This window comes from Saimiri boliviensis, chromosome 21 (genome assembly GCF_048565385.1).
Source record: "Saimiri boliviensis isolate mSaiBol1 chromosome 21, mSaiBol1.pri, whole genome shotgun sequence".
Classification (NCBI taxonomy): domain Eukaryota; kingdom Metazoa; phylum Chordata; class Mammalia; order Primates; family Cebidae; genus Saimiri; species Saimiri boliviensis.
In genome coordinates, this window is record NC_133469.1 from 13,155,939 (window position 1) to 13,294,808 (window position 138,870).

Sequence of the window (138,870 nt, forward strand, 5' to 3'; positions counted from 1 at the left end):
CTTCTCTCTCTTCTCTCTCCCTCAGTCAGGGGTTCTCAAACTCAAGTGGGAAGCTATTTCTCTTGCAGATGCTGCAACGCCCCATCCCCACCCCTCCCTCAGAGATTCTGAATCTTCAGGCCCATAGAGGGTTGGGGGTCATGGGTTCAGACACAGGCTGGGGAAGCTGGTAGGACCACACTTAGAAAAGAGCCAGGAGACCTTGGGTGTCACTGCCCGCCTCTGAGCCTCAGTGACCGCAGTGTGAAATGGGGTCTTGGGATGCTAAGAGCAAGGTCAGCCTAGAGGAGAGGGATGGGGACAGCATGTGAAACTGACATGAATGCGCCTAGTCCTTGCTTTCTCCTCACCTGCCACGCCCCCACCTTCAGTATCCCTGTGTGCGTCGGTCTGTGCTGCGCTCTTTGTCCCATGGGTCTCAGTGGCCACCTCTGCACCAATCAATCCCAGACTGGCCTAAAGATCGTAAGCTGTACTCCTGGCCTTGGTAGTGGGTAGGGCAGGTGTCTTGCCTCATTTTTGTTTTGTTTTGTTTTGAGACGGTGTCTCACGCTGTTGCCCAGGCTGGAATGCAGTAGCCTGATCTCTGCTCACTGCAACCTCCACCACCTGGGTTCAAGTGATTGTCCTGCTTCAGCCTCCCAAGTAGCTGGGATTACAAGTGCCTGCCACCAGGCCTGGCTAATTTTTTGTATTTTTAGTAGAGATGGGGTTTCACCATCTTGGTCAGGCTGGTCTGGAACTCCTGACCTCATGATCCACTCTCCTCAGCCTCCCAAAGTGCTGGGATTACAGGTGTGAGCCACCGCGCCCGGCTGTCCCGCCTCGTTTTGTAGGAGTGTCTCAGTTATTCTTAGTGCTTTGCTCGTTCTCACTGATGTTTGGATTCAGCTTGATAAAGCTCCATCAGAAAGCCTGTCGGGTTTTCATCAGGAATGAGTAGAATTGACATGAATTCGGGGAAAATGAATATCTTTATACTGAATCTCTCTATACAAGTTAATAGCTGTCTGTCTCTTTGCATTCACTTAGGTCTTTTATTTCTTATTAAGGATATTTTTTAAAGTACAAAATTAGAAAGAAGAGGATAATGATGCCTTTTCTACCTAACGCCACGCTGCCCAGTGATCCCGCAAGCCACCCATTCCCTTTTCAGCCACGAACCCCCCCCCACCGCCGCCGCTGTACCCCCTTCCTCCATCCTAGCTTTCCTTAGGGTGAAGCAAATGTTGAGCATCTTCTTTAAAGTCTTCCAATAACTTTTCTGTCTATGTTTTAATTTTCAAATCATTTTAGATATGTTGCAAAAATAAGTTGCAAAAATAGCACAGAAGGGGCTGAGCACAGTGGCTCACGCCTGTAATCCCAGCACTTTGGAAGGCCAAGGTGGGCAGATTGCCTGAGCTCAGGAGTTCGAGACTAGCCCAGGACAGCATGGTGCAACCCTGTCTCTAATAAAATACCAAAAATTAGCTGGCCATGGTGGCAAATGCCTGTAATCCCAGCTACTCTGGAGGCTGAGATGGGAGTCGCTTGGACCCAGGAGGCGGAGGTTGCAGTGAGCTGAGATCATGCCATTGCACTCCAGCCTGGGTGACAGAGTGAGACCTTGTCTTCAAAATACACACACACACACACACACACACACACACACACACACGTATATATACTTGGGCATGGTGGCATGTGCCTATAATCCTAGCTACTCTGGAGGCTGAGGCACGAGAATCACTTGGACCCAGGATCATGTCACTGCACTCCAGCCTGGGCAACAGAGTGAGACTCTGTCAAGACAGACAGACAGACAGACACACAAAGAAAAGGAAAGAGAGAGAGAAAGAGAGGAAGAGAGAGGGAGGGAGGGAAAGGAAAGAAAGAAAGAAAAGAAAGAAAAAAAAGAAAGAGAAAACTGGCTAGGCGTGGTGGCTCAGAGGCTGAGGCAGGCAGATCATGAGGTCAGGAGTTCAAGACCAGCCAGGACAGCATGGTGAGATCCTATTGCTACTAAAATACAAAAAAAATTAGCCATGTGTGGTGGTGCGTGCCTGTAATCCCAGTAATTGGGAGGCTGAGGCAGGAGAATCGCTTGAACCAGGGAGTTGGAGGTGGTTGCAGTGAGCCGAGATCACGCTGCTGCACTCCAGCCTGGTGACAAAGAGAGACTCCATCTCAAAAAAAAAAAAAAAAAAAAAAAAAAAAGAATCATCATTTTCAAAATCATCATTTTCAAGTGTATGATTGTTGGTTGGTTTTTCATATATTCTTTTTTTTTTTTTTTTTTTTTTTTTGAGACGGAGTTTCGCTCTTGTTACCCAGGCTGGAGTGCAATGGCGCGATCTCGGCTCACCGCAACCTCCGCCTCCTGGGCTCAGGCAATTCTCCTGCCTCAGCCTCCTAAGTAGCTGGGATTACAGGCACGCACCACCATGCCCAGCTAACTTTTTGTATTTTTAGTAGAGACGGGGTTTCACCTTGTTGACCAGGATGGTCTCGATCTCTCGACCTCGTGATCCACCCGCCTCGGCCTCCCAAAGTGCTGGGATTACAGGCTTGAGCCACCGCGCCCGGCCGGTTTTTCATATATTCTTAAGGTTATACAACCATCACCGCTTTCTAATTCCGAAACATTTCATCACACCAAAAAGAAAAGTTAACCCATTCATAGCCACGCCCCAAACCCTCCTCTCCCAGCCCCCCGCAGCTGCTAATCTACTCTCTGTCACTATGGATGTGTCTATTCTGGACATTTCACATACATGGAATCACATCATATGTGACCTTTTACCTCGCTTCTCGCTTAGCATCATGCTTTCGAGGGTTATCTGTATTTTAGCTGTAATTAGTTTTGTTGTTGTTGTTTTGATATGGAATCTTCCTCTGTCGCCCAGGGTGGAGTGTGAGACGCACTCGGCTCACTGCAACCTCCACCTCCAGGTTGTTCAAGTGATTCTCCTGCCTCAGCCTCCTGAGGAGCTGGGATTACAGGTGCCCGCCACCATGCCTGGCTGATTTTTGTATTTTCAGTAGAGATGGGATTTCACCATGTTGGCCAGACTGGTCTCAAACTCCTGACCTCAAGTGATCCACCTGCGTTGGCTTCCCAAAGTGCTGGGATTACAGGCATGAGCCGCCGCGCCCTATGATTAGTTTCTGATAGTGATTCAATGTAGGAATATGCTTTCTCTGCTAAATTTCGTTCATAGTTCTAAGGCTTTGCCAGTAGATGATTTGGGGTTTTCTATGACTAGACATACACTTGTAAATAATGCCAGTTGCATTTTTCTTTTCCAGTCCTTATCCCTTCTTTTTTCATGCCTACTTTCCAGTCTAGGACCTCAGGTACAATGTTGAGTTGACTCATGGATGAGGGGCAAACCCATCCCTGATTTTAAGAAATGTGGGCTGGGTGCGGTGGCTCACGCCTGTAATCCCAGTACTTTGGGAGGCTGAGTTGGGGGTGGGGGCGGATCATCTGAGGTCAGGAGTTCGAGACCAGCCTGGCCAACATGGAAAAACCCTGTCTCTACTAAAAATACAAAAAATTAGCTGGGTGTGGTGATGGGCCCCTGTAATCCCAGCTACTTGGAGGCTGAGGCAGGAGAATCGCTTGAACCCGGGAGGCGGAGGTTGCAGTGAGCTGAGATCATACCATTGCACCCAGCCTGGGCAATAAGAGACTCTGTCGCAAAATAAATAAATAAATGTGTCCATTGCCCTTTTCAGAACTGTTTGTGCTGGGTTTTGTGGATAATCTTTTAACAATTTAAGGAAGTTTCTCTCTTTTTTTCTTTCTTCTTTCTTTCTTTCCTTTCATTCTTTTCTTTCTTTCCCTCCTTCCTTCCTTCCTTCCTTTCTCAGGGTCTCACTATGTTGCCCAGGCTGGTCTCACAATCCCAGGCTCAATCAATCCTCCCACCTCAGCGTCCCAAGTAACTGGAACTATAGGCACACACCACGACGCCTGGTTAAATTTGTATTTTTTGTAGAGACAGGGTTTCACCTTGTTGCCCAGGCTGGTCTCGAACCACAGGACTCAAGCAATTCGTCTGCCTTGGCCTCCCAAAGTGCTGGGAGCCACCATGCCCAGCCTAAGGAAATTCCTTTCTATCTCCAGTTTGCTAAAACATTTTTATCATAAGTAAATGTTGACAATTATTTCCAGTGCCAAGATGATCATATGACTTTTCTCTCTTAATTGATTAATGTGATAAATTCATGAACAGATTTTTTTCAAACGTAAAATGACCCTTACATTTTTTTCTTTTTCTTTTTTTTTTTTTTTTTTTTTTGAGACGGAGTTTCGCTCTTGTTACCCAGGCTGGAGTGCAATGGCACGATCTCGGCTCACCGCAACCTCCGCCTCCTGAGTAGCTGGGATTACAGGCACGCGCCACCATGCCCAGCTAATTTTTAGTGTTTTTAGTAGAGACGGGGTTTCACCATGTTGACCAGGATGGTCTCGATCTCTTGACCTCGTGATCCACCCACCTTGGCCTCCCAAAGTGCTGGAATTAAAGGCTTGAGCCACCGCGCCCGGCCGACCCTTACATTTCTAAGATAAACTCAGTTTGGGCATGATGCATATATCTGTTTTGCTAATATTTTATTTAGGATTCTCACTTCTAACTTCACAAGCTGGGTTGGTCGGTGGTTTTCCTGGGAATGCGCTTTGTAAAGGGAAAAGTGTGTTCTCTGATATCAAGTGTCTCTCAGGATCCCTCTCTCCCAGTTTCTGTCTCTTTCTCAGAGTCTCTATCTGTTCCTCCTGGTACACACTGCTTTGGCTTGAGGGTGGTTGGCCTAGGGGGTGTCTTCTCAGGGGACAGAGGGTGGGAGTCTCCACCAGACCCCAGAGGGAGCCACCGAGGACAGGAGCAAGAGGCTCTGGGACCGGCTGAGCAGTGATTGCTCCTGGGCCCCTCGCTGAAAAGGGAGGCTTGACAGAAACCCCCGCTCCGTTACTCTCAGCCCCACACACTCAGCCCTCAGAGGAAGTGGCTAAAAAGCAGCTGGGGTCAGGGGTTAATGACCCCATTGTGCTTAGCTCTGACGGATGGCCCTGCTTGTCAGTGGCAGCCCAGGGACACCCCCCTGCCCCTCAAGCTTGGGGGCCCCGCTGGCCTTTGATAACCACTGGGGGCCACCTTTCCCCGCTGGGGGGTGCCAGGCCAGCCTCTCTGGTGGCGTGTGGTCTGCTGAGGCCCTGACATGTAGCCTCCACCCCCTCTCTACACCCACCCCATTCTCTACACAGGGCTACAGGGAGCCACACTGGGGGGTTCTGACTGAGGGAGCCGCCCAGGGCCCTCACCCCATCAATCTCGGGTGCCTGGCACCGGCTGGGCCACGCCAGCCCTGTCCTTCTTCTGGACAGTGGTGCCCTCAGAAGTGACCTGGCGAAGCCCAGCTCTCCCACATTTTAGATGGGGAAACAAGGGATGACTCGGGCAGGAACCTGACCAGGAGTGGAGAAAGAAAACGGGAGGTGGAGGTGGCAGTGAGCTGGGACCATGCCGCTGCACTCCAGCCTGGGCAACAGTGTGAGACTGTCTCAAAAAAAAAGTACGGTGTTTAGACTTGGTAGTTTGTTACTTGTGTGACACTGACCGTTGACCCTTCAAACATACTTGTGACCCCAGGTTCCTCCTGGTGCTACTGAAAAAAAAAAAAAAAAAAGCCAAAAATCCTGGTAGGCATCATTTTTAGTTGCTCTGTCATATTCTATCATAGGATTGTGCTATGATGCATTTCACCAATTCTCTAATGGTGTTTGTTTGCTTGTTGAGACAGAGTTCTGCTCTCACCCAGGCTGGCGTATACTGGCGTGATCTTGGCTCACTGCACCTGTGATGGCCACGCCTGGGCTCCTCCCTCCACATCTCAACTGAGACTGGGAGGCCCATGCTGCCCTGGTGCCCAGGGACTGTGACCTCCCAGGTTCAAGTGATTCTCCTGCCTCAGCCTCCCAAGTGGCTCAGATTACAGGCACCTGCCACCACGTCCAGCTACTTTTTGTATTTTTAGTAGAGACAGGGTTTCACTATGTTGGCCAGGCTGCTCTTGAACTCCTGACCTCAGATGATCTGCCCACCTCAGACTCCCAAGTGCTGGGATGACAGGCGTGAGCCCCCAAACCTGGCCATAATCCTCTCCTGTTGATTAAGATTGTGGCTAGTTATTCACAATCAGACACACTGCAATAGAGCTCTTTGGGCATGAATCTTTATTTATACCTAGTTTGCTTTAACAAAGTGTCATACAAATGTAGCTGCCATTTGCATCAGGTCATCAGAGCCACCAAGCCAGCAGAGCATCTGTGTGCCCTGCAACAAGAACCCATGGGTGTCATATCTGTGTTAGACAGTAGCTCTAAAGCATCCCTTAAAATTGAGCTGCAGGCTGGGCTCAGTGGCTCACACCTGTACTCCTAGCACTTTGGGAGGCCAAGGTGGGCAGATCACCTGAGGTCAGGAGTTTGAGACCAGCCTCACCAACATGGAGAAACCCCATCTCTACTAAAAATACAAAATTAGCCAAGCATGGTGGCACATGCCTGTAAACCCAGCGACTCAGGAGGCTGAGGCAGGAGAATCGCTGGAATCTGGGAGGCGGAGGTTGTGGTGAGCTGGTACCGTGCCATTACAGACGGGGACTTCCACTCAGCCCAGCAGTGGCATGCGGGTCCTCTCCCAGCTCCACCCACCCTTTTTGGTCCCCAAGGCTTCCTTCTTCTGGGGCCTTCAGTAGAGACCGCAAACCCCCAGAAGCCCACACCCCCAAACCCCTCCTCTACTGCAGAGGAGAGGCCCCCCCAGTCTCCCCTCCTGCAGTCAGCCTTGCAGCTCTCAACCCCCACCACCCCTCACCCACTGCCCTCCTGGGAGTGGGGGCCCCACCCAGCCGCAGAACCCCCACCTCTGCAGGAGGTCCTGTTCCACTGGCCCACCCTCTGCTGTGCGATCAGCAACTCTTCTCTCCTCTACCCGTTCCTTCCTCTCAGCCCAGAAAACAACAGCTAGTGCTCTACCCCCACTTCCTTCCCAGCTCAGCTTCCCCAGAGAACTGTCTACTAGGTCTGTGTGCTTCCTTCCCTCCTGAATGCTCTCGACCCTTCCACAGCATGGGAAGCCACTCTCCCAAACCCTCTCCTCGTCGATGCTCCAGGTCACTTTGCTAGCCACCCACCCTCCTGGATAGCGCAGCTCCTCGTCCGACCCCTCCAGGTGGGTCGGGCGGCGCAGGCCTTCGGACCTCCTCTCCCTTCCTCTTTTCGTTCCCCCACTGGCTCCCACCCAGAGGGCCCTTGGAGCCTGGTCACAGCCCCCATCCTGGCACAGGCCATAGGTCGGTCTCGGCCCCTGGGTCGGCACAGCCCTTGGGCACCAGGGCAGCCTGGGCCTCCCAGTCTCCGTTGGGATTTGGAGGGAGGAGCCCAAGTGTGACCATCATCCTGGGCCTCCAGCCCATGACCCGCAGAGACCAGGACTGGGAGGAAGGTGGCCACTGTGTGCTCCTGGACCTGAGAAGGAGAGGCTGGGGCACCAAGCTTCTGGGTGATCTGCTGGCTGGGCCCGTGTTTCTCCAGAAAGAGCAGCTGAGACCCTGTCCCATCCCATCCCTCCCCAAACCCTCCCCAACGTCGTAGGCAGCAAGCCTCCAAAAATTGGTGGTTAGGATTTACTGCTTCCTGAGGTGACGTAGTCACCCAGGGCAAAAATGTCCAGGTACAAATATTCTCTTTTTCACTCTCTTGCTTTTGGGTAACAGCTGTATTCAGGTGAAATTCGAATCCCATACAGTTCGCATATTTAAAGCATTCAGTGGTTTCTTGCAAATTCATGGAGTTGTGCAATATCTTCACAGTCATTTTAGAATATCTTCATCCCCCAAAAAAGCAAGCCTGTATCCATTAGCCACCATCCTCTCAGCTCCTAGCCCCAGGCAGCCCCTCACCTACGTTCCTTTCTCTACAGATTTGACTATTCCAACATTCCAGACTTAACCTCTCTTGCCTCAGTTTCCCCATCTATAAAATGGGGGTGATAATGGTGCCCCCAATTTGATAATGGTTAGCTGGGAGGGTTCAGTGAGTTAACGTGGGGATGCAGGATGAGCTCTGCACAGAGTCAAGGCTATGTAACGTCTACTGTCCTTATTACTTGACCTTGTCTGGGTCTCCGGGGGCTGGAGCCCTTCCACCGCCCACACGCCTTCTACTTACCCTATGAGCTCATTCCGCCCTCCCCTCCCGGATCCTCTCCTAGACTCCAGACATCCCAACAGGCCCTCCCCAAGCCTGTCTGTCCTGCTGTGTCCCTCACTCCGGAAATGGAATGACCTTCCACCTGGTCACCTGGGCCAGAAACTAAGGGGCATACTTGAAACCTCCCTCCCCCTGTGCCTGCCCCCCGCCATCTGGCCCATCAGTCTGGACTGCGTCCTCATATCCCCGCGCTGGCAGCTGCCCTGATCAGTCCCTGCCACCAGCACTGGTCACCAGCCTGGCTGTGGGGTTCCGTGTACTTCCATCCACCACTCACTGGCCACGGGGCCTCAGGCAAGTCACTCCTCTCTGAGCTGCCGCCTCCTGGAAAATAAAACAGGGGGTAACTACAGCGCAGTCTTCCTCCACTGTGTTGAGGAGACATGAATGAAACACATGAAGAACTTCAACCCTTGATCAGCATCACTCTCGTCACCGTGTTCTCTCTCCCCTAGCTGACTTGATCACGCCTGACCAGGGTCCTTACCCCCAGCTCCCCCTTGGCACATCTGCCACGATTTTTTTTTTTTTTTGAGACAAAGGAGTCTCACTCTTGCTGCCCAGGCTGGAGAGTAGCGAGTGGCATGATCTCCGCTCACCGCAACCTCTGCCTCCCAGGTTCCAGTGATTTTCCTGCCTCAGCCTCCCAAGTAGCTGGCATCACAGGAGCCTGCAATGACGCCCGGCTAATTTTGTATTTTTAGTAGAGACGGGGTTTCCTCCATGTTGGTCAGGCTGGTCTCGAACTCCTGACCTCAGGTGATCTGCCCGCCTCAGCTTCCCAAAGTGCTGGGATGACAGGCGTGAGGCCGCGCCCTGCCTCCTCCACGTGTTTTATAACAGCTGGCATTATGGAGCGCTGATCATGTGCAGGACAGCTGACTATATGAGGAGACCTGGCCTTCATGCTCCCTTCACTGTCACGACACGCCCACAAGGCAGGTGCCCGTGTCCTCGTTTTACAAAGGAGGAAACTAAAGCTGCAGGACCCCCGGTAGGGCTTACCCATTGCCTCTGGATACACCGCTGGCACCTGTGTATTGATTCAAAACACTTACTGAACACCTACTGTGTGCCGACACTGAGCTAGGTGCTAGGAAAACAGTAATAAACAAGACAGGCATACAGCCAGCCCATATGGTGACGATCTTTCTACAACACAAATCTGACTCCCTTGAAATCCTCTAGTGACCACCTCACTGCCCTCAGGGTCCTGTCCACCTGCCTTCCCAGGGCACCCCTGGTCCTCAGGAGCCCCCCTGCTGACCTCTATGGCCGCTTTGCTGACCACTCCTCCTCCTGCTGGCTCTCCCACCACCGTGGCCAGACGCTGTGCTCCAGCCCATAGCCTGAGGGGCCTCTCCTCACCAGCTTTGCCACTCATATCTGCTTCCCTACCCTTTTCTCAATTTCCTTCTTTCTTTTGAGACAGGGTCTCCCTGGAGTGCAGGCTGGAGTGCCATAGTGTGACCTCAGCTCACTGCAGCTCCGACCTCACAGGTTCAAGTGACCCTCTAGTCTCAGCCTTCCAAGCCGCTGGGACCACTGGGACCACCTTCGTACACTACCATGCTTGGCTAATTTTAAAATCTGTTGTAGAGACAGGGCGTCCCTATGTTGCCTAAGCTGGTCTCCAACTCCTTGGCCTCAAGAGATCCTCCCACTGCACCCTCCCAAAGTGCTGGGACTACAGGGGTGAGCCACCACGCCTGACCCCATTTCTCAATTTCATTGCCTGCAGAGCTTTTACTGTCTCTTGAGGCTTTCTTCACAGTCACCTCCTCCAGGAAGCCTTCCTTTCCCAACTTCAGGTTTGGAGCTCCTGGGTAGCTCAGGCCCCTCTTGCAACACATGTGCTCTTCACTGATTTGCCTGCCCTCCTTGAAGGCAGCCAGGGTTTCGCTGAACTCAGTGGCCCTGGCCCTGCCCCTGCCCTCCACCCAGTCCAGTGCCAGGTGTGTAGGCTTCCTCTCTGGGTGTCTGTGCCCGGCTGGGACGCCAAGGTGCTTCCTTTGTGCCTCTGCGGAGGCAGAGCTGGCGGAGGGGCGGGAGCAGCTGAGCGCAGCCTGCCAGGGCTCTGGCCCCTGGGCCCAGGTGAACTGCCCAGGCCTCCATCCCTCCCCTCCCGCGGCACCAGCTCTCTCAAGGCGGGGGTGGCTGCCCTGGAAAAAGAGGATCCGCGCTGGAGTCATCTGGATGAGCGCCCAGTCCTGGCTGCGGAGCCTCTCTGTGCCTCAGTTTCCTCATCTGAAAAACGGCATCATCAGCCGTCCCCGCCCACCTTGCCGGGCTATGAGGGGACGTGGGCAGGGACAGTGGTCAGAAACTGTGTCCCCAGAGGGCAGACACCTCGTGGTGTGGCCCCTTCCTGACATCCCCACCTCGGGAATGCGTTTTAGTTTCCGAAAATTCTGGTACGTTTGGTTTTAGGCTTTGCGTGGCGGGGGGTGGGGGCCAGCCCCGTCTGGTGGCTCCCGTGGGTGGGAGCGGGTGCGGAAAGGGCTCCTTCTGGAGGGGCCGGGTCCCAGCACATCCCCGCAGTCTTCGGGCGGGAGCTGCGCCCTCCGGGGGGCGCGGGCCGCGGGACACGAGACGGCGGAGGGTCGCGTCCTGTCCAGGGCGGGGAGGCGCCTGGCGCGGAGGCTGGGCGCGGGAGGGCCCCGCTGCTCCCTGGGAGCGAGGTGGCCGGGGACGTCCTGCGGAGCCCCAGCAGCCCCCCGCGACCGCCCCGGCCCCGCGAGCCCCAGGGAAGCCGCGGCCGCCCCGAGGGCCGCGGACAAGATGGCGGCCGCGCGTGCAGGCGCCGGCAGAGGGAGGGCGCGGTGGCCGCCACGGTCCGCGCGCAGCCCCGGGGTGCGGGCGCCGGCGGCGTGGGGAGGAGGGAGGTGGGTGGGTGGTGGGGGGCCGGGAAGAGCCAGCGAGAGGGGCCGGGAGGGGAACAAAAGGTCCCTTTGTGGCGCGGCGGGAGAAGAGGAGCGCATTACCCAATGCCCAGAAGCCATGTTGGTAACAAGAGACCCATTCTCTGCCTCCCTTGGAAAACAACTCGGAGCAGAGAGAGACGGGGAGAGACTTAACCCCATGGGCGCGGGCACAAGGGGCCCGAGGCCACGGCGGAAGGTAGGGAGGAGCGAGGGCACACTTGGGGCCTGGGCGGCCAGATCTCCCAACCCGCCCATCCCGTCCTGTCTCCCTGTGGTTCCCGGGTCCAGAGCCCATCATGGCCGCCAAGTCAAACCCCAGCCTCCCTGTGACCCGGCCGGAGCCATGGCTTCCACCTGCCTGGCCCGGCCTGGTCCTTTCCCGGGAGCAGCTTGCTTCAAGCTTCAGGGCCTGGCCCACCCTAACCTCAAGAGGACACCCTCTGAATCCTCACATCCCCTGGCTTCAGGTCCCAAAGCTGGTCGTGGTCCCAGGGCCACCAGGCCTCCACTGTCCTCCTGATGCCGACAGGGAGCTTGTCCCTTCCATCTTTGCACAGTATGCCTGTCAGAACGTTTTTCCTAACATTTAATCACATCGCTTCTTTCCCCACCCAAGCCTTCTCCCCTTCCCCCACCTTCTACCCCGCCAGCACTGGCTCTCAGGCTACCAGAGAGGCCATCTGATCACAGGCAAGGCGTTCTACAAGCAGCTGCTGTTCGTGAGCACCTCCTGTGCTTGGGGCGCTTCCCACAGGCTGCCTTGATGACCCCTGCTACCTCCAGCCAACCTGCGTCAAGTGAGCTTCTGTCCTTCTGCTGAGGCTACGAGTTCAAAAAGCACCTTGCACAGGGCCACACATCGGAGGCACTAGATGAACGAAAGCTAGGAAGTGCTGGGAGGCTGAGGCAGGTGATCACGAGGTCAGGAGATCGAGACCATCCAGGCCAACGTGGTGAAACCTCGTCTCTGCTAAAAATACAAAAATTAGCCGGTTGTGGTGGCACATGGCATGTGCCTGTAGTCCCAGCTACTCAGGAGGCTGAGGCAGGAGAATCCCTCGAACCCAGGAGGCAGAGGTTGTGGTGAGCTGAGATCCCGCCACTGCACTCCAGCCTGGGCAACAGAGCAAGACTCCATGTAAAAAAGAAAAGATAGGAAGAGGCCAGGCACAGTGGTTCACAGTTGTAATCCCAGCACTTTGGGAGGCCAAAGCAGAGGGCTGCTTGAGGCCAAGGGTTCAAGACCAGCCTGGGCAACATAGCAAGATCCCTTCTCTAAAAAAAAGTAAAAATTAACCAGGCGTGGTGGTGCACACCTGTAATCCCAGCTACTCAAGAGGCTGAGGCAAGAGGATCACTTGAGCCCAGGAGTTTGAGGCTGTAGTGAGCCAAGACTGTGCCACTGCACTCTGGGCTAGAAGACAGAGTGAGACTTTGTCTCTTAAAAATAAAATAACATAACATAAAAAAGAGTATGGTTGCTCATTAGGAGAATAAAGAGATCCATGCTTCCTTCCTTCTTTCCTCCCTCCCTCCCTCCCTCCCTCCCTCCCTTCTTCTTTCCTTCCTTCCTCCCCTGGTTGGGCACCGGCCGTGTGCCCAGCACCGTTCCAGCTCTGGGTCTATGGCAGTGGACGTAACAGGCCGCCTTGCCCTCACAGGGCAGATGTTCTCCTCTCTCCTCAGGAAGATGGACAGTATACAAGTAACCCTACAAGCTAACAGCAGGTAGCCATGAGTTCCAGAATAAAAAACAAAGCAGGGTGAAGGTGGAGAGAGATGGGAGGGGGGTTATATTAGATACGGTGGTCAGAGGAGACCCCTGCGAGGAAGGATATCTGGGGAAAGAACGTTCCAGCCAGTGGCAACAGCACAAAAGGCTTGGAAGGGAATGTGCAGTTGAGTTTAGGAACAGCCAGGAGGCCAGTGTGTGGGACAGGGAGTCAGACACGTGGCGTTGGAGGACCCAGCTCTGAACGCTGGGGGAAGGCTCGACATGAGGGACACTTAGGGGCTGTGAGCAGGGGTTTGGGGGGGTGTTGTCTGAGCTCCATCGCAACAGGACTCTCTGGAAGTCAAGGTCAGAAGCTGAGAGACCCACAGGCCTTGGCTGCAGCCGTCCTTAACCCCTCTCTCCCATCCCTTGCAGCCACTCCTCCCCCGTTTCCCACCCCTCCCAAACGAGATCCAAATCATTCTTTCGGTAAGTGTTTACTGAGCATCTAGTATGTGCTAAGAATGGGCCTGTTTCTCTAGGACAGGTTCCTAAGGAGAGCAGCCTTGCCCGTGGGGGCAGTTCACTAACGGGGGTCCCAGACCCCTGAAGGGGAAACTGGCCTGTGGACTGCCCTAATTGCATAGAAGGAAGTCTCTTCTTGAGGGAGTTTTTATTTTTTTTTTTTTTTTTTTGAGACGGAGTTTCGCCCTTGTTACCCCGGCTGGAGTGCAATGGCACGATCTCGGCTCACCGCAACCTCCGCCTCCTGGGCTCAGGCAATTCTCCTGCCTCAGCCTCCTGAGTAGCTGGGATTACAGGCACGTGCCACCAGGCCCAGCTAATTTTTTGCACTTTTAGTAGAGATGGGGTTTCACCATGTTGACCAGGATGGTCTCGATCTCTCGACCTCGTGATCCACCCGCCTCAGCCTCCCAAAGTGCTGGGATTACAGGCTTGAGCCACCGCGCCCGGCCTTGAGGGAGTTTTTAAAGCTTCTCAAAGGGCTCTGAGGACATTCCCTGCCCCACCAGCCTCATGATGCCATGGCCTCAGCAAATAGCCTAGAAAAGCCAGGGCTCAGCAGGGCACAGTGGCACACGCCTATAATCCCAGTGCTTTGGGAGGCTGAGGCGGGCGGATCATCTGAGGTTGGGAGTTCGAGATCAGCCTGGTCAATATGGCAAAACCTCTTCTGTGCTAAAAATACAAAAAATTAGCCGGGCATGGTGGTGGGTGCCTGTAATGCCAACTACTTGGGAGACTGAAACAAGAGAATTGCTTGAACCCAGGAGACAGAGGTTGCAGTGAGCCGAGATTTTGCCACTGCACTCCAGCCTGGGCGACAGAGCGAGACTCTGTCTCAAAAAAAAAAAAAAGAAAAGCAGGGGCTCAGTGCCCACCCCCCACCGACCTCAGGCTGGTCCCTGGCCTCCCAGAATCTCAGTTTCCTCATCAGTAAAACCACACCCACCTTGCAGCTTTCTGGGTGCATCAAAAGAAGGCAGCTTGCCCTTCAGGGGCAGGAAGGGCGCTCTGAGACATGAGGCTGCAACTCACGGTCACCCGGCTGGGACGGGGCAGCGCCTCCCACCTGCTCCACAGGGCTTCCCTGCTCCCCTGCTGCTCCAGTGGCTCGGTGGTGCCTCAGTTCAGCCGTGGTTATGAAGCAGACACGTATGAAGTGCCTGCAGTGTCAGGCAGCACCTGGAGAGTGAGGTGGGGCAGTCACGAAGAAAGCAGCGATGGTGGCAGGGGCTTCAGATGGCAGAAAGGCCGGTGGGCAGGAGAGGGAGGCTGTACGGCCCAGAGGCAGGACCAGGCTAGACCGAGGGACGGCAAATGAACAGAAAGGAAACGAGTTCCTGCTAGGCCCCCTGCCCTGGGCAGGGAAGACAGCGAGGCCTGACTTCCACCTGCCCCGCTGACTTGCCGCGGAGCCTTGGGCAGGCCTGTTAGGCCTGAGCACTCTCATCTGTCAAATGGGCTCATCCCCTGGTCCCATAGGATGGTGCTGAGTATCAGGCAAGGTGAGGGCGTGCACACACCAGACTGGGTGTAAAGCCCTCAGAGGCTCCTGCTGTTAACAGTTAATGGGCTCCAGACGTGCACCATTTACAGAATAACCCACTGCGGTGAGTCTGTGCCACAGGCGATGCCACAGAAGGGTATGCGACTGAGAGAGACAGACAGAGCGGGAGAGAGAGATGGCTATGACAGAGAGCACGGAAGGCTTCCTGGAAGAAGCAAGACCTACACTGTGTGTGTTATGGAGGGATGGGCAGGATTTGCAGCGGCCAAGAGGTGCGGGGAAAGCTCGTAGGTGGAAGGACCAGCACAAGGGAAGGCTAGGGAATCTGCCTGGGGAGCAGGGAGGGACGTCAGCCCCCTGGCTAGCAAGATGGGATGGGGAGGTTGGGGTGGTGTCCTGTAAAGTCCCAGCCCTTCCTAGGCCAGGGCCCCGGATCTCACCTCCCACCACTCCCAGCCGAAAGCTCCCAACTGGTTTCTCGTCTGGCCTCTGCTCAAGCCATGCCCCCACTTTGCTGGCTGCTTCTGACTCATTGTTCCGAGCTTCGCAGGCACAACCCCCTCCAGAAAGCCCAGGCTGACGGGTGTCCCCTGGGATTTGTTCATTCTGTCCCAAGGGGAAGCTGCTATCATTATCCCCATTTTACAGAGGGGGACATTGAGGCTCAGAGAGAGGTCCAGGGCTGCACAGCTGGTGTCAGCGCTGGGATTCCGACTCAAAGTGGCCGGGCTCTCCTTTGAGCGCCTCCGCTGCCTCCCCACCCCTCCTGTCCTGGGCACTCTGGTCTCAGAGCCAGCGCCGGAGGCTGCTGGTTGCATTATCCCCTCCCCTGCTTCTCGGAGGAGGAAGCTGGAGCCCAGAGAAGGGTTGGGACCTGCCACGCAGCCAGGAAGTGGCCGCGCAGATTCCGAAGCCAGGAGTGGTTGACCCTACTCCTCCGTGACAGGCTGGGGAGGCCGCCAGGCCTGGGGCTCAGGGGTGCATGGAAGGGAAGAGCTGTGACCCGGGGCCCAGTGAGAGCCCGGGGCAGCCCTGGAAGGCGGAAGCCACCACCAGTTGGGACGGGGAGCGGGCTCGAGGAGCTGGAGGACAGATAGAGGTGTCGAGGTGATGAGGCTGACACGGTGGGAGTGGGAGCAGAGGAGGCAGAAGGGGCTGAGGGCTGACAAGGGTAGCCGGGAAGACACCGAGGGGCCGTGCCACGTCTTAGGTGGTGGGGCACCCCGCCCTGTCCGGGTTTGGCCCCAGCCACTTGACCCCTAGGATGGTGCAGGGAATCGGGGTCAGTGGCGGTCACGGCCTCTCTTGACTCCCAGAATCAAAGGGGTTGGGGCCCCAAGTGGGCAGCACACTCAGAGACAGCGTGGGTCACGAGGAGCCGCCCAGCGCCAGCCCAGTGCCCTCGTCCACGTCACGCCCTCACCCGGCGAGCACAGGGCGGAAGCCTCGAGGCCCTTCCACGCGGCACTGTCGTCAGTCAGCCGAGTCACATGGGGGGCAGGCATCAGGGCCCTGGCGCCTTCCGGTGGCGTCCCCACCTCCGCCCCTCCCCTCAGGATCCTGCCACAGCTCTTGGAAAACAACTGAGGAAATCAAGTGGAAACACAAATCCGACACCCAGTCCCGCCCGCTCCCCGAGGCCAGCTCCCACCCCCACCCCCACTGCACTGGGGGAGCCAGCTTGGCCTCAGAGGCTGTGCCAGCCCAGCAGGGCTTGCCCAGGCGAGGCCCCGTGGGCACCGGTGATCAGCCCTGGGCTCCCCAGCAGCTGGGCCTAACTGTCACCCCATCTGGTCCTACAGAACCGTCCCCACCCCAGAGGGACTGGGCAACCAGGCTTGCGCCCCCTACAACCTCTAGACTCTGGGATCCGGAGTCAGGGAAATTCCAGGCCCGGCTCTACCAACCTAGCTGGCCGCCCTGGGCAAGCGCCTTCCTCTCTCTAGGTCTCAGAGTCCTCGTCTGTAAAATGGGAGTGCTAAGCCATGCCCCGTCCCCCTGACAAGGCTGGCGAAGAAAGACAGCTAGAGAGGGCGACTCTGTGCAAAATCTTGAGATTTTGTCCACTTTCTTGTTTTGGTTTTTTTTGAGACAGGGTCTCACACTGAGGCCCAGGCTGGAGATCATGACTCACTGCAGCCTCAACCTCCTGGGTTCAAGGATGGCTCAAAGATGTTGCTTTGATGATTACAGAGAGGTGTTGCCTCCCAGCTTGAGGAAGTCAGCCCCATGCGTGGGACATGCCTTATGGACGGCAGTAAGGGATTCCTGAGGCAGCTCGCCTCTGACCAGCAGCCCACAGAGCCTTCTCAGCTTGCCTCCCCGACTCCCACCTTGGCCACCCCTCCTGTCCCCAAAGGCCTTCATAACCGCACACCCAGGCAGCTTCCTTGCTGAAGCACCCTCTCCACTGAACTCCTGCTCGGTCCTCAAGACCCAGCCGACCGTCCATCTTCTGTGACGTGTCCTGATTCCAGGCAGCGTGAGGGGTGTCCGCCACCCGATGTAGGTTCCCACAGCACACTGCATCGATGTGTCCCTGGTCCCGGTGTGGACAGGGCCTGGGCCTCAAGCATCCTGGTTTCTCTGCCCCATGCCCAGTGCTGGGCCTAAGGAATAGCAGAGCTCAGTGGACTGTGTGCCTGACTCTAGGCAGAGAGCCGGGTCTCTTGTGGGCACACTCAGCCGTGAGGCAGCAGCTCAGCTCCTGGCTGATAGATTCAAGGGCAGGTGATGGATATGAAGCAGTTTCCCCTGCCAGGTACCCGCTGTGCGTTTCTGGGAGGACCGTAATGGTGGAACTCCAGAGATCTCCTGGGAAGATGGCCATGGTGGAAGGTGAGAGGACACTGATCAGTTAGAAAATCACAAAATCTACCAAGCGCAGTAGCTCACACCTGTGATCCCAGCACTTTGGGAGTCCGAGGCAGGCGGATCACGAGGTCAGGAGTTCAAGACCAGCCTGACCAACATGGTGAAACTCTGTCTCTACTAAAAATACAAACATTAGCCGAGTGTGGTGGTGGGTGTCTGTAATTCCAGCTACTCAGGAGGCTGAGGCAGGAGAATCGCTTGAACCCTGGAGGTAGAGGTTGCAGTAAGCCGAGATGGCACACCATTGCACTCCAGCCTGGGCAACAGAGTGAGACTCTTTCTCAAAAGAAAGAAAGAAAAAGAGAGAGAAAGAGAGAGAGAGAGAAAGAAAGAAAATAGACAAAATCAGGCCAGGTATGGTGCGGTGGCTCGCACCTGTAACCCCAGCACTTTCTGAGGCCAAGGTGAGAGAATCGCTTGAGATCAGGAGTTCAAGACCAGTCTGGGCAACATAGCGAGGCCCTGTCTCTACAAAAAAATTTGAAAATTAGCTGGGTAGGGTGGCTCGTGCCTATGCCTCCAGCTATTTAGGAGACTGAGGTGGAAGGATCGCTTAAGCCCAGGAGGCTGAGACTGCAGTGAGCCGAGATCACACCACTGCACCCCAGCCTGGGCCACAGAGCAAGACCCTGTCTCAAAAAAAAAATTTTTTTTTAAGTGGACAAAATCTCCAGACTTCAGACCAAAATGGAGGCCAAGACAGAGGGGACTAGAATGCTGGGGAGGGGACTACGGATGTGTTTTGAAGGAGACATTATCGTGGCTGATGACTAGCCATGGGGCATGAAGGGGACGGATGAGTCAAAAATGACTCTGCAGCGTCACGCCTGGGTCACTGGAGAACAGTGGGGCCGTTGATGGGGCAGGGAAGAGGGGAGGGGTTGGTCTGGGGGCAGGATGGTGACGCGGGTTTAGGACATGGACTCACAGCATTTTTAGGCTGGAAGTAACCTCAGAGGCCACCAGGGTCACACGTGAGGAAGTGGAGGCTGAGTGAGAAGCGGCCGCTCAGCCGGGACACCTGTGAAGCCAGGCGCGTGGGACAGGGTGTTGGTGCTGGGGGGGACCCGGACCGAGGCACAGCATGTGACATCCATGCCTGCCCAGGTCCTGCGCTGGGCTCTGGGGACCTGGTGGCGAATCAGACCCAGTCCCCACCCTTAGGGGCTCACTGATCCATGGAGGAGACGGACATGGCTGTAATTACTACCTGGGCTAGGCCCGGCGCGGTGGCTCATGGCTGTAGTCCCAGCACTTTGGGAGACCGAGATGGGCAGATCACAAGGTCAGGAGTTCGAGACCAACTTGGCCAATGTGGTGAAACCCGTCACTACTAAAAATATAAAAATTAGTCAGGTGTGGTGGCACGCACCTGTAGTCCCAGCTACTCAAGAGGCTGAGGCAGGAGAATCACTTGAACCTGGGATGCAGAGGTTACAGTCAGCTGAGATCGCACCACTGCATTCCAGCGTGGGTGACAGAGTGAGACTCTGTCTCAAAAAAAAATACTACCTGGGCTAAGAGGATGGTGTGGTAGGGACTCAGAGTGCCAAGCCTGCTTGGGGCTGGTTGGGGGGACATGGGGGTGGGCAGTAGCCAAGGAGGGGGCATCACTGTTGTCGGAAGTAGGCTCCTCTGAGCCAAAGGCATCTCGTTTCATCCTTGCAACCATCCTGTGAGCTCTGTGGTATTACTGTCCCCATTTTCCAGATGAGTTTGAAAAAGATGAAGCAGACTGTCCAGGGCCCTGCAGATGGAAGGACACCCAAACTTTCGCTCCTAACCCTTTACTTCTTGGAAGAAGTGAGCTAGAACTGAGGCCTGATGAATGAGAAGGAGTTTCCCAAGGGACAAGGAGGGAGGGGGTGATAGCGACACTTGCCAAGACCCGTCTTTCCATAGGCTGGGAATGGTGGCTAGTGCCTATGCCTCCAGCTATTTGGGAGGCTGAGGTGGGAGGATCACTTAAGCCCAGGAGGTCAAGGCTGCAGTGTGCTGGTGGTCTGCAGCCCGCCTCCTTACCTCTTGTCCGGGGACCCTCGTAGCTCTGAAGCTCTTCCAGCCCTCGTCCTGTCCCAGGCTCCTCGCTTCACACAACCTGCCTTTCCCACGCCCTACTGGTGACAGCAGACTGACCTGATGGATTTGTCAAGGGACTGGGCTGTGGGTGGGGTGGGATAGGGCCTGTTCCTGATCCCCAGGGAACCACTGCCCACACTCCCCGGGCCTTCCCAGCACAATCCTTCCCCCACCCCCACCTCCCCCCGTATAGCCTCTTCTAATCCCGGGAGCGACCCTGCAAAGCAAGTCAGCCCACAGGCGTGAGGGTATGCCTGAATCACCCAACGCAGAAGCAGCTGAGCTAAGGCTCAAACCCACGTGGTCTCCGACCACAGCGGTCCCCTGAGCTTGGACAAACCACAGAGTACTTTTCTGTCCTTGGGCTCTGGTTTGCAGGGCACCATGGGAGTGACCCAGACAGAAGGAGGGCTGACCACTAGCAGTCCTGGGCAAACACAGTTTATAACCCAGGGTGTGGCAGGGTGCTGGAGTCAGCTTACACCGGCTCCTGAGAGCGAACTGTGAAAGTCTCTGGAATCACCCAAGCCAGTCGATATTAGCTTGGGAGCTGGAAGCCTGCCCTGATGGGAGTTTTTACACCATGTAAATTGGCAGTCTACCTCTGTGTCTCCCGCTCCTACGGACAGAGCCGGTTGTGAGACATATTTACCAGCACGTGACTGTTCAGAGGACATCTCCTGGCTCCCCAGGGGGCTTCTGGGTTCTCTCAAGCTCCCAGCCTTATCTGGGAATCTCGTGGGAGTCAGTCTTGCTCAAAATCCACTGATATTTCCCACTTGCCACCAATGAAAGCCCAGATTTTCTGGCCACAGCAGGAGGCCCAGCCCATCTTCCCGCTGCCTCTCGACTGTTCTGTTGGTGCCCCCATGCTGGAGCTGAACAGGAACAGACAATGCTTGCCGAAAAAGCCTTGCTTCCTTGCGTTGCTGCTGCTGCGGCACTCACACATTTGCTCATGCTGTTCCCTTTTCCCAAATGCCTTTCCCCCAACTCTGCCTCTTGAAGTCATCTCCAGCCTACAAGGCTCATTCACGACTGGTGTTCAATTAAGGTTTCTTGGCCGAATGGGAAGGAGCTTGGATGAAGGCTCCGCTACCAGGACTGACCTGGTGGTGCCTTGGTGAAAGCCAAGACCCTGGGAAACCCTGCATCCAATCCTCTGCCTCAGGACAGAGACACCCCAAAACCCCCTGCCTTCCCTAGCTTGCTTGCAGTTTTCCAGAGAATGGGGTGTTCATGGAGGGCAGATTGGTCGCTGCTTCACAGATGGCAAAAACAGAAACCAACTTGAACCGTCCAGGTTACCTGGAAACCAGTCCCTTCATTCTGTGGTCAGCCTCAAACTCCTCTCCATCCTTCAAAACCTAGCCCAGATGCTGCCTCCATTGAGAGGTCTTGCCCACTTAGAAGTCCTCTCTTACCCTCTTGCCCCTTTGCCCTGCACACAGTGATCTTTGTACTCATGGCACAGGGTAGCACTTATCTGTCTGGCTACCACCCCACTAGACCATAGCCAGTGGAGACAGAGCCTTATTTAAGGCTTCATCCTCAGGCTGGTGCCCAACAGGCTTAGGAACTGCTCTTTGAACTAACTTGAAATGACTCCATCATGGTGGTAGGTAAGTCATCCTCCACTATCCTTGGCCCTCAGTTCTCCCCTCTGGATAAACCAGACTTAGATAGGGTCATTTCCAAAGAACATTTTACCTCTCCCGTTCTGGGAGTCTGTGATATGCCCCCACTCCTTGTCCCTCTCTAATCAAGTCTCCTTCCCCAAGCTGCAAGCCTTCCAATGGGTGATGCCCCTTCCTCAGCTGCCTTCACCAGCACTGCCCCACCCTGCAGGCCATAGCAGTCTCTCCTCAGACCCCTGAACTCCATTTTTCAGGGTGCTCTCTTCTCTCAGACTATGAGCTCCTCTGAAAGAGCAGAGTCCTCTCCTGCCCAACCCAGGCCTTGCTCACCAGCCAGGCGCACGGTCAACACCCATAAGTGCCCATCAGTGGGCTGTGATGGAGTGGCTGGGGCTTGTGAAGCCTTTGGAGAGTTGGCAGAGTCCCTGTTCAGACGGGCCTGGGAGCTGCTGCCTATCACACTGGGGGTGGAGAGCTACCTCAAGCCCCCAGGACGAACAGCCACATCCCATTCTCTGTCTATTTCATTCAGACCTTCAGAGGGTGTGTGTGCTGGAGTGTGAGTGGGACAGACGGCTGCCCCTTCCTCCCCATCCCACAGAGGGACACAATGGCACGTGGCCGCCGTCCTTGCCCCAATTTCTGCTTTCTCCTCTATCTCCCAAGCACACCCAGAGACAGATGCATATGGATGTGCTACACACACACACACACAGACATGCACAGACATGTATGCACACGCATGCACACATGTGCACATACACAAGCACACTCATACGTGCACACACATGCAGATACACATGCACACACATGCACACACATGTGCACATGCACATACACATGCACCCGCATGCATGCACACCTGCACACATAGGCATAAACGTTATGAATCCCCGTATCAGTCACCCTATACTGACATCTGGAGCACAAGGAGGTGTCTGTGTGCCATCCAAATGTGTCGCCCTCAGGGGAGATCATGTGGAGCTGTGAGAGGGGCTCCCAATCCCTTGTCAGTCTTGAAACCCCCCCACCCTGAGGCAGCGCCATGCAGTAGGACAGCAGCCCACGGGAGCCTCCGCCCCTGGCTCTGTCTCTGAATCACCCAGGTCCCCACCGTTCTCATGTGGTAGCCTCCCGCATCTCTAGCGCAGTCTCTCTGTCTCTCACACACACAGGGCAGTAAGGGAACACACAGAACAAGCTACGGGATGTCAGAGGGGGCAGTCAGTGGGCCAGGAGGTCCCAGAAGGCTCCAGGGAGCGGGTCTCTCGGCGATGTAGACACGAGGGCTTACAACTCAGATTATGGTGCCTCCTCCCCTAAGAGCTAGCTGGGTGATCTTTAGCAAAATCCTAACCTCTCTCTATCTCAGTTTTCCTCTCTAGAACATAGCGGCAAATAATAGCGCCACTGCGTAAAGTGGTTGTGATTCAGTGCGTTTGGTGTCCACCACCCTGTGGCACGCAGTAAGGGCTCAATAAACATTCGTGACTGCCGTTCTAAGTGTGGAGGGGGGTGTCCAGCGTCCCGGCCTATGAGCCCCCCCTGCACTGAGTGCTGGGAAGACACGGAGGAGTTAGTGAGGATGGGGAGGGGCAGACAGGGAGTGGGCCGCTCGCAGGCCTGCGTGGGGAGGCGGGGGAACGCGTGTGTGCCGGCCTGCATATGAGCATTTGTGTCTGGGTGTACTGCAGCAGCAAATGAGGGCAGCGGAGGGGCCAAGCCGCGATGCAGGAGGACTGGGAGCCAGGAGAGGCCCCACATGAGGGCAGATGTGGTCTCAGAACAGCACAGGGAGAGGAGGGAGTTCCGGGCGGAAGGAATGGACTGGGCAAAGGTGTGGACGGTGAACTGCGGCCACGGGGGACGTGCTGAGGAAGCCACACCAGCTTCAGGACCACCCCCACTAAGCAGAGAAGGACAGAGACCTCCTCGAGCTGCTCTTGACCCTCAATCCACATGGGCGACACGCCTCCTTTCCAGGCCTCTACACCTTTGTCTGTGCAATCCCTCCCACAGGCCACATCCTCTGAGAAGAACATGAACTCAGTGTGTTTCCTAGAACTACGGGTGCCCCTCACCCAGCAAGGGAACATGCTGAGGCCTGCAGGTAGGGGAACTCAATAGAGACAGGTGATGAATGAATGAATGAATGAATGAATGAATGGACCACCTGTATCCCCCTAGATGCTAACGAGTCACCTGAGGACTGACGCCATCCTGCAACCCCATGACACACCGCACAGTCCCCCGAGGGACAGACACACCCCACACACCATCACCATCCAGCGAGCCTCGCCACCCGGGCCACATGGAAAGCTGCTGTCTCTCCATGCACGCCCCTCCCCGTCCATCCACCCACCCACACACACTTTCCCTCTTGCCTGGGGCAGCTGGGAGGGGGGCTGGGGCAGGGCAGGGCCAGAGGAGACTCTGAGGCAGCCGGGGTAGGAGACTGGGGGAGGCTGGGAAAGTCCAGGCTGTCTCTTCTGGGGGGCGGTGGGCGGTGTGGTGGGGCGCTCGCAGGGATGGGGGGAGGGAGGAGGGTCGCCAGCCCAGTACAGCTGCGTCCCCTCCCCAGCAGCCTGCCTGGGCACAGAAAGGCCTCTTTGTTCTCTGCCTTTAAAGGGTAAGAGAAACACTTATGCATGGCAAATTAGCCCAAAAATGTATTTCTCTAAAACACCCAATTGTCTCACCAGGCCTGCAGCTGCAGGGAAGTTCCAGGGAGCCAGGGGAGGGGGCGGCTTTGGGGTGACCCTGGGGGACAGAGAGAGGCGGCGGGGAAAGAGGGGCCATCCCGCCTTCCCTCCCCTGCCCTCAGAATCTCACAGTTGCAGAAGGGCACAGCTGGGGAGGGCCCTGGGATCATGGAGACCAGCCCCTGGTGTTATAGAGGGGGAAACTGAGGCCCAGAGAGGTGGTCTGCCTGGCCTCAGGTCACACAGCAGTGAGTGCTGGCTGGTGGCAGAGAAAGGGCTGGGTCCTGGATCTGCTGGCCTCTTTTAAGTCTGTTCTCACTTGTCCATGCTTGGGTCAAGCAAGCCAGCTGCCCTGGGCATGGAGGGAGAGAGTGGGGAACTGAGTGTTCTGCTCAGAAGCTGCCTACTCAGGGCTTCAGTGCTCAGGAGGATGGATGAGGCACCACCTGGGCACTGCCTCCTCCCCACCTGGCGCCCGCCTGCGGGCATCTGAAGGCCAGCCTTCTGGTGCAAGGGGGGGTCCAGGCAGGGGCACCTGAGGAGAGTCCTCCGCCAAAACCTTCTCCCAAGAGCAGGCAGCAGAGTCCGTCTTTCTCAGCAAATTGAAACCCAAGTGCATGAGAGGAAGATTCCAGGTCCTCTGTTGAGCACATTCTCCAGGAGCCTGCTCTCTATGGACCCTGAGAGCATCTCTGGACTCCCAAAGATGAATCAGACATAGCCCTGTCCCCAGGAAACTCCCTGTCCTAAGGGGGAGACAAGTCTATCGAGAGTCCCACAGAGAAGAGCACTGCAAGATGGATCTGGGCCTCGAACCAAACACTGGGGAGGAGACGGGGGAGGGACACTCGAGGAGGGGCCCCAGGGCTGGACTCTGGAAGGTGAGTCTGATGGCGGGATGGGGACGGTCTGGGCAGAGGGAACGGCATGAGGACACAACGGTGGCTCCTGAGAGCTGCCGGTTTGACTTCTAGATTCAGTCATTGATTTTAGAGCATCTGTTGAGCGCTCCTGAGTCCAGCCCACGTAGGAGACAGAGGGAGAAGAGATGGTCCCGGCCCTGGGGAGGATGTCAACTTGGTGAAGTGAGTTTCATATGTAGGAAACAACACCAAGCTGGCCATGGAAAGTGCCCAAAGGAGGGTGCAGATGGAGTGGCCTCGATCCTGTGTTCAGCTGCTGAGACTATCAGCAGCCTGGGCTCAGTTTGTGCATCTGTACAATGGGGTGATGACATCCACCCAGCAGCACTGTTGGGAGGAGTTAGCCGGTAGAGACGCGGAAAGAGCCGAGGCTGTGGGCCGATGTCCAGGAGGTTCTCAGCCCTGCGTATTCCACCCCCAGAGAAGTCTAGAAACCAGAGAGAAGGAAGAAGGGCGTGGGCAGGGAAACGAGGGGGCTGTCAGGGAATGTGTGGGTGTTGTGACTGTGTGGATGTGTGTCTGTGATTGTGAGCACACGTGTATATGAGTCAGTGCATGCACATGTGTGAGCGCATGTGTATCTGTGAGTTGTGGGCATCTGTATGCATGTGCATTGTGATTGTGTATGACTGTGTGTGCATGTGCGTGAGTGTTGTGACTGTGTATAATTGCATGTCTGTGCATGTGTGCTGTGACTGAGTGCGTCTGTGCGTGTGTGCTGTGGTAGTGTGTGAGTGCACATGTGTGTGTGTGAGTGAGCAAGTGAGCGCACATATGTCACTGTGAAGGGACCACATTTGGCAACATCTCTTGGGAAGGAGGCCGAGCTAAGTCTTGAAACGGTCAAATAGATGAAGAGGCTGAGATGCCCAGGAAGTGTTCTCTTGGGGGGCTGGAGGGACCAGGAGGACACCAGGAGATGGAAGGGACCTCCGAGAGGCCTGGAGATGCCAAGAAAGGAGAAACCTGCTGTGGGGAGGCGGCCTCAGCGCCACCCGGCTTCCCTGGCATCCCGGGCATCCCTGGTTCAAGGTGGCACCAGCAGCTGAGCCAGCCCCTGGGGTGAAGCAAAACCCTCCCCTCTGCTACTAAGAATCTCCATAGGTTTCTCTTCCCTCCAGGTCCTTTTCCCTCCATGGGCTCTGCTGCCTGGTCCACAGCACTATGCACAACCCCTCCAGGGTCCTGCCAACCCTGCAGGAGTAGGCAGAGTCCCTACGTCACTCTGTCTGGTCCTCACCCACTGCCAGCCTCTCTTGTTCCCTGCCTGCACTTCAGCCAGACCAAATCACCCTCTCAAATCACGCCCTCAGATGCACCACCTTCCCTCGACCCCCCCGCACCTGCACGGATGCACCCCCCACCTCCCAGACCTGGTCTGCCTGGGGCCTTCTCAGTGAGACCAAGTGTCTGTCTTTCCCACGTTTGTCCCTTCCCCGGCTTTTCTGCACCCCCATAATGTCTATGCTTCCACAAACATCTGGTCCAGTCCTCTGAGCATGCTGTAGCTTACAAAACCGTAATCTCTAAGACCCAAAACCAAGGAGAACTTGTCAAAGAATTATCTCTATAAAAGGCACCAGGAATTGAAAGCAGGAGCTCAAACAGATAATCTGTCCACACGGGTTCATAGCAGCATCATTCATAATAGCCAAAAGTAGAAACAACCCATCGATAAATGAATAAACAAAATGTGCCCTATCCATACAATGTATTATTCAGTCATAAAAAGGAAGGAAATTCTGACACGTCACGAGATGGATGAAACTTGAAGACATTATACAAAGTGAAATAAACTAGAAATAAAAGAACAAGTATTATATGATTCAACTTTTATGAGGTCCGTAGACTAGTCAAAATGATAGAGGCAGGGCCAGGCACGGTGGCTCACGCCTATAATCCCAGCACTTTGGGAGGACCAGGCGGGTGGATTACTTGAGATCAGGAGTCCGAGACCAGCCTGGACAACATGATGAAACCCCGTCTCTACTAAAAATACAAAAAATTAGCCAGGCATGGTGGCAGGCACCTGTATTCCCAGCCACTTGGGAGGCTGAGGTAGGAGAATCACTGGAACCCAGGAGGAGACTGCAGTGAGCTGAGATCACCCCATTGCACTCCAGCCTAGGCGACAGAGTGAGAATCTGTCTTTAAAAAAAAAAAAAAAAAAAAAAAAAAAATTAGCTGGGCGTGGTGGTGCACACCTGTAATCCCAGCAACTAACAGGGAGGCTGAGGCAGGAGAATCACTTGAACCCTGGAGGCGGAGGTTGCACATGCCACTGCACTCCAGTCTAGGTGACAGAGCGAGACTCCACCCACCCCCCAAAAAAATCATAGAGACAGAAAGTAGAATGGGGATCGCCAGGGGCTGGAGGGAAAGGAGTTAGAGTTTAATGGGCACAGAGTTTCAGTTTGGGAAGGTGTAAAAGTTCTGCAGATGGATGGTGGTAACGGTGAACGTACCTAGTGCCACAAAGCCATATGCTAAATAATACAGTAAATACGGAAAATTTTAGGCTACATATATTTTATCACACACACCAACATTTTGGAAAAAAAAAAAAAGCACCGGTCCCACACAGACTTATGAAGAAGACCTTTTCATAGATTTTAAGAAACAGCTTTGGTGCCTTATAACCTGTTGATCACAGAAGACAGACATCGCCGAGGCCCTTCAAGCAAATGCTGGACCTCACTCTCCTCGGCGTCCCAGCACCAGGCGTGGGTGGGACGGACACACAGTGAAGTGTGCTAATAAGCAAATACCTTCTGTGGCTAGGTCCCCTGCCAGACCCCACTGCTGTCTGGGAAAACCACTCCGGAGGCACCCTCCCCCCAGTCCTTGTCACAGCCCAGGAGTCTTCAGAGAGAACTGGGACAACCTAAGGGGAACGCAGAGTGACCCAGTGGGGTATGGAAGGAGAATCTCAGTGCTGATGTCTGTTTGTTTCTTTGTTTCTTCTGAGATAGAGTCTTGCTCTATTGCCCAGGCTGGAGTGCAATGGCGCAATCTTGGCTCACTGCAACCTCTGTTCTTGGGTTCAAGGGATCCTCCTGCCTCAGCCTCCTGAGTAGCTGGGATCACAGGCAGGCACTACCATGCCCGGCTAATTTTTTGTATTTTCAGTAGAGATGGTTTTTACTATGTTGGCCAGGCTGGTCTTGAACCCCTGGCCTCAAGTGATTCTCCCGCCTCGGACTCCCAAAGTGCTGGGATTACAGGCGTGAGCCACCTCCTCTGGCCCACTTATTTCTTTTTTATTTTTACTCTCATTATTTTAAAACTTCTCCTTTGTGCACGCTGAGCATAGTAGAACATGTATATAATTTAGAAATAACAGATAATGCCTTGAGATCTTATTTAGGAACTAAATAAAAAAAAATTTTTTTTTGAGAGGGAGTTTCAATCTTGCTGCCCAGGCTGGAGTGCAGTAGTGTAATCTCGGCTCACAGCAACCTCCACCTCCCAAGTTCACACATTCTATTGCCTCAGTCTCCCGAGTAGCTGGGATTACAGGCATGTGCCACCACGCCTAGCTAATTTTGTATTTTTAGTAGAGACAGTGTTTCAACATGTTGTTCAGGCTGGTCATGAAATCCTGTCCTCAGATGAGCCGCCCACCTCAGCCTCCCAAAGTTCTGGGATTACAGGCGTGAGCCACTGCACCTGGCCAGATTCTTAGAAATTCTATGAGATATACTCCACTATCCAAAACTCAGGACTCAAATATATTCAACAATGGCTTCAATAATCAAATGCATCATCTGATTCATGTTATCCAAACTCAGGAGACAAATTGATTTTTTTTTAATTTTTTTTTTTTTGAGACAGAGTCTCTGTCTGTCACTCAGGCTGGAGTGCAGTGGCACGATCTCAGCTCACTGCAACCTCTGCACCCTGGGTTCAAGCAGATCCTCCTGCCTCAGCCTCCGGAGTAGCTGGGATTACAGGCGCCCACCACCATGCCCGGCTAATTTTTGTATTTTTAGTAGAGACGGGGTTTCACCATGTTTGCCAGGCTGATCTCAAACTCCCGACCTCAAGTGATCTGCCCGCCTTGGCCCCCGGAAGTGCTGGGATTACAGCCATGAGCCACCACACCTGGCCCCAAATCAAATTTTCAAATGAGGAATATCTGTACGTATTCTGGGACTCTGTGCCCCACATTTTTACTGAGAAGGATGCATAATCAAAAAGGCTGGCCAGGCGCAGTGGCCCACACCTGTGATCCCAGCACTTTGGAAGGCTGAGGCAGGAGGATCACTTGAACCCAGGAGTTCCAGAACAGCCTGGCCAACATGGTAAAACCCTATCTCTACTAAAAGTAAAAAAATTGGCTGGCCATGGTGGCACACACCTGTAATCCCAGCTACCTGAGGGGCTGAGGCAAGAGGATCACCTGAGCCTAGGAGGTCAAGGCTGCAGAAAGCCATGATCGCATCACTGCACTCCAGCCTGCGCTCAAAAAAGAAAAAGGCCAGAGAGAGCTGCTTAGACAAGTGGAGTACTGAAGTCTTGTGGCCCCATTTAACAAATGGGAGAAATGAGAATCTGTCATTCTCACTCCACTCCCAGGAGACAGATGCTCTTACCCCCTCTTATGGACAATGAATCTGAGGATCAGAGAAGTCCATTAGCTTCTCCCAGAATTAGAGCTAGAAAGCATCACAGCCAAGACTCAGCCCACCTGGTCTAACCCCAAAACTACAATTTTCACCAGAGTTTCTCTTATCAAACCACAAGGAAGAGCTTGGCAAAGGCAGCCCCATGGCCAAGCTTCCTCTCTTATCAGCAAGTTCTGGGCCACCCTCACCAACCTCAACACACACGCACCCTGCCTGGCCAATTCCTCCTCACCTGTGAGCCTTGGTTCAAGGTCAGCGACTCCGGGAAGCCTTTCCTGGTACCTTCCACAGCTAGGCACTCCCTCAGCCTGGGCCTTCCCTTGCTGGCTCTCTTCCCCTCAAAAGCAGTGTGCACCCCAGGGCAGCCCCACGTGGGACTCTCCTCTGTGCCCTGCATGTCCCGCTGAGGGCCTGGTATAGAGTAGTGGCCAAGCCAGTGGCCACAGGCAAAGGGGCAGGCGTGGCCACCAAAGAGCCTCACACCAGGCTCTGCACACAAGTGTGGGAATGGGAAGCCGCTCAGGTCCCTCCTAGCCCTGACACCCGATGATGACCCTGATTGCAGTTAAGTGAATGTCCAGCTGACCCTGGATGGTGACAGCAGAGAACCAAGAAAACCGTGGTAATGCGAGGGGGTGGGGTGGAGGGGAAAAGGTGGCAGGAAACCGTCTGATGCCACCTGACTTCCATTTTTGGGGGTTTTTTTGACAGTGTCCCCATGGCTAGAGTGCAGTGCCATGATCATAGCTCACTGCAGCCTCCATCCCCTGGGCTCAAGTGAACCTCCCACCTCAGCCTCCCAAGTAACTGGGACTACAGATGTGCACCACCACACTTAGCTAATTTTTCTTTTAATTTTTAGTGGAGGCTGGGTGCGGTGGCTCACGCCTATAATCCCAGCACTTTGGGAGACCAAGGAGGCAGGCGGATCACTTGAGGTCAGGAGTTTGAGACCGGCCTACCCCACACGGTGAAACCCCGTCTCTACTAAAAATACAAAAACTAAACTAGCCAGGTGTGGCGGCACATGCCTGCAGTCCTCGAAATCCGCTAGCTGGGGAAGCTGAGGCAGGAGAATCGCTTGAAACTGGGAGGTGGAAATGGCAGCAAGCTGAGGTCACGCCATTGCACTACAGCCTGGGGCACAGTGTGACACTTCATCTAAAAAAAAAATAAAAAGTTAAAAAACATATATATAAAAATATATAAATATGTGTATGTGTATGCATGTGTATATATATGTACACATACATATATATACAGCAGAGACAAGGTCTCACTGTGTTGCCCAGGCCAGTCTCGAACTCCTGGGCTCAAGCAATCCTCCCACCTCAGCCTTCCAAAGTGCCAGGATTATAGGTATGAGCCACCACGCCCGGCCCACCTGGACTTCTTTTTTTTTTTTTTTTTTTGAGATGGAGTTTCTCTCTTGTCACCCAGGCTGAAGTGCAATGGCATGATGTCAGCTCACTGCAACCTCCGTCTCTGGATTCAAGCGATTCTCCTGCCTCAGCCTCCCGAGTAGCTGAGATTACAGGCATGTTGGTTAGGCTGGTCTCAAACTCCTGATCTCAAGGGATCCACCTGCCTCCACCTCCCAAAGTGCTGGGAGTACAGGCGTGAGCCGCTGCACCCAGCCCCACTGGACTTAAAAGGCCAGCGAAGACATGGGCTGCTGTGGGCCCCACCCACATAAGGAGGGAATGCCACCTTCTCCCAGACAATGGCCTGACTTTCCAGGTGACCCCGCTGTGTCCTTCCTCCCTCTGTCTGCCTTGGGCAGATCTATTTCCTGGGGAGATTCCTGTGAATGGGGCCATTTTTAGGGTGTGCTTGGAGGATCAGGGAGGGTAGGTACGTGATCTATGGGGTCATGACCACATCTGTCACCTGAGGGGCTCACTCTCCAACCACCCCCAAGGAGGTCCTTGTGAGGCCATGGACTGCCCCAGGGCAGGCTGCTCCTGGAGTGTTGCCAGTTACTGGGCAGTGGTCACGGGCTCTCAGCTGACAGTTGCCCAAGGCACAGATGCCAGTCATGTGGGGATGGCCAGGACCCTTGGGGAATGTCAAGCCTGAGGGCTGAAGCAGCAGCACCAGCAGCTCGGGAATGGGGGTGCAGAGAGTATCATTGTACCCCTACTCTGACCCCGCCCACAGCCACACTGTGCCCCAAATGTGTGAAGTCCATATCACTCCAACACAGACACCCACACACATGCAAAGCTTCCCAGTCCACGCACACACAGTCACATGCCTGGTGAAAGGGCCAGGTACCCCCAGACCTCTCTTTCTCTCCTGGTCCAACCTTTTCCACCCCATCCCTCCCCGGCCCATTCATCTCCACGTTAGCCGTGTTTCCCAGACCCAAAGCATCCCTAAGAATCTTTTGGAAATCCTGAGGCCAATGTCCTGGTTCTCCCTGGAGAGGGGGAATTTCACGTATTCGAGCCATCCTTGTCCTCCAGAGGCCAACCTCTCCCCTGAATCTGACCCCAGCCTCCCCGACTCTTACGCACCACATGCCGGCCCCTCCCATGGGCTGATGAGAGAGGACACCCTCCTGCATCTGGCCTCATCTCTACTGAACCTACGGGTACATCCTGGTGCTGCCTGCTCTAGTGATAGCTTCCGGAGACTGGGTCTACCATATAAAACTTTGGTGGGCTCTCAGCAGGGAGAAGATACAAAAACTGCACATTCAGGATTCAGGCCCAGCCTGGGTCACCTCACAGTCAAGACACAGCCTCAGACAGAGTCTTGACCCCAGTCCAGCTGGAGATGGAGCCTTGGCACTAGTTAGAGATTTTCCATCAGAACTGGGTGATAGCCTGAAGCCTTGACCCCAGCCAAAGCCTGAGGCCAGATCCTGACCCTGACCCTCACCCCAACTTCAGCTTGATTCTAAATCCAAAATGACACTTATGAGCCTTGATCCTGGTCACTAACTGGACCCTGATCCTGAAACCAACAAGAAATATTTACCCTGCAGACCCCAGAGTGAACTATCATCCTAAATCCAGAATGAACGCCTACCCTTATTTCTGACTCTGTCTGTAAGCCGAGCCCTGTTCCAAACCCCAGAAAACCCTGATCCTAACCCTACACTGAACCCTTAACCTGGCTCAAGCCTGATCTTGACTTCAGACTGAGCCTTCACCTTCTCCCAGAATGAACTTTCACCCCAGCTACAGATGAGCCCCATCTGGTTCCGATCACAGCCTGAGCCCCGGCCCTGCCTATAGCCTGAGTCCTCACTCTAAGCCACTCTTGAGTGCAAAGTCTGCCCTCAGTCATATGACGGGTGGTCCGCACCTGTTTCCCAGGACAGAAGCTCCTAGCCAAAGCCCAGGAGGATCTGGACAACGTTCCACGGTATGACCATGTTACAGGGCCCACACTATTGCCTCTGCTATGTGGTAGGAGGGCAGGGACAATCATGCCTATTTTACGGGTGAGGAAATCAATTCTTGAGGAGGCTTAACTTGTTCCATATGGTTCCAATGAGTAGAAATGGAACAAAAGGTAGAAGCTGCAGGGAGACAGAGTTCAGAAAGCACTTCCCAAAAGCCTCGGCTGGGCAAGGACAGAGCAAGCCATGTGAGGAGTGAGCTCCATGTCACTGGAGCTGTGCCAGCGGGGGCGGGTGACTTCTTGGCTGGTGCTACAGAGAGATCTACAGGAAGTTCCAGGGAGAGGCCACGGCCTCAGAGGGCCCCTCCAGCCCTGAGATGCTGACGGGACGGCATGACCCGTTCAGGAGCTATGAGCTTTTCCCCGCAACCTGGACACAGCCCAAGATACAGCCCAGACTGCCAGATCTGAAAGGACCCTACAGCCCACCCACCACCTGAAGACGGAGAGACCCTCAGGCCCTGGGATGGTGAACAACTTGGGAGCCCTTGGGCAGAGTCAGGTGGGGACACTGCTCCAGCCTCCCCTGTGAGGCTCTTCTCAGCTCCTGCCCCCACATCTGGACCAGGCCCAGATGGGAGACAGACCCCAGAGCCAAGCTGACACGGAGCCCAGTCTGTCCCAGTGTGAGCCCCCATTCCACCCCAGGCTCAGACGCACAGTCCCAGGACTGAGAAGAACATGTCATTTTTCTAAAACCCCCAGAGGAGCCTTTCTTCCCCAGCACCCCAGTTTTGCAGCCTTTGGACACCCAGACCTAGAGACCTTGGGTGGCACAGCAAGGCTGGAGCACAAGGTCGCGGGCCCAAACCCCGGCACCTGTCCTACTCAGGCACGGCCCCACAGCTGCCTTAAGAGGGCTGGAGGGTGGCGGGGCGACCTGGTGCCAGGCAGCAGAGGCTGGGGCGGGGGGCTGGCTGGCCCCTCGTGCTGCCCCCCGGCACCCCGGCCTGGCTCCATCTCACCCAGCCGCCCAGCTGCCGGCACATCCGCCCAGGCCCAGACATCAATCCACACCAGGCCCTTGCTCTGCTCTTTCTTTTCTGCCCTCCTCTTCCCTCCCCAGCTTGTATCTTTTTTTTTTTTTCCTTCTCTCTCTCTCTCTCTCTTCTAACATGTCATTACAGTAGAAACAAAAAGCACGGGGACAATGCGGGCATTGACGGCGGCCCCCTCCCGCCCCCTCCCCCCGCGGTGCGTGCCAGCACTCTTTCCACCCGCCCAGGGCTGGAACCGCTGCCAAAGGAGCCCTGCTCATAAACAAGAGGAACCAGATAAACCAGGAACACAATAGAGGGATTTGTTGCACTTAGAATGGTGGGAACAATGTCAACGTCGCGCGCAGCTGCTTCTAAGCCCCCACCCCACCAAATCCTGCCAAGCAGCCCCCTCGCCCTCCAGCCCCTCTGATTTATGAAAGGTCAGAGGGCATCATGGCTAAAGGGCCCCTTCCTCAGATCCCTCGTTAACCCTTCGGACACAATGGTCCCTTCTCTGGGAGGTGGCGGATGGGGGCGTGTGTCAAGCACAGCACTTCCTGGGCATCCCCGGGACACTGGTGGAGGCGCAGAGGGAAGAGCGGCCTCCCAGATGCCTTTGGGCTGGGGCGTTGTGCAGAGTGATGGCCCCATTGGAGGAGGCCTTGTGAAGTGACCCCCAAGGGTGTGGTCAGAGCCCACTCTGGGTCTATATGATGACGACTTCAGGCTTTGGCCCAGCTGTGCCTTTCAGGGCAAAAGAGATTCGCTGCTGCCCCAGTGGGTGCTGAGTCCCTGGCCAGATGCAGGGGATGTGAGGCTGAGCAAGACATAGCCCCTGATGTGAGCAGAGCATAGAGAATGAGGGTGCGGGCGCCCAGGGAGGTGGGCCCGCCGCTGCTGCTGCAGAGCAGACAGTAGGGAAGACCATCGGGGGAGAGTTCCAAGAGGGGCCGAAGCTTGAGAAGAGGAGGCCACACAACGAGCAGTTCCCACAGAGGCTGGGAGTCAGACGCCCCTGCTGCCATTTATGAGACCTGGGGGCCTTTCCCACTGCTCCATCAGTAAAAAAGGGACAATAATAACACTTATCTCGGCCAGGTGTGGTGGCTCACATCTGTCATCCCAGCACTTTTGGAGGCCGAGGCGGGCGGATCACCTGAGGTCAGGAGTTTGAGACCAGCATGACCAATAAGGAGAAACCTCGTCTCTACTAAAAATACAAAATTAGCCGGGCACGGTGGCTCAAGCCTGTAATCCCAGCACTTTGGGAGGCCGAGGCGGGTGGATCACGAGGTCAAGAGATCGAGACCATCCTGGTCAACATGGTGAAACCCCGTCTCTACTAAAAAAATACAAAAAATTAGCTGGGCATGGTGGCGTGTGCCTGTAATCCCAGCTACTCAGGAGGTTGAGGCAGGAGAATTGCCTGAACCCAGGAGGCGGAGGTTGCGGTGAGCCGAGATCGCGCCATTGCACTTCAGCCTGGGTAACAAGAGTGAAACTCCGTCTCAAAAAAAAAAATACAAAATTAGCCAGGCGTGGTGCTGCATGCCTGTAATCCCAGCTATGTGGGAGGCTGAGGCAGGAGAATCGCTTGAACCCAAGAGGCAGAGGTTGCGATGAGCTGAGATCACGCCATTGCACTCCAGCCTGGGCAAAAAGAGTGAAATTCCGTTGCAAAAAAACCCAAAACAACCTAACTCATAGGAACTTGGGAAGTTAAGTAAACAAACAAAAATAAGGTAAGGTTAGACAGATGTGCCTGTTGTTGTTATTGTGAATGCTCACAACCCCCTTGTCTTTCTATAACACCCCCACAGATGGGGCAGCTGAGGCTGGGAGACCTCTCAGGTCATTTAGCTGCATTTACACAGCCAGGATTCCAACCTAGGGCTCCTAACTCCAAATCCAGGAATCTTCCCTGCCTATTCAACTGCTTTGGATGGGGAACCCAAAGGCAGAAGTCTGGGATTGAGGGTGGGAGGAGTGATCAAGGACCTATTCCAGAACTGATCCCAGAACAGGTCTCAGCCTGTCTTCCTTCCCCAAAATCACATCAAGTCCAGTTAGTTCCTTCAAGTTCAAGCCCAAACTAGACGAAGGAGGGCACATAGGAAAGTCTCCTGCTCATCCACCTCTCACCTCTGCTGAGCAGGGGCTGCTGACAGCGCCCAGAACTGCTCTGCTCCCTACAAACCATCCCCACCACCCCAGCCGGGGCCCCAGGCCCCTTCCATGGGCACCAACTCTTTCTCCAGTAGAATTTTGATGTTCCTAATAATCACTAAAACTCTAGTCCTTTAGGAAACTGTCACCTCTACCTTCAAAGCACATCAAGAATATCCAATCTCACTTCTATTCAACACTGTAGTAGAAGTCCTAGCCAGAGGCCAGTGTGGTGGCTCATACCTGTAATCCCAGCACTTTGGGAGGCCGAGGTGGGGTTCAGGAGTTCAAGACCACCCTGAACAACATGGCGAAACCCCATCTCTACTGAAAATACAAAAATTGGCCGGGCATGGTGGCGGATGCCTGTAATCCCAGCTACCCAGGAGGCTGAGGCAAGAGAATCACTTGAAACCAGGAGATATAGATTGCAGTGAGCCAAGATCACACCACTGCACTCCAACCTGGACGACAGAGTGAGATTCAGTATGAGAAGAAAGAAAGAGAGAGAGAGAGAGAGAGAGAGAGAGAGAGAGAGAAAGAAAGAAAGAGAAGAAGGAAGGAAGGAAGGAAGGAGAGAAGGAAGGAAGGAAGGAAGTCAGAACGAAGCAATGAGGGAGTGCTGGAATAACTCCTGTGGGGCAGGAGGTACAGCTCCATTTCCATCTCCTTGAGTGTGAACTGGACTTAGTGACTCACTTCCAACGACAGAATATGAAGACAGTTGTTTTTACAGTGGAGCAGACACCATCTTAGCTGCAAGGTTTGGTTGACATCACCACGAATAAGACATATATCACTATCACATACCCCCGATACGATGTGATGACAAGGGCACATAACCTCTGTGGTGTTCTTCCCCAGAATCCACACCCTCAGTGGAAAAAACATCAGAAAAAAGCAACTTGAGGGACATTCTACAAACTGCCTGACTTGTAATCTCCAAAACGGTCAAGGTCGCGAAACACGGGAAGGACAACTGAGGAACCGTCAACAGTTAGGAGGAGACCTGGGCGACAAGGCAAGTAAATGTAATGTGCTCCTAGAACAACAGCCACATGAATGGGAAAACTGAGGAAATCTGAATGAACACCGGACCTCTGTTACAGCATTTTACCAATGTTAATTCCCTAGTTAAGTGTGCCATAATTACGTAAAATATTAGCATAGAGGAAGTTGGGTAAAGGGTATATGGGAATTTTTTGTACTGTCTTGGCAACGCTTCTGTAAATCTAAAATTATTTCAAAATAAAAAATAAAAACAGGCTGGGCATGGTGGCTCACACCCGTAGTCCCAGTACTTAGGGAGCCCAAAGCAGGAGGATCACTTGAGGCCAGGAGTTCAAGATCAGCCTGGCCAATATGGCAAAACCTTGTCTCTACTAAAAATACAAAAATTAGCTGGGTGTGGTGGCGGGCATCGGTAATCCCAGCTACTGGGGAGACTGAGGCACAAGAATTGCTTGAATCCAGGAGGTGAAGGTTGTGGTGAGCCAACATTGTGCCACTGCACTCCAGCCAAGGCGACAGAGTGAGAATCCATCTCAAAAAAAAAAAAAAAAAAAAAAAGCATAAAGTTAAAACACTTAGGGATATATTCAACAAAAAATGTGAAGACCTCTACATGAAACTTATAAAATATTACTGATTGCTTGGTACTTTATTATGCTGAAAAAAGAAATAAAATTTTAAATAAATAAATGTTGCCGAAAGAAATTAAAGAAGACATAAATACATGCAGAACTATGCCACATTCATGGATCAAAAAGCTCAACATTGCTAGGATATCAATTCTTCCCACATTGTTCTATAGATTTCATTTAATCCCAGTTAGAAAAAATGCCAGCAGGCTGTTTTTGAATAAATTAACAAGCTGATTTTTAAATGTGTATGGAAATGCAAAGAATCCAGACTAGTAAAGGAATTTTGAAAAGAAGAACAGAATTGGAGGTCTTATACTACTTGATCTCAAGATGTACAAGCTTAAAATAATCAAGTCAATGTAGCACTGACATAAAGGCATACATCAGTGGAAAAGTAAAAAGCCCAAGAATAGGCCGGGTGCGGTGGCTCAAGCCTGTAATCCCAGCACTTTGGGAGGCCGAGGCGGGTGGATCACGAGGTCGAGAGTTCGAGACCATCTTGGTCGACATGGTGAAACCCCGTCTCTACTAAAAATACAAAAAAAAAAATTAGCTGGGCATGGTGGCTCGTGCCTGTAATCCCAGCTACTCAGGAGGCTGAGGCAGGAGAATTGCCTGAACCCAGGAGGCGGAGGTTGCGGTGAGCCGAGATCGCGCCATTGCACTCCAGCCTGGGTAACAAGAGCGAAACTCCGTCTCAAAAATAAAAATAAAAATAAATAAAAATAAAAAGCCCAAGAATAGACCCACACATATGGTCGGTCAACTGATTATCAACTAAGGTGTAAGAGACAAGCCAACAGGGAAAGAGCAGTATTTTCAATAAATAGCACTCAAACAATTGAATAAGCATTTGTAAAAATAATAAATAAACTATAACCCTTATCTGATGCCATATTTTTAAAAATTAACTTGATGGTTTATAAGGGGCTTCCCCCTTTACTTGGAAGAAAGAAAAAAATAATAAAATAAAATAATTAACTTGAAACATATCACAAGGCTGGGTGCAGTGCCTCACCCTGTAATCCCAGCACTTTGGGAGGCCAAAGCAGGTGGATTACTTGAGCCCAGGAGTTTGAAACCAGCCTGGACAATATGGCAAAACCCTGTCTCTACAGAAAAAAAAAAAAAAAAAAAAAAAAAAAATTAGCTAGGCATGGTTCAAATGTCTATAGTTCCAGCTACTTGGGAGGTTGAGGTGGGAAGATCGCTTGAGCCTGGGAGTTCGATGCTGTAGTGAGCTGTGATCATTCCACTGCACTCCAGCCTGAGTAACAAAACAAGACCCTGTCTCAAAAAAAAAAAAAAAAAAAAAAAAAAAAAAAAAAAAGCAAGAAATAGATCATGGCCCCAGATGTTAAATCTAAAACTATAAATTTTTTAGAAGAAAATATAGGAGATAGTATTTGGGAACTTAGTTAGGAAGAGATTTCCTAGATACGACATAAATGCACAACTCATAAAAGAAAATACTGATAAATTATACTTCCTCAAAATTCAAAACTTTTGCTCTTCAAAAGATAACGTTAAGGCTGGGTGCAATGGCTCATGCCTGTAATCCAAGCACTTTGGGAGGCCAAGGTAGGTGGATCATCTGAGGTCAGGAGTTCAAGACCAGTCTGACCAACATAGTGAAACCACATCTCTACTAAAAATACAAAAATTAGCTGGGTGTGGTAGTGTGTGCCTGTAATCCCAGCTACTTGGGAGGCAGAGGTAGGAGGATTGCTTGAATCCAGGAGTCAGAGGTGACAGTGATCCAAGATCATGTCACTGCACTCCAGCCTGGGCTACAGAGCAAGACTCCATCTCAAAGGAAAAACAAAACAAAACAAAACAAAAAAACATACAAGGAGTTATTACTACATACTAATTAGAATGGCTAAAATTTTTAAAACTGATCAGACCAAGTGTTGTCCAGGGTGGAGGAACCGGAACTCTCACACCTCGCTGGTAGAAATGTAAAATAGTATATAGCTACTTTGGAAAACAGTTTCTCTTTCCTTCCTTCCTTCCTCCCTCCCTCCCTCCCTTCCTTCCTTCCTTTTTTTTCAAGGTCTTGCTCAGTTGTCCAGGCTGGAGTGCAGTGCTGCAATCATAGCTCACTGCAACCTCAAACTCCTGCATTCAAGCAATCCTCCCACCTCAGCCTCCCGAGAAGCTGGGACTACAGGTGTGCACTGCCACATCTAGTTCATATTTTTATTTTTATTTTTTTTTTTGAGATGGAGTTTCACTCTTGTTGCTCAGGCTGTAGTGCAGTGGCACAATCTCGGCTCATCTTAACCTCTACCTCCTGGGTTCAAGCAATTCTCCTTCCTCAGCCTCCTGAGAAGCTAGGATCACAGGCATACGCCACTATACCCAGCTAATTTTTTAAGTTTTTAGTAGAGACAGGGTTTTTTCATGTTGGTCAGGCTGGTCTCGAACTCCTGACCTCAGGTGATCCACCCACCTCAGCCTCCCAAGGTGCTGGGATTACAAGCATGAGCCACCATGCCCAGCCATGTTTTTATTTTTAATAGAAATGAGGCCTTGCTATGTTTCCAGGCTGGTCTTGAACTGCTGGATCCAAGTAATCCTCCCACCTCAGCCTCCCAAAGTGCTGGGATTACAGGTGTGAGCCACCACACCCAGCCTTAATCATTTATTTAAAAGTTAAATATACGGCTGGGTGTGGTGGCTCACGCCTGTAATCCCAGCACTTTGGGAGGCAGAGGCAGACGGATCACGAGGTCAGGAGATCAAGACCATCTGTCTAACATGGTGAAACCCTGTCTTTACTAAAAATACAAAAAATTAGCTGAGCCTGGTGGCAGGCGCCTGTAGTCCCAGCTACTCAGGTGGCTGAGGCAGGAGAATCACTTGAACCCGGGAGGTGGAGGTTGCAGTGAGCCAAGATTGCACCACTGCACTTCAACCTGGGTAACAGAGCGAGATTCCATCTCGGGGTGGGGGGGGGAAAGTTAAATAGACATACCCCATGACACATAGCTATTTACCTACAAGAAATGGAAGCATATGTCCACACAACTTGTACATGAATGTTCATAGGAGCTCTATTTGTAATCGCCCAAATCTGGAAACAACCCAAATGTCTATCAACAGGTGAAGGGATAAACAAATTACGGTCTCGCCATACAATGACGTATTCTTCTGCAATAGAAAGGATAAACTACAGATACATACAACAACGTGGATAAATCTCAAGACAATTATGCTGAGTGACAGAAGCCAGACCACACACAAAAACAAGTACATTCTGCACAATTCCATTTCGATAAAATTCCAGAAAAGGTAGATCAGTCTACAGTGACTGCCAGTGGTTGCCTAAGGACAGGGTGGGGCGAAGGGAGGAATGACAAAGGGCTAAGAGGACAGCTGGGGGACGGTGGATGTGTTTGTGCACTTGACTGTGGAATAGGGTTTCATGTGTGACATATACATGTGTCACAACTGATCCAGGTGCACCTTTTCAACATGTGCAGTTTACTGTATGTCAACTGTACCTAAGGGAAGCTGTCAAAAACGTAATTTAAAAAAAAGGAAAACCAAACCCAACCAGGAATCTTTGTACTTCCCACCGCTGCCGCTGCGGCCCCCCCGAGGCCAGCTCCCCCTCACCCCCGCCACTGCCTCTCCACCGAAACGACCTCAGAAGCCTCCTCCTTGGCCTCCCAGCTTCTGCTCTGGACCCTCCGGCCGTTCTCGGCAGAATAGACAGCGATCCTGTGAACACGGTAATCAGTGCCCGTCTCGGCTCTGCTTAAAGCCTCCACAGCCCCATTGCCCTCAGAATACGAGCCCATGTTGCCGCAGTGACCATCTGGTGGTCCCTCAAACCTCTACCTCCTCTCTCTACCCCTCACTCACTCTGTCCCAGCCATACCAGCCCCCTAGCTGTCCTTAGAACGCACTGGTCACGCTCCTACCAGGAGCCTCTGCACGGCTGTTCCTTCAGTCTGGAATGTTCCTCCCCAGACACCCAAGTGCCCAACTGCCTCTGCAACTTCAGGGCTTCACGCAGATGCCACCCCTCCATCAGTGTCCCCGCCACTCCTGACGCCCCTTTCCCTGCTCCACTTGCCCACTTACCATACTATGTAAAATTAACTCACTGCTTTTTTTTTTTTTGAGACAAAGTCTCACTCTGTCGCTCATGCTGGAGTGCAGTGGCACAATCTCAGCTCACTGCAACCTCTGCCTCCCAGGTTCAAGCGATTCTCCCACCTCAGCCTCCCTACTAGCTGGGATTACAGGCACATGTCACCCGACCTGGCTAATTTTTTGTAGTATAGATGGGATTTCTCCATGTTGGTCAGGCTGGTCTCAAACTCCTGACCTCAGGTGATCCACCCTCCTTGGCCTCCCAAAGTGCTGGGATTATAGGCGTGAGCCACCGGGCCCAGCTTTTTACACTTTTTTTGAGACAGTCTCTCTCTGTCGCCCAGGCTGGAGTGCGGCGGTGCAATCTCAGCTCACTGCAACCTCTGCCTCCTGGGTTCAAGCGATTCTATCTCAGCCTCCTGAGCAGCTGGGATTACAGGTGTGCACCAGCACGCCCGGCTAACTTTTGTACTTCTAGTCGAGATGGGGTTTCACCGTGTTAGCCAGGCTGGTCTCAAACTCCTGACCTCAAGTGATTCACCTGCCTTGACTTTCCAAAGTGCTTGGATTACAGGCATGAGCCACCATGCCCTGCAACTTCATTGTAAAGTGACAGAGGAGCTAAAGAGGGCCTGACATGGCGGAGCCCGGAAGGGAAGTAGGCTGCACCTAGACCACAGTGTCTACTCTCACTCGTGCCAGCCTCAAGCCCGCTGCACCATCACAGGGAGACCAGCAACACTGTCATTCCCCATGTCTTCAGGACAGAAATCAACCACGACCACAGCTGGTGTGAGCTCCCCTCTCCCTCCCTCAGTCAATCGTTAATTCAGCAAGTCTCTGCAGAGTGCCTGCTGCTGCCGGCCCAGGTGAGGCTCCGGGGGCTCGGGAAGGACTGGAGGCCTGTGGCACCCGCTCTGTCATCTGCCATCCACAAGGAGCCCTGAGAGGCACAGCTTTCCATCTCATTTGCAGATGTGGAAGCGGGTCTTGGAGGCATGGGGGCGGCCCCGCTCTGTCCACCACCAGCTCCTCCAGCATCCTTCCACCTCCCAGATCCCTGCATTCCTTTTTCCAGGTCAACCTTAGCCACATGCCTCACAGGTCTGGAGCCTTGCCCCTAACATGGGTCCCTGCTGCTGGGTCTACCACTGTGTGCCAGCCACTCTACTGCTGCCTGCCTGGGCCACCTCATGACCTGTGAGCCCCTCAGGGTCTGCCCTATGCTGTGCTCACTCTCCCTCTCCCTTCCCAAAACGTGCCCGCCACCCTGGGCAGTCCTAGGTGGCTGCTATCAGGAGACCTAGCAAAGAAGGGGCTGAAGGCCTGCTGGAGACACAGTCTCTGTCATTCAGATGCTCATGGCACTCTGGGAGGGCCCTTTCCTCAGGCTTTCAGGGTGCCAGATGTCCAGTTGGGGGTCTAGCTTCATGCTCCCACTCCACTGCTCACCACGGGCAACCTTAGCCACATCCGTCTCCCTCCCTCCAGGCCTGTCAGCTTGACTCCCTGTAAAATGGAGCACACGTACCAGTAAATTCCAAGTTCCTTTCAGCTGTGTGCACCTGTGGCTTCCAGAAGCTCTACAAGAAGTCAGAAGCAGGGTGCACCCTGGACACTTGGACCGTGATCACAAGTCAGCCCACTGTCCTCTCCCAAGCTCTTTCTAATCCAGGCCTCTGTCGGGTGAGCAGAAGGACCCCAGGATCCCCATCATGAAGATGTGGATGCTGGAGCTCCAAGATGATGGGCTCCCCAGGACCATGGCATAAACAGGTGACAGAGCTGGGGACCTGGTTGCTGACTTAAGTCCTGTACCCTGTGCCTTCCCCTGTTGCTGCTTCACCAAGCCAGGCCCTTCCTGGGGTGTCTGTGGGGGCAATGGACCAGGTAGGATGGAAAAACTGCTCCTTGCTCCCCTTACTCACTCCTCCCCAGAGCCACGTTGAAGTTTCCCTTCTGGAATGACCCTTGGGGACTAGTGCAAGTGGGTATCAGCTCTAAGAGGAAGGGATGAACCTGCCTCATCTCCTCTGTCTTCCCAACATGTGCCTAGCCAGGCACATAGTATGTGCCTGGTAAATATTTGCTAAGTGATTGGCTGGAGAGTGGTCCTTGCTATGGGGTGGGTGGTTGTGGTCAGCTCCCCGTGATCACTCTGACCCCAGAAGTAATCCCAGGTTCCTGGGGTGCATGCACCGACGCCCACATGCCTGCTCACTGCCTTGCTCACTGGCTCACTGCCCTCCTTATGTCCCAGACGCAATGGTTCACGCCTGTAATCCCAGCACTTTGGGAGGCCGAGGCGGGTGGATCACGAGGTCAGGAGTTTGAGACCAGCCTGGCCAACATGGCGAAACCTCGTCTCTACTAAAAATGCAAAAATTAGCCGGGCATGGTGGCATGCGCCTGTAATCCCAGCTACCCAGGAGGCTGAGGCAGGAGAATCACTGGAACCCAGGAGGCAGAGGATGGAGTGAGCTGAAGTTGTGCCACTGCACTCCAGCCTGGTTGACAGAGCAAGACTCCATCTAAAAAAAAAAAGAAATTTTTTTTTTTTTAGAAATGGGGTCTCACTCTCTTGCCCAGGCTGGAGTGCAGTGGTGCCGTCATGGCTCACTGCAGCCTCAACCCCCGGGTTCAGGCAATCCTCCCAAGTAGCTAGGACTACAGGCACGTGCCACCACACCCAGCTAATTTTTTTTTTTCTTGAGACACAGTCTCTGTTGCCCATGCTGGAGCGCAGTGGCGAGATCTTGGCTCACTGCAACCTCCACTTCCTGGGTTCAAGCAATTCTCCTTCCTCAGCCTCCTGAGTAGCTGGAATTACAGGCGCGTGCTATCATACCTGGCTCATTTTTGTATATTTGGTAGAGATGAGGTTTCACCATATTGGCCAGGCTGGTCTCGAACTCCTGACCTTGTGATCTACCCGCCTCAGGCTCCCAAAGTGCTGGGATTACAGGCGTGAGCCACTGTGTCCGGCCTATATATTTTTTTTCCATAGGAATGGGATCTCACTATGTTGCCCAGGCTGGTCTTAAACTTCTGGCCTCAGGCAGTCCTCCTGCCTCAGCCTCCCAAAGTGTTGGGATTACAAGCTGAGCCAGCACATCTGGCCCAAGGTTTTTTAAAACCAATCCTTTGTGAACCAATACTTCTGTAACATACAATAAAAAAGAATTACTAAAAATCAATCACACTCTTGGAAATTGCAGCCACGTCAAATTGTCCCAGGAGTTTCTAGACTGCACGTGTCTAAGTTCTGCACTCATCCCTTACCGTGCTGAGGACCACTGACAAACAGCACAAGGAGGTCCCACTCCGCAGGACGTGCGTGGAGGGCGCCGCTCTAGGCCTTGTCATTTCAGGTGATCGTATTGCCCCTCCGTTCCCATTTTGCCTGACAACCTCTTGCCCTGCCTCCTGCACGGCCCAATCAATCACCAGCTTCCTTCCATCCTAATGTTTTATTGGTGGGGCCTCTCCTCTCTGGCCCACGGGCCAGCACCTGGCTCTCCTGCTATCAGTAGTCTTTACCCCACCTGACCAGGATGAGCTTGATAAAGGTCTATGGCGTTCCATCGCCCCTCAGCTGAAATCCCTTGTGGTTCCCCATTAGGACTCCAAACTCTCTTTTCTTTTCTTTTTTTTTTTTTTTTTTTTGAGCTCTTGTTGCCCAGGCTGGAGTGCAATGGCACGATCTCAGTTCACTGCAACCTCTGCCTCCCAGGTTCAAGGGATTCTCCTGCCTCAGCCTTCTGAGTAGCTGGGATTACAGGCATGCACTACCATGCCCGGCTAATTTATTATATTTTTAGTAGAGAGGGGGTTTCTCCATGTTGGTCACGCTGGTCTCGAACTCCCGACCTCAGGTGATCCATTCGCCTTGGCCTCCCAAAGCACTGGGATTGCAGGTGTGAGCCACCGGCAGGACTCCAAACTCTTAAACCTGACATTTGGGGTGGCTCACATGCCTGTAATCCTAGTCCTTTGGGAGGCTAAAGTTGGCAGATCAGCCTGGCCAATATGGTGAAACCCCGACTCCACTAAAACAAAACAAAAATTGGCTGGTCATGGTGACACACGCCTGTAGTCCCAGCTACTCAGGAGGCTGGAGCAAAGGACGTTGGAAATAGGTGATAATAACACCCCTGCCACTTCCCAAGCACTCACTATGGGTCAGGTGCTTTCCACCTGTAAGATGCGCATATCTACTTACCGACAGCTGCCAGTATGGAGCAAGAGATGGCAAGCAGGCCTGATTTAACTGGAATCTACAGGATCCACCATGTCCTGCAGTTAAAAACCAATGGTGCCTGGCCTTTCTTCTTTTTCTACATTTTCTAATTTGTCTACAACAAATGTCTATCACCTGGTTTGGTTTTGTTTTTTGAGATGGAGTTTCACTCTTTTTACCCAGGCAGGAGTGCAATGGCCCAATCTCAGCTCACTGCAACCTCCACCTCCCAGGTTCAAGCAATTCTCCTGCCTCAGCCTCCCAAGTAGCTGGGATTACAGGCACATGCCACCACGCCTGGCTAATTTTTGCATTTTTAGTAGAGATAGCCTGTTGGCCAGGCTGATGTCGAGCTCCTAGCCTCAAGTGATCCTCCCGACTTGGCCTCCCAAAGTGCTGGGATTACAGGGGTGAGCCATCGCACCCAGCCTATCACATAGTTTTTACCACTGGTTTTTCTTTCTTGTTCCCTTTACGGAGGTAATCAGGTTCGCCATTGGTTTTTAGCGGCAGGGCGTGTATGGATGCTGCAGGTTCCAGTTACATCAGGCCAGCCTGCCATCTCTCGCTCCATATCGGCAGTTATGAGAACTCAGCAGTAGATATGCATGTTTTATAGGTGGAAAGCTCCTGACCTACAGTGAGAACTCAGGAAGTGGCAGAGGTATTGTTACCAGCCATGTTGAATGTCCTTCATTCCAGCTACTGCCTGACTTTTTCTCAAATCTCTCCTCTTCTTCCCTCCTCACCTAGGACCTATCCTAATACAGGTTCTCATCATTTTTCAACAGGAATTAACACTCCAGCCTCTGGCCAGGTGTGGTGGCTTATGCCACCAGGAGCTCAGGGAGGGTCACTTGAGGCCAGGAGTTCAAGACCAGCCTGGGCAATATAGGGAGCCCACCGCCCCCACCGGCATCTCTACAAAAACGAATTTTAAAAAATTAGCCGGACACAGAGGTGCATGCCTATAGTCCAAGCAACTCTGGAGACTGAAGCAGGAGGATTTTTTGAGCTGAGGAGCTTGAGGCTGCAGTGAGCTGTCATGTCACTGCACTCCAGCCTGCGCAACACAGTGAGACCCCATCTTAAAAAAAAAAACAGTCTCCTAATCTCCTAATGGGTCTCCCAGTCTCCAGTCTCCAGCCCCTCCCTCCCCTCCCCATCAACCATGCAGCTGCCACAATGCTTTGACAGTGAACTTGCAAAAAAAAAAAAAAGGCTGTTCTGGGCACAGTGGCTCATGCTTGTAATTCCAGCACTTTAGGAGGCTAAGGCAGGCAGATCACCTGAGGTCAAGAGTTCGAGACCAGCCTCGCCAACGCAGTGAAACCCCATCTCTATGAAAAAATAAAAAAATTAGCTGGCTGTGGTGGCCTGCACCTGTAATCCCAGCTACTTGGGAGGCTGAAGCGGGAGAATCACTTGAACCTGGGAGGCAGAGGTTGTAGTGAGCCGGGATCACGCCACTGTACTCCAGCCTGGGCAATAGAGTGAGACTCCATCCCCCACCCCCCAAAAAGAAAAAGTCTGACTGTGTCACCACCACCCTCCTCATCCTCCTTCTTAAAATATTTCCCAGCTGGGCACAGTGCCTCATGCCTGTAATCCCAGCACTTTAGGAGAGCGAGGTGGGCGGATCACTAGAGGTCAGGAGTTCAAGACCAGCCTGGTCAACATGGTGAAACCCCATCTCTATTAAAAATACAAAAATTAGCCAGGTGTGGGTCCACATGCCTGTAATTCCAGCTACTCGTGAGGCTGAGGCAGGAGAATTACTTGAACCCAGGAAGCGGAGGTTGCAGTGAGCTGAGAATTGTGTCACTACCCTCCAGCCTGAGCAACAGAGTGAGACTGCATCTCAAAAAAAATAAAACCTCCATGGTTCCTGACTGTCTTTAGGATAAAGTCCAAGCCTGGTCCATATGCCTCCACTAAACTTTCCAGAATCACCCTAACCCCTCCCCTGTTCTCCATATCCCAATTCCAAAATATCTTGCATGCCAAGTGTCTCACCTTTCTCCCTAATTCTCCATGTGCTTTTCTTTCTCTGAGCCTTTCCTCATGCATCCCCTACTACCTCAAGACTCAAAAGTCACCACCAGGCCATTTTCCCTCTATTCAATCCCTTCCCTCTCTAGAAGGTTGTACCCAAACATGACCTCCACCGGGAAGCCCTCCTCAGTTGCCCCCAGACACAGCTGCCCTTGCTGAGCAACCCCAGCCCCTGGTGCCCTGGACACTTTATAAGACAATTGTGGGTCCCACTGACCCCATACTACATGAGGCATGTTGAAATGTACCCATATCTGGCCCGGTGTAGTTGCTCATGCCTGTAATCCCAGCACTTTGGGAGGCCAAGGCAGGTAGATCACGAGGTTAGGAGTTCAAGACCAGCCTGACCAACATGGTGAAACTCCGTCTCTACTAAAAATACAAAAATTATCCAGGCATGGTGGCATGCACCTGTAATCCCAGCTACTCAGGAAGCCAAGGCAGAAGAATCACTTGAACCCAGGAGGCAGAGGTTGTGGTGAGCCAAGACCTGGGTAACAGGCTGGATGGAGCAAGACTCCATCTCAAAAAAAAAAAAAGAAAGAAAGAAAGAAATGTACTCACATCACATGCTACATAGAACTGGTTGGCTATAAACAAGTTTTAAAGGATCTTTTTTATTTTTCATTAAAAATTTTGAATTTCTATTTTGCTATTTTTGGATACTTTGGATCTGGAGTTTTCTTCTTTCGTTCTCAAGCATTTTTGTGGGTCAGTAAAAAGTCTATAGATAATACGCTTTGTCCAAGTTTGGGGGAAAAAATAAACTTTAAAAAAAGGCCGGGTTCGGTGTAATCCTAGCACTTTGAGAGGCTGAGGCGGGTGGAGCACCTGAGGTCAAGAATTTGAGACTAGCCTGGCCAATGTGGCAAAACCCTGTCTCTACTAAAAATACAAAAATTAGCCGGGCATGGTGGCAGATGCCTGTAATCCCAGCTACTCGGGAGGCTGAGGCAGGAGAATTGCTTGAACCTGGGAGGTAGATGTTGCAGTGAGCTGAGATTGGGCCATAGCACTCCAGCCTGGGCAATAGAGTGAGACTCCATAAAAACAAACAAACAAACAACAACAACAAAAAAAAACCACAACGCTATAGTCCTGGGGCCTCCAGTGTCAAGGGTTCACTGTATCCATCCCAGCCCTGATCATTCTCTGTGTCCCCACAATGAATAAATTCATAAATTCCCCTAAAAATCTTTCTATTCCAGTGAGTACAAATCTCTGATGGAAAAAAAAAAATCTTTCATCTCTCTGAATCTAATACAAGGCAACTCACATTATTTATGTATCTGTCAACTGTATCGCTACAAGATACGTCTATAACTTCTATCTGCCTCTAAAGATCTCTGTCCACAACACACTGGGTGCCCAGCAGGTGCGATCGAGAGCCCGCCACAGCCCGTGTTTCATCTTCTTGAGCTGTGCAGCAACTCATGAATAAATCCTATTAGCCCTGCTTTATGGATTAGGAAACTGAGGCTCGGAGAGGGGAACTAGCTTGCAAGTAAGAGGCCATGGGGCAAAGAAGGGCTCTCGGGACTGTTTGACTCCAGCCCTTCTCTAACCCTCTCAACCCCTTCTCTCAGCGGCGCTGTACCCACATCAGCCGTCACTCCTCACTTGCTCTTTCGCCTCCCCTCTGCTTTTAGACAAGACGCAGAGGTCATCTCTGTTCATACCCTTCATCTTGCCTCAACGTCATCACCCCATTCCATCCCATAAACACTTCCTGAGTACTGTGCTGAGAACTGGAGTGAAAACCACAAATGCCGAGGTCACCAGGATATGAGCTCCACGGGCAGACACGGAGCCCACAGCAGAGTTGGTGGGTCCTCATCGAGTGCCATGGCCTCCGTATGTTCCCAAAGGAAGCTGCTTTCATTTTGAGCATGTTGTAGAATGTTACTTCAAACACCCGACACGTCCAAAGCCAGGCAGGGATCCCCTGGGCTGCCCTGTCCTCAGAGGTATTGGCTTATTCCTTTGGGTGGGGCCTGTGTGCAGCAGCCCCAGGCTGATGGCACCAACCACCCTAAAACCCTTCACAGATGTAAAAGAACACAGGGTCAGCACCATCTCCAGGGGCCCAAAGCTACCCTCCTGATAAATTCCCATATTTGTAAAGCATGTTAGTTTGCAAAAAAGTTCCACCTTTTTTCTTCACATGTCCTCTCCACACCCCAGCTATGAGTAAGGAATTTTCCCAGCCCACGTGGCCCCTAGCATCCAAGTCTGGGCGAGAACCCAGGAGTCCAGACTCTAGGCCCAGTGCAGAAGGGCCAGCCAGCTCTGTTTACTCCACATTGCCCCAGAAAGGCCCACTCTTTTCTAGACCTCAGCTCCCTGTCGGTACAATAAGAGGGTCCGGCTGGACAACCACTAAGCTCCCTTCAGGCTTCAGCATGCCAGAGTCTACCGTGGGGAGGCAGGTGGCCGACTCCCAGGGGAGGAACCGAGGTCCGTGGCGGCACACACTGTGCCTGCACCATGCGTCAGTCAGGGGAGGCGTCAAGTTCCGGCAGGACCAGCAGGATGAGTCACCAGATATGGAAATGATGCTGGCACACAGGAGGTCTGCGGGCCAGGAAACGCACCCTCGCCAAAACCGCAGCTGAGGAGGAACAGCACTGGGATCCCTGCGATACGCCCAGTGGGCACAGGCTGCCAGGTGCAGACCCAGGCAGTCGAATGGTGTGCCTGATGTGCCTTGCAGCCCAAGGGCAGTGGAGGCCGCCCAGCCCTCCAGTAACAATAATCATCACAATAAAAATAATGACAACATGCAGCGGTTGGCTATTGTGTCAGGCACGTGACACCTGTTACCTTCCCTCATCTCTGAACCTGCCGTGTACGATATGACCCATTTTCAAGAGGAAACCCCGGGGCTCAAAGAGACTAAGGAGCTCTGCCCAGGTCACAGGGCCAGGGGGTGGGGCACCCTGCTCTGACTGCCCCAAAGCCTTCATTCTCCACACCCCACTGCCTCTGCATCCCACAGAGTCTCATTTCTGCTCAGTGGCCGGGCTGAGGTCCTGCGGAGGGGAAGGGGCGTCAGGGCAACTCCCCCAGGGGCAGATGACCTGAAGGAATCTGACTCAGCCCCACAACTGGAGCAGGCGGGCGCCACACCCTCCTAGGCCTCCTGGAGCCTTGCCAAGGCCTTCCTTAGGCTATGACATTCAGATGTCCGGAGGCCTGCTGGTCCTCACCCACAGGCCAGGCTTAGGCTGCCACAGGGGCTGAGCAGATGAGGAAGGCTGAGCCCCCGTGATGTCTGACAAGCTCCAGCGTTCCCACAAGCAGGCAGCCGAAGATGCCTGCAGCCACCCAGTAGGAATGTGTCTGAGCTGGGCCTGGAGCCAGGCCATCGGGGCTCCTGGATCCCGGGACAGAGGATACAACTCAGGACCCCAGGCTGGCACTCCACAGCACCATCCCCAAGGCAGTTCCCACGAGGAGCACCCGGACCTCTCAGCAAAGATGGGACAGACTGGGAGAGCCCAGGAACTCAGGCCAGCTGCCCAACAGGCCTGCCTCAGGGTGGAGGGTACGGCCATCTGGGAATGAGGAAAGACAGAAGGGGGAGGCCCTGGGTGAGGGAATGGCAGGAGGGGGTCTTCATCCTGTGTAGGGCGGGGTGCATCTGTGGTGAAAAGCAGGACCCATCTCGGTGCCACAGGCCCACCTACCAGGGCAGGCTCCTGTACCAGCCAGACCCTAATGCCCTGCCTTTGACATCTCCGTCTCAGCCCCCACCACACCTCTCCTCTCCCTCTCTCCCTCTCACATTCCTCTGGGAGTCGATCAGCGCTTGAGTGACACCCCAGATGACTCTTTGCTATTAATTCCCACACACAGAATGGGCCCCTTGTTCTCTCCTCCCGGAGGAATGGCCGTGGCCAAAGACATCCCAAGAGTCCCTGACTTAACCTTCTCCTGGGCCGCTCCTCTGCGAATCCCACACCCAGAGCTATGGGGCCAGCAGCGGGAACAGTGCAGAGGGGCAGTCTGGAAGGACGGGGGCTCCTTCCAGCCCAGAGCCCCTGGAACAAATTCCCCAGGGTGTGACCGCAGGACCACCCCAACCTGCCCAGGGAGCCTGACAGCAACTCTTCACCTGAGGTTCTCACCAGGCCCTGGAGGCCAGAAGGCCTGTCCAGATCTAAGTGCAAGGGCCAGGGTTCATAGCCTGCCCAGGGCCAGCCTTGTGCCTCGGACCCCAGGGAGGCCCCTTCAAGGGGCAGGTGGGAGGCTCAGGCCCTCGGCCCGGCCCTGGCCTTGAGGGGGTTAACACAGACTGGAGGCAGGACACCACCTGTCAGGGCAGGTCTCTGAGGAGAGATGAGGTGGCCGTGGCCTCTTTTGATCACAGGAGAAATTGCTCTGTTGAGTAAAAGCCCAGCATCCCCTCATTCCCCGCCCCCACCCCACCGCCAATCGCACCAGAGACGGGAGACAAAGGCCAACTCGGACAATGAGAGAGGGGAGAGCTTGTGAGGAGAAACTGAGGCCCCGGGAGGGGGAGAACGTGCCCCTCCACTCCCACCACCCACCCTCTCCCTGCCTCTTCCCCAATTCTGCAAGTCGCCCTGGCTCCCTGAGCACTGGAAAGCTCTCACCGGAAGGGCACATCTGCTCTTCTGTCAATCTGGGCAACCCTGGCTCTCGCCCCAGGAGACAAACCCTGCAGTCCCCGACTCCGTGACGGTTGTGTCCCAGGAAGGTTCAGACACAGCCTCACCTCCTGCCTGTCCCCCTCGACAGACAGGGAGCTGTGGGCTCACAGGAGGTGGGGTCCCTGGGATGGCCAGAGAAGGGGGCAGGGAAGCTAGAAATGGGAAGAGGGAGCTGAGCTGAGCACAGGCACGACAGAGGGGCAGCCAGCGTGACCCAGGGCGTGCAGAGGACACAGCCGGGTGGCCTGGGGAAGGTGGGCTGGAGCCAGGTGGGGAGGGCTGCGGGTTGCCACCGTTTGCACAAGCCTTGGTTTCTCTAACTTGCCAGCTCTCCCCATCTCTGCCATTTTCCCAGGGTCCTCCCCACATTTACAGAGGCAGGGCAGATGAGGGGTGGCACAGGGCAGAGACAGAGAAATTCATGGAGGGAGGTAGAGAGAGCGAGAGAGGACGCATCAGAGAGAGAAAAACAGGGAGAGACAGAGACAGGGCTGGAGAGACAGCGAGCCAGGGCAGGAGGGCCAGGCCAGGAAAGAGGGAAGGACACCGAGAGGCAGGAGCAACCAACTGTGGGGGTGTGGGGTCAACATTAAGAAGCTTCCCTGAGAGAGGAGGCTGCGAACAGGAAGAGGAGAAGCAGGGAGCAATGGACAGAGAAAGAAACAAGGCGGAGACTGAAGCGGAAAAGACTGGAGAAAGGTCAGGGGAAGAGGCCTTCAGAGGAGCGGGAAGAGGAGGGAGGAGGACCAGGAGATGATGGAAGCTCAGGGCGCTCCCAGGCCCCTCTGCATTGTTCCCGGCAGCAGGTCCACACGGCGCACACCTTCCCCGGGCCACACGCTGCTCCCCATGGCCTTCACACCTACTGGGTCCCAGCTGACACCCCAGAGGTTGCAGCCAGCCACTGTGGCCCTTGCCTTCCCACACAGGACACGGGGGCGGGGTGGGCTGCCCTAGGGGTAGGAGTCTCAAGGCTGGGGAGCGTCCTCAGACCATCTGTGGCAGCAGTGCCTCCCCCAGGTGCATCATAACCACAGTGGAGAGTTACAAATACAGATGTCCAACCAAATCTAACACTTAGCAAGGGACCTGGGAATCAAGAAGCGCTCTTTTAAAACTCCCTAGAGGGCTTGTGCTCTTTGGGCCCAGGTTTGGACCACGTTGGCAGATGAGGAGAATGACAGTGGCCAGAGAGGGGCTGTGCCCCACCTGAGGTCACACAGCAATTCTTGACAGAGCCCAGTCTTTCAGTGAGACCTCCCAGGTCCCACCCAGGGCGACACTACAGCTAGGTCTGCACAGGGCCGGACACACAGGAAGGGCGTAAGTGGGCAGTGCCCTCTGCCCTTTTACTCCATCCCTCCTGCCTCAAGGCCCCAGCCCAGCTCTCACCGGGCTGCCAGGGCAGTCCCCAATTTGAAGCCAGAAACCAAATGAGGCAGAGGAAGGGATTTGCCCAGAACGGGATTTCTGTCCTGCACTGCCCCGCCCTTGTCCCCCTAGTGCCAAGGCCTGGGGCTGCGAGCACTCTCGCTCTCGCCAGAGATGGGGGTGGAGGGTGGGGCAAAAGGGAGGAGGGGAAGACCTGGGTGCTTCCTGTCCCCCCCTTCCCTGCCTCCCTGGGCTCAGGGCTGGGTCCCCCCGGGGCAGTGGTGTCTGAAGCTGACAGAGCTGCCCTGTCCTTCCTGCCTGCTGGGGGAAGGGATGGAGCTGGCTCCAATCCCCATCCCCTCCTCCTCTTCCCTAGATCCTCAGGGACTTGGATGCCCATTAAACCTAGCCTGGTCCCCCAGGATGTCCCTGCTCCAGAAGAAGGAAGAGCACTGGACTAGGAGTCACAACCGCCTCCATCTAACCAGCAGCCTCCTCCTTGTTCTTTTTTTTTTTTTTTTTTTTTTTTTTTTTTTTTTTTTTGAGACAGGGTCTCATTCTTGTTGCCCAGGATAGAGTGCAGTGGCACGATCAAGACTCACTGCAGCCTCCACTTCCCAGGCTCAGGGGATTCTCCCACTCAACCTCCCGAGTAGCTGGGACTACAGGCACACACCACCACACCCAGCTAATTTTTAGAAAAATTTTGAGTAGAGATGGGGTTTCGCCAAGACAACAAGGTAGAAATGGGGTTGCCCAGGCTGATCTCCAACTCCTGGGCTCAAGCGATCCACCGACCTCGGCCTCATAAAGTGCTGGGATTACAGGATTGAGTCACTGTGCCCGACCTCTTACCCCGCATTCTATCCTCGCCATTCATTCATTCATTTCTTCATTCATTCAGGCACTCAGTTGATCACTGAGGACTTACTCATGAAGCAGACATCCTTATGGGGAAGACAATAAACAACTAATCTGCCAATAAATGTGTCATCATAAATTGCAGTGAGTGCTATAAGGGGAAAGCCCAGGGTGCTGTCAGAGAAACCACTGGTGCTGGAGGGTAGGGAGAGGTGTCTCTGTAGACATGAGCTTTGGGTGATCCCCAGGAGGAGGCTGCGCGGGGGATGTGAAGGGACCGCCCCACAATGCTAAAGGGATGACAGACCCAAGAGACCGGCCCGCTGGGCTATCTCTCTGATCACTGAGGTTCAGCAAGCACTTATTAAGCATCTGCTGTGTGCGCTCACATGTCCAAACCCCAGCACTTGGGGGGCAAAAGGCGGGAAACAAAAGCAAATGTGGGCTTGTCTCAGTAGAGCCCTGAAGCCCCTGAGAGCAAATGTGATTGATGTCAGAGGCCAACTCCCTCAATGCATTGATGGAGAATGTGCCAAAGGGTGGCTGGCTTCCCCAAGATCACACAGCAGGAGCTGGGACCTTGGCAGAGTCGGGAGCAGCTCCTCTCCCTGCACCTGCCAAAGCAGAGTCACTGAGACTTCAACTCAGGGTTCTAAGCCCCAAACGAGATATACACTCTCCGATTTCTCAATCCACCTGGTAAGGAGGCAAGGCAAATATAAAACACCGGTGCAGGTGGCTCACGCCTGAATCCCAGCACTTTGAGAGGCCAACGCAGGCGGATCGCTTGAGCTCAGGAGTTCGATGAGACCAGCCTGGGCAACTTGGTGAAACCCTGTCTCTATAAAAAGATACAAAAATTAGCCAGGCGTGGTGACCGGCACCTGCAGTCCCAGCTACTTGGAAGGCCGAGATGGGGGATCCATTAAGCCTGTGAAGTAAAGGCTGCAGTGAGCCATGATGGTGTCGCTGCACTCCATCCTGGGCCACAGAGTGAGACCCTGTCTCAGAAACAACACAAAACAACACCTGCGCACAGTGAAGCACACACAGCTGAAGGTGAGCTGCGGTGGGTGTGTGCGAGGCCCTCAGCCTGGCAGTCTGGCAGATATCATACTTTCTGTGTGGACCAAAGCCCCTGACACAGGAACACACCCCAGGGCTGGGCCTGGGTTCCCTGTTGTGATCTCCACATGCTCAACTCTGCAGCCTAGAAAGGGAAGAGGATTTCCTGGGTTTGATTACAGCCAAGACGTAAGCCATCCCACCTGGAAAATGGGGCATGCGGCAGCAGTTGAAATGACTGAAAGAGGCAACTGCTGGGTCTCGTTGCGTCAATGCCAGGCTGTGCGCTTATCCTTACTTCTTTGTATCCTTTTGACACTGCAGGTGTTGGGATTCTCATTTACAGACAGGAAATGGAAGCACGGGAAGGTTTCTTAACTCGTCCCAATCCCGCCCATGAGTAAGGCAAGGGCCGGCCTTGAACTCCAGTCTCTCTGGCTCTCAAGCTCAGCTCATCATTACTCAGCTCTTGTTTAACAAGTGACATCAGTGAAGAATAAGGAAACCTTATGTCAGGGAGGAGGATCCTTCAAGCTCAGACAAACACTAAATTCCGACTGGATCACCCCATGTTTACCTTTAGGGGACAGCAGTAAACTGGGTGAGAGCAGAAAGATGGGTAGGCTGAGTTCCCTTCCTGCCCGGCCCTGGGCAGGGGCAATGGCCTGGATCACAGAGCAAAATGACAAGGAATCTGGAATGGGAAGACTCAGTCCCATTGTCACCTAAGCTGGGCAGCCTTGACCAGCCCCTTCCCCCAAGCTGCCAGCTGCCTGCCAATGGTGAAAGGACAAAGGTCTCATCTGCCACGTGCAGCCCACCCTGCTAAGACCATATTTCAAGACAGCTCTTGTCCTCTCCAGGGCAACCAATGGACCCATCTCACAAAGGTCCCCTCTGCCCCTTTCTTCCTTCCCTGCACCTTTACCACTCTCTGAATCCTCACACATGTCCGCACCATGTTGCCTAGTGTCTAGACATGTATGAATGAACAGGCTGCCTAAAGACAAAGAGCACACTCACCCCTCTTTATTTACCCCCACAGAAAACAGGTTCTTGCCTAGCATAGGTCCTCAGGAACCCTGGGGACAAAATGTCACAGCAGATGTCCACTTCCATGACTAAACAGTCCTGTGAGCTTGGTCACTGGCTTCCCCTTCTGCTCCGGTTCCATGGATGGCCATCAGCCCTGGCTCTGCAGCCTCCATGGTGACTGGGAACATCTGATGGCAGCACTTTGATGGGATAAGAAGGAATAACTAATATAAAAATTAGCCAGAGGGGCTGGGTGCAGTGGCTTATGCATGTAATCCCAGTACTTTGGGAGGCCGAGGCAGGCAGATCACCTGAGATCAGGAGTTTGAGACCAGCCTGGCCAACATGGTAAAACCCCATCCATCTCTACTAAAAATATAAAAATTAGCAAAGCGTGGTGGTGTGCACTTGTAATTCCAGCTACTTGGGAGGCTGAAGCAGGAGAATTGCTTAAACCTGGAAGGCAGTGGTTGCAGTGAGCCGAAATCACACCACTGCACGCCAGTCTAGGCAACAAAGAGTGACACTCTGTCTCAAAAAAAAAAAAAAAAAAAAAAACAATGACTACTCTAAAACCCAAGGTCAACCAACAGCCACCTTGGCAGCAGATCCCCAAGCTGCTGGTAACAATAGCCACCATTTACTGGGTCCTGTCCTGCGCCAGACCCTGTCTTAAGTGTTTACATACATTATCTGCTTTAATCCTCACCACAACCTGGAGGGAAACAGAGACTCAGAGACCTTAATTCATTTGCCAAGGACACACAGCCAATAAATGGAGGTGTCAGGATTCAAACCTGGAGCTAGAGCCAGGCATGGTGGCACACACCTGTAATCCCAGCTACTCAGGAGGCTGAGGTGGAAGGCTTGCTTGAGCCCAAGAGTTCGAGATCCCATCTCTAAAAATGTTTTTTTAAACCTGGAGCATTGCGTTGGCCAGGCAAGGTGGCTCAAGCCTGTAATCCCAGCACTTTGGGAAGCCGAGGTGGGCAAATCACAACGTCAGGAGGTCGAGACCATCCTGGTTAACATGGTGAAACCCCATCTCTACTAAAAATACAAAAAACTAGACAGGTGTGGTGGTGCATGCCTGTAGTCCCAGCTACTTGAAAGGCTGAGGCAGGAGAATCACTTGAACCCGGGAGTCAGAGGTTGCAGTGAGCCAAGATCGCACCACTGCACTCCAGCCTGGGCAACAGAGCAAGACTCCATCTCCAAAAACAACAACAAAAACCTGGAGTGTCTGACTCAGGGGTGCCTGCTCATTCCATCCCTCATGCTGCTTGCACACATCCTCCTGCCTGCAAACCCTCATCCACTGACATCGCTTCTAAGTAACAGGCATCACAGAAGAGGTGGGACGGACCCAGCCCTCAAGTACACACCCCAGCAGGGACAATGCAGGAAAATGAGAATTCCGAAGGCCTAGGAACACGGAACTGGGGGACGGTGACATATTCTATTCAGCCGCATCCCTTTCCCAGGCTGGCACTGAGTAGTCACCTGGTAAATGTCAAACAGGTCCAAACAGAGTTAGAAACCAAGGCAGGGTGACTCCAAAGTAAGGAACATGCACACCTCGCTCAGGGGCCATGGTGCCTCCACGTCCACCCTAGGCAACTATATCCTCTCCAGAACAGGGTGAAATTGATTTCCATCAAAAACTCTACAAGATGTAAGTGGTAAAAATAATAGAATAATAAATGGAAGATGCGTATGAAATACTGTAAACAAAGAACGTTTCTTACCTGCAGGATTTGGAACTTGCAGCACGCTTACAGGCAATGCATCTCTTTTATTTAAACACTTTTTTTTTTGTTAAATAATGGTGGCCAGGCATGGTGACTCACACCTGTAATCCCAGCACTTTGGGAGGCCGAGGCAGGCGAATCACCTGAGGTCAGGAGTTTAAGACCTGCCTGGAAAACATGGTGAAACCGTCTCTACTAAAGATACAAAAAATTAGCCGTGCATGGTGGCGTGCACCTGTAGTTCCAACTACTCGGGAGGCTGAGGCAGGAGAATTGCTTGAGCCCTGGAGGTGAAGGTTGCAGTGAACCAAGATCGCGCCACTACACTCCAGCCTGCATGACAGAGTGAGACTCTGTCTCAAAAAATAATAGTGGAGATGGGAGGCTCACTATGTTGTCCAGGCTGGTCTTGAACTCCTGGCTCAAGCAATCCTCCCACCTGGGCCTCCCAAAGTGCTGGGATTACAGGTGTGAACTACCACGTCCCGCCCTTGCATCTCTAAAAAGAGGAAGCAGAAAGCAGTGTTTCCCAAACGTCTTTCCAAGACATTCCCTGAGGAACACCAAGGGTCTGAGGCATCGCCTTGCAAACACTAGATCGGGCACGGGCCTCTTGTTTTGAAATATAATTCATGGGTTATCAAATAGGGAAACACTCTCAGAGATCAGCTAGCCTGCCACTCATCTTACAGAGGGGGAAACTGAGGCCCAGAGAGGGAAGAAGATTCCCAAGGCAACACAGAGCCTCCACAGCCACTGGGTCTTGACCCCAGCCCTTGACGTCCAGAGGCCCAGCTCCAGCTGCCTGTTTGGCTGTGCCAGGTTCTGGGTTTCTATGTAGGTCTCTCCCATCGAACCCTCAGCTCCTCAAAGCCAAAGTCTGGTCTCTATCACCTCCCAGCCCCAACTCCTGGCCCAGTGCCCTTCACAGAGGACACATTCACAGAAGTTCCCAGCAGCCGGAGAGGCTCAGGGCAGACGCCAGGAAGGGCTTTCCAGCAGCTGGGTACAGATGGCAGGAACGGGCAGTCAACTTCTCTGAAGGCTTCTCAGAAGAGGGCAGAGGCTGGGCTGCCAGAGGCAGTGCTGGGCACTGGCCCCAACTTCCTGGTTTCCAGAGAGGGTGGAGTTGAGAGTGAAGGAAGATTCCGGCCCCCGCGAGCTGCCTTCCTGGCCTGGGTCCGAGACCCTCAGCTTGCAGGGAGGGGCGAGATCCCCTGTTGGGACAGGCCCTGGAATGCCATCCTCCTCCCCCAGAGCTCAGGCCCTCCGCCTCCAGGAAGCCACTCCTGCCCACTCCAGCCTCCCTGGTCTTTTCCTCCTTGCAACTCTGAGAGCGACTCAGCTCAGGGAAGTGAGCCGAGGTTGAGCATGGCCCTGCCCTCATGGGCTCCCAATTAGAAGTGGAGACTGGCCTGTCCCCCAGGCTGCGCAGTAAGGAGGCAAAGCACATCTGTCTCCTTCTCTGAGGGAAAGTCACAGGGAAAAGAATTCCAACCAAGGTGCCCAAGGTGTGTCCCGAGAGAGGAAGTCTCGGCAGGGCTGCAGCAGTGCCTAGACCGCCAGCAGGCAGTGGGAGGACGGTGCTCCAGGGGAAGGCGGGGCAGGCCCAAAGGCCTGGGTGAGGAGAGGAGGCAGGGGCAGTCCCGCCTGCAGCTGGGCTTGCAGAGTGGTCAGAGGCTGGGCTGGGACCAACCACAAGTCCCAGTCCACACCCTGCCATCATTAGCTGGGCGAGCTTAGGCCCCTCGCTGAATCGCTTTGTGCCTCAGTTTCCTTCTGCAAATGAGAACAGCACCTACTCATAGGGTTGTGGGGAGGAAAAAGTCCAATGACAGGAGCCTTCCGAGCTGAGCCAGGACCTGGGGAGGCCCTGGAGTGTCGCCTTCGCTGTGAAGGGGCATGGCAGGGGAGGCCCACCCACGACAGAGGAGCTTGTCACCCCAAGCAGGCGTGCCACCCCGATCTGACATTAGGATTCAAAAGGCAAATTATAAACTAATTATAAACTCCTAACGGGGAGGCGGAAGCGGCCGCTCAGTGAATACTTGTGCACTTGACTTGAGGTGAGGCCCCTCCACACCTCCCAGTGCTGGCCCGAGAGCGAAATGATTTCCTCTGATTCACATTTGTTAAGTAGTCACTATGCTAGGGAGGGGTGTGTGTGTGTGTGGGGGTGTGTGTGTGTGTATTCTTATTTAATTCTCTCATCACTTGGGGACATCTCGGTTGCATAAGATTATCAACATTGTACATATGCAAAAGCTGAGTCCTGAGAGGTTCACAGCACGATTTGTCTGAGGCCCCTTGGGTACTAGAGGCGGGATTTCTTGACCTCGAGTCACTTTCCACTACATCCCAGATTAAGGATGGCACAGCCTTATCCAAAGGGGGAGGTGGTCTAGAAAATGCTAAGGGGAGCCCCCACAGCCCCCCCAGGACACTCATCCAGACTCAGCTGAAGACCTGCAGGGTGGCTTCTATCTCTGTCGCTACACTGCCCTTGACCACTAACTGTGCCTGTCAGACCTCCACTGCTACACCCCAAAGCTCCCTGGATACCTCAATATAACCTGCCCAGCTGGCAGGTCCAGTACCCAATAACCCTCCCCCATCCCTGGCGATTTTGCCTCTGGAAAGGGGTCATTCACAGCCTAAGGGATCCAGAGACTCCTGTGAAGACCTCCCAGGAAACTTCCTGCCTGCCCCTCAACCTTAGAAATTCAGAATCAACCAGTCTGGGGCGAGATCTGTGCTTCAGTATGATCTGTTGTCGTTGTCATTGGTTTTGCTTTTTGGTTTTTCTTTGTTTGTTTGTTTGTTTGTTTTTGAGACGGAGTTTCACTCTTGTTACCCAGGCTGGAGTGCAATGGCAGGATCTCGGCTCACCGCAACCTCTGCCTCCTGGGTTCAGGCAATTCTCCTGCCTCAGCCTCCCGAGTAGCTGGGATTACAGGCACACGCCACCATGCCCAGCTAATTTTTTGTATTTTTAGTAGAGATGGGGTTTCACCATGTTGACCAGGATGGTCTCGATCTCTCGACCTCGTGATCCACCCGCCTCGGCCTCCCAAAGTGCTGGGATTACAGGCTTGAGCCACCACGCCCGGCTCTGCTTTTTGGTTTTTTTGAGACAGTCTCACTCTGTCACCCAGGCTGCACTGCAGTGACTCGATCTTGGCTCACTGCAACCTCCATCTCTCGAATTTGTGATTCTCCTGCCTCAGCCTCCCATGTAGCTGGGATTACAGGTATGCACCACCATGTCCAGCTAATTTTTGTATTTTTAGTAGAGATGGGGTTTCCCCATGTTGGCCAGGCTGATCTCAAACTCCTGACCTCAGGGGATCTGCCCACCTCGGCCTCCCAAAGTGCTGGGATTACAGGCATGAGTCACCATGCCTGGCCCAGCATGTTTTGTTTTGTTTTGTTTTTTAACTCCACAAGTGATTCTAAATTCAGCAAGAATTACAGCCAGTCCTAAGCAAATGGTTAGAAATGCAGAACCTCAGGCCCCACCCCAATCTGAAGAGTCCCCGTGCGCCTTCCCATTCGAGAAGGACTGCCCTACACCAAACCCCGTCTCCGCAAGCCAGGCCCCTGGGAAAGGGCAACTGGAGGTAGGAGGGCGCAAAGGCCAGATGGAATTAGAAAGAATGGCCAGGACCGCACCCCCGTCCGGTCGCATCCACACAGCACTCAGAGGTGCTAAACACTTGCCCTGTGTTCCCTCATCCCATCTCAGCCCTGTCCTCTGAGAGTCAGGAAGACAGTTTCATGCCTGTATGGGGAAACTGAGGCTGGGGCAGAGCCTCAACTTGACCAGACCATCTCTCACTCGTCCATCACCCCTGGCTCTGCAGGCAGCAGATTTCCTGAGCTTCATTTCAGTGTATCCTGCAGGGCAGGCAGGGAGGGAGGGTGACCTTCGCCCCATGTGACAGGTGAGGGACCAGGAGCCCAGGGTGAGGAACACAGGTGGAAGGCAGGGCCAGCTGCAGTCCTCAGGAAGGGGACTCGGGAGCAGGGGGTGAAGGGTCACTGCTGAGCGGAGGCGGCCCTGCCAGGCAGTGTCGTCAGTGGGCTTCACGTTTGACTGACAGATATTCCTTTCCTCTCCTCCTCTCCAGGACCCATCTTCTGAGTAAATCTGGAACCAGCCTTAACAAAAGCCAGGCTGAGTCCCAAGAAAACCCTGTTGCTCCAGAAAGGCCTCCTTGGGCCATGGAAGGAAGCCTGGATTTCCACCATTCTGCTCAGACCAGGCCCCTCTCTGCTGCGGAATAAACACCCAGACAGAGGACAGGCCACAGAGCCCATCAGACACCACGCCTTGCCATGGACGGTGACAAACCCTCATTTCAGGACAGAGGGGTGATGGGGGGTGGGGTAAGGAGGTTACAAGCATCCCTGAGGAAGGGTCAGGAATGAGGCGTAAAGGGACCCCTACCACCCCCAGCAGGGAAAGGAGGAGAAGTCAACGCTGGCCCTCCCGTCGTCCTGCTGGGGCAGAGGCCCAGGTGTCTTCCGCCAGGATCCCTCCCCTCTCCAAGCTCCCTGCTCTTCAGGGATGAATGTGGGTCCTTCACCCTTCCCTGCTGGAGAAAACTGGGTTCCTAGGGCCTAGGATGGGATGGAGGGGAACCCAGTTGCCAGCATGGTGGGCAGGGATGTGTTCGCAGCAGGAACCCAACCACAAGCACAGCACTGGTCATCTGACAGCCCTTCCTATCCCTCTGCAGGCCCACCTGCCTCCCCCAGCACTGCTCAGCAGAAAGCCCAGCACAGCCCTGAGAGGAAGGCAGTGTCTGTGCGGGGACAAGGGAGAGAGAGAGGGAGTGGCCCCCTCTGTCTCGCGTGGCTTCCTGCAGACAGAGCGTGCCCACTGCTACCCCCACCCCCATCCTGGCACAGCTGGGCCAAGGAGGGCAAAGGAGGAGGCAGGGAGTTAGAGAGGGGGCAGCTGTGGGACCCTACATTCTACCTCCTAACTCTAGGCTCTTCCCCTCCACAACCACCCCTCCTGCCCCAGGGGGCCTCTGGCCAGTCACAGTCACAGCAGAGAGCCGGGAGGTCCTTTCCTCAAAGGGGAGGAACTGAGGGGTGGAAGGATGAGTGGGGACCCACCGGGAGAGAGAGATGCCAGGCAGGCAGGCAGCGGGCGGGCAGCAGCGGGTGTTGGAGGCGACTTCGGGGCAGCTGGGGCACGACTGGCTAGATGCTCGTCCTCGTCCCTCTGTCCATCCAGGGCGGCTCCTCTCCGGGCGGTTCTGAGGCCGAGCGGGCGCTGTTAAAAAGCTTTTTATGTGTGTGTGTGTTAATCACATGATTGCCGTTCACCTGTATTTCGAACAAAGACAGCTCACTGTTTCAAGGCCCCGAACAAGAGTCTGGGCACAGGGAAGAGAAGAGAGGCGGGGGGAGGAGGGTTGGCAGCGCCGGGGGTGGCGTCGAGGAAAACTGGGGGGAGATTGTCCAAGGCCAGCAAGCGAGAGAAAGAGAAAACCCTTATCAAACTCCTAATTCACTGGGCTCCGAGGCCCCAGACACACTGGCCTGATTGTCTGGCTGGTTGTGTGTGTGAGCATGTGTGTGTGTGTGTGTGTGTGTGTGTGTGTGTGTGTGTTCCAGTGTCCGCTCCCCCCACCCCCAACATGCCTCTGCCTTGTGTGACTACCTCATTGTATCCCATTACCCACCCCCCACAGCCCTTTGGCCTTTCCCAAGCATGAGGCCTTGCCTCCCCAGACCCCTTCCAGCCCACTCCAGACAGGACCCCTTGAGGTGGGCTTGGGGCCTTGCCCAGCTGCTGAGGGGCTCAGAACCACACATGGTCGCCAACGTGGCCCCCGCTCCACTGCATACCCCACATGCACCCCACCTCGGCCTCAACACCTGGGTGGGGCTGCCCTCAGTTAAGAGAAAGGCACGGTGGCTTTGGAGGAGAGGCCTAGGAAAGAGAGAGGAGCAGGTGTCCCGGGACGATGGGCAGGAAAGAAAAGGGGAGGGAGGCAGAGGTGGGCAGAGGAGGGAAGAGGCAGGGCAAGGCCCTAACCCTTCTTGGGGTGGTGGAGTAGAGGACCTCATGACAACCAGGACTAGGACTCCCTCACCCTCTCCCAAGACAGGGTGATCCCCGCGTGGAGGGAGTTGGGTCCCAGGATGCCTCTAAGACCTACTGAGAGAGGGCCCCCACCCTGTCCCAACTTGGCCCTCCTGGGAACCCCTCAGCTCCTTGAACCAGACCAGCCCTTGTGTGTGCTGGGTGTCTGCAGAGAAGGGGCCAGGGGTCAAGCTGGGGCTCTGCCCGTCTCAGGGGGAGCCCTGAGAAGTCTCTCCCACTGTGCAGGATGTGGCAGAAAGGGCAGCCTGGGAAAAGGTGGGAGGCAGGGTGAGGAGTGGGCATCGGTGCCCGGCATGCAGTAGGCACTCAACGGGATTTTGAAGATGAAGCGGCTCGGGCCAGCCTCCCTCACGGGCCCACAGGACGCTCACCACCTTCATGTCTCTCCCTAGTCCCCTGCCAAGTGCCCATCCTGCCAGAGGCAGACGTTGGGGGTCCTAGTTAGGGCCAAATTTTCCTCCAAGCAACAGGTTCTGACCCTCCCAACTTCATCTCTTCCTTCCCTGGCCTAACCACCCCTCCGCCTCCGGGACTAAGCCAAGGCTAAGCCCCAGCGAGATGGGCCTGGGCAGCAGGGCAGGGAGTCGGGTGGGGGGGCCTGGGCTCCGGGTGGAGGAGCCCTGAGTGTTGGGGATGAAGGAAAGCCTGGAGGCTCCACCTTCTGCCCTTCCCTCCCTCCTCTCCCCCTCCCCCCTCTCCCCCTCCTTCCTTCCCCAGCCCTCTGCAGCGGCTCAGTCGCTCAGTCAGTCTCGGGCTGTCCGGCCAGGGTGGTTGGTGGTAAGGATTCAGGCTCCGTCCTAACAAGGCCGTGGCCTGAGGCTCAGGGCCCCCCGCCCCTCCCTCCCAGCGCACCAGCGTCACCCCCCAGTCCCGAGCTGGACCGCACACCTTGGGACACGGTTTTCCACTTCCTAAGGACGAGCCCCAGACTGGAGGAGAGGTCCGAGGAGGTGAGTGCGCAGCCTGCTCCTCCCTGGCCCTCTCAGGCCTGGGACCCTGCTGTGGGGTGGAGAGCGGCGACACCCCGCCCTTGCCCCCCACCTGGCTCTCCTCTAAACCCCGTTGGGGCAGGCTTAGGGAAGAAGGAAAGGTGAGAGAAAAGGTGGGAAATTCCAGGAACCGGGATTAGAGCAAAATAAAGGTTCCGTTTTTTTCTTCCTTATCATCAACAAACCTCCACCCAAAAAAGGAGGTTGAAAAAAAAAAAAAAAAAAAAAGCCACCCACACCAAGAGACGGTTGGGACCTGGTGGTGCGAAGACGCAGAGGCAGGACGCACCCACCTAGAGTCTGGCATGTGCGTGGGCCCCAGGGGCCAGAGTGGGTTTAGCTGGAGCAGGAAGGGCCGCCACCTCGGGACTGTGCCCGCGTCCCGTCCCGGGCCGCCCTCGGGGCTGCGCGCGCCGCCGCTCCATCGCGCCCTCCTTCCATCCAGGTGGGCGTTGGACTCTTCGCGAGGACCCCGGCGGCGGGCCCGGGGGAGGCGGCGGAGGCGGCCGGGGGTGACATGGCGGAGGAGCAGGACCTATCCGAGGTGGAGCTGAGCCCCGTGGGCTCCGAGGAGCCCCGCTGCCTGTCCCCGGGGAGCGCTCCCTCGCTAGGGCCCGACGGCGGCGGCGGCGGCGGCGGATCGGGCCTGCGAGCCAGCCCGGGGCCCGGCGAGCTGGGCAAGGTCAAGAAGGAGCAGCAGGACGGCGAGGCGGACGATGACAAGTTCCCCGTGTGCATCCGCGAGGCCGTCAGCCAGGTGCTTAGCGGTTACGACTGGACGCTGGTGCCCATGCCCGTGCGCGTCAATGGCGCCAGCAAGAGCAAGCCGCACGTCAAGCGGCCCATGAACGCCTTCATGGTGTGGGCGCAGGCGGCGCGCAGGAAGCTCGCGGACCAGTACCCGCACCTGCACAACGCCGAGCTCAGCAAGACGCTGGGCAAGCTCTGGAGGTGAGCAGCTGACCGCCCCGGGCTCGGCCCTCTAGCTTCGGGTGGATTCAGGGAAGCCGAGGCGGCCCGGCCTCCTGCACCCCAGAGCGGGATTGCCTGGCGGTCCTCCTTGAATGGGGCTGGAGACCAGGTGTGGGGGCCGCGCCCGCCCTTCCACCACAAGGACCCTGGAACTCGGAACTCCAGAGGTCTAGGCCGGGTCTCCCCTCGGGGCGGTGGGCAGGAAGGCGCCCCCTCGTGGTTGGAATTCTGCGGGTGGCAGATCGTGGGGCCTGGGGCTTCCTAGGGAGGGAAGGAGGCCTTCACTAACGCCGTGCCCACAGACACGCACTCATGCCACCAGCTGCTGTGGTCAGGAGGATTCGAGGGAAGCGCTTGGAAGGAACCAAAGGCTTGGCTGGAGATGCAGGGAAACTGAGGCAGTCAGGTGGAGAACTCGGGGGAAGTTCAAAGCAAACAAGGAATTCAGATGAGGGTCTTTGGAAGAGTGACGGATGAAGAACTTCAGGGGAAACACGTTCCTGCTGCTGCAGGACCTCATCCTATCCTAAGGGTCTGCCCTGGGACTTTCTGACCCCACCCTCCTGTGAATTGGGGGCTTCTTCATCCTCCTAGGGAGGATGGACACACAGAAAGTGGCCTCCCCCTCCTGCCCTGTCCCAGAGCCACCAAGCTGATCTCTTTCCTTTCCTCCCTCTCCCAGTTCGGCGCCATCTTCCCTGCCAGCGCCCCACCCCAACGTTGAGCAACCTCTTCCCCCTAGCCCCAGAGCTGGAGCTGAGCACTCTGTCCAGAAGGAAACCTTGGCCCCCTTCCTGCCCAGGGGCCCTCAGAGGAAAAACGTCCCGCACCTCTAGGAAAAACGTCCCCCGCAGGGAGCGATTCTGCCACCCTCAACTCAGGTCTGGGGTTCAGCCAGGCCTCCTGGGGATGTGTGGAACAAGGCAACCCCCCGCTCCCACCCCAGGAGTCCCAGAGCAGGTCCCAAAGAGAACAGGGACTCCAGGAGATGTGAGCCGGTAGCAGTCACCTGATTCCCACTAGACTGGCCAAGAGACAGGCTCAGAAAGGCAAAGCAATCAATCACAAAGGTCACATAGAAGTTGGTGGCAGAGCCAGGGCCAGAACCCAGGACTCCCATACTTCATCCAGAGGACTTCCCCGACATTGTCCCTGGAGACAGTGGTGGATCACCTTCACTCTGAGGAGTGGCCAGGAGGTTGTGGGGAAATAAGAAGTTGAGAACAAGAGAGGAGCATCTGGGTTCCAGAAAGCCAGGGCTTTGTCAGAGGGGCTGCCTTCCTTCCGCTGCCCTCCCCCTTGCCGGCCATAGCTGGGTAGAGATTGGGTCTAGCGGCTTAGAGTGGTGGAAGGAGCAGGAGGGTCTCCAACAGACCAAAAGAGTCAACAGCCCCCTGGCCTGTTCTTGCCAGGTGTTTGCTGAAGGCCTGGTGTCCCTTCCCCTGCCCTTCCTCAGCACTTATCACCCTGCTCACCCAGGGCAGACCCAGGGCTCAGCGACCGGGCCGCTGTGTGGAGCCAGATAGCCCGGTTCTGCTCAAGAATAGAGGTCACAGAGCCGGGCGCGGTGGCTCAAGCCTGTAATCCCAGCACTTTGGGAGGCCGAGGCGGGTGGATCACGAGGTCAAGAGATCGAGACCATCCTGGTCAACATGGTGAAACCCCATCTCTACTAAAAATACAAAAAATTAGCTGGGCATGGTGGCTCGTGCCTGTAATCCCAGGTACTCAGGAGGCTGAGGCAGGAGAATTGCCTGAACCCAGGAGGCGGAGGTTGCGGTGAGCCGAGATCGCGCCATTGCACTCCAGCCTAACAAGAGCGAAACTCAGTCTCAAAAAAAAAAAAAAAAAGAATAGAGATCACAGCTAGCTCCTCCGACCAAGGTCCATTCAGATTTGGACGCGGCTTGACCCAGGCCAGTACCTTCAGTGCCAGGGAACAAAGAAGAGCAATTGAGAAACAGACAACCAGGAGAGACAGACAGACAGACAGGGCAGGCTCTAGGGACCATGAGAAGACCACAGTGTGAGCTCAACGAGAGTCAAAGCAAGGATGGACTCCATTCTCCCTCTACCTCCCATTGCCAAGGGTTTGAGATTGGCTTCTCCTTTGTCCCTGTCCCCAGATTCCCCCAGCCCAGAACCCTGGGCTTGGACTCCCTTCAGGAGGACTCATTCTTGGCCATCACTCAAGTTATGTGCACAGGGGCCAGCCTGGGGTGTGGCAATCAGGAAAACTCGCACTGCTTGCTGAGAACCCAGTGCCAGAGGGAGGAAGGGGCCAGAACCATGGCAAGGATCAAAGACAATGCCAACAGATGGTGGCTCCCTAGACCCTGGATGGGGGTCCTGAAAAACACGTGGATGTGGGCTGGGCTGGCCAATTGCTCCAGGGGCTTCTCCTGAAACCTCCCCAAGCTGTGACTCCCAGGATGTCAGGAAGGGGGGTTGTTAGGTAGGCAGAGCTGGAAAACAGGTGTCTTAAAACCAAAAAGAGAAAGATACAAACTGTGTGGAGAGCCCCAAGGGAATGTGGGATCGGACACACTGGAGCCCAGGTCCTAAGGGACCATGTGAGCCCCGAAGTCATGCTAACCTTTGATGCCCATCTGGGGAGGGGCCAGTAGAGGCTGATCACAGGGTAATTAATGGCTGTGGGTTGGTTGACCTGCCTGGAAAAAACCAGAGCCAAGAAACTGGAAAAGGGAACACAGATAAGAATCCCTCCCTGGTGGTGGGGGTCACCCAGCCTCTCCTGTTCCCAGTGCCACGGGCCCCTTCCCCAAGTAAAATCTTCTTATGCCCCTGGCCTAGCAGGACACATGTAGCAGCAACCAGTGCCCCACTGTGGGAGCTCTCTGGTTGGGGTTTCCAGTTTGGGTGGGGGATCGGCCTACCTCTTCCCAGCCCCATTCCAAACCTGGGAGGCCGAGGGGAAAGAGGGCTGACAGGCACAAATGAGGAGGGGTTTGGAGTTAGAGCTGGGGGTGATGTGGGGGGTTTGGGGCCGGTAATGTTGAGTGAGGGCTGGTGCTGGACATTGGGTTTACATGGTGGGCAGGCTGGGTCTGGGGTTGGGCTGGAGGTGGAATCGGCTGTCCCGCACAGCTGGTGGAGGAGGCGCTGGGGTTAGGGCTGGGGTCAGGGATGGCAGCGGGCCCAGGCTTAGGTTTCTGTCAGGGTTAAGCTAATGCTGGGAACTTGCTGAGGAGGTGGCAGTGGGATCCGATGTTGAAATCACCCCTGTCTTCTGGCCCCTGTCACTTTCTTGCTGATTGCTGGCTGCCAGCTGAGCAAGGGGCAAGGGAAGGATGAGTGAGAGCGAGCATGAGCTCTGTGTCCCATGTCCCCAGCTATCCCTGAAGCCTCTGTGCTAGGGCCTGCTGCTGGCTGAGCAGCTGTCTCCTCTGTGGGCTCTCCCCAGTGACCCTCTCAAGGCCTGCTCCGCACCCCCCCCCCGCCCCCCGCGGGTCCCAGCCATCAGAGAGGGCGCCTGCATCCCACTCCCTGACTCTCAAGGCCCTGCTCCAGCATCTCTGTCCTAAGTGCGTCCACTGCCTCTGACAGAGTGTCGGCTGAAGGGACCCTCGGAGAAAGCTGGAGCTAGGGCTGGGCTCAGGGCGGGGGTGGGGGGAGTAGACAGGGAGGCTAAGCCGCAGAGGAATGCTGCTGCCCGCTAGGAGGTGCCTGGCATGACCACCCCCGCCCAGCCTGGGGAGGGAGGGCTCGGCCTTCTGCTGACTGGGGGAAGAGGGCACCCACTGGGGTGTGAGGGGTGGGGCAGGTGGAAAGAGAGGCCCTCTGGACTGACAGACAGGGCTGCTCCCACCAAGACTCACAGACTGTCAGTCCCAAGGTCTGGGATCCTAGAATCTATGGACTTTCCCCTTGGGCCCCTCTGTATGGTACCGCATCCTGCCCTCCGCACCCTGGGCAGCCAAACCGTGAATGACCTCCCCCTCCAACCCTAGCCTGAGGCTGGAGTCGGTGGCAAGGGCACTGGCTTCAAGGCTTCCTCCCTCCATGTGTTGGTTTTGGGGACTGTCCCAGGGTCTGAGGAGAGACTAGCTTCCTCTACCCTCTGTTATCTTCTTTCAGATAGATAGATAGATAGATAGATAGATAGATAGATAGATAGATTTTTTTTTCCCAAATTATTTGAGAAAGACCTACCCTCTGTTATCTTCTGGACATGGATATAGGACCCCCGCAGGAGACAGTGCCCCCCACCCCGACCCATGGTGAAGAGGACCCACATCTGCCCCTCAATCCCACCACACTGGAATTCACACAGTCAGGACCCAGAGTTGAGAGGCCACCCCTAGATCCTCCAGTCCAACCACCCACGCAAGCAGCATTAGAAAAGCACCTCTCGGGGCCGGGTGCAGTGGCTCATGCCTGTAATCCCAGCACTTTGGGAAGCTGAGGCTGGTGGATCATCTGAGGTCAGGAGTTCAAGACCAGCCTGACCAACATGGTGAAACCTCATCTCTACTAAAAATACAAAAATCAGCCAGGCCTGGTGGCATGTGACTGTAGTCCCAGCTACTTGGGAGACTGAGGCAGGAGAATCACTTGAACCCAGGAGGTGGAGATTGCAGTCAGCCAAAATCATGCCATGGCACTCCAGCCAGGGTGACAGAGTGAGACTGTCTCCAAAAAAATAAAAAATAGAAAAGTACCTCTTGAGCCAGGCACAGTGGCTCATGCCTGTAATCCCAGCACTTTAGGAGCCCGAGGCAGGCAGATCACTTGAGGTCAGGGGTTCAAGACCAGCCAACATGGTGAAACCCCGTCTCTACCAAAAATACAAAAATTAGCCAGGCATGGTGGCTCATGCTTGTAATCCCAGCTACTCAGGAGGCTAAGGCACAAGAATCACTTGAACCTGGGAGGCAGAGGTTGCAGTGAGCCGAGATCGCACCACTGCACTCCAGCATGGGTGACAGGGTGAGACTCCCTCACAAAAAAAAAAAAGAGAAAGAAAGAAAAACATCTCTACGTCTCTTTCTCAAAGTGCTCCACCTGCTTCCCAGGCCCTGGTTCGAGGCACTTCACATCCATTATTCCGGCCAATCCCACACCCAAGTTAAGAAGATGTTATCATCCTTTTATAGGTGAAGAAACTCAGGCTCAGAGAAGTAATTTGCTCAAGGTCACACACACAGCTAGTAAGTAGCAGAGACTGAGCTCTCCCCCAGCCACGCTGCTTTTGTTTGCCCACCCCCAGTCCCAGGGAGCTCATCCCCTAATGAGACAGCCAATTCCACTTGCAGACAGCTTTCATGATGAGAAAGTGTTTCCTTTCCTTGAACTGGCATCTGCCCTTGAAACCTCTATTCCTACTTCTAACTCCTCCTCAGGGGCTGCCAGGAGCAGCGGGCTGACCCTCGCTCACCCTCCAGCCCATGAAAGATTTGGGGGCACAGATCACAGCCCTCTGAGGCTGTTATTCCTTGGGCCTCACATCTCTCAGTCCATAAATCATAGGGCAGAGCCCCACCTGGGTCCTGTCCTCTGGGTGCCCTATCCCAGGGTCTCCTGTCTTCCAAGATGGACACTCAGAGGGAGGCCAACCTGGAGCGCTCTGGCACTCACACTGGCTCCTCTCTGCCACCCACCCCATCCAAGGCTGTTGAATGAAAGTGACAAGCGCCCCTTCATCGAGGAGGCTGAGCGGCTCCGTATGCAGCACAAGAAGGACCACCCGGACTACAAGTACCAACCCAGGCGGCGGAAGAATGGCAAGGCCACCCAGGGCGAGGCGGAGTGCCCTGGTGGGGAGGCTGAGCAAGGTGGGACCGCTGCCATCCAGGCCCACTACAAGAGTGCCCACCTGGACCACCGGCACCCGGGAGAGGGCTCCCCCATGTCAGATGGGAACCCTGAGCACCCCTCAGGTGAGTGCTGATGACAGAGCTGGGAGTGGGGCAAGCCCAGGCAGTGGAGAGAGGAGAGGGCTGGATGGCATGAGACCCAGATACTCCCCCAGCAGCCCTGGACCCTGGGGAGACTGTGCCAGGTTGTGCAGTTGCCCCAGCAGACTGCAGGGGCCCAGAGGGAGTTTCATGGGGACTCCAGTACCAGGAGCAGTGGCTGGGCAAGATGGTTCTGGCCAGGACTGATCCAAGGGGTCACTGCTGCTGGGCAAACAGGGCCAGTTAAAGAGTCTATGGAAGCCATGGAGTGAGAGGTGTCTGGGGCAGTTACAAGGAAAGGGAGAAGACAGGATGGGTTTGAGAAATGGGTGATCAAATGGAGGAGAGGAAATCACTGCCTCTTTCCCACTGGCCATTCTTTTTTTTTTTTTGGAGACAGAGTCTCACTCTGTCACCCAGGCTAGACTGCAGTGGTGTGATCTCGGCTCACTGCAACCTCCACCTTCCAGGTTCAAGCAATTCTCCTGCCTCAGCCTCCCGAGTAACTGGGACTACAGGTGCACGCCGCCAGGTCCGGCTGATTTTTTTTATTTTGGTAGAGTTTCACCGTATTGCCCAGGCTGGTCTTGAACTCCTGAGCTCAGGGAATCTGCCTGCCTCGGCCTCCCAAATCCCACCACCCATTCTGACAGAAGAGACACAGCATATGATGCTGAGCACAGGCCATGGATAGGCCAGACATAGCTATCTTGTTTAATTCTCATTAATGATAATAACGGCTGACGTTAATTGAGCACCTACTCTATGTCAGGTGCCGTGCTGCTTGCCTTATGTAGAGTAATTCAGGCATTGCAAACAACGTGGTGAGGTAGGCGAACTACAAGGGCTCAGATCTCAGCTGTGGCAAGTGACTCTCACTACTGATGAGAAAACGGACAGGAACTTCCCCAGTTTGGCTCCAGGGCTTCTGCTTGGCACCACGGCTCCCTTGCCTGTGTTCCCAATGTACAGAAAGTGACACAGGTCTGCCACTTGGGAAGTGCTCAGTAAGCAGAGCTCTGCCTTCAGAGGACATGCTCTGAATCCTACTTCGTGCCAAGCACTGGAGTGGACACCAGGGTACTAACCAGAGAAGCCTACAGTCCCTGGCCTCAGGGGCCTGTAGTCTAGAGAGAGTAGCAGGGATGAAAATGAGTGAGTACAGGAAGAAACAAAGCTGGGCATAGTGGAATGCGCCTGCAGTCCCAGCTACACAGGAGGCTGAGGTGGGAGGATCACCCGAGCCTGTGAGTTTGAGACCAGTATGAGCAATACAGTAATACTCTGTCCTTTTTTTTTTTTTTTTTTTTTGAGACGGAGTTTCGCTCTTGATGCCCAGGCTGGAGTGCAATGGCGCGATCTCGGCTCACCGCAACCTCCGCCTCCTGGGTTCAGGCAATTCTCCTGCCTCAGCCTCCTGAGTAGCTGGGATTACAGGCACGCGCCACCATGCCCAGCTAATTTTTTGTATTTTTAGTAGAGACGGGGTTTCACCATGTTGACCAGGATGGTCTCGATCTCTTGACCTCGTGATCCACTCGCCCGCCTCGGCCTCCCAAAGTGCTGGGATTACAGGCTTGAGCCACCGTGCCCGGCCTTTTTTTTTTTTTTTTTTTTTTTTGAGACGGAGTCTCACACTGTTGCCTGGGCTGGAGTGCAATGGCGTGATCTTGGCTCACCTCTATCTCCGCCTTCCTGGTTCACGCAATTCTCCTGCCTCAGCCTCTCTAGTAGCTGGGATTACAGGTGCACACCACCACACCTGGCTAATTTTTTATATTTTTTGGTAGAAATAGGGTTTCACTATGTTGTCCAGATTGGTCTCGAACTCCTGACCTCATGATCTGCCTGCCTCGGCCTCCCAAAGTGCTGAGATTATAGGTGTAAGCCACCACGCTCGGCTTTTTTTTGAGACAGTCTCAATCTGTTGCCCAGACTGCAGTGCAGTGGTGCCATCTAGGTTCACTAAAACCTCTCTCTGCCTCCTGGGTTTAAGCGATTCTCATGCCTCAGCCTCCTCAGTAGCTGGGATTACAGGTGCAAGCCACCACACTCGCTAATTATTGTATTTTTAGTAGAGACGGGGTTTCACCCAGGCTGGTCTCAAATTCCTGACCTTAAGTGATCCACCCACCTCAGCCTCCCAAAGTGCTGGGATTACAGGCATGAGCTGCTGTGCCCGGCCTATCTCTTAAAAAAAAAAAAAAAAAAAAAAAAGTATAGAAAGAAACAAGTGTACAAGAAGCTTGTGTGAGATCCAGAGGTGGCACGGCCTCTGGGGGAGTAATCCGCCCGTCATCCCATCTAGTCAGATCTCCAACAAGACCCCGCTCCCCACCCGACTCTTGTCAAGGAAGAGGCTTCCAGAAAGAGGCAATGGCTGGGCTGCTTGGTACAATCTCTATTTTACTGATAAGGAAACTGGTTAAGAGAAGACAGGGGATTTGTCCAGACACAGAACCAGGATTCAGAAACCTAGGCAGGTCTCTTCAAGTACAGAGCCCTTGGCCAATGCAGGACTCGGCGCTGCCTCTGATCTAATGGAGGAGGCACAGGCCTGTCCTTGGGGAGCTCAGAGTCTGCTAAGGCCATGGACACATTCTCTCCCACACACATGTACATACTCTTCACCTGCAGAGATCCAGGGACACACACACACATCAGGAGACCCTGGACTATGTACAGAACAACCACCTCAGAATGAAACTGTGGACGCAGACTTTTTCTCACCCTTCAAGGCCCCGCCCCACTCAGACATCCTTTCCCCTATGACACCTTCCCTAAATCCCAGGGGCAGCGGGTAGACTCCTCCTCTGGTCTCCCAGGTCCTTCCAGAGTTGGAAGTCATCACAGCACTTCCAGCTCTGGGCGCATGTGGATCTATGGATATGTGACTAGACTATGAGCTTTGGGGACAGGGATCCATTTTATTTCCATGTGTATCCCCAGCACCTGGCACAGGACCTGGTGTTTCGTGATGCTCCCTAAAAGTTTGCCAAGTTAATATGTGAACAGGAAAGTGAACAGATAAAGGAACAAGAACCAGCTTTCTAAGTGCCCTCCCACAGAGATGGGCAGCTCAAGGAATGACAGGGCAACACAGGCCAGGGTGTGACGGGGCCAAGGGCCTGCCAGTGGGCTGGGCAGCAAGGGGGGCTCAGGAGGAGGGAAGGATTGGAAAGGACACAACACGGGGCAGGGAGCAGGGGGCAGGGAGCAGGGAGCAGGCCCAGGCAACCAGCGAAGGTGAAACAGAGCACTCAGGAGTCCGGGCGAGAGAGGCTTAGCGTAGAGGGCGGTCGGCAGGGGCGCAGAAGCGGGGCTGGCAGAATGCAAAGGCCGGGCCAGACCACCTGGGCAGCAGAGAAGCTGATGAGAGGAAGAACTTTCCACAGGAAAGGTTTTTCACAATGAGGCAGGCCTCCCCTGGTGGGTGACAAGGGAAGGAGGCAGGACCCATCCCTAAGATTTGAGAATTTCATAAACAACTAGAGACCAGTATTTCCTAAGACCAGTATTTAAATAAATGCTGACTCGTGCTGCAAAAACGTGACAGTTAAAAGGTCTGAGCAGCGATTAGACCTCAACTTCCCAGAGGCACCAGCTGCCTGAAGGTGAACCATCGAAATTCACGTGCGCCCACCTGGCTCTAACCTGCTTCCCTCTTGCTCTCTCTTTCTCTCTGTCTCCCTTCCACCCAGGCCAGAGCCATGGCCCACCCACCCCTCCAACCACCCCAAAGACAGAGCTGCAGTCGGGCAAGGCAGACCCCAAGCGGGACGGGCGCTCCATGGGGGAGGGCGGGAAGCCTCACATCGACTTCGGCAACGTGGACATCGGTGAGATCAGCCACGAGGTAATGTCCAACATGGAGACCTTTGATGTGGCTGAGTTGGACCAGTACCTGCCGCCCAATGGGCACCCAAGCCACGTGGGCAGCTACTCAGCAGCCGGCTATGGGCTGGGCAGCGCCCTGGCCGTGGCCAGTGGACACTCCGCCTGGATCTCCAAGCCACCAGGTGTGGCTCTGCCCACGGTCTCGCCACCTGGTGTGGATGCCAAAGCCCAGGTGAAGACAGAGACCGCGGGGCCCCAGGGGCCCCCGCACTACACCGACCAGCCATCCACCTCACAGATCGCCTACACCTCCCTCAGCCTGCCCCATTACGGCTCAGCCTTCCCCTCCATCTCCCGCCCCCAGTTTGACTACTCTGACCATCAGCCCTCAGGACCCTATTACGGCCACTCCAGCCAAGCCTCTGGCCTCTACTCGGCCTTCTCCTATATGGGGCCCTCGCAGCGGCCCCTCTACACGGCCATCTCTGACCCCAGCCCTTCAGGGCCCCAGTCCCATAGCCCCACACACTGGGAGCAGCCAGTATATACGACGCTGTCCCGGCCCTAAAGGGGGTCCTGTTACCACCACCCCCTGCCCAGCCCCTGCCCCCAGCCTGTGTGCCCTGTTCCTCGCCCACCTCAGGCCTGGCGGTGGCAGTGGAGGAGGCTGCAGAGGCTGACAGCTGGGGGGTGGCTTTCTGTCTGGCTCACTGCCCTGATGACCCACCTGCCCCGTCCAGGCTCCAGCAGCAAAGCCCCAGGCGAGCAGGCTGGGCAGAGGAGAAGGAGGTTGACTGTTGCTCCCACACTGAAAGATAAGGGGCTGCACCTTCCCCCCAGGAATGACCCTCTACCCAAGGACCTGAAAAGGACCTGCTCACCCCGCCTCAGGGAGGGGAAGCACCAGGGTTGGTGGCATCGGAGGCCTTACCACTCCTAGGCACTCCTGTTTCCTCTCTCACGGCGAGTGAGGGTCTGACATGCCCATGCCACCAGTGCCACAGTGCCTACGAGCTAGGCCACTCAGAGACTGTGCCTGGAGCTGGCCGTGTCTCCTACTCAGGGGCTGAGAGTAGCTTTGAGGAGCCTCATGGGGAGTGGGAGGTTCGAGGGACTTAGCGGAGTTCTCATCCCTTCAATGCCCCCTCCCCTCCTGAAGGCAGGAAGGAGTTGGCACAGAGGCCCCCAGATCCAATTCTGTGCCAATAACCTCATCCTTTGTCTAATCGAGAAAGAGCCCCCAGTCCTCCTCCACTACAACCTCCGTGACCTTGAGGCGCATCCCAGGAGGCGAGGAGGCAGGGGCTCCAGGAAAGGAATCAGAGACAATTCACAGAGCCTCCCCCCGGGCTCCTCGCCAGCTCCCTCTTCCCTTACTAGGTTCGACGGCCCCTGCTCTGTCAGCCCCACTCCCTGGCATCCCAGGGAGTTAGAGCTGCTCAGGCCCAAACCCTTGGCTGCAGGAGACACAGGGCCCAGCACCCAGGTTGCCGGCAGCAGGCTGAAGACACTAGAATCCTGACGTGTACCTTCTGCCCTTGCCTCCTGCCCCTTGCCTCCCAGTGGTATTTGAATAAAGTATGTAGCTATATCCACCCCCATGTTCCTGTTCTGCAGCCCCCCCCATTCACATGTAACTCATTACTTTCTCCTTTTATTTATCTCAGTAGTCCCCTCTCCTAGCCACTCTAGACCCTATTAACTCTGCATTAAGCATTCCACATAATAAAATTAAAGGTTCCGGTTACCTGCTTGGTGAGCCTGACCGGCCTGTCTCTTGATCTCAGCCCTGCACTTGCGCTTCCTCAGACGCTTTCTGGAAGTAGCTAGGAGTAGAAAGTAAAGGATAGATCACCAAAGACCTCTCGCTCTCCCCCGCCACACTCCACCCTCTTTCCCCTCCCCCTCCTCTCTCTCTCTCTCTCTCTCTCTCTCTCTCTCTCTCTCTTTATTCCCCTCTCCTTTCTCTCTCTCTCTCTCCCCGCTAAGAAGATGTGGACAATGGAGTGGGTTAGGACAGCTGGCATCCCAGTGGGGTCCATCTGAGCTCAGGGACTGAAGCCTCAGACGGGAGCTTCTCCCCAGCCCAGCTGTGCCCCACACTGCAGGGGGCCACTCACTCTTAACTGGCTCAGCTGGAACTCACTGCCTTCCAAGCAGCCCCTCTGCTCACCCAGCACCCAGCAGAGGGGAGTTTGCAAAGAATTCAAGAGACTGGTACTGCAGAGGAGATGGGTTGGTGCGACACCGTGCTGTCTGCAGTCAGGCCTGTCCTTCAGGTATGTGGAGAGGCCCCGTGTGGCTGCATCCCCCGACTTGCCGCCTCCCCCAGCACACACACAGCAGCCCACACCAGGATCTAGCCAAACGTTCACAGCAGCCGCCCCTGCCCAAGTCCAGACCAAGGATGTCAGACATGCAGTCTACTCTTTAAGCTCCTACTCCCTAAGAGCTCTTTCCTCAGCAGAAGTCCAGACTGAACCCAGAGGCCAGGACCAGTCTACCTCACAAGCACAAAACTCCGAGGACAGGGGGAATCTCTTTGCCATCTTGCTCTACTGATGAACAGCTCCGATGGATGAAGTTCTTCCTCATACCCAGCTCATAACGGCTTATACCCAGCTGCCATTTACTCAGTGTTCCCAAGGGTTTTATGTCATTCAGGCCAATGAAGGAGTAGGTCCAATCGTTATCTCAGTTTTCCAGATGGGGAAACAAGCTTTGCGAGGTTGATGCTAAGAAGTGCTGGTGCCAGAATGTGAACCCAGCTCTGACTCCAAGGCTTGCACTCTTAACCAACATCCCCTCCACCTGCCTGCGGTTTGCAGATCCTACTTCTGCTCTGTATCCGGAGCAATGCATCTTTCACTGCTCCAGCCGGGGCATCCTCAGCTTCCTTCCTTCCTCCCATCCATGGCTCCAGCCCCTAGTCAGGACCAGGGAGAGAGGCAGGGCACCAAAACAGACCAGTCCCCAGGGAGGCCAAACTCCCTCCATCTGGGATCTGCTTCGCAGAAGCTGTTCAACATCCCCAAAACTGTTGGTTCCCATGAAGCTGGATGGTAACCGAACCCCCTGATCTTTTAGACAACATCCATTGCAAAGTCATACCCAAATTGTACGTATGCTGTTTTGGCGTTTTGTTGTAGACAAAAGCAGAACTTAACACTAATATTTAACAGACCTCGCCTTGTTGGGTTTGACCCATTTCCCCACCTGTATTAAACCTTTTAGGACTCAGCTCTCCTTTGGAGCTTTATGTATCTGCAAACTTGAATAGCCTCATTCAAGTCACTAATAAAGGTTGGAATGAAGAGGGACACCTGTGTACAGCACTAAACACCTCTCTCCCTCTCTCCACTTCAATTCCATTATCGCCACTTTTTTTTTTTTTTAAACGGAGTCTTGCTCTGTCACCAGGCTGGACTGCAGTGGAGCAATCTTGGCTCACTACAATCTCTGCCTCCCAGGTCCGAGCAATTCCCCTGCCTCAGCCTCCCAAGTAGCTGAGACTATAGGTGCATGCCATCACACCGGGCTTTTTGTATTTTTTTTTTTTTTTTTTTGTAGAGATGGGGTTTCCCCATGTGGGCCAGGATGGTCTCAATTTCCTGACCTTGTGATTCACCCACCTTGGCCTCCCAAAGTGCTTGGGATTACAGGCGTGAGCCACCTCACCTGGCCCTATTATCGCCACTCTTAAGGAGCCTGTCTAATCAGTTCTAAAACTGTCTCATTACACCAACATGAAGCACATGCTTCTCTGTCTCGGTTGCATGGAGACTGCTGACGCCTTGTCAAAATCAAGATTCCTGGATCTCTGGCATTCCCTCAACCTACTGGACCAGTAACCGCTGAAAAAAACTATTTGGCAACACGGGTTCTTAGATACCCTATGCTAGCACCCCATCTCCTCTTTATTATATAAGTGCTTTCAAACATGGAGTGACCTATTCTAGAATTTTGTCATGGATCAATCAGTATTAACCTTATATGTGCTGATAATGTTTCCAACCCACCCTTTTCCCTTCATTGAAAGGCAGGACATTTTCCCACTTCCAGTCTGTTCACTACTCCTGCTCACAGTGGGATGAGGGATATGGAGCTGGCACCGTGGGGAGCAGGGGGCACATCCAGAAGAGGACACTATCATCCCCAGGCCCTGAATCTGATGAGACTGATCGAGTGGGAAGTCACTGAGAATGTGGGAGGAGGGGAAATGACCTCAGAGAAGTCAGAAGACCTGGGTGCACATCCCTTAAACCAAAGATTCCAAGTGTGTGCAGGCCTCAGAAAGGCAGGAGCTCCACTTGTAAAAAAAAAAAAGGGTCAGGTGTTTCTGGAAATGACTGAAGAGATTATGCCCAAACCCTAAGAAAACAAAACCAATAGTGGTGGCTCGTGATATTTTATTCAAGAGAAGTCAAAACCCAGGCCCAGCCAGCTGAATAGCAGGGGACTCCCCCAAAAGAGGAGAATGGGAAGAGGCAGACAGGAGGAAAAACACCCCTTCGGTCCCATTTCCCTTGCACCCTATCCCCTAAGGGTTAAGCCCCCACTCCCCTCCTCCCCAGCCCAAACCCCATCTCCCTTTAATCACATCTGATACTGAGCAGCCCAGCAGGGAACAAAGAGACCATTTAGAGAAATGGGGCCGAGAAAGTGACCCCCGCACTCTGGGGCGGCTGCCTGGATGCCAGCACAAAGGCGGCATTTCAGAGCTGAAATTTCAGCACCCAACTTGATTAAAGGATTCCACAGGCTTGGAGGAGGGTGGATGGGGGTGTGAAGTCCACTGCTCCCTGAATTAACCCTTCTCCAGGGCAGCGAACACCCTCCCACCGGTGCAGAAGCTCATCCCTCACTCCCCGCGCCCCACCCCAGGCCCAGGCTGCATCGAGACCTGGAGCCCTGCCTGCTGCAGAGGTTAGGGAAGCCCAGCTCCCCCTCTCGGAAGGAGAGCTGGCAGTGGAACGGAAGTCAAGGCTGGCATATTCAGGGAGCCAGTTTTCCCTCTATCCCTGTTCATGTCAATATACCCCCACCCCTGACCCCCTAGGAGGGAGGAGCCTGTGTGACTGATCTTACCTCAGGTTGGGTAAGCAGGATGGAGAAAGGAAGAGGACCCATTAGAACCTCAGGCAGAGGAAGGGGGAGCTCCAGCTCTGACTTCATGTAACACCTGGAACCCAGGAGCACCTCCACCCCACCACCATCTCCCCCAAGACCTCAGAGGATCACCAGCCCTACACAGGAGGGAAAGGACATCTTACAGGGGGTGGGAAGAGGGCATGGGTGTGGCACACAAAGAGGTGGGCCACAGAGGACAATGCGTGGGCAGAGTCCTGAGGAGGAGTGGGGACAGCGTCGTGGGGGCAGGGGCAGGCAGGTGCTCTGTCCTTGCTCCAGCTGCTGACTTGCCCAGCAGGGCTCTGCCTGGGGAGGGTGGGAGATCAGCACACCCCCACGCTTCCTGCTGGGGCACTGCTCCTGAAAGGGGATCCGAGCCCACGATAAGAGGCTCGAAGCAGGTCCTTAGGAAACAATGGGTGGCTTGATGAGACCTGCTCTGTGATACTCCTGAGAAGGGAGAAGCCCCTGCAGCCAGTCCCCACTGGAAAGGAAATTGGGGGTTTCCGTGGCAACCAGCTCCCTGGGCACAAAGACTCGTCTGTCTGCTAGGAAGGCAGCTGAGGTGTCTCCCCTGCAGCAGCCTTTGCTCTGGGGAACAGGGAGATGGAGGGAAGGATGTGGGGGGTCCACAGGGGCTAAGGGCCCCTGGTGCTTCTTAAGGAGCTGACAGTCACAGGGCCACTGGAATAGATGCATGCTCCAGGCAGCAGGGCAGTCACAGGGAAGCAACAGGTGGTGACATCGCAGATACGCAGAGGGGAAGGGGGTTGGAAGGTTGAGTATTTTATTATTTACACATATAAAATGAGAATGAAAATTGGGCACAGGGCAAGGGCAGGAAGACGACTCCAGCTCAGTCGGTGATGATGAGCTCGTCCACCCCCCAGTCTTCATAGCTCCCATCTGGCAGGTAACGGCGAATGATGATGGGGATCTTTCGGGCCCTGTGGCAGGGGAGAAGTCACAAGTACATGAGGGCTGGTGACCCCAGCTCTGCCGCAGAAGGAACAGATCGTGTGCGAAACACAAGGCAAAAGAAGTCTTAGGAGCAGCCTCTCGGGACTGATGAGGGTACGTTGTCAGAAAGCAATTACAAGAAAAAGAAAGTTTTTATATCAGACAAGAGGGGGAAGTGACAGAATATTGGTAAGGCCTCCTGCAGCAGGAACAGGGAAATTCCAACAGCCAGAAGAGGCCCCCCTCTCATCAGCGCCCTCCACTTTTCCCTGCCTCCTCTTCTCTCTTCCTCCTACCTCCTGGTGAGCTGTTCCTAAGGATCTGTAGGAATAAGCATCAACTTCCCAGTCAGGGAAGTGGGAGCAAAGGGTGCAACAGAGAGCCCAACACATGCCTCCCAGAGCTCTGGAGAAGTGAACCACGATTTGCCTGACTTACTTGAGTTCCTTCATGGCGATGAGCAGAGGATCAGTCTCCCCCTCCAGCTCCACCATCACAGGGGCGCACATCCTGGAGGGATAGGGACAGGTGTTGGGGAGACAACAAACCCAGGGAGCAGGGCCCAGCAGGCAGTGAGGGTGGAACGGCATCAGAGTTCTCACCTAGAAAGATCACCTTCTGTGTAGGCAGGCAGAGTAGGGAGTGGTGTGTAGGGACACTGTGCAGGATCCTCCCTGGCAGAGGCCTATTGCAGACTCCTGAGCCCAGCAGAGTATCCTGGTGGGAAGGGTGGCATGTGCAAAGGCACACCGTTCTAACTGCTCCAACCCGGGAGCCTTCCCTCAGTGCCCACGGCACCTCATTTCAATTTCTACTCTCTCTCTCTCTCTCTCTATTTTTTGGAGACAAGGTTGCACTCCCATCGCCCAAGGTGGAGTGCAGTGGCGAGATCTTGGCTCACTGCAACCTCTACCTCCCGGACTCAAGCAACTCTCCTATCCCCTCCCAATCAGCTGGGACTACAGGCACATACCACCATGCCCAGCTAATTTTTTGTATAGACATGGTTTCACCATGTAGCCCAGGCTGGTCTCAAACTCCTGGACTCAAGCAATCTGGCTGCCTCAGCCTCCCACAGTGCTGGGATGAAAGGCAGGAGCCACTGCACTGGGCCTCATTTCCATTCTATTTCCATTCTCTATAGCCGCAGCACCTCAGTAAAGGCCCTGCCCTTCCTGCCCAGCCCTCCCCACCCTTCACCGCAGCCGGCAGTCAGGGGGCTTGTCTGCTTACAACACTGCCATGACTCCCCTCGGCTATCAGGCCAGAGTGCAGTCTGTCCCCTGTTCACCTTCCTAGCACAGCCCCTTGCTACTTTCCCGTATTCACCTACATTCCAGCCATTCCAAACTATTCATGGTTCCCTAGATGTGCCACGTTGTTTCCCTTTTGTGTGCTCTTACAAGCTCTTCCTCTCCCTAAAAGCCTGAGAGAGGTTCAGATGTCTCCACCCTGGAAATCCTGGGCTGAATCTTCGGCACCCCGACTCATTTTGCACATACTTTTCTTGGCACCAATCTCATTGAACTGTAACCACTTGTTTGGAAGTTTTCCACATCAGACCATGAGCTCCTGGTGGCCCAGAACGACATGCGATTCAACACAGAGGCCCAGTCCCCAGCACAATGCTTGGCCCACGGTGGAGACTCTATAGCCAAGCAAGGGATGCCAGTTCCAGGCCCATCTCCTCTAGGAAGCCACCCCTGATGATCTAGCTCAGGTTCACACTAACACATCCAGAATTAATAGGAGAGCATGCTAAGAAAAAATACCAGTTCCTGAGTCCTTCTCCAGACCCCCTGAATACAATGTCTAGTGAAACGGCCTGAGAGCCTGCATTTGCAAAACTGCCCACATGATTCAGATAACCAGCTAGTCTGAGAGCTACCAGCTTACTGATTTTATTAGTAAATATTTCAATTTATATTACTCCCAAGAGACTGAGAATTTCCCAAGGTCAGAGATGAAGTATTTAACTTTCCCTATATCCTCTCTCAATAAGTATTTAAACTTTCCCAAAACATAAAGCTTTAAAGAATGTGGCAAAATACTTTTCCTGATCTGCATATGCCTGCTTTCTTTCAAAATATAAATAATTTAGCCAGGCGTGCTGACTCACGCTGATAATCCCAGGACTTTGGGAGACCAAGGCGGGTAGATCATGAAGTCAGGAGATTGAGACCATCCTGGCCAACATGGTCTCTACTAAAATACAAAAAATTAGCTGGGCATGGTGGTGCACACCTGTACTCCCAGCTACTCGGGAGGCTGAGGCAGGGGAATCACCTGAACACGGGAAGCGGAAGTTGCAGTGAGCCAAGATCTCGCCACTGCACTCCAGCCTGGCAACAGAGCAAGACTCCGTCTCAAAAAACTAAAATAAAATAAAATATTCAAGGGCATTCACTAATTCAGTACCTATTATGCACATGGAATGTTGAAGAAGGTGTCCTTAAGTAATTTGTCTTGCCTTTGCAAATAAACACATCAACCATCCAGTTAGGAAGTAAATATAACAAATATCATCAGCCACCAGATGGTGCTAGTGAACCAGACTGAAAATCCATCCAAAAACGACCTAAGGAGACAACAGCCCAGGGCTGCCCGCACACTAAGGAGGAGATGTGCAGACCGCACTGCTGCCCCTGCGAGCACACAGAGTCCACAGATCTGGCCCCAGCTTTCCTTTTTTTTTTTTTTTTTTTTTTTTTTGAGATGGAGTCTCTGTCGCTCAGGCTGGAGGGCAGTGGTGCAATCACAGCTCACTGCAGCCTCAACCTCCTGGGCTTAGGGGATCCTCCCACCTCAGCCTTCCGAGTAGCCAGGACTACAGGTGCACACCACCACACTCAGCTAATTTTTGTATTTTTGGCAGAGATGGGGTTTCACCATGTTGCTCAGGCTGGTCTTGAATTTCTGGGCTCAAGCAATCCTCCTGCCTCGGCCTGCCCAAGGGCTGGGATTACAGGTGTGCATCACCACACCCAGCTGCTTTTCTTTCTAGACTAATTTCCACTATTCCCTAATTGAACTATGCTGCCTTCTCCAGATACCCACCGCTTCCCATACCAGCCTATAGGGAGTCTGGGGGAGGAGCTCCTGTCCTGTCTCATGCTTCCCCACAGAGCACCGTTAGAGTACCCCTCTCTGTTCTCTCACCTACTCTTCACAAGAAAGCAGGAGGCCGGGCGCGGTGGCTCAAGCCTGTAATCCCAGCACTTTGGGAGGCCGAGGCGGGTGGATCACGAGGTCAAAAGATCAAGACCATCCTGGTCAACATGGTGAAACCCCGTCTCTACTAAAAAAAACACAAAAAATTAGCTGGGCATGGTGGCACGTGCTTGTAATCTCAGCTACTCAGGAGGCTGAGGCAGGAGAATTGCCTGAACCCAGGAGGCGGAGGTTGCGGTGAGCCGAGATCACGCCATTGCACTCCAGCCTGGGTAACAAGAGCGAAACTCCGTCTCAAAAAAAAAAAAAGAAAAGAAAAAAGAAAGCAGGAATAACTATTCTGACAGGTGAGCCTGGGTCGGGGGTAAAGCAGGCATCTGTGGCCCCGCCTCTTTGAAAGTCTCTGCATTCGGCTGGGCGTGGTGGCTCACCCCTGTAATCCCAACACTTTGGAAGGCCGAGGCGGGTGGATCATGAGGTCAAGAGATCGAGACCATCCTGGTCAACATAGTGAAACCCCATCTCTACTAAAAATACAGATAATTAGCTGGGCATGGTGGCACGTGCCTGTAATCCCAGCTACTAGGAGGCTGAGGCAGGAGAATTGCCTGAACCCAAGAGACGGAGGTTGCGGTGAGCCAAGATCGCGCCATTGCACTACAGCCTGGGTAACAAGAGCGAAACTCCGTCTCAAAAAAAAAGAAAAGGAAAGAAAAGAAAGTCCCTGCATTCTCAACGCCATCTGCTGGGGGAGGGTGCTTCCAGTCTATTCTCTACTCTGCCGCAGTCATCTGAAGGCCTGCACTGCCTGTGGCTAACTCAGCTGCACTCGCTGGACACTTGGATCTCCACCTGTCTACTCTATGTCCTGAATCTTTATTCTCCCAACTATGGGAGAGAAAGTTTGCTGATTCTCAAATCCCCAAAACCCCACCACTACTCTGTGCTTTCACCTCTCCAGTGTGCTCTCAAGCTGGAGGGCCCCCAGTCTGCTGGGTTGGCCACAGTCTACCTCAATCAAGAACCACCTTAGCCAGGAGTGGTTGCTCATGCTTGTAATCCCAGCTCCAGCACTTTGGGAGCCTGAGGCAGAAGAATCACTTGAGGCTGAGTTCAAGACCAACCTCGGCAACACAGCGAGACCCCCATCTCTACAACAAAATACAAAGCCAGGCATAGTGGCACACATCTGCAGTCCCAGCCTGAAGCTACCTGGGAGGCTGAGTCAAGAAAGTCGCTTGGGCCCAGGAGTTCGAGGCTGCAGTGGGCTATGATCAGGCCACTGTGCTCCAGTACGAGCAACAGAGTGAGACCTCGACTAGGAAAATAAAACAAAAAGAACCACCATGGCCAGGCCCAGTGGCTCTCACCTGTAATCCCAGCACTTTGGGAGGCAGAGACAGGCAGATCACTTGAAGCTGGGAGTTCGAGACTAGCCAAGGCACATGCCAAGACCCCAACTCTACTAAAAACACAACAATTAGGCATGGTGGCCTATGCCTGCAATTCCAGCTACCTGGGAGGCTAAGGCATGAGAATCACTTGAACCTGGGAGGCAGAGGTTGCAGTGAGCTGAGATTGTGCCACTGCACTCCAGCCTGGGCAACTCAGCAAGACTCTACCTCAAAAAAAAAAAAAAAAAAAAAAAACAAACACTGATACACATTGGCTCTGACTTCAGCCTTTTTCTGCTTCACTAATCTGACAGGCAACCATCTAGTTCTGGTTTTTGTATCATTTTTCTCCCATCTTTTACTTGACTTCTCAGATGTTCACGTCCTAGTTCTCCTATTAGATCACAAGCTCCCTGAGGGCAGGGGCCTAGCACAATGCCTGGTACACAGGGACAGCATCACCTTTGGAATGTGAGAGTGGAGAGTCTATTTTCAGGTGTCGGGCTGGGCAAGATCAGTGGCTCAGGAGCTCACTATGGTCTGACGGATGGAGAGGACAGGGAAGGGGCAATCACTCACGCAATCTGGAGAGCTCGGGTGCCCAGCACGCGGGCTCGCTCATACTTGGTCATGTATGGTGTAGTGATTCGTTTCTGGTTGGCCTGTGGTCGCTCCCCAGAGGGGAGGATCTCGACATTCTCTTGGCCTTCCTGGACAAGACGAAAAAGAGAAAATCTCAGGTGGCATTTTTGGGTTACAGGGAGGGTGATAATGACAACAATCATAATCACTGCTACTGCCACCATTAATGCTTACTGCATGCCAGGGGACCAGGTGACTGCTTCCTAACACCTCATGTAGCCCTTACAATAACCTTGTGAGGCAGGAAGGTGCTGTTTAACTTGTCAGTGAACTAACTGCCCCAGAAGCCATAGGCTGTGGACCACATGGACAAAAGCTTTCAGGCCTAGCCCGCAGGGCTGTTCTGCTGTGCAAGACTGGAACACAGCCCACTCTAACCGGGAATGCTTACGCCGGCGGATAGCGGGGCCCTGACCACAAACAGAAGGCAGATGCATTCAGGTAATTATCACCTGCCAGACTATTTGGCAGCCTGGGCCGCAGAGGTGGGAGCCTGAGGCTGAATACTGACCTCTTCAGCATTCTCCAAGTCATCTAGCCCTTCATCCTCTTCCACATCATCAAAGTCATCACCATCAAAACTGTACAGGAAGAATAAATCAGTTAGTTAGAGTATCACTTACCAGAAACAAAGAGGGGCCGACCGTGGTGACTCACACCTATAATCCTGGTACTTTGGGAGATGGAAGTGGGTGGATCACTTGAGGCCAGGAGTTCGAGACCAGCCTAGCCAACATGGTGAAACCTCATCTCTACTAAGAATAGAAAAATTAGCTGGGCATGGTGGCACATGCCTGTAATACCAGCTATTCAGGAGGCTGAGGCACAAGAATTGTTTGAACCCAGGAGGCGGAGGTTGAAATGACCCAAGATCTTACCACTGCACTCCAGCCTGGGTGACAGAACAAGAACCTGTCTCAAAAAAAAAAAAATCAAAGAGGGCAGAGATATATGTCACGCCCAGTATATAGGAAGCACTTAATAAATATCTACTTAATAAGTAAATCAGCCGGGCATGGTGGCTCACATCTAATCCCAGCACTTTGGGAGGCTGAGGCAGGTGGATCACTTGAGGTCAAGAGTTTGAGACCAGCCTGGCCAACATGGAGAAATCCTGTCTCTGCTAAAAATGCCAAAAATGAGCCAGGTGTGGTGGTTGGTGCCTGTAATCCCAGCTATTCAGGAGGCTGAGGCATGAAAATCACTTGAACCTGGGAGGCAGAGGTTGCAGTGAGCCGAGGTCACACCACTGCACTCCAACTTGGGCAACAGAGTGACACTCCTTCTCAAAATAGTAATAATAATAATAAGTAAATCAGACTTTTGTTCTATTTTATTCCTTCAATCTTTCCCCATCTGCCCCCAAATTTTGTTAGGACTCATTCGTCATCGCTGTTTGCCTCTCTACTGGCTCATTCTCATCAGCTTTTTTTTTTTTTTTTTTTTTGAGACAGAGTCTTACTATGTCACCCAAGCTGGAGTGAAGTGGTGCAATCTCGGCTCACTGCAACCTCCGCCTCCTGGGTTCAAGCAATCCTCCTCTCTCAGCCCCCCAAGTAGCTGGGATTACAGGCATACACCACCATGCCCAGGTAATTTTTGTATTTTTAGTAAAGACAGGGTTTCACCATGTTGATCAAGGTGGTCTCGAACTCCTAACCTCAGGTGATCCACCCTCCTTGGCCTCCCAAAGTGTTGGGATTAAAGGTGTGAGCCACCGCTCGGCCCATCAGTATTTCAACATGTGCTTTTCCTCATCTAAAAAAAAAAAAAAAAAAAAAAACTCTTACTTCTCTTCTCCCTCCCCCTGTCCCTCACTGTCTATTAATTCCTCTCTTCCCATTCTGTCATAATCCCACTCCAAAAGGCCTTTCACACCAGCAGCTCCGTCAAAACCACTCTTGCCACAAGTTCATTAATGATCTCCACGTTGCTAAATCCAATGGCCAATTCTCAATCTCATTTAGCCTGACCTACCAGCTGACACATTAGGCCACTCATTCTCCTCACTTGACTCCAACGACACCTCACTCTCTTGGTGTTCCCCCACCTCCCTGGCTTCTGTTTTCCTCCAAGCACTCAGCGTTTGAATGCCTGAACGCTCAGTCACGGGTCATCTCCTTTTCTCTACTGATACTGAGAATGCTGTAGCAATCCCAGACGTTTCTTATTTTTATCTTCACACTAGATCTCTTTGTGCCCACACATCCAACAGATTTTTTTTTTTTTTTTTTTTTTTGAGACGGAGTTTCGCTCCTGTTACCCAGGCTGGAGTGCAATGGGGCGATCTCGGCTCACCGCAACCTTCGCCTCCTGGGTTCGGGCAATTCTCCTGCCTCAGCCTCCTGAGTAGCTGGGATTACAGGCACGCGCCACCATGCCCAGCTAATTTTTTGTATTTTTAGTAGAGACGGGGTTTCACCATGTTGACCAGGATGGTCTCGATCTCTCGACCTCGTGATCCACCCACAAATCTCGGCCTCCCAAAGTGCTGGGATTACAGGCTTGAGCCACCGCGCCCAGCCCAACAGATACTTTTTTTGGCTCTACCTTTAAAATAGTAATATATGCAGAATTCAAAACCACTTCTCACCACCTCTACTCCTACCACCCTACCACAAGCTTTCACCTAGATTACTGCAACCAGGCCGGGCACGGTGGCTCACACCTGTAATCCCAGCACTTTGGGAAGCTGAGACGGGTGGATCACTTGAGATCAGGAGTTCGAGACCAGTCTGGCCAGCATGGTGAAACCCCATCTCTGCTAAAAGCAAAACAGCCAGGTGTGGTGGCGCATGCCTGTAATCCCAGCTACTCAGGAGGCTGAGGTAAGAGAATCCCTCCTTGAACCTGGGCGGCTGAGGCTGCAGTAAGCCAAGATCGCGCCACTGCACTACAGAGCCTGGGCGGCAGAGCGAGACTCCGTCTAAAAAAAAAAAAAAAAAAAAAAAAGATTACTGCAACCAACCCTTCCCGACTTTTATTTAATGCCACCGGAGCTGCCCCAGACCCTCCTCTGGAGAACTCCTATACTACATACTTCTGGACTGGGGAAGCTCACGCGACCCCCATTGCCTGTTTACTTACTTATGGGCCTGTGGCCCCTCTTCTAGAAAGTGAGCACGTGGAGGGCAGGGACAATTCCTCATTCACCTCAATATTCCCACTGCATGACAGAGCCCGGCTCACTTAAAGACACCTTTTCTACGGATCCTCTCCGGACCCTCGAGCCAGGGCCTTCCTGTGCCCGGTGTCGGGTCGGGTCTATGCTCCTGGGTCCCCGCCCTGCCCTTCCCCGGCTCCGCCTGCCCCTCAGGCCCCTAGTCCCCTCAGATATTGCCCCTCGGCGCCAGGCTCCTCAGCCGCCTTCGACCCACGCCCTGCCTCATCCGCCCCTTCCGAGGTTGCCGCAAAGGCCACTTCGCTCTCGCACTCACTTGTCCTCGTTGTCTGACATGACACCCTAGTCTCCGCTACGCCGCTGCTCCCCAGTCCCGCGCGGAGACCCGCAAACGGCTGCACTACGACTCGCGCGGCGCCACGATTATCCTGCGCTTGCGCCGTGACCCAGAGGAAATCACTTCCGGGAAGCAGGACGGCGCGGGGGAGAAAGAGAGCGCATGCGTTGGCTTCCGGTGCGCGTTACCCTGGTAGCCACAGTCGCTACCAGCAGCCCAGATCGCGTAGTATTTCTACGTGGCGCCGGTGCTGCTGCGGCTGTAAAGCAGTGGTCACCGCCTCCGGGAGCTCACCTCTATGTGGAGAAGGGAGCGCCCAGAGGAGGTCTTAGGGTGAAATTTCAATTTTGGCATATCTCTCAGTGGGTACTGTTGTGACCATGGCTATGTTAACACTCCCTTCCTCCCGAGGGGACTTCCCTGCCACGGGCACTGGGTCAGAATGAGGACTGTGTGTGTGTATCTGACTGTGTCCGAATGGGAGGTTTGGGCACTGTCTCGATATTAAATGGCGGCATCACGATTCTCTGGCTCGATCCCCGCTTCCAGACTTCTAGGGTGGTGGGCGTGGGGAAAAGGAAATTAGAGATAGGAGACGGAGGGTGTTTCCTTGCGTCCTTCCCTCCTCAGGGTCCTTCCATGGCTTCACAGAAGATAGAAGTAGTGACCAAAGCAACGGGGTTTCGGCGCCGCCCCAAGAAGACCACTTACACCCCGGGGACCTGCGAGCTGCTCAAAGGTCAGTGCTTTACAGCAGCGATCCCCAGCCTTTTGGGCACCAGAGACCGCTGTCGTGGAAGACAATTTTCCCACTGACGGGGGTGTGGGGAACACTTTCGGGATGAAACTGTTCCACCTCAGATCATCAGGCATTAGTTAGATTCTCATAAGGAGCCTGCAACCTAGATCCCTCGCGTGCGCAGTTCACAATACGGTTCACGCTCCTATGAGAATCTAAGGCTGCCACTGACCTGAAAGAAGGCGGTGATGCTCGCTAGCCCGCTGCTCACCCTCTGCTGTGCGGCCCTGTTCCTAACAGACCAGGGACTGGTGTCAGTCCATGAACGGGGGACAGGGAGAGGTGGGGGACGGGTGGAAACCCCTGAGTTAAAGGATGAGAGAAGAATGGTGGTAGTTACCCTCTGTAACTCATTTCTCCCCTACCTGACCTATGGCTTAGCAATTATTGCTATTTTCCTTTACAGATAAGGAGACTGGGGTTCAGGAAGCTTCCAAGTTCTACTGCATATACCTTAGTGGGCAGGAGCGGGGGAACGAGGGAAAGTTCAAGGTGCTATAGCTTGCCAAAAGTCAACTAACATTTTTAGAGTAATTAATTCCTATACATGCTTTAGATCACACTTTCAACTTTCCCGGGAAGACCTGTCTCCTTCTTACCACCACAGTAGGCTCAACTGTTGTGTGCCCGCACGCATCTTCCTTCACTGGGCTCAGTTACTTGGTGTCCCATCTATCCCTCTAGGCCATGAATTTTATCAGGCCGAAACCGTGTCTGTTTCGGCCTGATAAAATTGTACCTCCAGCCCCTGAAACATGATGAACAAGTGTTTGTGTGTTCTTTTACTCAACCACGTTTTGCTTTTTGAGACGGAGTCTCACTCTGTCACCCAGGCTGGAGTGCAGTGGCGTGATCTCATCTCACTGCAACCTCCACCTCCCGGGTTCAAGCGATTCTCCTGCTGCAACCTCCCAAGGAGCTGGGATTGCAGGAGCACACCACCACGCCCAGTTTTTTGTTTTTTGGGTTTTTTTTTTTTTTTTTTTTTTTTGCATTTTTAGTAGAGATGGCGTTTCACCATGTTGGCCAGGATGGTCTCGATCTCCTGACCTTGTTGTGATCTGCTCACCTCAGCCTCCCAAAGTGTTGGGATTACAGGTGTGACCCACAGCACCCAGCCAACATTTTTTCTGTTTTTGAAACACAGTTTTGCTCTTGTTACCCAGGCTGGAGTGCAATGATGCCATCTCGGCTCACCACAATCTCTGCCTCCGAGGTTCAAGCGATTCTCCTGCCTCAGCCTCCAGAATAGCTGGGATTACAGGCATGTGCCACCGCACCTGGCTAATTTTGTATTTTTAGTAGAGACAGGGTTTCTCCATGTTGGTCAGACTGGTCTCAAACTCCTGACTTCGGATGATTCGCCCGCCTCAGACTCCTAAAGCGCTGGGATTATAGGCATGAGCCACCGCGCCCCACCGACAACATTTTTTTTTTTTTTGAGACCGAGTTCGCTCTTGTTACCCAGGCTGGAGTGCAGTGGCGTGATCTCAGCTCACCGCAACCTCCGCCTCCTGGGTTCAGGCAATTCTCCTGCCTCAGCCTCCTGAGTAGCTGGGATTATAGGCACGCACCACCATGCCCAGCTAATTTTTGTATTTTTAGTAGAGATGAGGTTTCACCATGTTGACCAGGATGGTCTCGATCTCTTGACCTCGTGATCCACCCGCCTCGGCCTCCCAAAGTGCTGGGATTACAGGCTTGAGCCACCGCGCCCGGCCCACTGACAACATTTTTAAGTCTACCATGTGCTTTAGACTGTTTTAGGTGCTGGGGATACAGCAGTGAAAAACGAAAAGGAAGAAAAAGTATTTGTTAACAAAAGGCAGAAATTTTATTAAACCAGCAAAAATTCTTATCATGAGCTAAATAGAAAGATAAATAATAAAATAAAATATGTAGAATTTTAGGTGGTGATAAGTGCTATATAAAAAACAAAGCAGGGGCTGGGCCTAGTGTAATCCCAGCACTTTGGGAGGCTGAGGCAGGTGGATCACAAGGTCAAGAGATCGAGGCCATCCTGGCCAACATGGTGAAACCTCCGTCTATATTAAAAATACAAAAATTAGCTGGGCATGGTGGTGCACACCTGTAGTCTCAGCTACTTGGGAGGCTGAAGCAGGAGAATCACTTGAACCTGGGAGGCAGAGGTTGCAGTGAGCCAAGACTGCACCATTGCACTTCAGCCTAGTGACACAGCGAGACTCCGTCTCAAAAAAAAAAAAAAAAAAAAAAGCAAAGAAGAAAGTAAAAACTAAGGAGGAAAGATAGAGAAAGCATGTTCAGTGCAGAATGGGGCTCATATGTAGGGTTTTAAATTTCAGTAGGATGTCGGGTGAAGACATCTGCCTGCAGCCAGGAGGCCTCATAGAAATAGAATGCTTTGTCTTGCAGTGATGATGAAGGAATCCAAACTGACGAACATCCAGCAGCGCCACATCATGGACATCATGAAAAGTAAGGGGCAATTCACAGCGGCTTCCAGGCCAGAGGGATCTGGGGCCACATTCTTAATGCTTCTCCATGTTAAGGGAGAGAGGACCTCATTTAAAAAGACAAAGACAGGCCGGGCGCGGTGGCTCAAGCCTGTAATCCCAGCACTTTGGGAGGCCGAGGCGGGTGGATCACGAGGTCAAGAGATCGAGACCATCCTGGTCAACATGGTGAAACCCCGTCTCTACTAAAATACAAAAAAATTAGCTGGGCATGGTGGCACTTGCCTGTAATCCCAGCTACTCAGGAGGCTGAGGCAGGATTGCCTGAACCCAGGAGGCAGAGGTTGCGGTGAGCCGAGATCACGCCATTGCACTCCAGCCTGGGTAACAAGAGCGAAACTCGATCTCAAAAAAAAAAAAAGACAAAGACAGCCGGGCATTGTGGCTCATGCCTGTAATCCCAACACTTTGAAAGGCTGAGGTGGGAGAATGGCTTGAGACCAGCAGTTCAAGACCAGGCTGGGCAACACCGCAAGACCTCGTCTCTGCAAAAAAGAAATTTTTTTTTTTTTGAGAGGGAGTCTTGCTCTGTTGCCCAGGCTGGAGTGCAGTGGCACAATCTCGGATCAATGCAACCTTTGCCTCCCGGGTTCAAGCAATTCTCATGTCTCAGCCTCCTGAGTAGCTAGGATTACAGGCATGCGCCACCATGCCCAGCTTAATTTTTGTATTTTTAGTAGAGACAGGGTTTCACTATGTTGACCAGGCTGGTCTCGAAATCCTGACCTCGTGATCCACCTGTCTTGGCTTCCCAAGTGCTGGGATTCCAGGTGTGAGCCACTGTACCCGGTTCCCAAAATTTTTTAAAGTTAGCCAGGTGTAGTGGTGCAAACCTGCGGTCCCAGCTACTCAGGAGGCTGAGGTGGGAGGATCACTTGAGCCTAGGAGGTCGAGGCTGCAATGAGCTGTGTGATTGCACCACTGCACTCTAGCCTGGGCAACTGAGTGGAACATGATCTCAAAATAAATAAAATTAAATTAAAACAGGTCAGGTGTGGTGGCTCACAGCTGTAATCCTATCACTTTGGGAGGCTGAAGTGGGAAGATTGCTTGAGCCCAGGAATTCAAGACCAGCTTGGGCAAAACACATACATAATGGGGTGTGCCTGTGGTCCTAGCTACGTCAGGAAGCTGTAGCAGGAGGATCACATGAGCCCAGGAGTTCAAGGCCAGCCTGGACAACACAGTGAAATCAGTGTCTACAATAAAATTTTTTTCGTGTGACCAAAAAAAAAGAATATTTCTGACCCCTTGTTCCTGGGGAATTGACATTGTAGAGGCTGAACGGGCAGAAAAGGTAGACAGGCACAGATCAAAATAGGGGATGGGCCAGGCGTGGTGGCTCACGCCTGTAATCCCAGCACTTTGGGAGGCCGAGGTGGGTGGATCACCCAAGGTCAGTAGTTCAAGATCACCCTGGCCAACATGGTGAAACCCCATCTCTACTAAAAATGCAAAAATTAGCCAGGTATAGTGGCTACTTGGGAGGCTGGGGCAGAAGAATTGCTTAAAGCTGGGAGGCAGAGGTTGCAGTGAGCCAAGATCATGCCATTGTACTCCAGCCTGAGTGACAAGAGCAAAACTTTGTCTCAAAAAAAGAAGACAAAAATTAGCCAGGCATGGTGGCACACACCTGTAATCCCAGCTACTCAGGAGACTGAGGCACAAGAATTGCTTGAACCCAGGAGGTGGAGGTTGCAGAGGGCCAAGATCACATCACTGCACTCCAGCCTGGGGCGACAGAGCAAGATACTGTCTCAAAAAAAACAATGGTCCTGGTGGGGTGGCTCACACCTGTAATCCCAGCACTTTGGGAGGCCGAGACAGGCAGATCATGAGGTCAAGAGATCAAGACCATCCTGGCCAACATATTGAAACCGTCTCTACTAAAAATACCAACATTTAGCTGGGCATTGTGGCATGCGTCTGTAGTCCCAGCTACTCAGAAGGCTGAGGCAGGAGAATCGCTTGAGCCTGGGAGGTTGCAGTGAGCCAAGATCGCGCCACTGCATTCCAGCCTGGCAACAGAGTGAGACTGTCTCAAAAAAAAAAAAAAAAAGGAAAGAAAAAAATGGATGGGACCCACCATTGAGAGGTGAGTTCAACTGACCAGATAGGTGATACACTTGAGCCTATGGGAGGAGCCCCAGGCATAGCCAAGCAGGGGGATGGACAGCAGGAGAGAGAGGTACCTGCTACCATCCAAACCATCCCTCCCTGTCCATGGACCACGCAGAAAGTTTTCGGAAACCATCCATAGAAATAAAAGCACCAGCGCAAAGATTTGATGTACAAGAATGTTTATTGCAGCATTGTTTGTAGTAAAAAACAAACCAACCTAGAAATAACCTGAATTTCTGAAACTAGGAGGTGAGCTGAATAAATAATGTATCCATTCTAAGGATACTAGTATATAGTTATAAAAAATAAGTTATATATAAATGGATTGATCTAGAAAGATGTCCATGACAAAATGTTAAGTGAAAAGAGTCTGTTATTTTAATACATTACAGTATGATCCAGTGTTTGAAAGAATCTTATATGCACATATAAAATATATGCACATATATCTTTTTACGTGTTTATATAAGCATCAAAAAGGAAAGAGACCACTCAACTGTTACCAGCACTCATTCATTATAGATGGGTGGAATTGGAAGGAAGAAGAGAAGACTCCTTGACTGTTTGACTTGTTTTGGTTTTGGTTTTGGTTTTTTGAGATAGAGTCTCACTGCCGTCCAGGCTGTGCAGTGGCTCAGTCTTGGCTCACTGCAGCCTCCGCCTCCTGGGTTCAAGCAATTCTCCTGCCTCAGCCTTCCCAGTAGCTAGGATTACAGACACTCGTCACCACGCCCGACTAATTTTTTTGTTTTTTTTTTTTTTGGACATGACTACTGCAGTTCTGTTTTGTTTTTTTGTTTTGTTTTGTTTTTGAGACAGGATCTTGCTCCATCACCCAGGCTGGAGTGCAATGGTGCAATCTCGGCCCACTGCAACCTCTGCCTCCTGAGTTCAATTGATTCTCCCACCTCAGCCTCCCAAGTAGCTGAGATTACAGGCACCCGCCATCATGCTGAGCTAATTTTTGTATTTTTGTAGAGACTGGGTTTCATCATTTTGGCCAGGCTGGTCTTGAACTCCTGACCTCAGGTGATCCGCCTACCTTGGCCTCCCAAAGTGCTGAGATTACAGGCGTGAGCCACCATGCCTGGCCCGTTTGAGTTGTTTTAACAGGTAGGTATCACTTTTATCTTTAAAAAGTGGCGAGGCACAGTGGCTCATGCCTGTAATCTTAGCACTTTGGTAAGCCAAGTTCAGTGGGTCACTTGAGGCCAGGAGTTCAAGACCAGCCTGGCCACCATGGCGTGTCTCTACTGAAAATATAAAAATTAGGCCGGGCACGGTAGCTCATGCCTATAATCCCAGCACTTTGGGAGGCTGAGGTGGGCAGATCACAAGGTCAGGAGATCGAGACCATTCTGGCCAACACGGTGGTGAAACCCCGTCTCTTTAAAAAATATATATATACACACACACACACACACACACACACACACACACACACACACACAGTAGTCGAGCCTCGTAGTACACATCTGTAATCCCAGTTAGTTGAGAGGCTGAGGCAGGAAACTCGCTTGAACCCGGGAGGCGGAGGTTGCCATAAACCGAGATCACGCCACTGTACTCTAGCCTGCGTGACAGAGCAAGACTCAGACTCAAAAAAAAATTTTTAAAGCCATGTGAGTCGGCTGGGCATGGTGGCTCATGCCTGTAATCCCAGCACTTTGGGAGGCCGAGGCAGGCAGATCACCTGAGGTCCAGAGTTCAGGACCAGCCTGGCCAACATGGTGAAACCCTGTCTCTACTAAAAATACAAAAATTAGCCAGGTGTGGTAGCAGGTGCCTGTAATCTCAGCTACTTGGGAGGCTGAGGCAGGAGAATCACCTTAACCCAGGAGGCAGAGGTTGCAGTGAGCCAAGATTGCACCACTGCACTCCAGCCTGGGTGACAAGAGCAAGACTCTGTCTCAAAAAAAAAAAAAAAGCCACGTGCATCCTCCCACTCCAACTCTTCCTTACCCAGGAGGAGACGCTTTGCCCCTACAGTGCAGCCCAACATCCAGCCAAAGGGTCTTACCTTCCAAGCAAATAGTCTCGCCCATCTACCTGCCTCCCATCCTGGCAGCCCGTCCCCACCTCCGGCCTGCCAGCATGTGCCAAGCCAATGGGGCCTACAGCCGGGAGCAGTTCAAACCTCGAGCCACCAGTAAGTGAGAGGCTCAGCTAGGGCCTTTCTCCATCTCCCTGGGGGAGGTCGGGGAGAGGGATGCAGGCAGCCCACAGGGCAGGTGGGAAGGTAGCTAATCAAATCCTCACGTACTTTGTACCCATGCCTTTGAGCCTCAGTACATGTTAGCTTGGGGGTATTCAGGGTACAGGGGAAACCAGTCATGTGGTCCTCTATTTTTATTTTTCCAGAACTCACAATTAATTGGAATCTACCAATTCCTGATGATAGGGGCTAGCAAGGCTCAAGGCCACAGCGCAACCCTCCCCAGATCCCCTACACAGAGGTTGCCACTACAGGCATCGCCAGGTCCCCAGGTTCCTGAGCTTTCTTTCTTAGCCTTGCTCTGCACCAAAGCAGCACGTGGGTTTTGACTAACTTTTTTTTTTTTTTTTGAGACGGAGTTTCGCCCTTGTTACCCAGGCTGGAGTGCAATGGTGCGATCTCGGCTCACCGCAACCTCCGCCTCCTGGGTTCAGGTAATTCTCCTGCCTCAGCCTCCTGAGTAGCTGGGATTACAGGCACGTGCCACCATGCCCAGCTAATGTTTTGTATTTTTGGTAGAGACGGGGTTTCACCATGTTGACCAGGATGGTCTCGATCTCTTGACCTCGTGATCCACCCGCCTCGGCCTCCCAAAGTGCTGGGATTACAGGCTTGAGCCACCGCGCCCGGCCTTTTTTTTTTTTTTTGAGATGGAGTCTCGCTCTATCACCTAGACTGGAGTGCAGGGGCATGATCTCAGCTCACTGCAACCTCCACCTCCCAGGTTCAAGCAATTCTTCTGCCTCAGCCTCCTAAGCAGCTGGGACCACAGGTGCCTGCCACCGTGCCCAGCTAATTTTGTATTTTTAGTAGACATGGGGTTTCTCCGTGTTGGTCAGGCTGGTCTTGAACTCCTAACCTCAAGTGATCCGTGAATCTCTGCCTCCAAAAGTGCTGTGATGAAGTGAGCCACCATGCCGGCCTTTTTTTCTTTTTTAAGAGATGGGGTACTGGCCAGGCACGGTAGCTCATGCCTGTAATCCCAGCAGTTTGGGAGGCCAAGGCTGCCAGATCGCCTGAGCTAGTGTTCGAGACCAACCTGGGCATCATGGCAAAGCCCCATCTCTACTAAAATACACACACACACACACACACACACACACACACACACACACACACACACACACACACACACAATATTAGCTGGGCATGATGACGTGCATCTGTAGTCCCAGCTACTTGGAAGGCTGAGGTGGGAGGATGGCTTGAGCCTAGGAGGTTGCAGTAAGCCAAAATTGTGTCATTGCACCCCAGTCTGGGTGACACGAAATTGTGTCACTGCACTCTAGTCTGGGTGACAGAGTGTCTCGAGAGAGAGAGAGAGAGAGAGAGATGGGGGTCCCACTATATCCACAAGACTGATCTTGAACTCCTGGTCTTATGCGATCCTCCCACCTCAGCCTGCCAAAGTGTTGGAATTACAGACCATACCCGGCCTCTTTTCTTGGTTCTTCCAAGCTCTTCCTGCCTCTCTTGACATTATCGTATTGCTCAGGAGCACCCAGGGTAGGAGCCGGGTGTACAGAAGCCCTGTAGGCATGAGCCAGCACCCTGCAGCAAGCACACACACTTGGGAACACAGACCATGAATGAGGGTATCCTTCATGGCCTAACTAGGCTATTTCTTTTTGGCCCTACAGGGGATCTGGAGAAAGAGAAACAAAGACTCCAAAATATCTTTGCCACAGGGAAGGACCCAGAAGAACGGAAAAGAAAGGCCCGTCCTCGACGACAGGAAGCTCCGGCCCCCGAGCAGGACCGCTTTGAAGAGTGTAAGCCTCAGATGGGCCAGTCACGCTGGGGATGGGGGTAAGGTGAGGAGGGGGCCCAGAATTGGATGGAGCAGTCAGGGGATCACTGGGGGCCAACAAGTGAGAAACATTGTCTTTTTTTTTTTTTTGAGACAGAGTCTCCCTCTGTCACTCAGGCTAGAGTACAGTGGCGTGATCTGGGCACACGCAGCCTCCACCTCCCAGGTTCAAGTGATTCTCCTGCCTCAGCTGGCTGAGTAGCTGGGATTACAGGCTCGTGCCACCATGCCCTAATTTTTGTATTTTTAGTGGAGACAGTGTTTCACCATATTGGCCAGACTGGTGTCGAACTCCTGACATCAGGTGATCCGCCCGCCTTAGCCTCCCAAAGTGCTGGGATTACAAGCCACTGCGCCCAGCCTAGAACACTATTTGACAATAGAACCACTTCCTCTCCTCGAGAGAGGCAACCCGCTGCCCGCACCCCTCACGGGAGCCTGACAGCCCTCTCCTTTGTCCAGTGGTGAAGGAAATCCAGGAGAGGAAAGAATTCCTGGCTGACATGGAGGCCCTGGGACAGGGCAAGCAGTACCGAGGAATCATCCTTGCTGAAATCTCCCAGGTAGGAGAAACAACCGGGGAAGCTGGGAGAGAAGGGGCCCAGTGCAAGTACAAATGGAAACACAGGGCCAGCTTGGCAGGGGGCAGGGGGCAGGGGGCAGGCTCTAGCTCACAGCTGGAGCAGCCCCTCAGGTTCCTACCCCTGATGCACCCGCTTTTCCTGATGCCCTCTGCAGAAACTCCGGGAAATGGAAGACATTGACCACAAGAGGAGTGAGGACCTTAGGAAGGCTCTTGCCACCACTTAATCTGTCTCCAGGGGCAGGGACAGGGTAGCCCAAGCTCGACCACTGGAGTCCACTCCTCTGTCAAGCAGGGTCATCCTCAGGTCAGCGCACCCTACCAGCCTTCAGCCACTTCAGATGGCGGCACAGCACTGCCCTGCAGTTCCCTGAGGCATACTCAGCAGCCTAGCCCCTGCTCACGGGTGCCGTTGGAGCCTCTGAGATCCGCAGCCCCATCCACAGAGAAGCAAGGCCCGAGCGTTCCTACTTGGACGTGTGTCTAACGGTATCCACTGGGCCTGCTTCCCACCACCTCCGGCCCGCGGCCTGTTCATTTAGCTTTCAAATTCAGGAATGAATAGGATTCTCTTCTTCCTGTTTTAGGATTTACTTATTTGCTTTCTTACCACCTGAGGCAAATATTCAACCGCAATGATGAACTGGGCAATAAAGCGTATTTAACATGGGTCATCACAAGCACCATTTTGTTTTCAGAGGGACAAGCTTATTTGTTCAAGGCATTAGAATCTGCTGAGCATGAATGGTTTCTAGCTGCCTGTCTGCATATTTCAAGTGGAAATGGGAACCAACCTCGTAGGCACCCCGTGGCTAGGCGCCGTGGCAGCTGCTGAGTTCCACTGTCAATGATCTCAATAAACCTCTGCAATGGTTCATTCTCCCGCTGTGAAAACTAAGTCTCAACCAGATACTACAACCACGGGCAGTTAACTGGCAAGCAGTGCACTCAGGATTAAAAGCTGGCTTTAGCTATGTCTTCCCACTATACCCATGGCCACAGAAAGAAACACGAAAGGGTGCGAGGGACCCAGAGCCCTGGCCTGCGAGTTCCAATCCGAGCATGTGCCATGTGACCTTTCTTGGGCAAAACCCAGCAGCTTCTCCTCTGTGAGGCCCTGCTGTGAAGGAGTCACCCGACACCTTGTCCTGTACATAGCACATCTGTCCCCTTCCCCTCTGGCTCCTTCACCTATGATCCCTACCTTCTCCAGTATTGTCATTTGCCTGTCCCAGTAAATCACCGAAATATTTTGGAAATACCAACCCTGTCTCGGGCACCTAGAGGGAGTCCCATAATCCTATCAGGTCACATGACCCAGGTTTTGGTTTGCAGAATAAACACAGCCCTGTAAGTGGTGGGGCCCTGATCCAGGGCTGGCTCAGGGACATCCCAGGGAAAGCCTCTGTGTCCGCACACCCTCAACGGTGCAATCTGATGGGAACAGTTGTCCTCCACCTGGAAGGCCCCATCATGTGGTCAGGAAGCAGCAAACCAGAGAACCCCAGGACAAACCCAGCCCACCCTGGACACAGAGCATCAGCCAACCCTTGATTTAAATTCAGGCTAGCTTTCAGCATTTACAAATGACACACACATAAAATCTGGATTTCTAGCTTCTGATGAAAAACAAAGGATCTGGCAACACTGGCCGCACATTCAGCTCCACAGGCCGCGTGCCTTGAGTGCGGGAGGTGGCCCTTTGAGCTGTCTCCAGTTCACCCCTGCCCGTCAGCTTAGTCCCCTGACACCGAAACGGTTCGCCAGAGCTCTGTCCCTTGGGCTCCCATGTTACCTGTCTGGCCCTGGGAAGGTCTTGGAGTTGGTGGCTCCAGCTCCAGGCCAACAGGCATGTTTAGAAGGATCCTGCCAGGGGCTGCATGGCCCAGGAGCCACCTCTCCCTGCAGAGGAAAAGGGATCCTACCCAATGGCAGACAGCGAGGACAAAGGCCCCTCTCGGAACACGGCCCCAACATGGCCTCTGGGCGACCAGAGATGCCCAGCCACCAGGTATGGCAGGGGCAGGCAGGAGGGCAGACAGGGCTGCCGCCGTGGCCTGAGGCTGCAGGGCACTGGCAGTTGAGGTTGTCTCTGTTTATTGGTGAGGAAACTCCTCTAGAGCCAATACAGTGTGATCTTTTCCCAGAGGTGTGCAGAGGGAAGGGGGCCTAGAGGTGTCCTGGAGATAGCTTATAGCAACAGTGCTTTGACCAAGAGCTGCTGGACACATTTCCTGCAGAAAAGGTGGTGGTCCCCATCACTCCTCCTCTCCCACAGCCATCCCAGAGGGGTGAGTGGCCATCAGGCCTTCGGTGGGAGTGAGTCAGGGAGAGAACAGACAGAGGAGACGGACTAGTGATGAGCACAGATGGGAGCGAGCCTGTCCCCTGGACTGCGGTGGCAGAGAAAAGCCTCAGTGAGGGGTCAGACTACAGATGTTAAGGAACCGAGAGGAGCACCTGCTTCAAGTGCACCCTCCCTACCTGACAGGCAGGGACCAGACTGCAGCCGGGGGGCCACACTGGGGGCAGCTAACAGGGCACCCACCTGCCCTGCATGGCATGGCAGCCCTGGACCTGGCAAGGGAGACGAGGAAGCCTCTCCTGCAACTGTGAGGGAGAGAGGGATGGATCTGCCCGTCAGGCCCATTCACATCTGACAGTACAGACCACTTAGTCACAAACTCAGACTGGAGACTTCAGAAACAGAGCTCCTGAGTGAGGGAAACTGAGACCCAGAGGCACCTGCACAGGACAGGAAGACAGATTCAGAGCCAGGGCCGGGACGGGAAGAAGCCAGTGTGGCCCAGCGCCCCTTGCTGGTCTGCCTGGAAGAGCAGAACCCTGGAGGCAAAGACCACGGCCAGAGCTCATGGCAGGGGCTGGGCAGGGTGAGGGGGCAGATGTGCTCAGCCGGCGCCCCTCCCTGGACCCTGGGACCCTGTTTGCCCCTTAGCATCTGGAGTCACAGCATCTGGAGTCATCAGAATCAGGTTGGGCAGGGCTGAGTCACCACTGCCTGGGACTCAGAGAAGAAGAGATTCTTTGGCCCAGAGCAGTCAGAGGCCCCTGAGGAGGGAGAGGCCATCGCCCAGCGGCTCCTTCCCCTTAGTCATCTTCCTCCTGACTGATCTGAGGTGGGTAGGGCACCCCTTCAAAAGAACACAGCCCAGGGTTTGGTCCAGGAAGGGGTGGTCCCCAACTGGCTTCTCATGCTGTTAGCTCTTGTCTCTGGGGGACTTGCTCTTGGTATCACGTTTGTTTCCTAGCAGTTTCAGTACCTTCATGGTCTTGAACTTCCCCTTCTTCTTGCCTTCGGGTTCAGCCTCCCTCTGGAACTCTGCAGCACAGAGAGGGGAGCACTTAACCAAGTGGAGAAGCCAGATCCATCCAGGGCAGGCTAAAGGCAGTGACATAAGCCCCGGCGTGGCCAGCAGGGCTCAGCCCAGCCCCCCGACTTCCTGTTTGGAGCCTGGGACAAGTCACCTTTCCCAGCCTCTGTCTCTTCACCTAGACGATGGGGCCTACCCTCCCTATCCCTGCCTCCAGTGTTTGGGGAAAGATCAGGATGGTCACAGTTCTGCAGATTCCGGGAATTCTGAAGCATGGCATCCATTTATCTTTTTTTTTTTTTTTTTTTTGAAATGGAGTCTCGCTCTGTCACCCAGGCTGGAGTGCAATGGCGGGATCTTGGCTCACTGCAACCTCCGCCTCCCGGGTTCAAGCAATTTTCCTGCCTTGGCCTCTCAAGTAGCTGGGATTACAGGCATGTAATTACCACACCCAGCTAATTTTTATATTTTTAGTAGAGACGGAGTTTTCACCATGTTGGCCAGGCTGGTCTCAAACTCCTGACCTCAGGCAATTGGCCCACCTCTGCCTCCCAAAGTGCTGGGATTACAGCCATGAGCCACCATGCCCCGCCCCATTTATCTTTAAAAAGCTAGATTTGGGCCAGGCACGGTGGCTCATGCCTGTAATCCCTGCACTTTGGGAGGCCAAGACGGGAGGATCATGAGGTCAGAAGTTCAAGACCAGCCTGGCCACAAGACCAGCCTGGCCAATATGGTGAAACCCATCTCTACGAAAAATACAAAAATTAGCCAGGCGTGGTGGCACGTGCCTGTAATCCCAGCTACTTGGGAGGCTGGGGCAGAAGAATTGCTTGAACCCAGAGAATCACTTAAACCCGAGAGGCAGAGGTTGCAGTGAGCCAAGATCGCGCCTTTGCACTCCAGCCTGGACAACAGAGCAAGATTCTGATTCAAAAAATAAATAAATAATAAATAAATAAATAAATAAAAGGATAAATTCACCCAGGCTGGTGCCTGCAGCTCTCTTACTTACAACACAAACGCGGTCAGAGCAATAGAACCCTTCAAAATCAACTGTCCAAGCCCCTAATTTTATAGACAAGGAAAATGTGGGCCTTAGAAATGGACTAATACCAACTCAGCTCTTTGTAGGGCCAGGGCCTCAGCTAAACTTTACACATTATCTCAGTGATCCCCAGCACATGCCTGGGAGAGGGTGCCATTTTCACTTCCATTCTGCAGATATGAAGAATGAGACCAAAGTGGTGGAGTGGCTGGCTCCAAGTCACCCAGCTCATAAGTGCCAGAGATAGGACTAGAACTCAAGTAGTCTGACTTGGCCTGAATCAAGACCTAACCACAAGGCTACAAAATGAGTTACTGGTGAAACCAAGATCAATCCCAAATCCTGGTCAGGCACAGTGGCTCATGCCTGTAATCCCAGCACTTTGGGAGGCCAAGGTGGGCAAACTGCTTGAGGCCAGGAGTTTGAGGCCAGCCTGGCCAACATGGTGAAACCCCATTTCTACTAAAAATACAAAAAAATTCGCCAGGTGTGGTGGCGCATGCCTGTAGTCCCAGCAACTCGGGAGGCTGAGGCAAGAGAATCGCTTGAACCCAGGAGGCAGAAGATGCAGTGAGCTGAGATCACACCACTGCACTCCAGCCTGGGCAACAGAGTGGGACTCTGTCTCAAAACAAAAAAACCCAAATTCTTTGACTCCTAGTCCGGGACTCTTTTAACTGTTTCAAGCACCACTTGGTCCCCAGGAAGCATTGCCGTTTGAGCCCACAGACTCCAACAAAACCAGCTGCAGGTCTCAAGGGGGAATGCACAGCTGAGGGCAAAGATACCCTGGGAATGTATACCTCCTGTATGCCATAGTCCTCTCTGTGGGCATCAGGGCATCCCGTGGCTACCTGCCAAGCCTAAGCCGCAGCCTTCCTGGCTGTAGGCTGGCCTCTCTTGCTACACGCAGCCTTCCCTGCAAAACAGGCTGCAGAGTTTGTGCCCAGGAGTGCCTGGTAGTGCCCATCCTGGTAGTGCCCACTCCAAACCTCCCTTCAACCGATCCCTCCCCTCCACCCCCAATGCCAAAGTTCAAGTGGGCACCAGCCTCATCCCCAGCAAGGGCCTCACCTTTCTTCTTGATCATGGCTTCCAGCATCTTGTCTTCCTCTTCCTCCCTGAAATAAGCAGCAGCAGTTGAGTGTCCCACAGGAGGATGGAGCAGATACCCTCTGTCCCTACAGGGCTGAGCCAGGGTGCACTGGGATCGCTGGTAGGAGGGCAGGGCTGGCCTGGCCCAATGTGTGGACTGTGTCTTGGCCTCTCCAGGGAGCTGCCCCACCCATGGGGCCCTGGGCCTGGCCTGCTCTGACCCTGTCCCCCAGGAGCCCCTACCCTGGCCATGTCACCTCTGCCGGTCCTCATCCAGGCAGTTGATGATGGCGTTGCGCTGCTCAATGAGGGTCACGAGCTCCTGCATCAGCACCTTCTCCCGGCCCCGGTCCTCTTCCGTCCAGTCCTTTTCTGGAGAAAAGTTGGAGGGGTGTGAGTGGTGTGGGAAAGCCCTCTTCCTCACCAGGCCGCCAGGAGCCACTGCTTAAGTGCCAGCCCCATGCTAGACACTATGCTAGATACCAACAGCACAGAAAGGAAGGGCCCTGATAGGTGGGGCTTACAAGTTCTTGGGGAAATGAAGGTTGCGACAGAAGAGACCAAGGATACCAGGCTGCCTACCAAGGAGCCCTGCAAGGGGCCCCAGCAGGGCCGGCACAGCACGTGCTCCAAAAACAGGGTGCCACACACCAAGGGTTTCATGCTCATGTTCATTCATCCATTCAACAAATGATCACTAGGTGGCTTCTGGCGAGAGGCAAGATTCAGGAAGGCCAGAGTGGGGCAGGGGTGAGGAGGCAACAGGGAATCCCAGGGCTCCTCCAGCAGGAGAAGCAACATGACCGAAGTGGGTCATGGATAGTACTGGCACACTGGATATATACTAGGACATTTATCCAAGGCTGTGGAGGAGGGTAGATTAGAGGGGATGCTGGGGGCAGGGAGCCCAGCAGGAGACTCTCCTGAGGCCGGGCACAGCTGCTGCCCCTCCAGCTTCCTCTCCTCTCAAGACCCCAGCCAAGCCACAGGACCACCCTCAGGGGCCCACTTCGGCTCTAGTAGTCCCCCATCCCCCAGCCTGCAGGCTCCAGGGATGAGTGCCCACACTTGGCCTTCCCTCTACAACATCCACCACCACAGGCTTCGCTGCCTTCAAATAAATATCCTAGGCCGGGCCCAGTAGCTCACGCCTGTTATCCCAGCAGTCTGGGAGGCTGAAGCAGGCGAATCACTGGATGTCAGGAGTTTGAGACCAGCCTGGCCAACATGGTAAAACCCCATCTCTACTAAAAGTACAAAAATTAGCAGCCAGGCGCAGTGGCTCACGCCTGTTATCCCAGTACTTTGGGACGCTGAGGTGGGCAATCACAAAGTCAGGAGTTCAGGACCAGCCTGACCAGCATGGTGAAACCCCCATCTCTACTAAAAATGCAAAAATTAGCCAGGCGTGGTGGCGTGCACCTGTAATCCCAGCTACTCAGGAGGCTGAGACAGGAGAATCACTTAAACGCGAGAGACAGAAGTTACAGTGAGCTGAGATCATGCCACTGCACTCCAGTCTGGGCGACAGAGTGAGACTCTTGCTCAAAAAAATAAAGCCCCCTCAGCCACTGCCCCTCTTCCCCATGGCCTTTACCTTGCCCAAATGGAAGAGCAGGTGGCCCAACCTGGTTCTGGGGACAGAGCAGGGCCTCTGGGTCACCACCCACGTTTGAATCCCACTTTGCCATTTCCCATATCCGGGGCCTGGGTAAGTTATGTCCCCAGTCTACACGTGGGGAAACTGAGACTCAGGGACGTGAAGTCTTTCACCAGTGTCACACAGCGAAGGTGGCAGCCCGAGCCCCCCAAGCAATGGCCCTCCAGGTGTACTGGACTCAGGGCTTCATACACCAGCCTCACCTTCCAAAAGCAGCATCTGGGGTAGGCTGACAAGCCCAGGAGCACAGCCACCACACAGCGGGCTGGGGAAGCCACAGTAAGCCCGGGGCTGGGCTGGCCAGGGAGGCAGAGGCGCCATACCCACTCTGGCCACAGGGTGCCGCTGTGGCTCCCTGAGTGGTGGCCGCACCCCAGCCTCCTGGAGCGTTGGGAGTGACTCACACAAGGCAGCAGAAGCCTGGGACAGTCTGTGGCTTCCCCTGGGACACTCCAGCCTCCCAAGTTCCCCAGTCAGTAGACAGTTCCCTGCCACCATCCCCAGTCTGGAGGGGCCCTGTGTGCAGGGACAGCCCCAGGTCAGAGACATGGATGGAAGCCCAGCCCTGTCACCAACAGGCAAATCCCTTAACCTCTCTGGCCTTTCACTAGCCTTTCATCTGTCAAATGGGAATGGTGGCCCTGGCCCAGGACTGGCACCATGCCTGGGCCATAACAAAGTGGTCAAAATTCTTGGCTCCCAACTCTGTGGACTCTCCACAGTCCTAGGATCTCTGCCTGCAGCTGTGGTTCCCAGCATTCCGTGGTCACAGAGCGTGTGAGGAGCCCTCCTCACCAAACCCCAACCCAGCCACATGGTAACTATCAGCCTTCAGCCCCTCAGAGGTACAGAGTCCACGTCCACTGTCTCCTGGTCCCAAGAATACCCGAGGAGGTGGGGACCTTCATTCCCGTCTTACACTTGAAGCCACTGAGGCTCAGTGAGGCTAAGAATCTTGCCCAAGGTCACATAGCAAGCTAGTGGCAGAACACGGGACAGTCTGACCCACGCACAAATCAGGCCGGGCTGGTCCTGGGCCTGGTCTTCACTGAGAGCCCGTCGTCCCTGGTACCACGGACATCCACGCTCCACACTGCCTGTGCAGTTCCCTCTCCTGCCACAGCCCCAGCCAACTTACTGCCTGTTACAGTCTCTCCCTTCCTCGGGGGCGACCCAGACAGCCCTGCCCCATGCCCCCTCCTCTGGCCCAGTCCCCGGTCTGCCTGTGCATCTCCCTGGGGTTCTGTCCTCCTGCTCCCCGATTCCTCTGTGTCCCCAGGCCCCAGGGCAGGTGCCAGGGGAGTGCCAGTGACTGCTCACCTGGCTTATTGAGGAGGCACCGGAGCTCGTACTCGACATCAGCCTGGCGCTGCTCCAGGTTCTGCTGCTTAAAGCTAGGGGCGGGAATAAGGTGAACCAAGAGGCAGAGGTTGCAGTGAGCCGAGATTCTGCCTGGGGCTGGGCTGCCCTGCCCTGCCCTGTGCTGTTACTGATGAAGGAAAGAGGGTCAGGGGGTTCCAGAGAGGGATGCCATGGGCTGGGGGACTCACATGTAGATGAGCTCAGACTCTCGCCGCACCAGTAGGTGCTTCTCGTGGATAAGCTTGAACCAGTCCACCAGCATGCCGTCCTCATGGCCCTCTGGAAGCCAGACACCCACTGAGGCCAGGGCTGGCCGACATGCCCGGCTCAGTTCCCCAGGGGAATAGAGGCTCCTGCCCCAGCCCCACCCAGCCGCCCTGCCAGCCGCTCCCCACCATTCATGCCGCCTCGCAGCTTCTCCTCCAGCAGCACCCCACGGTGCTCTAGGGCATCCAGCCGGCGCTCAATGGTGTCCATCTCTCCATGGATGTCCTCCTCAGGGATGTACTGGTCAGCCTGGACCTGCCCAACAGCACCCAGTCACCTGATGGCCAGCTGTGCCCCCCCCCACCCCCGCCTGCCTGCTGCCAGGAGCCTTGCCCTCTTCTCTGGCCAGCATTGGCCACTGCAGGCTCCAGGTCCCAGGCCCTGCTCCCGATGCCAGCGTGGTAAGGAGGCAGGGTCCCAGTGTGGGGAGGGAGGGGGCCAGCGTGGGGACAGCCACAACCCTGCATGCCTCTGGTCCCAGCACCAACAGACACACCACAGATGGCATGAGTCCCTGCCCTTCACGGAAACGCCTCCTCTCTGCCACTCCAGAAAGAGTATCACGTCAGTGAGAGTGACCCTATTACAGAGATAAACTTGAGAACACTCTAATCTCTTTAAGTGGCAGTGTATCACGAGTGCTTGATACTTGAACTTGTTAGTAACATATTAAACGCACCACCCACTGCTTTTGGTGGAGAAGGGCTGATCTGCTCCAAATCCCTCCCGGCTGTAAGTTAGACCTTCCAGTCAGCCAAGAGCGCCCTCTTGAGCATCTGAGGGCAGTCGCCCAGCCAACCAGCCTCCCTAGAGTCCCAGGGAAAGACTGCAGCTGCGGAGTCGGGGGTGCCAGCCCAGGCCAGCCAGGGCTCTGAGGGCTTCCAGCTGGTACCTTGCGTTTGATGAGCGGAAAGCCGTGTCCTGGGGCAGGTGGCCTCACTGGCTTGGATCCCTTGGTGGCCTTCTTTGTGGCTGGGGACGCTGCAGGTGATGGCTTCCGGTTAAAAGGATTCTCCTTGCAGGAGGACTAAAGGCAAGGAGACAGGACAGAGGGTGAGTCTGGGAAGAGGGCACATGAGACCCCAGGAGCCTGGTATTTGGGAGCATGGAAAGCAGGCCAGGACTCCAGGGCCAGCAGGACCCAGGCAAAGAGACAGGCTCCTCGAATTCCGTCTCTGATGCACTCATTCATTCAACAAACATTTCCATTTCCATTTCCAGAGCTCTTCCCGCATGTGGGTTACCACACTAGACACTTTTTTTTTTTTTTTTTGAGATGGAGTTTCATTCTTTTTGCCCAGGCTGGAGTGCAATGGCACAATCTTGGCTCACTGCGACCTCTGCCTTCAGGATTCAAGCAATTCTCCTGCCTCTGCACCCTGAATAGCTGGGACTACAGGCAACTACCACCACACCTGGCTAATTTTTTGTATTATTAGTAGAGACGGGGTTTCACCATGTTATCCAGGATGGTCTCAATCTCCTGACCTCATGATCCACCTGTCTCAGCCTCCCAAAGTGCTGAGATTACAGGCATGAGCCACTGCGCCCGGCAACACTGGACACTTTTTACACTTTTTTGAGACAGTCTCACTCTGTCACCAGGCTGGTGTGCAGCCATGGCGCGATGGCAGCTCCACTGCAGCCTCAGGCTCCTGGGGCTCAAGCGATCCTCCCAGCTCAGCCTCTCAAGAAGCTGGGACTACAGGCTGACACCACCACGCCTGGCTAATCTTTTGTATTTTCTGTAGAGTTGGGGTCTCACTTTTTGCTCAGGCTGGTCTCAAACTCCTGGGCTCAAGTGATCCTCCTGCCTTGGCCTTCCAAAGTGCTGCGATTACCACACTTGGCCTTTTTATACATTCTTGTGTAATTCTAAGTAGCAACCACCCAGCAAAGTGGGTACTATAATGCCCATTTCACAGCTGGGTAAACTCAAGTTCAGAGAGGTTAAGTCATTTGCCCAAGGCCACACATTTCCCATGAGCCCAAGCTAGGATGAGAATCTGTCTGTTTCAGGGCCTGGGCAGCCATCTAGCATTGAGGGGTAGGGGTCAGAACCTTAAATGGGCAGTATCCCTGTTTCCCAACCACTCTTTCCGGCTCATTGTTAAAAGGCGTCACCGTGAGCCCCTTACCGAGGCCTCACCTGAGACCTGGGGTGCTCCAAGGAGCGCTGACCCCGCTTTCTCTCGGCAGCTGCAAAGCGGGGGCAGCTCCAGCCCAGGGAGAGAGGCTTTCGGGATGGGAGCTGCTCTGGGGTTTCTGAAGCAGGGAGGGTGCTGGGGCCCATGCCTGGGCACAGCAAGGAGGCAGGGCCTGGCTCCCACAGGGCAGCACCCACCCAATGAGCCAGGGTGGCACCCTAAGGCCCCCACTGCCTCTGAAATTCTCTCCTAATCCTGAGGCGACGGTGGGACAGAGGGGTTCCCCACAAGGAGGTACACCTGGGGTTCTGCTCCCTCCCTCTGGACACACCCAGAGGGGCTGGCAGAGCCAAGTAGCTCAAAGCCTCCGAGTCCCTCCAAGGTTTTTCAGCCTTTTCTTAGCCCCAGAACTTCAGACCAATCTTCACGGAGCCCAGGACACGAAACAGGAGAATCTGAAGCTGACCCACCCCCGCCCTCCACCACCAAGGAGCCAGGGGGTCTTCTGAGCACTCGGGACACGTGGTGCCGCCCAGCCCCTCACTGTCTGTGGGAGCCCCAGGCCCAGAAGATGGGGCCTGCTCAAGGACACAGCAGGTGGGAGGCAGAGCCAGAATCGGTACCCAAAAGGCTCTTGCTGGAGCCAGGGGAAGGTTCAATGATGCCTGAGGCACATGGGCAAGGTCAGGCCACGACCCCTAAGGGCTATCCTGCCACCCTTCAACCGGGGCCAGATGAGCTTTGGGAGCTCAGAGGCCTGCAGAGCGCAGGGGTGTCCAAAGGGGCTGTGGCTACAAGAGAGGCCCCTCATGAACTGGGTGCCTGGAGGAAAGTCCTGAACCCCGGCAATCTCCAGGTTCTCAGCATGGGGTTGAGAAACAAGCCCACAGCATATCTGGCTCAGAAGCAGCCTGGACAGGTGCCCAGCCAGATCACACACACTCCAGCCTGGGCAACAGAGCAAGACTCCATCTAAAAAAAAAAAAAAATCTCCAGGCAGCAGCGTGGTCATTATAGCACCTCCTCCTGACCTGGCTGGGAGTGCCTTGAGGACAGGGACCACCATGTCCGCAGGGCCTCTGGGGCCCAGGCAGCGATGCACACGGGAGGTATTCAGAGACCCCAGCTTCCCTGTTCTATGGCAGGGAGACCTAGGTCTCTGCAGAAGGGAGTTGTCCCCTCCCCTCTGTGCTCTACCCTAGGTCACCTTCTAAAACAACCATTACACTTACGTCCCTGAGCAGATCGTGAGGCCCTGGAGTCCAAAGACAGGGTCTTTTTGTGTGTGTGTGAGAAAGAGTCTTACACTGTTGTGGCCCATCTCAGCTCACTGCAACCTCCACCTCCTAGGTTCAAGCAATTCTCCTGCCTCAGCCTCTCAAGTAGCTGGGATTACAGGCGTGCACACCATGCCTGGCCAATTTTTCTATTTTTAGTGGAGATGAGGTTTCACCATGTTGGCCACACTGGTCTCAAACTCCTAGCCTCAAGTGATCCACCTGCCTTGGCCTCCTAAAGTGCTGGGATTACAGGTATGAGTCACCGCATCCAGCCAGGGCAGGGTTTTAATCCAGCTCTGCCCAGGGTCTGGCATCGGTAGAGTCTGAGCAAACGGAAGAGGGGACAGACGAAATGGGATGATTGGTGGCTGGTGAACAAAACCCAAATAGGCCAGTGTGGGGGATGGGAGGCGAACAGGGGTCCTGGTACGTAAGACCTGGAAGTCTGTGCGTGTGGACAGGTGGACAGATGGTGGGAGCTCTGGCAGACGGATGGAAGGATGGACAGATGGGTCTGGGCCTCAATGGACAGAGTGGGCAATGGGCAGACTGGCCAAGGCCACTCAGGAAGTCAGGAGCCCGCAAAAACAGAAAAGGCCCCGGGCATTTCTGCCCTGAGACCAGACCCGCATCCACTAGAAAGGGTGCCACTTTTAGTGAGGGTGAGGGGCACTCACCTTTACCTGCAGCTGTGGGGACAAGCTTCCAGGGCAAGGCATAGGGCTCCTTTCTCCAACCAACAAGAGAGGCGTTGGGGTGGCACCACTGCAAGGCTTGGCCAGCTGGGGCCCTGGGCTGGCCCTGGTCCTGGGAGCAAGGCCTGGGCTGGCCTGAGGCATCTGTTCCACTCTGGGCTGCACTAGCTCCTCAGAGGAGGCCAGGGAGGAGTTGGCCGAGAGGCCGGCAGGGTTTCCAGGGGTGCCAGGGACATGGACAGCAGGCTCTGAGGAGCTCTTGGGCACGGCCGGTGGCTCTAGAAGCTCCCCACCCGCAGTCCGGCTGGAGCTCTCGGACGACAGGCTCTCCACGCTGAGCGCTGGTGATGGTGTGGCCGAGGGTGGCTCCGAGTGCGAGAGGCGGGAGGCGTGGAGAGCTGTGCAGATGAGCACCAGGACACCTCACAAGGGGAGCACCACTGGGCTTCCAGCCCCACCCCCAGGCTCCACTTTCAACAGAGCTCCAGGCAGCCCTGGAAACCCAAGCCCTCCACATGAGACGGGGCCAAGGCCCAGGGAACAGCAAACGCCCGGCAGCACAAAGTCATGAAGTGATCCTGCCACCCAAGTCCATCCCACCCGCCTTGCGTTCTGCCCACTGCTTCCACTTCCCCACGCTCGTCACAGCCCCTCGCGTGCTTGAGGGCACCCACAGCAAAACCACCTTGGGAAAGCCAGAGGAAGCGAGGCGGCCCCTCCTCTGCTCCAATCTGCAGTGCGGAGGAGGAGAGGAGCAGGCAGCCCTCGCAGCCACCAGCTCTGGGTCAGGTGCTGCCAGGCACCAATTTATCTTCTCGTGGCTGATGGACATGATGCTTCCAAACACATCATCTGCATTTTCCAGATGAGGGAACAGGCTCAGAGAGGAGAGGGCGCTCGCCCCAGCAAGGGCTGGGATTAAAAGCACTGCGTCTGACTCCAGAGCCCACACTCCCCTGCTGTGCCCCGAAGCTGCCCACCGCCTCCGCTCAGACAGGCCAGGCTCAGCTGGGTCCCAGGGCTGAGCACCTGCCTCTGCCAGCTCTGGTATGCTCTTGCCCTACTGTCTGAGGGGGTCCCACGGAGCTCTCAGAGGTGGGCAGACCCAGCCGAGGTGAAGGCAAGGGCCAAAACCTCCAGCATGCCTGGGTGAGTTGGGAAGATCTGGCCAGAGGAGGCCCAGCAGCCTGGAGCTGAGCCGCCACATCACATGGGGGACTGCAGACACACTTAGGGACGGACCAGCTCAGAGCATTACACCTGATCACACATGCCCAGGTGAGAGCCCAAGTCACTTGGCAACCACAGTGACAGTGACGGCATTGGGCAGGATTAGAGCAAGCCCTTCCCTTGTGCTGTGAGCCTCTTGCTGCACTGAGCACACCACTGGACAGCACACTTAATGAGTATGTCAGGAAGGGTGAAGAGACAGACTCGGGCCGGACTCCCTGGGTTCAAGTCCTGCCTCTACCGCTTAAGCACCAAGAGGCTTTAGGCAAACTACTTAAACTACTTAGCCTCTCTGTGCCTCAGTCTCCTCACCTGCAAAGTGGGGGTGACGATACCTACCCACAGGTTTGCTCTAGGATTAAATGAGAGGACACCCATGAAACACGTGGTGCCTGCCCTGGGAGGCTCCACCTCACCACACCCCCTCCCCAGGCCTGGGCTAAGCTGCCACCCCTCCACTCCGAGTTCTGACTGTCAGGAGAGCTCCAGGAAAGCCACTCACCCAGTGGGGATGCGCTAGGAGCGCGGGGCGCAGGGCGCTTCTTTGTCTTGGGGCTGCTGGTAGGCGTGATGCCGTACCAGGGGTGCAGAGACTTGGGGGTGGACTCTGGGTGGGCCAGGGCAGGGCTGGGAGCCAGGTCGGGTGCAGATGGAGCCTCTTCCTCCTCATTCTCCTCGTCCTCAAAGGGGTTATAGGGTTTGGGCTCCAGGCTGGCCACTGGGCTGGGCTGGGCCACCGCCTCGGTGCCTCCATTCTCCACCTGCCTGCTGTCCTGGCTTGGCGGCCCAGGGCTGCTGCTTGGGGGAAGTGGGGCTGGTTTCTTCTTTGGTTCTGCCTGCACCAGCGTGATCCAAGGGGGGTCCTTCCTGGGGGCTGGTGTCCTGCGGGAAGGCAGGAGGCAGCAGAAACCATTAGCAGAGGCAACAGGTCAGCTTCCTTCTCTCTCTGGACAGTTTTGAGTCCACTTCAAAGGAGGTGGATGAGAAACAGTCATTTCCCTTCTTCCACCCCCAGCCCCACAGGGCCAGTCTGAAATGGACTGCTACAGTCACAGCCCTTGAGGCCCAGAGAAGGTAGACCTTCAAGTCACAGAGCCACTGTTAACCCAGCCCAGGAAAGGATCGACCAGGGGCTCTGCCATCTACAACCCATGTAACCTGGGAAAGCCACCTGTCCTCTCTGTATCAGTCTCCCCTTCCGCTCCAAGGGGTGGATTATAATCCTTGTCTCACAGCGTCAGTGTAAGGAGGCAGTGAGGTACCGAGTCCAGCACTGGGCGGGGTAGTGGGGCATCTGCTGAGTGCCAGGGAATCAGTAAACCAGTAAACGTTAGCAACCGGCACAGCCGTGGCCCACCGCGCTCTCCACAGACCGACCACATGGGGGAAGCATGGCCCCCAAATAATAGCTGAAGTAGATGTCCTCCAGGGAAGCAGAGTCCTGTGCCGTAGGACCTGAGGGACAGGTACAACAGCTGAGCTTTTCCAGGTCTTTCTTTTTTTTTGAAATGGAGTTTCGCTCTTGTTGCCCAGGCTGGAGTGTAATGCCGCGATCTCGGCTCATCGCAACCTCAGCCTCCCGGGTACAAGCGATTCTCCTGCCTCAGCCTCCTGAGTAGCTGGGATTACAGGCACCCACCACCATGCCCGGCTAATTTTGTATTTTTAATAGAGACAGGGTTTCTCCATGTTGGTCGAGCTGGTCTTAAACTCCTGACCTCAGGTGATCCGCCTGCCCGAGCCTCCCAAAGTGCTGGGATTAGGCATTAGCCACCGCATCTGGCCTTTTCCAGGTCTTTCTATACTCTGCTGCTAAGCCTCAAATCAACTCTATAATCAAGCCTCGGCCGCCCACATTACAGGGCAAAGGAGCCTGGAGAGGAGACAGGTCCCAGAGGTGGCTGCTCGCACCCGGCACTGCCTACAGGAGGAGGGACCTGAGAAGGGGCCAGGTGCTGGCCACAGGAATCCTGGGATAAGCCTCAGTAGAGGGGGCTATGGGCCCAGCTCTCCTTCCCCTCCTCAGCCCCACCCTGCCCATCCACAGGAAGCCTTTCCACGCACCAGGCCCCAGAGTACCCCGATTCCCACCACCAGGGCCTCCGAAGCAGGAAAGCCTTTCAGGAATTGACATACCCCTCGGATGGCTTCGGTGTCCCCCTCGGCTTGGGGACAGGCGGTTCGTGCAGTCTTCCTAGATGGGAAAGGAGAGTGAGCCAGGCCTTCATGGGTAGCAGGAGGTGGGCACCCAGGGAGCCAGCCACCGCACCTACCGCCCCAGGAGTGCTCGCCTTCCTCCTGCACCCTCGCACCTCCCAGCCCAGCCCCCGGAGATTAGATAAGTACCATGACTGAGAACAGTCAGGGGTCAAGGCCAGGCTATTTGCATTTCATTTGAGAAGAGGAAACCCAAATCCCCTCAGCCACCTCCCCAACGTGGGCAAGAAACATCATCTCAATTCAGCCCAGGAGCCGCCTCCGCCTGGCAGTCCCCGTGAATCCCACAACAGCCCCTGCTCCCCTCCTTCCCTCTTAACAAGATTTTCACACACTACTGAAACCCCCTGTCTGTGCCTGTCTCCAACCTGACGCTAGGAGCACCCTGAAGGCACAAATAGGCCTGAACAGTTATCTGTGTCCCCAGCTCAGATCCAGCCTCCACAAGAGCTGAACGAACAGAATGTTCCGGTGCAAGTCACAGGGTAACTCTGGGAGTCTCCCCGTGACCAATGCCTTCCCTAATGGAATGATAAGGGCTGCCCAGAACAACTGGGGTTACAAGGAGTCTCAATCCTACAAGCTCATGGAAACCCAGGGAGGTCATCTGGGAGCATTCTACAGTGTGGGGCTGGGGGAGAATGCGCCCACAGGATGGGCCAGGGGTCTCCACTGCAGCTCACACTGGCTCAGGGGCCCACCTGACCCCTCTGCTCTCCCCCAAGCCCCTGAGCTCTCCTCTTGCAGGACAAGCATAGAGGCTGGGCATGGAGGTCACCTGCAGTGTGCCTGTGGATGGGCCAGGACACACAGGAAGGACACCAATGTGCAAAGTCCCAGAGACCTCGGGGACACACAGGCACATGCGGAGTGGCACTTCCTATACACCCTGAAACTAAAGCCCACAGACAGATGGAAAAGAGCGAGCACAAAGGCACGTGCAGGGAGGCAGTGCAGGGCTGGGGGCCTGGATGTGTTCTGTTTGCACCATCCCAGCATGGAGAACAGAGGACGGCGAGGGTGCAGGAACTCGGCATCTGCTGCAGCAATTAATAACCTCAGAAACAGGCTGGGTGTGGTGGCTCACACCTGTAATCCTAGCACTTTGGGAGGCCGAGGCAACGGATCACCTGAGGTCAGGAGTTCGAGACCAGACTGGCCAATGTGGCGAAAACCCATCTCTACCAAAAAATACAAAAATTAGCCAGGGCCGGGCACGGTGGCTCAAGCCTGTAATCCCAGCACTGTGGGAGGCCGAGGCAGGTGGATCACGAGGTCGAGAGATCGAGACCATCCTGGTCAACATAGTGAAACCCCGTCTCTACTAAAAATACAAAAAACTAGCTGGGCGTGGTGGCGCGTGCCTGTAATCCCAGCTACTTAGGAGGCTGAGGCAGGAGAATTGCTTGAACCCAGGAGGCGGAGGTTGCGGTGAGCCGAGATCGCGCCATTGCACTCCAGCCTGGGTAACAAGAGCGAAACTCCGTTTCAAAAAAAAAAAAAAATTAGCCAGGAATGGTGGTGTGCACCTGTCGTCCCCGCTAATCCAGAGGCTGAGGCAGGAGAATTGCTTGAACCTGGGAGGTGGAGGTTGCAGTGAGCCAAGATCATGCCATTGTACTCCAGCTTGGATGACAGAGAGACTCCATCTCAAAAAAAAAAAAAAAAAAAGTAAGGATCAGGCACAGTGGCTTATGCCTGTAATTCCAGCACTTTAGGAGGCCAAGGCAGGCAATCACCTGAAGTCAGGAGTTCAAGACCAACCTGACCAACATGGAAAAACCCCGTCTCTACTAAAAAAAAAAAAAAAAAAAAAAATACAAAACCAACCAGGTGTGATGGTGCATGCCTGTAATCCCAGCTACTCGGTAGGCTGAGGCAGGAGAATTGCTTGAACCGGGAAGCAGAGGTTGCAGTGAGCTGAGATCGCACCATTGCGCTCCAGCATGGACAACAAGGGCAAAACTCAGTCTCAATAAATAACAATAATAATCACCTCAGAGACACAGGGAGGCCCAGCACAGCACAGCACACAGTAGCACAGACGGAGAGGGGCCCACAAACACTCCCAGACCGGCAGACTTTTCAACAGATCGTGCACTGTCACCCAGTGCACCCTGCCCCCACTGGACCCTGCTCACCATTCATCAGGCTGCTGCTGCTGCTGCTGGCCTGCTCCGCCGGGTTCTCCTGCTGCAGACTGGAGCGGGGCCGGGGCGTTGGGGGTGCTGGGGCTGTGCTCTCGGAGGCCTTCCTGGGGGCAGGGGTGGGGCGGCCAGCAGGAGGGCTGGCCAGCTCCTGAGGTTTGCCAGGAACCCGGGGCTTGGTAGGGATCTGGGGCCGGGCGCCAGGACTGGCCTTGGGTCCATCTGCCTCAGCCCCTGCAGGTGCACTGGAGCTGGGGCCGCCTCCTGGAGCATCCTTGGCATCTTCCATGAGTTGCTGCTGGTGCTGCTGCTTTGGCTGTGGGAAGGACCCAGGCCTGGTCCCCGATCGCACCCCTGGGCCCAGCCTGGCACAGTGTTCTGCACACACAAAGGTGCCCTCCTCGGGCCCATTCTTGTAAGCCCCGGGGAGCAGAGTGCTGGAGCACCGCCGACACCTGCCAGGGGACAGGACAGGGGTTCACTTGGCCAGGTAGCTGGGACCAGGCACTGGCCGCCCCTCCAGCCGCAGCCAAGCTTGCTCCCTCCCTTCCCTCCTCCCAATTGCCAGCCAAGCTCCTGGCTCCAACCCTAGACTTCCCAGAGGACAAAGAATACAGTTAACTGTCAGAAGCAGAGTGGAACAATAAAATCACATGAAATCGGCAACAGAAATTGTGAAACATGCCTTGAGTTTATGCTGCAAGAGGAAGAAGCAAAGGTCCCCCCAAGAGGTGGCATCCAGTAGATGGCTGCATCCAGGACTGGCTCAAGAAAATAAAGCCGTGGCTTTTACCCAATCAGGTGGTGTTTTGTGTTTTGGTTTTTGTTGTTGTTGTTGTTGCTGTTTTGACATGGAGTCTGTCTTGTTGCCCAGGCTGGAGTGCAATGGCATGACCTCGGCTCACTGCAACCTCCACCTCTCAGGTTTAAGCAATTCTCCTGCCACAGCCTCCTGAGTAGCTGGGACTACAGGCGCCTGCCACCACGCCTGGCTAATTTTTTTGTTTTGTTCTGTTTGTTTGTTTTGTTTTTTTGAGACAGAGTGTCACTCTTGTTGCCCAGGCTGGAGTGCAGTGGCACAACCTCGGCTCACCGCAACCTCTGCCGCCCAGGTTCAAGCGATTCTCTTGCCTCAGCCTCTCAAGTAGCTGGAACTACAGGTATGTGCCACCATGCCCAGCTAATTTTGTATTTTTAGTAGAGACAGGGTTTCTCCATGTTGGTCAGGTTGGTCTCAAACTCCTGACCTCAGGACCATGCTGGGATTATAGGCATGAGCCAACACATCCAGCCCGGCCTGTAAAAAGTTTCTAAAACACTGCCCTGGTGGCCAGATGTGACTGTGTCAGTACAGTCCATTCCCTCCTCAAGAGTTTTCCCCATGACACCCCAATTCTGCAATCAGGTCCTGGGGTTCCAGAGCCAGCTGCCCCCAACTCAGGGGCACACTCAACCAGATCAGGTACATGCGGCCACTCAGGGGACGGCTTCCCTTGACTGTTTAATTTCCTCCTTTGGTTTCTTTTTCAAAATATATAAAATATTTCCATGAATTTTCTAAGTCTTTGTACTTTCCTTGGCGCTTACACCACTCTCTTAAAATCTGGCTTCCCTTGGAAGCCATACACTTAAAGCAAGTTGTTAATGTAATTTTTTAAAACTCCAAGCAAGGCAGGGTGGCACGTGCCTGTAGTCCCAATTACCTGGGAGGCTGACACAGAAAGATCACTGAGCCCAGGAGGTTGAGACAAGCCTGGGCAACATAGTGAGACCCATCTTAAAAGAAAAAAAAAATTTTTTTTTCCAGATGAAGTCTCTGTCACCAGCTTTTAGTGTAGGAGCATGATCTCAGCTCACTGCAACCTCCGCCTCCTAGGCTCAATTCTCCTGCCTCAGCCTCCTGAATAGGTGGGATTACAGGCATGCGCCACTACACCTGGCTAATTTTTGTATTTTTAGTAGTGACGGGGTTTCACCATGTTGGTCAGGCTGGTCTCAAACTCCTGTCTTTGTGATCTGCCCGCCTTGGCCTCCCAAAGTGCTAGGATTATAGGCATGAGCCACTGCACCTGGCATTTTTTTTTTTGAATCGGGGTCTCACCCTGTTGCCCAGGATGGAGTGCAATGGCGCGATCTCAGCTCACTGCAACCTCCACCTCCCAGGTTCGAGCAATTCTCCTGCCTCAGCCTCCCAAGTAGCTGGGATTAGAGGCGCACACCACCACGCCTGGCTAATTTTCAGGGCTTTTAAAGTACACATGGCTTTTAAGGTGCTCCTCCATCATTATCCAGTAGTTATCCTCAAAGAGCGTGGGCGCTGGGAGGAGAACTCGTGCTCTAACCCTGTTTCTGTCTCAAATCATGTGGCTGAGTGAATCCTTTTTCCTTCACTAAGCTTTGGTTTGCTCATCAGTAAAATGGGGATAAGCCAGGTGCTCTGGCGCGAAGGGCCAGGTAAGGTGCCTTGGCGCGCTCTGTGTGCTGACCCATGGTAGCCCCCTCCCTGGTTTTGGGGTAAAGGGAGGCCCCGGCCACTCACCGGAAGCAGTGGCGGTGGTACAGCCTGCCCTCAGCCAGGTGGCGCTGCACCAGGTGCACATGCTGATGGCAGGCCGCGCACGTGCTGCTGGGGGTCTGGCCGGTGCCCTGCTCCGACAGGCTGCCTGAGGAGAGCTCCTCGCCCTGCAAGGAACGACGTGAGGAGGTTGGGAGCGGGACACGGTCACCAGCTATCCTGTTCACTCAAGTGTGCACCAGGCTTCATGTGGGAAATCGACCTCATCAGGCCCCGGGAAGAGCAGAGGGCAGGAGGCTGCCACTGTCTCCCAGATGAGGAAGCAAAAGCCCAGAAACAGGGAAAGCCTTGTTCAAGGTCACTGAGCCAACGTGGAAATACAAAAATCCTGACTTCCAGTTTCTGAGGCTTCCCTCCCCCAAAGAAGGCAGCTCCTGGCTGTGCAGGCCCTTCCCCTGGCTGCTCCTGCCCCCTCACCCCTCCCCTTTGGGTAGCCCCGCTGATGGGTTACCATCCTCCTAGGCCCAGAGCTGCCTTCGCTGTTCTCTCTTAGAACTGCCAGGATTTAAATCCCAGGTTCTCTTTGTCCAAGCACAGTGAATCTGAGCAAGCCGCTTAAGTCTGGGCTTGGGTCTCACGTGCAGAATGAAACTAGACAACCGCCACCAGCTTCAGCCCCATGTACCCTCACGGGACACCCCTCTGGGGCTAGCTCCCTCCAGTAAGGAGCAGATGGGAGCTGGAGGGGAAGGACCTTTCCACACTGTAAAGTGCTGTCCAGATGTGAAGGGCTGATGTCACTTCCTCTAAACCCTTCAAACAGGTGACTGGCAGTGTGGCCCCCACTTTCTTGCTGTGTAACCTTGGACAAATGCCTAAATCTCACTGAGCCTGTTTCCTCATCTGCACATCAGGGCCCATAATGCTGATCTCCCTGGGTTGTGGAGGATGAAAGGAAATCAAGCCAGGAAGTTTAAAGCTGTCTCCAGAGGAATCAAGGGGAATCTCTGCTTTACTGCATGTGTCACTCCTGAGAGTCCCATGATGGTGAAGTCAGCATTCTAGACCCTCCTCTCTCGCCTTGCCAGAGCTGGCATCTCCTGACCCCACCCAAGCCCTGGAGAAGGAGGTAGGGCTCCCTGCCTATAGAACGGGGCTGGCCCCCTGACCCATGCCTCACTGCCCCAGCCAAGGAGACCCCATTCCCAAAGCCAATGTGGCAATGACAGAGAATAAACAAACACCCTCTGAACACCGTCAGGGGTAACTTCCCCACATGACCATCACTGCAATGACATTTGTCCACATAACTCGCCCCCTCCACCCCCAGGCCTCCCACCTCCCCAGGCATCTGCCTACCTCAGCCACATCTTCTGGTTCTGCTGGAGTGGGTGCTACAGACGGTGGGGAACAGGGTGCCAGACCCTTTCTGGGTGGTGAGATACCGGCTGCCAAGAGATGGGAAAGGGGCCTGAAGCAGCTGGAGATCCTGGAGTCCCAGGAGGCCCCAGTCTGGCCGAAGATTTGAGATGTACAACCATCACCTTGAGGCAGACCACCTAATGCAGTGGACAGGAGCTGGCTCCCGATTCACACGGGCCCAAGGATACCTCCAGTTTTGTTTTTTGTTTTTTGAGACAGACTGTTACTCTTGCTACCCAGGCTGGAGTGCAATGGCACGATCCTGGCTCACCACAACCTCCGCCTCCTGGGTTCAAGTGATTCTCCTGCCTCAGCCTCCCGAGTACCTGGGATTATAGGCATGTGCCATCACGCCTGGCTCATTTTGTATTTTTAGTAGAGATGGGGTTTCTCCATGTTGGTCAGGCTGGTCTTGAACCCCTGACCTCAGGTGATATATCCACCTCAGCCTCCCAAAGTGCTGGGATTATAGGTGTGAGCCACCGCACCTCCAGTTTTAAGCCAAATGCTGAGAGCAAGCCACTGAGCCTCACTGAAGCTCCATCAAATGTGGACAGTGACTGCTACTGCACAGAGCCAAGCTGAACAATGGTGCAACAGTATGATCACAGAACACAGCATCCGTGTGTGGCCGCACCAGCAGCTTCCCTGCCACCAGGGTAGAGGGGTTGAAGGAAAGGAAAATAAAGGATCCACATGGTGCTGGCCTGACGGCTCAGGAAAGGGGCTGCGTCCTGGGGATTGACAAGGAACCGCCCTTCCTATCCTCAAGTGGGTATGGGGTGCCAGAATCCAGCCTGCATGCCCTTCACCATAACAAACCCGCCCACCCCGGGTTCCTCTAAGACTCAGCTCCTTAGGCTGGGCGCAGTGGCCCACACCTGCAATCTCAGCACCCTGGGAGGCCGAGGCAGGCAGATGCCCTGAGGTCAGGAGTTCCAGACCAGCCTACCAGCCTAGCCAACATGGCCACACTCTGTCTCTACAAAAAACACACAAAAAATTAGCTGGGCATGGTGGCACACACCTGTGGTTCCACCTACTCAGGAGGCTGAGATGGGAAGATTGCTTGAACAAGGGAGGCGGAGGTTGCAGTGGGCTGTGATTGCACCACTGCACTCCAGCCTGGGCAATAGAGTGAGACCCCGTCTCAGAAAAAAAAAAGAGACAGAGGTGGTCTGCAGAGTAAGAAAGATGAGTAATGAAGACAATCTAACCACATTCACCAAGAGGCAGAGGGTTATAACAGCACCTGGCATATCAGGGCAGACTGCTTGAAGGAGGCAAAATGTCAAAATTAGAGAATGAGCAGGAAAAATCGCTTCTCAGCCTTTTGGCTAAGATCAAGTGGAGAATGAGCAGGAAAAAATCTGCCAGTGGGTAGGAAGCAGTAGAACAGAACACAGTGTCTGGGGCAGGAAGATCAGCAAAAAGAAAGGCTTGGCAGTGAAGGAATAAGATGTATTCAAAGCAGCACAAGAAATTCAACAACACTGGCCAGGCGCGGTGGCTCACACCTATGATTCCAGCACTTTGGGAAGCTAAGGTGGGTGGATCACTTGAGGTCAGGAGTTCAGAACCAGCATGGCCAACATGGTGAAACCCCGTCTCTACCAAAAATACAAAAATTAGCCAGGCGTGGTGGTGCGCCACTATAATCACAGCTACTCGGGAGACTAAGGCAGGAGAATCGCTTGAACCGGGAAGGCGGAGGTTACACTGAGCCGAGATCACGCCACTGCACTCCAGCCTGGGAGACCGAGCAAGACTCTGTCTCAAAAAAAAAAAGAAAGAAAGAAAGAAAGAAAGAAATTCAGCAACACTATGGTTGGTGGCGGGAGTGGCTCCAGCTGACTGGGGAGAGGCCCTCAGAAGCCACATGAAGAAGCTGGACTTCATTCTGACCTTACTCCCCCAACGCCGTTCCGATTTCCCACAACTGCTGGGCTTCTTCCACTCATACCCTGGCTCTCTGACCAGGCTGCAGCTCCTCCAGGGCAGGGTCCCTCTACAGTGCCCAGGGTCACAGGCATCCCCTGAGCGTGGTGGCACAGCTGAACACCCAGTACAGCACTGCGACATCTCAGCCAGGGGCAGGCTCCAAAGTTACCCAGTCTGGTAAAAAGTCAAGGCTAGTCAAAGTCACTCTTGAAAGGCCTCCACTTGCCCAGAAAGTGCAGTACAGGACCATCTGTGGAGTCCAACAGCCAGCTCTGCCTCCAGAGTTGGAACACATCACCGTTTTCTTTGCTCAAGCAGCAGATGGGGTAAAAACGGTTTGCATTTAGGGGGCAAGTTGTATGAAAGGCACAAACTGTACCTTTTTTTAATTAGAAAAGGCAGATTTATTAGAGAAGGTATGAAAATACATTGCGAGGTTGAAAATACAGGCAACATAACAGAGAAGGGACTATCTGCCACAAACTGTACCTTTATCAGTGAGAATCCCTGCGGGGCAAGGCAGTGCTTGTGCACACACTCAGCACAATGAGCTGGGCCCACCAGGGCTGCCCCTGCCCACCAGGCTGCCCAGGGAGGGCCAGGAAATGAGCTGGGTACCACCAAGGGCCACCCACACTCCACCCATCCCACAGAGTCCCAGAAAGAGTTCAGTAGAGAGATTCAGGTTTGACCACAAAGAAGACTCTGCAAGCTAAGGCTGAATTGTGATTCTAAGGAAGCCAGCTAAACGCCGATCAATAAAATAAGAAGTAAAAGAATGCTAATCTTAGCTGGGTGCAGTGACTCACATCTGTAATCCCAGCACTTTGGGAGGCCGAGGCGGGTGGATCACGAGGTCAAGAAATCAAGACCATCCTGGTCAACATGGTGAAACCCCGTCTCTACTAAAAATACAAAGATTAGCTGGGTATGGTGGCGCGTGCCTGTAATCCCAGCTACTCAGGAGGCTGAGGCAGGAGAATTGCCTGAACCCAGGAGGCAGAGGTTGCAGTGAGCCAAGATTGCCCCCATTGCACTCCAGCCTGGGTAACAAAAGAGGCTGGGCTCCGTGCTCATGTCTATAACCCCCAGCACTTGGGAGACTGGGGCAGGCAGATCACAAGGTCAGATGTTCAAGACCATCTTGGCCAACATGGTGAAACATGTCTCTACTAAAATACAAAAAAAAAATAAATTAGCTGGGCATGATGGCACACGCCTATAGTCCCAGCCACTTGGGAGGCTGAGGCAGGGTAATCACTTGAACCCAGGAGGTGGAGGTTGCAGTGAGCTGAGATCACACCATTGCACTCCAGCCTGTAATCCCAGCACTTTGGGAGGCCAAGGCAGGCAGATAACCTGAGGTTGGGAGTTCGAGACCAGCCTGACCAACACAGAGAAACCCCGTCTCTACAAAAAAATACAAAATTAGCTGAACATGGTGGTGCATGCCTGTAATCTCAGCTACTTGGGAGGCTGAGGCAGGAGAATCACTTGAATCCAGGATGCCAAGGTTGCAGTGAGCTGAGATTGCGCCACTGCACTCCAGCCTGAGCAACAAGAGTGAAACTGTCTCAAAAAAAAAATAAAAGGTTGGGCCAGGACTGTCTAGCCAGAGAGCAGAGGCAAGAGGGAGGGGCTGAAACAGGTTCTACTGAGACCCAGGGGCAGCGGGAACCCAGTATAGGATTCAGGACACCTGGATTCTCAACCCAGCTGTTCAGTTTTTCTGCTGTGTGATCTTGAGCTCCTTGCTTCTCCTCTCTGGGTCCATTTCATCTCTGCAGAAGCGGAGGCTCAACTGCCCCCAAGAGAGGTTCTTGCATAGAGATGCTCGCTCAGAACCAAGATCACCTTGTAGCCCCCACAACTCCTGTTCCCCACATCCCCAGCTGCCCAGCCTCTCGGCTCTCAGTCGCCTGTGGAAGACAGCACAGCAGCCTCCCCAGGCAGGGCCACTTACTTCTCCGCCACAGTAAAACCCAAGGAAGTGTCTACAAACAGGAAGTGAGGGTGGGTGCCAGGGAGGTGAACCCTGTACGGCAGATGAACTCCACCTGCTGCCTCCTCTGACGTGATTGTGCTCATCTTCTGGTGGATGTGTTTGGTGTCTGTCTCCCCCATAGGACTTTAGCAGTGATTACATTCACAGCTGCACCCCCAGAGCCCAGCACAGAGCTCTTTTACTCAAGAAATAGTTCAGGCCAGGCACAGTGGCTCACATATCTGTAATCCCGGCACTTTGTGAGGCCAAGGCAGGTGGATCACCTGAGGTCAGGAGTTCAAGACCAGCCTGGCCAACATGGGTGAAACCCCATCTCTACTAAAAATACAAAAATTAGCTGGGTGTGGTGGCCAGTGCCCCTAATCCCAGCTACTCAGGAGGCTGAGGCAGGAGAATCACTTGAACCCAGAAGGAGGTTGCAAGCGAGCTGAGATCGTGCCATTGCACTCCAGACTGGACAAGAGCAAAACTCCATCTCCTAAAAAATGTCTGGGCACCGTGGCTCACACCTGTAATCCCAGCACTTCAGGAGGCTGAGGAGGGCAGATCACCAGAGGTTGAGAGTTCGAGACCAACACAACCAACATGGAGAAATCCCATCTCTACTAAAAAGAATACAAAATTAGCCGGGCATGGTGGCACATGTCCGTAATCCCAGTTACTCAGGAGGCTGAGGCAAGAAAAACGCTTGAACCCAGGATGTGGAAGTTAAAAAAAAAAAAAAAAAGAAACAAACTCTGTCTCAAAAAAAAAAAAATGTTTCAATGGGTGAATGAATAAGTAAATGAGTGATACACTCCTCAGCTGCCTGTTTGCAACTCAGAAAACCAGTAGCAAACATCAGACATCCCCAGGGCCAACCCCAGGCCAGCCTGAATGAACTGCTGAGCCCCCCTCTCACCTTGGCCAGGACTGGAGAAGTGGTGGTAATACTGGGACACATAGGTCATGATGCTGAGGCAGTCAGGGATGCTCATGGAGACCATGTCATTGGGGTCCAGGAGAGCAGGGATCCCCAGCTCCTTCTCAGCCACTTCAAAGGCCTGGGGTGGGGACAGGGGCAAGGGTGGGACCAGTCACAGCAGGAAGAGGAAGCCGAGCAGGAGGCAGCATTAGGGGGCGACCCCTCAGCCTAGGCGCAGCTCCCCGAAGTGGGATGGGGTGGCTGTGGGCTCCCCTCAGCATTAATCCCACCCAAGCGCCACACAACTGCCGGGAGAAAGGGGAAGCCTGGTGTTCCATGCATGAGGGGCTGGCGGGAAGCTGAGGGTGGGGAGAGGTGTAGCCAGGGCTGGTGTACAAGGGCAGCCACCCTGCAAGACCCCTGCCCTCCCCACCAAACACACACACACATACACACACCACACACACACCACACACAAACACCATACACACCACACACACAAACACCACACACGCCACACCAAACACCACACACACCACGCACACACAACACACACACTACACACCACATGCACACCACATACACCACACATGCACCACACACACACCACACACACATCATACACCACACATACCACGTACCACACACACCACACACATACCACACAAACACCACACACCACATACACCACACATGCACCACACACCACACACACACCATACACCACATGCACCACACACACACAAACACCACACACACTATACACACACCACACACACCACATACACCACACATGCACCACACACCACACACATACCATACACCACATGCACCACACACACACAAACACCACACACACTATACACACACCACACACACACCACACACAAACACCATACACACCACACACACAAACACCACACACGCCACACCAAACACCACACACACCACGCACACACAACACACACACTACACACCACATGCACACCACATACACCACACATGCACCACACACACACCACACACACATCATACACCACACATACCACGTACCACACACACCACACACATACCACACAAACACCACACACCACATACACCACACATGCACCACACACACACCATACACCACATGCACCACACACACATAAACACCACACACACTATACACACACCACACACACCACACACACCACATACACCACACATGTACCACACACGCCACACACATACCACACAAACACCACACACACCATATACCACACACACCACACACACACACGTGCACCACACATACTACACATGCACCATAAACACCACACACAGATCATACATACACCATACACACCACATACCACACAAACACCACACACATATACCACATGCACACCACACATGCCACACACCACACATACACCCCCCCACACACACACACACACACATACACACACACACAGCCCTCTTGGGCTCCCATCTATCCGGGAACTTACCAAACGGTTATTCTCGAAAACATTGTCCTTGGAAAGCGAATCAAAATCTCTGCAAGAGGCAAAGGCAGAAGGATTGGTCAGGAGGGAAGGTGACTGGGGAATGGAGCGGGATCAGAGTTAGAAAGGAGCTGAACAGAGAAGCCTCATCCCAGCCAGCATCAGCCTCAGCAGGGTTGCTGGGGGGAGTCTGTGGAATACTGAGGGAAACTGAGGCAGCAAACACTTGCTGCTAGAGCTGGAGCTGCCAGGGCAGGGCACAGCATGAGCTCACGGGCCCTGGAGGCATCCAAGCAGAGGCTGGGAAATCACTGGGAAGGGGCGGGGCTCAAGCCCAAGCTTTCAAGCTTAAGATCCCTTCCCTCTCTCCAGGAAGCCACCTCTGGAGTCCCAGGCAAAGACACAACTAAGACCAGCATGTGACCTCACCTAGGGCGCGGTGCTGGGCTCCTCTGTCTCATTTACTTTCTTTTCATAGCAACTCTGTCTGGCAGGAATTTATCTCATTTTACAGATGAGGGCCCTGAGGCCTAGAGAAAAGAAGCCAGCAGCCCTGGGAATCCACATGTCGGGTACTCCCACTGCTCACAGGCCCCTACAGGTGTGTCACAGACTCGGAGAAGCCACACCAACTTGCTGAATCCCAACCCGGTCCAGCCTGCACATAAACATTTTTCTTAATGCGGCCACGAATAGAAGAGCAAGTTTGAAGCAGAGCGGAAATGCACGACTTGGGAGCTGCTGGCACAGAACAGCTGCTTGGCCCTGCTGCGCCACTCCTGGGGCAGCTTCCACTGGGGAAACATTGAGGGATTCTCTCGTTTCTAAACTGGGACAGGTGAGAGGCGGCAGAGCCTGTGTGGGGGGCCCCCCGCACAGGACAGCTGGCTGGCCTGCAGGCTTTATTTATCCCCCTCCTCCCTCCCCACTCCAGGCCACTGAAACCAGCAGAGGCAGCTCAGTCTTCCTTCCCAGCAGCCTTCTGGGTGCACCGTACAGCCTTGCCCTTCTATGGCTGAAAACAGCAGCCCTGACTGCCAGAGACAGGCGGGCAGAGACATGGGCAGGCCATGCCGCCTCTGAGGGCTGAATTCCCATGTGACCCTGGAGCTGGGGGGATCAGCTTGTCCTTCCAGCATTCATTGTCCCATCTGCAAATCAGGGAAAGCACTAGTGCCACCTCCCAGGCTGATGGAGAGCCGGGGTGGAGTCCCAGCTTGGTAAAGGGCAGGCCTGGAAGAGAAGAGGGAGCTGGGCAAGCACAGCCCCCTCCTCCTGCCCCCAACACTTTTCCAGGCAGGGGCCAGGGACTGTGAACCCTGGGCAGGAAAGAGTCGCTTGAGGACCCCCAGAAGGAATCTGGTGCCCCAGGGCTAGGTGGAGCAGGGAGAGGGAAGGTGAGTATGTCTGAGCACCAGCTCCCTTCCGCCACTCTGAGCAGCCCGCTGCCTTCTCCCCTGGGCTGTCTCCCTAGCTCCGCTTTTCTGCCACTGCCTCAGAGTTCGACCGACCTTAGCAAGCTGTTTCACCACTCAAAACCTCAGTCTCCCGGTCCAGTCCAGTCTGTGCCACCACAACAGAGCGAGGGAACACCACACACACCACACACACCCCCCACACCACACACACACACCCCCCACACCACACACACACACAGTGGTACCCAGCCCCCAACACAGGCTTGATCCAAGACCAAATGAGACAAAAGCAACTTGTCTCAGCCATTTATTTCGGTCACCCCAGCAGTGTTCCTAGAAGGCTGGGGTCACATTCTGCCCACTCTGTGCTCCCAACTCCCTACACAGCTCCCCAAATTTAGAAGACGCTCAGTCAATGTTTGTTGAATGAATCAATGCTGAAAACAGTGTGAAAACTGTAAGAAACTCCAGGATCCTGCAGGTTTTCTTCCAACTTCTCCCACCCCCATTCTCTGTCCCTAATTAACATCTGTGTTTTGGTAACACATATATTTTCTGAGAGTTTTCAGAGGCCCAAGGAGTTCTACTCGGCTCTGGGGAAGATGAAGGACACAGAAATGAAACCCACATGGTCCTTGCCCTCAGAGGAGCTTAAGCCTGTCTGGATTTCGGGTGGTGCCGAGGGATGGCCCAGCCCCCACAACCCTCACCCCAGCAGAGCCCTGGCCAACTCTGGGTTAACCGAGGCAGGTCCCACAGCCCCAGAAGCCTGAACCACTTTAGGAGATGATTCTTGCCCTCACCGTAGGCCACCTCTACTCTCACGGAGATCCTCCCAACCCACCACTGAGGCCTTCCCTATACATTATGTGGACCTCAGCGTCTCTCCTGTGCAACGGGCTGGCAATGTTGCAACTGATTCCGTGGACATGATTCTGGATCTCAGGAGGGGAGCCATCCTCCCCTGCACACTTTTTCCACCGACAGCCCTCCCTTGCTTAAAAGCCACATGGCTGGGCCGGGCGCTGTGGCTCACGCCTGTAATCGCAGCACTTTAGGAGGCCAAGGCAGGAGGATCACCTGAGGTCAGGAGTTCGAGACCAGCCTGGCCAACATGGTGAAACCCATCTCTACTAAAATCTACAAAAATTCGCCAGGCATGGTAGTGTGAGCCTATAATCCCAGCTACTTGGGAGGCTGAGACAAGAGAATCGCTTGAACACAGGAGGCAGACATTGCAGTGAGCCGAGATCTTGCCATTGCACTCCAGCCTGGGTGGCTGGGCGCAGTGGCTCATGCTGTAATCCCAGCACCTTGGGAGGCCGAGGCAGGTGGATCACGAGATCAGGAGATGGAGATCATCCTGGCCAACATGGTGAAACCCCATGTCTACTAAAAATACAAAAATTAGCCAGACATGGTGGTGTGTGCCTATAATCCCAGTTACTAGGGAGGCTGAGGCAGGAGAATTGCTTGAACCTGGGAGGCGGAGGCTGCAGTGAGCTGAGATTGCGCCACTGCGCTCCAGCCTGGCAACAGAGTGAGACTAAAAAAAAAACAAAAACAAAAACAACCAGGTGCAGTGGCTCACGCCTGTAATCCCAGCACTTCGGGAGGCTGAGATGGGAGGATTACGAGGTCAGGCATTCCAGACTGGCCTGGCCAACATGGTGAAATCCCATCTCTACTAAAAAAAAATACAAAACAAATTAGCTGGGCATGGTGGCATGTGCCTGTAATCCTAGCTACTCAGGAGGCTGAGGCAGGAAAATGGCTTGAACCGGGAGGTGGAGGTTGCGGTTTGCCAAAATCGTGCACTCCAGCCTGGGCAACAAGAGTGAGACTCCATCTCAAAAAAAAAAGAAAGAAAGAGCCGGGCGCGGTGGCTCAAGCCTGTAATCCCAGCACTTTGGGAGGCCGAGGCGGGTGGATCACGAGGTCAAGAGATCGAGACCAGCCTGGTCAACATGGTGAAACTCCGTCTCTACTAAAAAAATACAAAAAATCGCTGGGCGCGGTGGCTCAAGCCTGTAATCCCAGCACTTTGGGAGGCCAAGGCGGGTGGATCACGAGGTCGAGAGATCGAGACCATCCTGGTCAACATGGTGAAACCCCATCTCTACTAAAAGTGCAAAAAATTAGCTGGGCATGGTGGCATGTGCCTGTAATCCCAGCTACTCAGGAGGCTGAGGCAGGAGAATTGCCTGAGCCCAGGAGGCGGAGGTTGCGGTGAGCCGAGATCGCGCCATTGCACTCCAGCCTGGGTAACAAGGGCGAAACTCCGTCTCAAAAAAAAAAAAAAAAAAAAAATACAAAAAATCAGCTGGGCATGGTGGTGCGTGCCTGTAATCCCAGCTACTCAGGAGGCTGAGGCAGAATTGCCTGAACCCAGGAGGCGGAGGTTGCGGTGAGCCGAGATCGCGCCATTGCACTCCAGCCTGGGTAACAAGAGCAAAAATTCCGTCTCGGAAAAAAAAAAAAAAAAGAAAGAAAGAATGACAGAAAGAGCCATGTGCCTAAGACATGGAGAAGCTGAATATAAACCAGGCGGCCTTTACTTTGATGTCAACAGGCTCAGGCCCACCAAATGGCTTCACTTCACACCCAGGTCCCCTCCCACATGGGACTGTCCCTGCTTCCTGCCTCACTACTGCCCCTCAGACAGAATAGAAGACCCCTGGGGCCCTCCCTTCCAATGACCAGGTACAACTCTGGTGCCCTTTTCCTCTGTCCTTCTAGCCCCTGCTCGAGCCTGGGCAATGAGGCATCAACCTTGTGCCTCCATTCGTATGGGTGTCACATGCCCCACAGCGGGCAGCGGCCCACCTACATGACCGCCTCATCTTGTTCCCTTCTGTATCCACAGCCCTGAAATCCTCTCCTCCAGGGCCCAAGCCGCCACCCACAGACACAGGGTACATACAGGTAAACCAGGTGCACCCATACCATGGAATCCAGAGGCAATCCTTTAGAAGCCCTCCCACATGGGCAGTGGCTCCCACCTGTCATCCCAGCACTTTGGGAGGCTGAGGCAGGCAGATCACTTGAGGTCAAGAGTTTGAGACCAGCCTGGCCAATATGGTGAAACCCTGTCTCTACTTAAAAAAGTACACAAATTAGCTGGGCACGGTGGTGTGTGCCTGTAGTCCCAGCTATTCAGGAGGCTGAGGCAGAAGAATCACTTGAATCTGAGAGGCAGAGGTTGCAGTGAGCCATTGCACTCCAGCCTGAGTGACAGACTTGAGACTCCATCGCAAAAAAACAAAAAGAAAAGAAAAAGCAGCCCTCCCACATGCCGCCCTTGGACAGTGCGAATCTGGAGGTGGAACAGGCACACAGAAAGCCTCCATCTGCCAGGCTGGGGGTGCCCGGCAAGAGGGCTGCAGGCAACAGGGGCAGGGATCAGGACTCCTTTCCCTGATTCACAGGTGAGACCTTAAGTGCAAGGAATGGCAACAGATAAACTTTCACCCAGTGTTTTATGAATGAATGAATGGATGAATGCAAGGAGGTTCCAGGACTCAAGGCAGAGAGAGCAAAGACAGAGGCTCCAAGTCAATTGTTCTATGGTGTCTGAATGCATTTTCCCACGAGAACCTCACTGGGCAGGCAGCTCTGGGCAGGAAGGGGCCATTTCACAACTTGCAGCAGCCGGTTGGTGTCTGCCAATCGGATCCTAGGAGTCTTCCCAACATCCCCCGTCCTGACTCCTCTTGCGTGCCCTACCTGCGTGCCCCACGGAGGAGGGCAGCAGGGGCATCCAGCACACACCCGAGAGCCAGGGCTGCCTCCTAACTGGGAAGGCGTGGGCAAAGCACAGGGTCTGCCCATCCATTCAAGCAACACCTGTTAACGAGGTTGCCTCTGTGCCGGGAACTGTGCTGGTGTCTGGAGACGAGATCCCATTTGGGGTCAGAGAAGTGAGGGTTCACCTGGATACCCGGAGCCAGGGGCCACCCCGAGTGGGCAGCCTCAGGGAAGGGCGGCCCGGCGCGCCCGTGGAGAGGAGTTTGGGGCAGGAGAGGCCCAGGGCCCCAAAGAGGGCTCAATACCCCTTCAAAGAGGTTCCAGGCTTAGGGGTTCAGTGATCCTAGGCGGAAATCAGCGCTCTGTGGGCGGGGCCCATGCCCCTCGCGGAGGGACCGGCCTGGGAGGCGGGTTCCGGGTCCCACAGGCGGGGACAGGACGGCCGGATGGGGGAGGGGCGCCCCGGCCGGGGTCTCAGGGACCCGCAAGGCGTCCGGGGCCGTCAGGGGATGGGGTCGGCGTCTCCCCGTTTGGGGGCGGCGCCTGGCGCCGCCCGAGCTTCGCGTCACTGAGGGGGGCGGCGGTCGCGGCCCCGATCCGCCCCGCGCCGCCCGCCCGCCCGCCGGGGCCCCGCACTCACAGCAGGTCGGGCCGGTGCCGGTGCAGGATGGCGCAGAAGGCCAGGCCGTCCCGGAAGGAGCTGCTCAGGTCGCGGATCTCCACGCCGCGGTAGCCCTCGCACTGGCGGCGGCACCAGGCCAGCAGCGCGCCCCGCGGCCCCGCCATGACCCCGCGGCCCGCCCGGCTCCGGCTCCGGCTTCGGGGCCCCGGCTCGGCCGGGACGGCGGCCGCCGCGCGGACCCGGTTTCCGGCTGCGGCTGCAGCTGCGGCTCCGAGCTCGGGCGCCGACCGGCGGGGCGCGGGGCGGGGCGGAGGCGGGGCCGCGGTGTCCTCGCTCGGGCGCCCCGCGCCTCTGCCCCGACCTGCCCGAGCAGCGCCGCCGCGTGGCCCGGCCCGGCCGGCCGCCGCCTACTCCCCGCTGCCCGCTCGCCTCACTGTGGGCCGGCCGAGGGCGCGGGCGTCCTGCCGCCTCCGTCCCCGCCCCAGGCGTGCCCCACCCAGCGGCGGCTCCGCCCCCAGCGCCGAGCCCACCCCTCAGAAAACGGGCCGGCCCCCCATCGCCGGTTCCTCGACGGCGCCGACCCCCCCTTGCTCCACTGGGTGCCCCCGAAGCCCCCACAAACGCCGCAAGCGGGCCCCTCCCCACGATGACTTCACCGCCGCCGCCGCCGTGCCGCCCACCGGGAGCCCGCCACCCTTCGGAGGCGGGACACCTCGTGCCCCCATCCGGCCTCCTCCCCGCTCCTAAAGATCGCGAATCCCCCCTTTCACTGCTAGCTTGAAACTTTGAGGAGGCAGTTCCCCTGCAGACCCCAAAGCACAACGACTGCCACCAGCTTCCCTCACCTCGGCTCCCCACCCTAAAGCACCGCTGGGCTCCTGGAAGTTCTCAGGTCCACCATCCCCTCCCCCTTAGCTTGAGGGAGACCCATGTGCCCCTCCTCCATCAGCCCAGGTGTCGCCTCGGTGGTTCTCTGAGCTCTCCTCGGCCGCTGTGTAAGCTCAGGGATCTCGCTCCTCCCCACTCCCCATGGCCAGGTCTCTGCAGCCATGATTAGTGTGATGGTGGTTGGACTCCTAAGGGAAGGACTGAGGCCAAAGAGACCCCTGCCTGGGAGGCAGACAGGCCGTTCACATCCGGCCCTGGAACCTCCAAGACTCATTGTCTTATCTTTGCCCTCTTCAAGACCCTGGCCAGCCAGTCCACGCTTCCAGCTGGCTGACCCTTCCTTCCACAGGCCCCTCCTGACTCTCCCACAGATGAATCAGCCTGGTCTGCTGCAGACGTGGTGATGTCACCGTGACCCATGTAATAGCTAGGGGTATGTTGTGGCCTCCCAAGGGAAGGAACAGGGTCTTAGTCATCCTCATCACCCCTGAGCACTCAGGGGAGTGGAAAGATCAAGCATTTTTGAGTCCTATCAACCCAAGCTCCAAACCTGGCTTCCCCCACCCCCACCTTAGTCACATGATCTTGTGGACCTCAGTTTCCACGACTTAAAAATGGCAATAATACCTCCTTTACAAGGTGGCTCAGAGGATTAAGATATAAAGTGCCTTACTCTTTAGTCATAACTCACAAATTCTATTGACACCTGGTACTTGGTAAACATGATGAAATGGACTGAAATATTTCGTACCCAGATTGTCATCTGGGTGCCATTCTGGGTAAATTATCAAGGAGAGAGGCCAACTTAGGGAATTCTACCTCCTCAAAGTCCGTGGAGTCCCAGTCCAGAATACTGGCCCAGGGCCTGGAGACCCCAGCTTGCCAACCTGGGCTGGCCTCACACTCCTGCAGCTGGAAGGCTGCCATTTTGGCCCAGAATGTGGACTCTCAGGCCACCTAGGAAGGGTGTACCATGGCTGGAGTGCCTGGCTAGCCCTCTGGACTCCCACCAGCCCTGGGCTGCCAACTCCTGCCCTGTCCCTTGTGGGATAACAGCTCCAGGAAAGCAGTATTCCCGGTGCTTTTATTAAATCAGGGACTTGGGTTCAGGATCCTGACACCAGCATCCACCTTGGCCTGCAAAGATGATCCAGGATGCTCATTAAAACCTAGGGTCAGGGGCCAAGCGCTACTTGGGAGGCTGAGGTAGGAGAATCACTTGAACCTGGGAGGCAGAGGTTGCTCACACCATTGCACTCCAACCCAAGCAACAAGAGCAAAACTCCATCTCAAAAACAAACAAACCTAGGAGGAGTCCGGCACGGTGGCTCACACCTGTAATCCTAACACTTTGGGAGGCCAAGGGGGATGGATCACCTGAGGTCAGGAATTCAAGACCAGCCTGGCCAACAAGGTGAAACCTGTCTCTACTAAAATACAAAAAATTAGACCAGGCGCTGTGGCTCATGCCTGTAATCCCAGCACTTTGGGAGGCTGAGGTGAGCAGATCATGAGGTCAGGAGATCGAGACCAGCCTGGCCAACATGGTGAAAGCCCATCTTTACTAAAAATACAAAAATCAGCCGGGCGTGGTGGCAGATGCCTGTACTCCCAGCTACTAGCTACTCGGGAGGCTGAGACAGGAGACTAGCTTGAACCCAGCAGACGGAGGTTGCAGTGAGC

General features: G+C 54.3%; 4 protein-coding genes, 1 long non-coding RNA gene and 1 pseudogene across 11 annotated transcripts; 2 read left to right on the plus strand and 4 right to left on the minus strand.

The window, feature by feature from the left end:
• Nucleotides 1-6,105: 6,105 nt before the first annotated feature.
• On the minus strand, nt 6,106-78,884 carry LOC141582562 (uncharacterized). 2 transcript variants are annotated; one of them, XR_012515435.1, is made up of 4 exons: nt 78,729-78,884; nt 64,268-64,438; nt 14,376-14,608; nt 6,107-8,587 (listed from the first exon to the last, which is right to left on the minus strand). It is a non-coding gene; the product is annotated as an uncharacterized LOC141582562 (long non-coding RNA). The 2 variants fall into 2 exon arrangements; XR_012515434.1 differs by lacking the exon at nt 78,729-78,884 and having other exon boundaries at nt 6,106-8,587; nt 64,268-65,906.
• On the minus strand, nt 52,882-64,119 carry LOC101052493 (uncharacterized; annotated as a pseudogene).
• SOX10 (SRY-box transcription factor 10) lies at nt 66,093-78,727 on the plus strand. The gene is made up of 4 exons (XM_003932874.4): nt 66,093-66,214; nt 66,699-67,204; nt 72,857-73,125; nt 76,845-78,727. The coding sequence occupies exons 2-4, from the start codon at nt 66,771-66,773 to the stop codon at nt 77,546-77,548; spliced, it is 1,407 nt and encodes a 468-aa protein (XP_003932923.2). The 5' UTR covers nt 66,093-66,214; nt 66,699-66,770; the 3' UTR covers nt 77,549-78,727.
• A 3,996-nt stretch (nt 78,885-82,880) lies between the features above and the next one.
• Nucleotides 82,881-91,843, minus strand: POLR2F (RNA polymerase II, I and III subunit F). Its single transcript, XM_003932876.4, has 5 exons — nt 91,715-91,843; nt 88,789-88,858; nt 88,215-88,345; nt 83,509-83,580; nt 82,881-83,057 (listed from the first exon to the last, which is right to left on the minus strand). Exons 1-5 carry the CDS (start codon nt 91,732-91,734, stop codon nt 82,967-82,969), a joined length of 384 nt encoding a protein of 127 aa, XP_003932925.1. The 5' UTR covers nt 91,735-91,843; the 3' UTR covers nt 82,881-82,966.
• A 39-nt stretch (nt 91,844-91,882) lies between these two features.
• C21H22orf23 (chromosome 21 C22orf23 homolog) lies at nt 91,883-102,000 on the plus strand. Of its 4 annotated transcripts, none has more exons than XM_074390902.1 (7): nt 91,883-91,912; nt 92,366-92,474; nt 94,929-94,991; nt 99,117-99,299; nt 101,006-101,137; nt 101,638-101,738; nt 101,914-102,000. In XM_074390902.1, the coding sequence occupies exons 1-7, from the start codon at nt 91,898-91,900 to the stop codon at nt 101,983-101,985; spliced, it is 675 nt and encodes a 224-aa protein (XP_074247003.1). In that variant the 5' UTR covers nt 91,883-91,897; the 3' UTR covers nt 101,986-102,000. The 4 variants fall into 4 exon arrangements, with proteins under 4 accessions (XP_074247003.1, XP_039319030.2, XP_074247002.1 ...); XM_039463096.2 differs by lacking the exon at nt 91,883-91,912 and adding an exon at nt 91,919-92,068; XM_074390901.1 differs by lacking the exon at nt 91,883-91,912 and adding an exon at nt 91,919-92,060.
• A 325-nt stretch (nt 102,001-102,325) lies between these two features.
• MICALL1 (MICAL like 1) lies at nt 102,326-136,717 on the minus strand. 3 transcript variants are annotated; one of them, XM_039463093.2, is made up of 16 exons: nt 136,318-136,716; nt 130,516-130,564; nt 129,023-129,164; nt 124,113-124,201; nt 122,778-122,920; nt 120,233-120,693; nt 118,011-118,068; nt 116,377-116,756; nt 114,633-115,042; nt 111,415-111,549; nt 110,651-110,777; nt 110,444-110,534; nt 110,214-110,287; nt 107,491-107,605; nt 107,213-107,259; nt 102,326-105,098 (listed from the first exon to the last, which is right to left on the minus strand). In XM_039463093.2, exons 1-16 carry the CDS (start codon nt 136,461-136,463, stop codon nt 104,977-104,979), a joined length of 2,589 nt encoding a protein of 862 aa, XP_039319027.1. In that variant the 5' UTR covers nt 136,464-136,716; the 3' UTR covers nt 102,326-104,976. The 3 variants fall into 3 exon arrangements, 2 of the variants coding, with proteins under 2 accessions (XP_039319027.1, XP_039319026.1); XM_039463092.2 differs by having other exon boundaries at nt 114,627-115,042; XR_012515433.1 differs by having other exon boundaries at nt 105,056-105,098; nt 107,477-107,605; nt 114,627-115,042; nt 136,318-136,717.
• Between the last annotated feature and the right edge of the window lie 2,153 nt (nt 136,718-138,870).

Coding starts and splice junctions, on each gene's coding strand:
- SOX10 (XM_003932874.4), top strand. CDS start 66,771: ATGGCGGAGGAGCAGGACCTATCCGAGGTGGAGCTGAGCCCCGTGGGC. Junction 67,205..72,856: donor ACGCTGGGCAAGCTCTGGAG/GTGAGCAGCTGA, acceptor ACCCCATCCAAG/GCTGTTGAATGAAAGTGACA. Junction 73,126..76,844: donor GAACCCTGAGCACCCCTCAG/GTGAGTGCTGAT, acceptor CCTTCCACCCAG/GCCAGAGCCATGGCCCACCC.
- POLR2F (XM_003932876.4), bottom strand. CDS start 91,734: ATGTCAGACAACGAGGACAA. Junction 83,581..88,214: donor ACCCGAGCTCTCCAGATTGC/GTGAGTGATTGC, acceptor CTATCCCTCCAG/GATGTGCGCCCCTGTGATGG. Junction 83,058..83,508: donor ATCGCCATGAAGGAACTCAA/GTAAGTCAGGCA, acceptor CCCCTGCCACAG/GGCCCGAAAGATCCCCATCA.
- C21H22orf23 (XM_074390901.1), top strand. CDS start 92,034: ATGTGGAGAAGGGAGCGCCCAGAGGAG. Junction 92,061..92,365: donor GAAGGGAGCGCCCAGAGGAG/GTCTTAGGGTGA, acceptor TTCCCTCCTCAG/GGTCCTTCCATGGCTTCACA. Junction 92,475..94,928: donor GACCTGCGAGCTGCTCAAAG/GTCAGTGCTTTA, acceptor TTTGTCTTGCAG/TGATGATGAAGGAATCCAAA.
- MICALL1 (XM_039463092.2), bottom strand. CDS start 136,463: ATGGCGGGGCCGCGGGGCGCGCTGCTGGCCTGGTGCCGCCGCCAGTGC. Junction 110,778..111,414: donor TTCCGCTCATCAAACGCAAG/GTACCAGCTGGA, acceptor GCTGTTGGGCAG/GTCCAGGCTGACCAGTACAT. Junction 107,606..110,213: donor GTGCCTCCTCAATAAGCCAG/GTGAGCAGTCAC, acceptor ACTTTTCTCCAG/AAAAGGACTGGACGGAAGAG.